Source organism: Dermacentor variabilis, chromosome 1, assembly GCF_050947875.1.
Source record: "Dermacentor variabilis isolate Ectoservices chromosome 1, ASM5094787v1, whole genome shotgun sequence".
In the NCBI taxonomy this organism is placed as follows: Eukaryota; Metazoa; Arthropoda; class Arachnida; order Ixodida; family Ixodidae; genus Dermacentor; species Dermacentor variabilis.
This window is the reverse complement of record NC_134568.1, coordinates 73176583-73320761: the sequence shown is the minus strand read 5'-3', so window position 1 is coordinate 73320761 and position 144179 is coordinate 73176583. Positions and strand designations below refer to the sequence as shown.

Here is a 144179-nt window from a genome sequence, read left to right as displayed (position 1 = left end):
TTGAGATATGATATCGTTTTAGTAAATCAGTGTTTGTTTTCCCTTTACACATTCCCACCACTGACTCGCCAACAGGCGAGATAAATTAAAGTGATAGCTAAAAAGAAAGACGTCCAAAGGGTGAGGGGGCAATTAAAACCTCAAAGACAGCATTTTAAACAGTTCATCATCGTCACCATCATCATCATCAATTGGCAACGTTTGTTGTTCAGCGAGAGAGAAAGCAACAAACGTTTTTGGCAGTGACCTAGCATCATTGTCTAATAAAAGAAAAAAAAGAAAAGGCACAAACACTTGCGAAATAGCTTCCGACTGCGCAGCACAAGGCGCGAGCCTTGCCAGCGCATAACTCCGCTGTTTAGTCACTCTCGCGTGATTGGCTGCAGCGCTCTGCGTTCTAATAATCTCGAAGTGAAACACGTCCGTGTGTTAAGTGTTGCGAGATTGGCTTCGTTTCGCAGAGAGCACGTGGTCCGCATAGACGGACAACTTTCCTTTAGCCGAACGCTTCGACAATGGCACATCTCAGCACTTCACTCGTGCATCGAGGAGAAGCTGAACGCCACCTACCGCGCTGCGAGCCCAGGTTACTCGGAATTGAGAGGAAACGCGCTCGTTGCTCCCCTTTTCCGGCGAGTGTATTCCATGCGCGGCTTAAGTGTTCAAATTGTAAGCGCAGAAGCTACAATGGCACCGTCGAGAAGCGCTGTATGAGTGTACATGAAGATGACCTTTTGCTCATGCGTGTCAAGCGTCCTGTAGCTAGCGCAAACAGTAGCTCCAGTAATCGAGCATAAGAGTTAGGTATTATTTGAGTAAGTTATCTAACGTGAAAAAAAAAATGTTTGTCACAACCACTCACTGGTATCAGCGTCTTATTGTGTGGAGTCATCTATACTTAACTAAGTATTGAGTCATGTTCCGTCATAATGTTGTTCCGTCATGTCATGTTCTGTCATCAAGTTGCTAAATTTTTCACGTATTGAAAGGCCCATAACACTCTCCAAATACTGTATTAAATTCAGAGGAATAAAGTTCCTGCAGAATTGCGGTGTGTTCAGGCCTTCAAAGTTCTAACTGATTAATGTTTCTTGCTGCTCATGATATATTCCTACCGGACAATATTATGTGCGTTATCATTTATACATCCCGATAAGGCGCTTAATTCGTTCAAAATTAAGTGCTGCTAGCTCTCCTTTCTTTTTTGAATTCGGGAGCCTAACATTAGCAAAAATTAGAGAATATGTTCACAAGGGCCATCAGCTTAACTACACGGATAAAATCGAGGAAATAATGGGTAAAACGAAGCCATAACATTCCTTCCTCAAGTCATCGCAGCGTCCGGTGGGCCTTACGGGGTATGTTGCGTCATAATTACTCGGTTGGTGGGCTGAGCACTTTTTCAAGCTTTCTTGATTTGGGCATCTCAGAAGAAGAGCCTGGTCTGTGGGAATATGCGTAATTCCTATCAATTGCGCAAATTCCTATCAGCGTGCAAAATCGATGCTGAGAGAGGGAGAGTCTTTATTGAACTGTGGAGATGTTTGCCTGGCTGCACAGTTAACCTGCTATGCTACTCCAGATGGGTATGATGAAAAATGAAATGACGTGTACAGTGCGCGTCACAGATGCACAACGTACGCAAAACACTCAACAAACGAAAGTATCCCAATGAGACCAGTCTCTCTGCGTAAGTTTAAGAGTGCCTTTGTTACGCGAGACGACTATGTTTACTATAGCTCTCTCTTTTCGGAACTTGCTCAGCTGATGGCATTTATGTCTCAGCATGACTTCTACTTATTAGGAGACATGGCATGGGAAGTCACTGAGAAAAATTGATATAAGTGTTTGTCAATGTATTTTCCTGATACTTGATAAAATTCTGCGAGGCGTGAACCGCCCAGTGGTCAGTGGTTTTGTAATATTTTAAGATCTCCCGTGACAGCACATTCCCTGATAGCACTACTAGCATTGAACGAAAGAAATAAAAGAATATCTGCCACAAATTTTTCATTAGAGGCATTCGATAGCAATGATTGTCGGTACAAGTTGATACTACAGAATAAGGAATCCAAGCATTTTCCCAACTGCCTTCATTCGGATATTTGACCTGTAGCGCTGAAACTCCCCTTTAACGAAAAAAATAATAAAAATTCAGCGTGGAATTAAGCTCAACCTCCTCATTTATGCCAGCGCCTCAACACAACAGATTCAGTGTCACAACACAGAAGAGCGTTCGTGCCGACATTAGTAACAGCTATGAGGCACCCTTAGTACACAAAGACCACAAGCACCGTCGGGCGTTTGTACTGCATTGGAGGACAAAATTACGATGCCCTGAATCACAGCCGGGACGGTCAATGAGTATGTTCCAGTGGTGTCTTCCCCTCACGACTAAGCGTCGTTTGGTGTCATTATCGCAGCAAATATAGCGTGGTGCTGGTCGTAATGGTTCAAGGAAAGAAACAGCCGTCCAGTATGGAGATTTATAGAAAACACTTAGGCACTCGCTCAATTACATATTTCTGCAGCTAAGCTTGAACGGATGCGTTCGAGCTTAGCTATAAAAACTGTGTGCGCATAGCTCATGAAAACTGCACCCCGCTGCGCGGGTTCGAGAGCCAAGCCGAACAAGCGTGCCCCTACCTTGGCGCCGGTCGTCGACTCGGGCTTCCGCAAATGCCAAGGCTGCGTCCGCTCAGCCTGCCAACGGACGGGACGCTCGCCGGGGGAGTCCGGAAAAGCCTTGAGAATGGACCTTCGGTGCAAGGCACGGCTGCTGCACACCCGGGCTACGCCTGCGACCAAACTGTTGAAGGCTCCCCTACCCGCGAGGTGCAAGTCAAATCAGGTGACCCACCCCTTCTCTCCATACCCCGCGTAAAGGGAGTGAAGGAGAGAGTAAAATCTTGCATAACACCAGCATGACAACGCACAGTGCATATACAGTGGGGCGAGAAGGGGTGGGGGGGGGGGGGAGTTCTTTGGTGACGTCGCCAATCTCGCTAGCTTTTCAAGTTAAGCGGCGACAAAACCCTCAGATACAGCCACACTTTCCTATCCGTTTCTCCTCCCTGCCCTCTTCCTCTTCCCACACCCATGTGCTAGTGACCGCCTGGCGGTAACTAGGGCAACACTGAACCGGAACATAAGACAGTTTTGAAAGGACTAAATTCCTTTTTTGTTATTTGCAGACAATAGGGGAGGGCCCAGTATGGGAGCTGAGAGGGCAGAGCGCTAAATTTCACTCGATTTCAGTAACGAGGTGTCACGCGCCTTTGCTTGTCGTGCCACAAGCGAAAGTGAAAGACCGCACCGTACGCGCATTATATATGCTCGGACAAGAGTCGCGAGAAGTTAATAAAATAAGCTATGAGTGGTTCTGACAACACTGTCCCTAATTCCGCTACTGCATGAAAATAGAAGAGGCAACAGAGATATCTGCAATCGAAGATTCAAGCTCTCCCCATTTTCTATTTTTTTTTCTACAGTATCGGAAGAATAAAGTGTGTAGTCACTCGGAACTGTCGTGCATGAAATTAAGTGAAGAAAGCAAATGATAGAAAGAAGGTCAAACAAGAAACCAGCGCGAATGCAACTGTCTCACTGTGGTAGGTGGAAGGATGGCGGTGGGCGAATAGATGAGCAACGACGGCTTCCGACTGGGACGCGCAAGAGCTCGGCCGCACGCGCGTGCACACCACGAATTCGTCAGGCGAAATGTGAGTATGCACACCGCGCCGCCAGCATCGGAAGCCCGTCGCAGCCTCGCGCGCTGAGAACGGCGAGAGCGAACGCGTGCTCGCGGGCGCCGGCGCGCGACCCGCTGCCCTACAAAGCGGCGCCGCTCGAGCTCGCGCCTGCCCCCGCGCACGGGCTCGCGGTCACCTCGCCCTCCGCGAGGTCCCCCCCTCCGCAACAACTACCACGTCCTCGCTCAGTGGTTTGCATTCTTCCATCCGATGCCGCCTGGACAAACTTTCTCCGCGCGTTCTCTCAGTTCGCCGCGCTTCTGCAGCCGCCGGCGCAGGAGCAAGCCGCGTTGAAGAGCACAGCAGCTGGTGCGCGCTCCTGAAAACTCCTCAAGAGTGATGAGCGCGCGGCATCATTACGAGCTGCGGTATTGAGTCGCGCTACACGCTGTGCTTGTTGCTGCATGCACGCCTATGCGTCTACTATATGGACTCGTACAGCGGGCGGCACTTAGTGAGAGGCGCTTGCGCCTCCGTTTGTTTGGGAGTCAGCGCAGGGACGCGTTGGCGTGCACTTCCGCTACCAGTGCTGTAACGCTAGGATAGCGCGCCTCCCATGCGTGCATGCCGCCCCGACGTCCCGCCGGCGAAGCACCGGAGGCATCCGCGCCTTCCTTTGCGGTTTGTGATGACAGCACGCTCTACTCTGCTTGGGTGGTGTGCGCCGTCGAGTGTCTCTCGGGAGAAACGAGGGGCGTTGTTCTTCTTCCATTTTTTTTCCGCACATAGCGCTAATGATCACGCGCCAGCAACCTGAAATTCCTCAGAGCTGGCTGGATGCAGTGACAACTGTCTTCGCGTAAGTTTACTATACTTCTGGCGTTTTTTTCTCTTTTTTTTTTGTGCCCGTGATCATTGTTCTCTTTCTTCGACTTCCGGGGTCTGACGTACGACTCATATGAGCGAAACGCAGAAAGTTTGACTCTCATTTTTATGCTCTTAGTCATCGACCCACGCGCTCCAACATAAATTTTAGCGACTCTTACTTTACCGCAGCCTTCTGCCGCACTGCCGCCATTTTAACGCGATAGCGTTAAGGAGTCCGTGTCGCAGAATATCGAGTGTCGACGTCGGTCGTCGTTTCGGCGAAACGATCTTCAGGACACCCCCACCCAGGCCCTCCATGTGACGCAAGGAATTTATTGAAATAATTGAATTTCTCAACCAAAGATACGTGTAAAAATCGTAAACTATGACTTACACAGAACCTATAGACATGATAGCCCTCGGATTGTGATTTGACTATATGAGAAAAGATAATTCTGTTACGCGAGAAGAAAAAAATAACATCTTCCAGCCTTCCATTCACAAACCAGCCGCCGCGCGGCGTCTGCCATTTGCGCTCCCAACTGGCGCTCGCCTCCGTCGCATCGCGGTCCACGCAGGAGGCTGCGTTTCTACCACAAAGCCCGCCTTCGTGCATAATGTTCCGGGCCAGCGTTTCCCGGTTAACATTACGGTTACATACGTTCCAGTTGCCGGGAAGCGTGAGAAGCAGTCAGGGATATTTGAACGGTATCGCGTTCCACTCTTCAAGCCGAAGCTTGAGCGTCTTCAAAATTTTTAAACACACCATATCACCCACCGCAATGGCTCAGTGGCCGTGTCGTTCTGCTGCCGAGTACGATGTCGCATGTTCGGCTACTGGCAGCATTTTTATGCGGTCGAACTGAGAATAATGCTCGTGTACTCGTGTACTTACATTTAGGTGCGCGCTAAGGAAACACCGGTGGTCAAAACTATTCCGCAACCCTCCACAACGGCATCTCTCATGGCCCCATTGTGACTCGGGACGTTAAACCCGGTGAAAAAGTCAATCGCACTCATGATATCGCTGAAAGGATGTAGTTGCTGTTTCTGATAGCAACACAACACAAAGAGATGAGTCTATGTGACTTTACCTTGGTGCATTCAAGCGCCGTAATGGCTACCGGCATCCCTTATAATATTTATTTATTTATTTTTATTTAATAATTTATTTATTGCGAGTTCTACGATTGGGGGACAGATGTGTGACATTCTCTCGGTGCAGTAAGCATATCAATTTCTTGTTTGTATGTTTTAGTTTGTGTTTTTTTTCACTGCAGCGTTTGCGAGATATATTTCTCGCCATCACCTAATTTCCCGATTTTAATTACAATCCTACATTATTAGCGTCGCCGCAGTGCATGCTCATTAAAGTACGAAAGTTTTCAGCTGAGCCAATTGCCTCATACTTTCTCGGAATTCAGCAGGCACTTACTTTGACAACTTGGAAAGAGGGAAGACGACACATTGCTGCACGTGTTGGTCCCTGCACGTGCCGTAATAACCGCAATATACGCCAAACTTTTGTTCAAAAAATCCCATCAAAAAGTCGACCCACGTCTTTTTTACCGGTAATTTTCTTACAGGCCTATGCCTGTTTTTCTTTTATTTTTCTGGAATCAAAGTTCGTGGGGTCAACTTGTACTCCGTTTTTTTTTTCGGTACATGGGAGCTCTCAACGTTGCGCCTCAATGGATTACGTAATATTTATAACACCGTCGACAGCCAGAAATTATCGCTGCAATACTACATACACCATTTGTTGTTTGCACAGTCAGGGTTAATAATGACGATTATGCTTACCACTCCGCAAAATGCTAAAATTATTTAGCCGGAATAGATTTTATTTATGTGTTTTTAGCAGCCATCAAACATTATTCGTGCTGCGCTAACTTTTAATGTTTTTTTTTTGTTTTTTTGTGTCCTTATGAATCATGTACTTCTGCTATAGATATGCAGATCAGGCTGTTGTATATATGGATAAATAAATTATCACCACCCAAAAAACGCAAACAACATTCGCGTTGGTCACGCCTGCAATGCCGATACGATAAACTCCACTTTGTTTTGCTGGAAATCTTTCAGCCCTCCCCGAGTGATTATCTGCTGTAGACAGACTTTGAAAGGGGTGTTATTGAAACAGTTTCCAAAAAGGAGTTTAACTTTTGGGAAGCCGATGCATGAACAATTAACTTGTTGATTCTTCTGAACACTCATGGACCAAACGACCAGGGCCATCTTTTTTTTTTTTTCTAATGCTGTAAGCGCAAACTGTGTCGATGGTGTTGTGCCTATTATTGCAAAAAGAAATCGAAATTTAGATGATCTTGGATATGTCGTTCCACACTGCAGCTGAGAAGAAAAACGAAATGATTAAAACAGAAAAAAAAAAAGGCTCGCTAAGGGATTGTAGCTCGCAACATGAACTTCGTCTATGGAAGTTGCGAACGATAAACAGCATTACTACGATGCGTCACTGCCAAACTTTATTTCATTTTCTCTAGAAAAACCTTGGGGATCCTATTTTATGCTTTGGTAATGCTGAACCGCTTATTCTGTCGTGAAATTTCATATTGTCTTCATTCTTTTCTTGTTTGCCAGATATGCTAAGAGTCTGCATTTGTTGTATGTATGTTCTACGCCAATCTTGTGTAAAGGTCTTGTATCTGTGACTCACTTCCATCCAACTAAAATCCCGGACGGGAATTGTAGTATTCATAAAGAAGTATATAATGTTGGTGGCGGAAAAATGGGCGTAGCAGTGAAAATTCCTAGAGGGATTTTTATTCGACATTAATTTGGAATACTACATGTGCATCCGTGCAAAAATCGTTTCTTACATGGTTTGAACTTTTTTTTAATAGAAAATTGGGTATGCTTTATAAGAATTCTTTCACGGGCTAGTTCACGTATACGTCGTTTGTGTTCTTAGATAGCCTGTCAATTCTCACTGCGCTTGCTCATTTTTCAAAAATGGATACTATACTTTCTTATGTTACGTCTACGTTGCGCCATTTTCAGTACAAATTTGTGTTGGCCATCAAGTATCGTGACTGCACTCAAGGGTAAATAAGTTTTTGCTTCTAGATTCGAAGCTTCCTGCAAGGTTAATGAAAACAGCGTGGCTTCGGAGTATTCTGATCCGCTGTTGTAAAAGCGCCTGTACAGGCGTATGCGTTTTGTCATTGCTCAATTCTAAGTATTCCTTCATTCTGTTGAGACGATATCAGCCCACAGCCTCCTACATCTACCCCCCACCGTCATCTCCCAGTAAGGTGTCAATAACAACGTGAAATGAAGCTGCGCTCTTACAGCACACGCCGCAGCTTGCTGTATAGTATTTATGAAAAGAAAACCTGGTCTTCGAACACTACGGGTTCATTCGCCCGCCTTTGTAATGACAGCATCGGCACCAGTCGAAAAGAACGGCGCTGCCCGCGAGTCCTATTTACGAGCGTTCCGGTGAAATAATTTTCGGCCTTGGCCCAAACGTGTGCAACACCCAGGCCGAGCGCAGCTACGCCGCGCCAGGTAGGACACGCAAACTGCCGGCTAAAGTGCGTGGATTGCGGCGCGTTCGCAATAACAGCAGACGTCAACAAAGGAGAAAAAGAAGAAGAAGGAAAAGAAGGAACAGCACCAAGGCTTGAACTGCGTCGTCGCAATCGGCGCCCGGCTGGCCGAGAGAGTCCGTCGACCCAGATGAAACCACCTTCTTCTCGTCTCTCGCGCCCGGCACTTTCGCTGCTCGGGCGGCAGTCAGGAAGGAAGGAAGGAAGCGTGGAAGTAAGCGGAGAGGAAGGCCTTGAACTGGCCATGTATCTGGGACGACGACCACGATACGGGCTGCGCCGCCGCCGCATTGTAGGGGCGGCGAGAGCGGTTCGACGCGTTCGCTCCCAGGTAGCGCCAAGTAGGGGAGGGAGGGAGAGCGGTCGGGCGGCTATCACAAGAGCAATGCGCCGGCGTAACCTTGCGTAAGACGTGCGTAGGTCGGTTTATGTGCCGGCGCCCGCTGGGCAGGGGCGCGCACGCGTCCGTGCATGCCGATCGGCCCGGTGAAAGAAATGAGCAATTGAAGAAAGAAGAAAAGAATCAAGTGGGTTGACGTCGCCGCCGCCGACGGCTGACCGACAGACCCGCGCGGCGGAGGCAGTGACCTACAGCGCGGGGTGCTCTCCGATGTGCTCATCGATGGCTGCGCGCAGTCACAGGAAGGGCATCGGCTCGGCGTCGAAAGCTACGCGAGGGAAATGAGCGCTCTGTGACCCTAACACCTGGGGAACCATCACGTCGGTCACCAACGGCTGCGGTACGCGTGTCACTGTCGGGCAGAAATGCCGCAAGAATGAGAGCCAGCTTCTCCATTTAAAACGAAGCTGCTGGCTCGAAAGCATATGGCTCCACGCAAATAAGCTGCTGCTTCCACCCCTGTGCTGTGGTGTCATCCCACTGCTGTTCGCTGCTATAATTGAAGCAATAGATCCGCGGCAACACGGGAAACGGACTGTGACCTTTTTTATTGTTGTTATTAGCAGTAGTAGGTTTGCATACACAAAACGATCACAGAGAGGAGAAAGCGAGCTAGCTGGCAACTGCCACCAGGAGAGGCGCAATGCCTGCTGGCTCAAAAAGAGAAAATGTGCATAGTGAACATTGAGTGAAGAACATTGCGTGTAGAGCAAGCGAGAGAGAAAGAGGGAAGGGAATTGTGAATGAAGAAAAATCAGAGAGAATAATTAAAAAAAATTCACAATCATTCCACTCTGTGAAGGTGGATGACCAGCGAAGCTGTATATATGGTGTTAATCATGTTGATAATAAATATGTTGATTGAAAATAAAAGACACATGCCACAATGAATTTTGTTTTTTCACGACCTTTTTGTTGTTTTATTAAATTGCATACTCAAGGCTTTTTCATTTTTAACACTTTTTTATTTATTATTTGGCCACCAAGATGACTAGCGCTATATGATCGCCATAATGCAGGGCCTGTGGCTCTGTGGCGACACTGGGAAGGTTCATGGCCAATATGGGGTCTATACACGACCAATGACGTGTCGTCGGCACACTGATGATTGTGTAACATTGAATGCCGAACCTTTCCAAGAGAAACGCCACGATCCACTTTCCGTCTGGCCGAGACACGTCTAAGTTGAAATCACCCACAATTACGATACGATTGGAGTCGCTAGGGCTGATCCAACGAAAGGTGCATACGCTTGGCGTCTGCGGCACGATCTTCGTCCGTATTACGTGCCGCGCGCCGTCGCCGCGCACATATTACCGCTTCTGTTCACGACGGTGTTCTTCGTAGGCACGCTGTTGTTCCGCAGTCCTCACCGAACGCGGCTTACCCATTGCACGGGTGGAAGGGAATTGAGATAAGGTTACGTGGTTTGACTACAGAGCCCGTGATACCAAACTGAAATCCGTACTAAAGAGCGTGTATTCCGGTTTTACTTTTTTTATTACGATTTTTTTATCTCTATACGTTGTGACACTTCAAGCGATTAAACGCAGCTGGGGCATACCCGGCGATGCGCTTTTCCGTTATGCTTTAGCTCTTTTAGCTCTGGGTTTGCCACCATATTTTTTGCCTACGCATACAAACCGCCAGAACCTAGCGTATAACAGCTCCGCTGTAAAAAATGGTTTCCAATCCACGGTGTGAAGGTGGTAGGACAGCGAAGCCGTAAACAACAACTAGAACAATTACCCACTTCGACGTATAGGTTGAAATTTCATACACACTTTAACTGGCTGCGGTGGCTTAGTGACTATGGTGTTGCGCTGTTAAGCACAAGGACGCGGGATGGAATCCCGGCCGCGGCGGCCGCATTTCGATGGGAGCGAAATGCAAAAACAGCCGTGTCGCGTGCACTGGGAGCACATTAAAGATCTGTTAGTTGTCAAAATTAATCCGGAGTCCCCCACTATACGGCGTGCCTCATAATGAAATCGTGGTTTTGGCACGTAAAATCCGAGAATTCAATTCAACATGCACTTTACGTAATGATTAGCTTAAGACGTTTTGGCGGCCTCCGACTTGGCTTGCGCCGCTACTTCGTGCACCTGCAAGAGGTGGACCAGAGAGAAGAGAAATTCGCCGCGGCTCGTATGCACGCTGCTCTGCAGGCGTCCTCACTCTACGTGGCCTTCCCATAGCACTGTCACAACACAAATCAGTTGCTAGGTGGTTTCTTCTTTTGCGTACGAAAGTGTAGTTACGTCCCTCCCTGATTAGTATGCGACAGTCAAGCTGCCGTCGCCGCGGCAGCTTGCGCAACAGATCTTTGCCGAGAAATATATGCAGGGAGCGCTACGTGCTTCGCAATGCATGTATGTGCAGGAGCGACTTATCAATTATGTGGTTCGGATGCTTCTTTTGAGCTTGTTCTTCATTGAAACTCATGCTGTTCTGTATGTTGTACGCGTGATTCCAAAAAAATGTATGCACTGTACGCCTCGCTTCGTTGAGTGCTTGTAGCCTCTACCTTACGGGGGTATGAACCATTGGATTGGGGGGTATTAGTCATAGATGATGATAGTTTTCTGTCGACGTTACGCCACGAAGAAATCCCGGGATCCTAGGCATAGACATCTTCGCTCTAAGAAAGGGTGAAAAACAACACAAGAATAAAACATGCATATGTGTCACACGCTCATCGAGCGGCACTTAGCGTCTCGCAAATGGTCCACGAATTAGCACAGAATTAGAGCAAAATGTCAGGCTATAATCGGTAGTGTAGATTTATCGCCTTCAGAAATGACAGAAGGGTTATGCGTTCTTGATCCCGTTTTGCGCACGAGCAACGGGAAATATAATGTTGTTCATTGTAGCCCATGGTGAGCCAAGTGAATGGTAGTCTCTGTAAAGCGCAGTCCGCTGCGTGCTGAAGGAGAGACAATCGAATATTAAATGATTAAGTGGTTCTGTTGCACCGCAGGAAGTACAGGATGCCCTTATCAGTGCAACCGTTCGGCCGCCATGACACACCCTACACGAAACTTCAGTAACACAGCTCAACGGCAGCGAGATAAACCACGCCCACGAACCCGGGGAGGAAATAATTTTGCAACTGAAACTTGCTTATCAGGGTGCCTTCTGAGGAGCTGGCGGCGCATCAGCAGACGAGCATCATCGAGTTTACAGGAAACTTCTGGACAAAGGTCGCAATCATTTTTCCAAGATGCCAGTCGGTCCGCCTCTTCATTGCTGGCAATGCCCGCGTGCGACTGTATTCACTGACAGATGAAGAATGCACTGCAGATGCAACTGCGCAAGCGGACTTGGTAATGCGACGCGCGGTCGGGCTCTCAGTGTCTGGTAGCTGCAGGCGACTCAGCGCTGCGCGCAAGTCGTTCACGAGAACAATCTTGCAAGCTGTGAATTCCTCCTTGTGTACCCGTATTTATCAACAGTTGTGAGCGAGGCTGAGCGTCGTATAAAGACGACAGGTCGTGCTTCTGTTTCATTTCATTTATTTACCATCAGGGCCGTACGGGAGTTACAGGGAGGAGTGCAAATAAAAGAAAATAAGTAATGCAGGGTAAAGACTTGGGCATGTTTAAAATAAGAACAGCGCGAGAGACAGGGACAAACGAAGAAAGACGCACAGAGTGCTGGCTTGCAGCAACTTTATTGACGAAGCGAAGACCATGTATATACGTGTGGAGGCATGCTCAGAAACAGGGGCAGCTATCAAAACCGTATCGATGACCAGGAAGAACAGATCACTTGCCATGTGTTGGTAATGCGCGTGGCACATGCACGCCGTTTAAAATTGATTGATATATGTAGTCTCTCCCTGGCTTAGCGAAATTGACGGGAAACGTGAACGCAAACTTTCAGGCTTCCTCATGTGATCCGCTTCAATAACTTCGTGTGTCAGCTGCGAGCCGTACTTTGTTGTCTCTGCCTCTCACGCTGTTATTATTTTAAAAATAACTTGTACGCGTCATGGTCAGTAACGCTGACAACGGAAGCAAGAATGTAATTCCAGTCCTGACATCTTTTAGGAATGAAGGTTTCCAAGTGCAGGGGTGCTATACCATAAAACTTTTCAAAATTTTTCTATTCCAATTCTGTAATCAACCCTCCACGATTGGTCAAAACTTTTTTTGGACCACCCCCACTTAACCTGTCTGTCACGCGCCGTCACGAAAACCGTGATAGCTCCCTATCTGATACAATGTGTACACAATTATTATGCATGATTTGGTCGAACAAAAGAAAAATACTTATTTCCGATTCAACCCCTTTTCGCCATTAGCCCTCAGCTATTGGCTAAAAGTTTTCAGGCTGCACCCATTTCACCTACCTGTCACGCGACGTCACAAAACCGCAAAAACTCGCGAGTCAAAGTGACGTTTACGCGATAAAGATGCATTAATATGCAGAACAAAACTGAATTTTCGTCTGAATAGCAGCAGACTGCCCCGTTTCGAAAGGAATAAAAGATGGCTGCCGCCGATCGCTCAGGCACTGGCGACTCGCACCTGCCGGAGAGCATGGGTTTATGTGCATACAATAAAACTTTTTGCGTGGCCCTGCAACATTTTCGAGCACTTTCGGCACCTTTACGACCTCGTTCTGCCAAATCTTCTTTGCAGAGGATCCGTTTCAGCGTCATTCTTAAGCTTCCGTTGCATGCCGCCGCGATTGTCGATGAGCCAACCGCAGACGCCGGCAACCATAAAGGTAATCACTATGCGATGTGTACTGGTGAATTTTACGAGACAACCCTATTGTTTTACATTTGTTAATGTTTAGTTTCATAAGCCACGTGCCGCACCAAGAGGAAATTACTTTGAGGTCAGATTGAAGGATAGTTATGTAAGACTCATTATCAATTTCCCGGTATAGAAGAGCTCTCAGCAAAGACCTTTATTTCAGAGGTAACCGAATCAGCCAGGCCATTAATACAAACTAAGAAAAGGAGGGGCCCTAGCACAGACCTCTGAGGAACACCTGATGTTGCACGACATGGCCTAAAGTCATGGTCACTCTTTGACACAGACTGAGTCTTATTGTGATTAATACATATATACTGACACATACACATACTGAGCCCACAATCAAGGTTAGGTGGACGAAGTTTAAATAAATGTAGCGGGTGTGAGACGGTGTCACATATCTTGGCGAAGTCAAGAAAAACGCAGTCAATTACTGAGGTTCTATTTAAAGCGGAGGACAAATCATTAGTGAATGTTAGTATAACTGAGTCTTGCAGTAATAATGTTCGCGAAAACCGTGCTGTTGAGACGCAGAGAAAAAAAGTATTATATTCTGAAAATCTAACAAGGTTGCAGTAGATTATATGCTCAAGTAACTTCCATGAAATAGAATTCAAGGATCTCAGCTGGCAGTTAAAATGGTTTCTGCACAGAAGAACGCAGCAAATATATTTTTGTCGTGGCCATAAATTGAGGCGTCAGTGTATACGTGTACGTGGCCAGAATATACTTCAGATAGATGGGAAAGGGTTAGCTGGTAAAGAGCCAGTACTGAAAATCACGAATTTTTATAAATACCAGGCTTTTTTAATTTGGCAGGACTTTGTATCATGGTTTCCGCGTGAGTTAGCGCAGGTTATTTCCCGTATGCAGAAAGCTTGCGCATGGCCAAATGTTTGATGATTTAGGCACTGTAAGGATTTAGGTACAAATGGTCTAACAGCATAACGCATTAAGCCAGCCTTGAGACTATCAGGTAGCTTGTCGCAGGCAAAGAGAACCTTGACGCATTTCGTCATTCCTATTCTCCGAACACTATTTTGCATGGAGGCAAATATACCATTATGCGCTTCAAGCGTTCCTCTTCAATCTCCAAATCGACATCAGATATATCCTGCTGTGACACGCACGCTTTGAGAAATATAGGCCTTTACAGGGATGGCAAAACTCTTAGGCAAAATCAGAAATGTTTGCGTTGTCTCTTCATCGGTCGGGCCGACAGCAGTAAAATTTTTCTATCTGTTCACACGTACCTCTTCAATCAGGACAAGGGCAGAGTTGAAGAAAATATGATTATGAACCTCTTTGGTGATTGTATCAGGTATACTTCTTTTTTCAGCAGTGGGCACAATAAAACGAGCGAATAAGTCAAATCCGACTGTTAAAACAGTAGCCAACACTGACAACATTATGAACCGAGCGTTGCTGCAAACACGTGACAATATAACATTTAATCTACATGTCGATCCCTCGTGTCTCTGCTGCGACTAGTGCAATATCCCTCCTTCCAAATATATATGTATACGTATTGTAAGTAAGAGAACATAAACAACACTCATTTACTGGTTCGCCTGTTCTATTCTGAACCTATCTTCGTCTTCCTCGCACTTCCAATGCCAGCGTCCGAGCTTCGTTGCCGTTCTTCATCATTACTCTCGGCCGCGTTGTGACTAGTGTACCCCTGAAAGATAAGCACATGGCGCCACTTTAGATTTGTCGGCGGACACAGTTCTTAATACGCGACACATGCACGACCAAGTTATTCCGCTATCTTTTGCCTGTGCGTGAGTGAGAAGCCGAAGACCGTACGCTCCAAGGGTTCTCGCCCAGGCGTTCGTTAATAATAAAGCGTCCCTCGTACTTTGCGCACAATTTTTCTGAAGAGGATGGTGTACTTCGTTGCACCCACACCTCGTCGCCGAAATTGTATTGCGGTGTCAGACGGCGTACCGTTTTTGCGCCTGTTGGGCATGTACAATCCTCTTGCACGCCTCTGTTCGGACGTTGCGGAGAAGTGTCCGTCGTGCAAAGGGGCGTCCAACTTTTACAGTGTTGTCCAAGCCGAATGTATGGCCTAGCTTTGGTAGTTGGCCGTACACAATCTCATATAGGGATGTTGCTGTAGAGCTCTGCAATTCCGTGTTAACTGCGTATGCAGCCGTTTCAAGATGCTCATCCCAATAGGCTTCACCTGGCTTGTTGTTTTTACAATACAGTGTGAGTCGAGCTCGCGTGGTCTGGTTTGATCTCTCCGTCAGACCGTTCGCTTGTGGATGGTAGGCTAACGCGAAGTGAGGCTCAACTCCCGCTAGTCTTAGATAAGTGTGGAGGTCGCGGCTCCGGTAAGTGGTCGGCCTGTCGGAGATGAGCTTCTCAGGGACGCCGTGTCTTCATTCGCAGGAGTCACGTAGGAATCTTATGACGAAGCTCGCGGCAAGTGAAGGCACGGCAGCGACCTCTATGAACTTGGAGAAGTAGTCCACAGCGACTAAAACATATCGGTTGCCGGATGCCGTTGTATAGGTAAAGTCTCGACCTGATCTATTCCCACAGTGTGGAAAATGGTCTCGGGATCCGCAATGGGTGTAAGTAACAGGCGATCGAAAAACTGCTTGAAATATGTCTGTTTAGCCTACAACGACGATTACAACTTTTTTCTTAAATACTGCTCTTTTGTAACAGCGCACTTTGAAAGAATTTCTTGCGCACTTTAGCAGTTAAAATAAAATTAAACACCACATTGGTTGCTGCGGCACACATTCCGCTCTAAATTTGCTCCATTGCAAGTAAAAATGAAACCCTACTAAAAAGACAGCGCGACGTTCACGAAAATTGACTTTCAAATTGTAGTGAAAATTGACTTTCAAAGTGCGAAAAAAAAGTGCTTTGACAGGCTGGCGTGTGCGTGCAGATGGAGCATTTATTGCCACCTTTTTTTTTTATTGAAGTGAATATTAGGAGAGGTTGGCGCCTTCATGGGGCCACCGGCTACTTACTTCATCTCACTTGGCAAAGGAAACAAATTTGCGTAAAAAGGGAGAATAGCGACACGAAATATGGCACTCAGTAGAACACGGGATGAATAAAAAATATACAGTCCAACAGAACATCAGTCACAAAGTTCTGTGCATTAGTTCAGTCCACGTACACATATATAAAGTCAGATATTTTGTACAGCCAAAACACGCAACACATGTAATGCACTGCAAGTACAGTACAGAATTATACATATTGCGTAAAAGTTGCGATCACCACATTCACCAATTATGAACCACGGACAACGCTTGTGTTACTCATTTAACGTATTCGGATCATCTGATACCTAATATTTTCCCAAAATGCTGGTGTCCTCTAAACACTTTTTCAGAGCAAGAAACGCTCTTTTTTGAAGGCCCGCAGTTGGCCATGGGCCAAGTATCTTTTTTAGAGTAAATAGTCTTCTGTCTAACATCAACAAATTTGCTTGCAGTACCCTTCTTTGTGGATCGTATTTCGTGCACTCGAGAAGAATATGATTCACATCTTCGTCTGGATGGCCACAAGAACACTGCGGACTAGAGGCACGTTTTATCCTGTACAAGAAGTGTTTTGTAAATGCAGTACCAAGACGCAGGCGGTGTACCAATGTTTCAAATTTCCTGTTGTCTCTTAGATTTTCCGGCATTGATAAGCTTATATATGGGTCTATAATGTATAACTCCGAGTTTTTAGTTTGATGATTAAACCAGGTAGTTTTGCTGAGGCGACAAGAAATCTGTCTCAGGAGCAGACGGACTTCACTACGAAATAGGGGAAGATTGGTTGTCTCCGCGTTATTGTGCGCTCGATTCGCAGCTGCGTCCGCTGCAGTATTACCAGGAATATTGCAGTGCCCAGGTATCCACTGGAAAAATTACGTGGTTCATTGCGCTTGCTTTTGTAAGTTCTTTGAGTGTCTCATTCAATAGCGAAGTGTTCAAAGAATTTTTTTTATTGCTCTGTAGTAATGTGAGAGCGGCTTGCGAATCGCTAAATATAACCCATTTTGCGAATGTTTTTCGGAAGTTATGAAACGCAAAGCACACAGGATGGCAAAAGTTCTGCCACGGTGGAAGATGTCTCTCGGGATAATTTAAGTGTGTGCTCTAGCGCTAAATGTGGAATGACGAATGCTGAAGTCGAGGAATTTTTATGACACGAACCATCTGTATAAACGTGGATGTACTGGGGATATAATGAGTAAATTTGGAAGAGTGCCAGTTGTTGTGCGGCTACTATGAACATGTCTCTCTTTGATATAATCCCGTCAACCGATAATACTATATTAGGGCATGTTAACGTCCAGGGAGGATAACTAACATCCACTTTGCATAATTCAAATCTTGGTAATAATGCTTTATGTTCTCGAACAACATCGTGAATTTTGCTTTTGTTTCTTTCGGTGAGCGCGAGGTTTAATGGATGCTTCTCGTGTTGGGTTAAGATGCGATAAATATGTCGGCATGTTTCAACCGTTCGTATGACTGGAAATGGGGGGTGACGAGCTTCAGCAATTACTAAAGAACTCGAGGTAGCCTGCGGAACCCCAAGACACGCTCCTAGCCCCCTTGCTAGTAAACGTTGAAGACGTTCCTCAGAAGTTTGCGATACACAATGGAGAATAGGTGCCGAGTAAGCAATTTTTTTGTTTTATGAGTGCGTTATGAACCTGTAATAGTGAAGAGACTGATCCCCTCCACCTTGTGCCAGTGAGTCGCCGAAGTACGTTTATTACTGCATTGGTCTGCTTTTCAATTGCGCGGATGTGTGAAGCCCATGTTAGCTGGCGGTCAAGAATAACTCCAAGAAATTTATGCTCTTTCACAAACATCAAAGTTTGCCCATTAAGCGTAAGTTGGAAATTATTCAGCTGTCGTCTAGTGAAAGGAAGTACGGCTGTCTTTGCGTATGAAAGACTCATGCCTCTTTCTTTTAAAAAGGCGTCGATACTATTAAGACCCTCTTGCAGCGTTGTTTGCATGTCTTATATATGAGATCTAGAGGCCCATATGCAGATGTCATCTGCGTACAGCGAATACTGTAGACAAGACGGGAGTTTTAGTGGCAAGGCTGCCATGACACAGTTGAATAAAAACGGACTGAGAACACTGCCCTGCGGAACACCCTGCGTGATGCTGTGATAATTACTCTCTCCTTCGATTGTTTCCATAAATATTTTTCTGTCTTTCAGGAAATTTGATACCCATCGCAGTGTTCGACCGTATAGGCCAAGCTCTAACATACCAGCAAGGATGTGTATGTGACTTACAATGTCGAATGCTCTTTGAATGTCTAAAAATACTGCTACTGTCACATTTCCGCAACTACGTTCATGTTCGATGCATGTGGCAATGTCTAATACTGAATCCGTTGTACACCGATTTTGTCGAAAACCGGTCATGTAATTGGAAAACACATTTGTGTGTTCACACCACCACTGCAGTCGACGGTCTATCATCTTCTCCATTAGTTTGGAAAAACAGCTTGTGAGACTGACGGGTCGGTAGGAGTCAAGACAAAGTGGGGTCTTTCCTGGTTTTAGCACTGGAATTACCCGGGCTAATTTCCATGAATCTGGAACAGTCTCTCTTATCCAGATATCATTAAATATCTCCAAAAGAGCCATTCTTCCTATTGGACCTAGGTTCTTTAACATCATATACGTGACACCATCTGGGCCTGCGGTTGTCTTTGTACGGCATGACGAAAGAGCACATTTCAATTCATTTAGACTAAGCTCTATTGCCACCTATTGATTCAAATGGCAAGACAGCGCCGCATAGTTAATAGAATCAGGTTTTGCCAACCGAGGAAACAAAATGGAAGAGCGGTTACGACGTCTGTGAACATTGATTGCTACTGCCCACTGCAGCACACCCGTGGCAGGGAGAGGCAAGGCCCGCGCGCTCTGTCCTCCAGTTGTCGGTGCTTCGTCATTGACGCTGAGCCGTGGTCCCGCAAGGGCTGTAGAAAACAGCGTCAACCTTTCTTTATCCCTTCAAGAACCACTCTCTCTCTATCGTCCGGTTAACCTCCCTGCCTTTCTCATCTCTTTTATCTCTCTCTCTCTCTCTTGAATCGCACTGTGCTTCGTCACGCAGCGTGCTGTGGTATGCCGCACTGGGTCGCTTTCCATTCTTTGGCATTTAATCAGCTTGAGCTCTTAGTTTTCGGCTCTCGTATCTAGACGCCATGCTAGCGGGCCAAGCCGCGCGGTTGCACGGTTTCTCATTCTATTGCGCCGTGCTTGCAGACCGAGCGCCTGCGAATGCGGAAGTCCTAAAGTTACGGACACAAAAGCGGTGCGAGAATTAAGCCGTGCTCAGAACGAGAGCGAGAGAAAACAAGCGCAACGTGCTGTCCTGCATAAACATGGCACGTACTGCGGAGAACAGAAAAGGCAGCGTACTTAGACAAGTCCTGTCGTCCAACTTGGTGATCGCGTCTGTCCTCCCTTTTCACAGCACATGCATGTGCAAGTTGACTTGCACAATTTCAATTGGCGCACTCTAAGCGAGTATCCAATGCGAACTGAGCAACCGTGCACAGTTCTCGTTAGATATGTGTGCATTGAGCTTTATTATTATCTTCGACGAACAGCCCTATTACCGGATCTTCAATTTTTCATACGTGACATTTCCTTGCTTTTTTTGTTTTTGTTTTTTGCTGGCGTAATAAATCTGGTGCATTGTACTGCAAATAAAGGCTGTTTTAGAGGCTTGAAACAAACATTTTAGAGCACATGATTAATTTTTCTGCGTACTTAGCTAAGGCCCTAAGCGCGCGTCGCCGCAAAAAGGGGGCCGGCGTTGGCTTCGGCTTCAAAGAGGTACGCCTCGGGTAAGTGCCCTCCGGACCGATGTCCAAGGGTGTAAAAACCTGCTGACGTGGCTTCGTTGATTCGTAGCAGCACAGGGAAGTTCGCTGTTCATTAATCACTCGACGATGAAGGCGATTGTTGCATGTTATAGTCCTAGCTGACTAGCCACATGGCGACGACGATAAGACTCGCCCGTTTCATACTGAGCCAAATAATTAGATAATTCACTTAATTCACTTTTGAACTAGCGAATGCAGTCGGGAGACCTCCACTGAGTGACTTCAATAATTATTCTGTTATTGCGTTTGTCTCACATGTGTAATACATTGCACTAAAAGCTACTGCACAATACAATTAATATAGATTTTTTTTCCTTAGGCACACAAAATATTTCCTCGTGAAAAGTGTAACTTTCACGCCTACCTGTCTTTTCATGCGTATCATATGTTCTTGAATCTGAGGCGTTCATACAGTCAAGCCATTTTAAAAGCATTCATGAGGCATCACTATTGCAGTGTACTTCTGCGAACGGCTGAGATATCAGTGCACTTCGACGCCGGGCGGGCTTGTCCCGGCAAATGTGGCATTAAGCAACCAAGATCGCGGCCACATAACTATAAACACCTTGTACCAACTAAAGTTCGTGGCGACGGTTTCATTTGCCATCCCGGCGTCTCTGATACTGGCCACACGTGATGCGAAGAGAATGCAAAGACATTCTGAACAATCAGTGAGGCACCTATATGTTTCATCGCTCGTGTGAGCGTTATGCACCGAGCCATGCCGAGCTCAAGATCGGTAATGTTCGTGCCTCTGATCACAATCGCAAACAAGCCTGGTCAAGTAGCACATCCGCATTTACGATATTTTCAGGTCCCTGGGGCGTTGCATGATGTTAGTCCTATTTTGCTTCCACTGTTCGCTATGCTCTGTATATACATGGCGCTGCTGCCACTTGGAAAGTGTCAGTAGTACAAGGTCGGTGTAAATTATATCAGCAAGTGATATAACACTGGCCCTTGCACCACAAAACACCACATATCATCAGCAGCAAGTGACATACAGGGCCGATTAGGGTATTTTGGTTAATTAGCCGGCAAGTGAGTGGGTGTATGTCTTCGTATGGTGGCCGCCACTTTGATGAGGGTGGTGTTAAAAGAACTGTTTCTATATTATTAAATGTAAGTGCACGTTCTCTGACGCCGCAGCTGAAACGCCTTGTGTTCGCCATTATCGCTTGAACTTCAACGGCCTCTGCGCGATCGCGAAATGCCTCTCAATAGCGCTGCTTACAAGGAGCTTCCACTTGTTTCCACCTGATTTTCCTAGTCCACCCCAAGGGTGCAACTTGTTTGGACGCTGCGTGAATAGTATGACATATCCCATGCGTGTGGCCACTAAATGAATAAAGTAGAGGCCGGTGTGGAAGCGTTCATTACGCGAATATGGCCAGAGTCGTCACTACACGGTCTTCCTTGTATTATGGTGCAACAGAGATATCAGCAGGCAACGCTTGTTTCTCAACACGCGCTTTCATTGTCTTACAGAGAGGCTGCCACCGCAGTCTCTGAGAGGGAGCGAGGAGGCGTGTATGAAAGGCACACTTCGGAACGATTGTCCTTGCAGACACTCGCCAGACAGTACCATCGCGGACACGTGACCACTTCTGCGTCGCTCGTACCCTGCCTCCCACCAAAACTGTAGGCGGCTCTGAGCAGGGGAAAAGCGAAGAAACAAACAGTATCAGGGAGGGGTATTGGAGACTCCGTACAGGGTACGATGCGTGTTTAAAGATGAAGTGAGCACCGGCGGTTTACATTAAGTTATGACCTTTCTTCCTTTCTTTCTTTCTTCCTTTGTTTGTTTGTTTGTTTACAGACGAACTTTTTTTTCTGCTCACGCATCCCAAGGAAAGCCTTGTTGTGGAACGTAGACTATTGGCAACGCAATGCTATCCGATGGATAGGCTAGTGAAGCCAAATGATTTGTTCGCTTGTCAGATGCAGAGTCCAGATGGAGAACATATTCTCAGGTCCTTTAAAAAAAAACGGACGGAGAATTTTGTGGCCTGTATTCACAAAAATGATCTTCCGCTTGAGCTACTCTAGACTATATTCAGAGACAAAGGTGCTTGGACCATGTCCTCGTGCGTCGTTGACTGAGAAAGCAACATGGGCACAGTTACTATCTCTGAAATCGATTGGCCTCAGTGACAGATTGCATAGGCAGGATGGGAAGCCCCACGATAGCGCACTGTTAGTCCCTCCCTCTCCTTTTTCCCCCTCATCCCGTTTCTTCACTGTAGGGTAGCAAACCAGACGTACCATCCGCTTGACCTCTCCAAATTTTCTTTTTTTTCCTATCCCCCTCCTCCTACGCTTGAACTATTCGTAGATGCATATGTGCCATACAATCGTGACATTGTCCGTATCATTAGTGAAGGCGGCCGGCCAATGGCAATAATTCTTATACGAATGAAAAACTGTGAATTCGGCCTCTTTTTTGTATCCCCTGCGAATTAGAGAAATATCTTTCTCGTTGTAGGGGCGCGGTAGGTTGTTAAAGGGCTGCCTTGCCTTTGTATTGCATACTCGTTCATGCCATTTGGTGCCTTCGACCAAGGCACTTTATGAACGGCGTCGCGCGTTAAAGGAGAGTTTATCAAGTAAAGTTACGTTTGAGCCACTTTCACTTTCGTTTATAGTTCGATCAATGTTGCAAAGTTTGTGGGCAGGAATAGAATGCTCAGAAAATGCAAGCCCAAGCTTTACCTCCTGAGTGTAAAGGAAAGTTGGAACTGGAACCTAGCATTTAATTGATGGGTTACGAATTCGGGCTTTACTACCAGACGGGAGTAAAAAAAATAATGGCTAGCAAATTAAAAAAATATACCAGAACACTTTTCACAGGGTACTGAGTGAAAGTATCATATGGCATAGGATATGCTGCAACGAACGCCAGACATGCTGGTCCCAAAAACTCCCAACGTCTGTGTAACAAACGCTGGAGAATGTGCAGACGAAATACGCTTGCTAATGCGTTTATACCAACGGACATTTTACCCTGGACTGATGGTAGGTCCAAGAGATCTTAATTTGCAGTGTAAACTATCTGCGGGAGGCTGATGATAATAAAGCATAAAGACTCTTATTTTCGACCATTCTTCGGAATCATCAAAACTATAATCAAAATCAATTATCTAGTGCGACGCACATTCTCGGAAATGTTGTGGTCATTTAATGCGCTGGAAATTGCGTCATATAATGAAATGATTGTGAATGGCAAACACTGTTCTGGTCTTAAGAAAGCACGCGAAGCGATAAGATATGCAGCCGAAATGAAACTCGTGGTACATAATGGAAGCCCACGAAGTCCGAGCCCAAACGTTAGCAAAATACGTGTGCTGTCCATGATTCCCATGGTGCTTGAGCGTGCAGCGCCAGGCCGGGGCTGTGCTTTTTGCTGATTCTATCCATTTTTTCGTTACTTTTGCTTTTCGTCATTTGATTGCGCTTGAAACCGCGCTCCTTCTTATACCTGAATCGGCAACTATGCGGCATACGGATGATAATTATGAATAAAACCTGTCGAGAAGAATCCTTCAAAAATACGATGCCAAATTTGCTTCTAACAATATTAATATGAAATTCTGTGGTGTAGGAAGGAAGGGGAGGGGTAAGGATGTTCGCGGGCACGATCGTCGAATTATTATTATTTGTTTTGAACACATATACACAATTAACAGGAAAGGGAAAGCGAGGAGCAGGCTGGCAACTGCCACCGGAAGGGGCACAACGCCTGCCTACTCTTCTGAAGGGAGGTGACAGCAACATAGAAATGGAAGATAGGAAAGAGGGCAGGAAAGGGGAAAGGAAGAGCAACAGGGCAAATCTAAATACTAAAGTAGAACACAGTACAGATCGCACACAGTAGGGCCGGTCACTGAAGGTCACGCTACTACAGAATGTTGAATAGAATAGATTCGCCGCTACAAACGGGAACCTAAGTTAGTTAACTCTAGAAAAGTGAGTAGGGCGCGATGAGCCTGATGACGTTTAGACGCACAACCACTGGGGAATAAACATTCGTCGAGTGTCGTGCACCGTAGGCCATGGAGATGATAGTCACTCACTAGCGACATGCGCTGCGCACTGAAAGCGGGACACTCAAATACAAGGTGCTGAAGTGTCTCGTAGCAGCCACAAGACGTACACAATGGACTTGCCACACGCCCTTGTCTGTATAAACGTTCTTGCACGTTCACGCAGCCAACCCTTAGCCTGAGTAGTAGTGCTTTGGCGCGACGAGGCAAGCCTCGACCGCGAACCCGGGGCGGGAGCCTTCCATTTGCGACGCGCTGGTCTAGATGCTGCTTGAGTAGGTGGCGAAGAATCAGCAGACGAGCGTCATCAAGCTTGCACAAAATTTCTGGGCAGTCACAGTTGTTATGAGCGCAAGTTGAAGCGAGCCGATCAGCCTCTTCATTTCCGGCGATTCCTACGTGTGAAGGTATCCATTGAGCAACGAGGGATACCCCAAGTGATGAAATTTTGCTCGCAGGGTCGGTAATGCAACGCACAAGCGGACAATCAATCTCACTGCGTTCTAACCTGCTAAGGGCAGCACGGGAGTCCGTAAAGATGGCAACGTTCGATGTAGTTAACTCCTCTTGCACGTATTATTAGCTGCAATCGCTTCTAGCTCCTCAGTTGTTGACGAAGTTGGATGAAGTATTTGAAAGATACGCCGTACTTGAGTTGAAGGGCAGAAAAAAGCTGCAGAGGCGCCTTGACCGTCGTTGTGTACAGATTCATCTGTGAATACTTGAAGATAATCTGGAAACTTTTCGAACATGTGAGACTGAGCCAATTGGAATATTGCCGAAACAGGCATATCAGACTTTTTGTGCATGTCAGGGCTTGTGAGGTAAATTGGGAATACGTGTTTCGTGATATCTTTTGGAGGCGGAGGTGTATCTGAAGCAGCATGTTCAGAAATGTTAGTGATGTTCATAAATAATGCCGCCAATTTTCCCATGCGAGATAACTGGCGCTGAATGAGACGATCAAGGAGCGATTGACCATTCGATGCGCGGTGCAGACGCTTAATATGTTATAGAGCTCTCATGTCTGCTTGCAGCCTCAGGGGTAACTGATGCGCCTCCGTGAGTAATGCAATAGATTGCACCTCACGAAGTAATCCAAGCATTAGTCGAAGGGCAACGCGATGATCTCGCTCCAGTTGGCCCATCAAACTAGGTGGTATGTTCAGGACTGGTAATGCGTACATCATGCCTGAGAGTATACATATGACTGGTACACCTGGAGAGCTGTTGTTTGGTCGTAGCCAGCACCTCTAGCAGTCAAGGCGGCCACATACTTAAGGAGGGAGTGCGATTTGTGTCGTACAGATCTAACGGCAGGACGCCAAGAGATGCGTTCATCCACAATTAACCCCCAATAACGGTGTTGTCGCACCCAGTTTATAGGCGTTTCGTCAAGATACAGTCGGCTCATTGTTCGACGAGCGCGTTGTTTAGGGTGATATGCTATTGCAGCCGACTTAGCAGGTGATATGAGCAGGCGAACTTCACCCAAATACTCCGAAGCAGCGTTAAGAGCTCTTTGCAAGCTTGCACGAAGCCGCGGAAAAGGTGCGAAGGGCCGCTTATCCACAGAGCAATGTCATCTGCGTAGACAGCTATGCTCGCAGGGAAGTCAGTGTCCCGAGGCAAACGACTTGGAAGCGCGGCGAGTACGGTGTGGAACAAAAGTGGCGATAATACACTGACCTGTGGGACACCGCACTTCACATTTCGGTATTCACTAGTTACTCCTCCGACACGCACTTTCATCCGCCGCTCCGATAGAAAATTATGCACAAAGTGGAACAGGCGACCCAAAATTCCCGCGGTTGCAAGAGCGAAAATAATTGCCTTATGCGGAATTGAATCGAAAGCTTGCTGTATGTCTATGAAGAGCATGTAGGCGGAATGCTTGTTTCCTTCAGCAAATTCGAGCGCTGAGACAAGGTCTGATATGCTGTCCAGAGGTGAACGGCGGCGACGAAAGCCACTGATGACATCAGGGAAAAAATTCCGCTGCTCTAGCCTGACATCTAAGCGAAACAAGACCATTCGCTCCATTAACTTGATGACATTTGAAGTTAGGGATATTGGCCGGTAGGACTTGAGGTGCCTTGCAGGACGTCCGGGCTTTAAAATTGGTATCACCACGGACGATTTCCATTCAGCAGGGATTAGACCGGTTCTCCATACTTCATTATACTCGTCCAATATACAGTCATGAAAACTCTTATCAACGTTCCGCAATGCTTGATACGTCACATCATCTTCGCCTGGAGCAGTGCGGTGATTGGAGAGGCTCGGTGCGAATCGCATACAGTGTACAGTGGCATACAGTCGCATTACAGTGTATGGCGCATACTGAGGGCTCTCGTCGAATCGCTTGCATCAAGCAATGACACATACCTCGCCTTCCTCCTCTCATCTCGAGCGCATTCAACATCGTGCGTCATTTTTTATGTTTTTTTTCTCTCATAACTTGGTCCAATTGGCAGCAAAGTTAGCGCTCGAACATGTACTTGCTGTCAACATGGAAAAAGGTTGGATTTGTTTATGAAGAAAATAGCGAACAGGAAGAAAGCTCGACCGACGCTTTCGTGCCGACCCTTACTAATATTCATTGGCGAGAATGCATATATAGCTGCTGCTGCTGCTGCACATCGTACAAAAAAAAATATGATGAACACTTATCCATGCAATGCTGTATTCACGAACATCAACTGTGAGCAAAGGCATAGGCGAAGAGATATGCAGACTCGGACCGTGGCTTCCCAGACCTTGCGGGTTCCATCCCCTGGTGGTGTTGTTGGTCAAGGTGTTGTTTTTATGCGCCATGTCGTGAGGATGAAGCTGAGGAGATAGCGTGACGGGGGCGTAACGGAAAAGAAGCACTCGCCGAGAGCAAATCTAATAGAGAGAGCAAATGATATCGCACCATCGGTTAAGCCCACTCTAACTATATACTCCACAACTTATGCAGGCCACATAGTTTTGCAGGCGCCGCTTTGAAGTCGCTGTCCCTTCTGTTGCGGCTGTGGAGGTTTTGAACGGGCCAAGTGAGTTCAGAGGCAGCAGCGCTGGGAAATACCATGGCTGCTCCGCTCATAATTTGTACGACAGAAGCGCAAGGGGGAGTAATTTGCTTTTCTGTTCTTACAGGCAATGTCTAGTGCTTGTATTTATCCAAGAATTCGCAAACAGTGTGGAGGACGGGTACTGACGCAACCGAGTTGGTTTGATTTTACCGAATTTCATGCAAGGAAGCACAAGCGTCAGTCACGAAGGAGGAGCCCAAAGAACTTCCACGGAAGACGACAACGCCGAGCGTGCATGCGACCTCACGTTGTCGGTTTCGGCTTGTTCGCAAGTTGACAGAATGCGTTGAAAACCAAGATGCTCATGCCGGAAATACATATTGTAGTTCTTTTTTTTGTCTATAGTTTGGCTATTTCTGCAGTGGCAGAGCGAATGTATTTTCTACCTTCGAATATGTGCGAAGGCAGCTTAATTTTACTGTACCATTCTACGTCATATAGGTGTTGGACCGCAAGCCGCGTGCGTAATAAGGTAAATTGAATTAGTAACTTTAAAGCAGTTATTTTGATCTACATGGGAGCGTTCAAATGCGGAAACACGGAAGTATAGTTTTAGATTAATTCCATTAAATTTTCTCATAGAAACATGGACCATAACGTTCGGAAAGAAATCCGAATTGATGGTATTAGTTTATTTTAAATGGACAGACAACCCCTCAGGTTACGAATCGAGGTAACCCAGCTAATGGAAAGGTTTTCTATTGTATTGGCTAAGACAAGCCCTGTTTTTCTCATTAAGCTAAAAGTCGTGAAAAATTACCTTTATCGCCCCATGTGGCAAAAACATGATGCATAAGTGACCTATCACGTGACCTTCTACTAGCGTGCACGGTTTCTGGTCTTTTTATTAGTATTGAAATGGAGTGCACTTTTTTCTATTGTAAGTTCGTTTTATAACTTACAATGGGCAGGTAATCCTTCGTTTGAAGCGAGTAGGAAAGTGGCGCTGCCTTCGCTTGACGTTTTGGATGAGTAAGTTTGGCCCGCCCATCGGCAGAATAACGACGCCGGGGGTCAGCCAGCCGTGACGTAGGCATGTACTTGGGGGGGAAAACGCGGCACAAACATAAAAAAGGTCTGTACAGCAACGGACGCTTATTGTAGCAGCTTTTTTTATTTGCAGAAGTGGCCGAAAATGTCAAAATATAGGTGCTCAAGCGCAATTGCACTCACGTCCGGGAAAGAAAAACGATGGGCGGCTTTGACAACTTGCGAGGCGCGGCATCGTTGTCACTTCTCAGCATTGTTGGAGGTCTTTCTTTTTTAGACGCTGCACATACTGAAATATTCTGCTCACAAAATATCGACGCGCTTGTGGAAGTAACCACTGCAAATCGTAACCCCTACCGAGGGTGAGCTTTTCGTTACGCCATAAAAAACTGGATGCTTAGAAATCGCTTGTCTCTCCCTTTAATATTTACATTGGTTATATTTGGAAACGATGTCCACGTGGGCAGGTAGTTTATCTGTAGTGACGTAATCAGTAAGTTTCGTAGGCTTTCTTTATTTTTTTAATAGGTATTTGGGCAAAAGAAACATTGCATATATGTACAAGAAAAGAAATAAAGGGGGTGGTTTGTTGAGCATATAGACTGGAGAAACCAAGGACCAGAAAGAGATAGTCCATTTCTGTGTTAAGAGCACATCGCGATAATTTGCTTTTGTGTATTTGTTTCAGATACAAGAAGAGAACTTCAAGCGCACGCAACACCCCGACCGGTTGGCTCCGCATCCGTGACCTCGACCCATGGACAGCGTGGCGTGGGCAGTGTCGCGTACCGCCTGTGCGACGGCAGCACTTGCCCTTCCGTATTTACGTTCAGGATGTTTACGTGCACGGATGCGTAGATCGCTGCCGCTCCTGAACATGGCAGCGGATGTTGAACTTCCGGCTAGACCATTGCAGTGACGAGCGGGAACGGCATGCTGGAAGCTACAGGGGCGAAAGATGTCGACTGCCGCCTTTTCCTGTGCCTAGACCAGCAGGTGCGATGAGCTCTATCAATAAAGGCCAGACGAACGGTTCGCGAATTAAGTGAAGGTCCTCCGTAGTCATTCCAACTAGCAAGAGCGCGGGGCGAACGGTGCGAGCCACCGCCTTGCGTACGGCCGATAACACCGCAAGTGGCATGCAGAAGTATTTTGTAAGTTGTCAGGCTGAGGATTGCGCGGGTTGCTGTTTGCATAGTTTTTATCCTATGTCGAAGGTGAGATAAAGAGAGAGAGAATAAAGAAAGAAAGAGTACGGATGTTGTCAGAAGAACATCCGGTTGGCTAGCCTACAATTGCGGATGATGAAACAAGAAATGTAGCAGTAGTAATAGTAGTAGTAGCAGTAGCAGTAGTAGGTTGTTTTTTTATTAGATGAAATGGAACGAAGACAACAGGAACTTCCTGTTTGCCGCACCCTTATGGCTGACACCTGAACGGCGGCTAGAGGAGGGAGGGTGGGGCTATGGGAGTAAAAGACAGGCACAAGAAATGGTAGAGAGGATAGTGAAGATGTGAATTAAAAACGGGTCTATTTACAACCATAACGGGTAATGGAGAGATGATAGAGAGCAACGAAGCGAAGGCTCAGTCAATACGTGTATGTGCGGGAGAAGCATCCGGCCCCAGTAAAAGGCGCTATCTCAATCCAGTCATCCTCTAAAAAATCACGGAAGCACCATTAAAGTGTTAGCCCACTGGCAGTTTCTTTCTGAGCGTTAATGGGGCCGGTATTTCATTCGTCCCAATTAGTTGCAGAAGGAGCGCCTCTGCAAACTGTGAAATTGGAGAATATAGACATGATGTACAGTCAATATTCTTTTCACAGCGCAAAACGTCGGATAAAACACAGTCAGCCATTGTAATAAGCAACAAATAGTTGTCATTCCTTTTTCTTTGTTTTTCAAGTAATTTATTTCTACATGACATAGTAACGTAATAAATAACAGGGGTTGAATTCATAAACTTGAGGACTATTTCGAGGACTTCTAAATATGAGCATAAACACCGCTGGACTCGTATTGGGAAACGATTTCAATGCGGTGAAGTAAAAACATAATACCATATAAAAATAAATATTAGACATTGCTAAAGCTGCGAGAGCGATAAAAGAAAGTAATAGCACAAAAAGGCAATTTCTGAGGAAATTTTTGATTTACACGAAGAGCGTGAAAATATGTTCAACAAGAAATCGTTCCAAGAGAGTCAAGCATACGTTCGGTTGGAGGTAAATTCTAGTCGTTGCTCATAACCCCAGTTGACGCAGAAAATCTGCCTCGTGCAGATAATTTTTACCAGTCGGACCACGGGATTTCAGCGCGAACTTCCATAAACCGTTTAGCTCATCAGTATAGTGGCAATGTCCGTGCGGTGCCGTGTAGCCAACTCTCAGAGCGGTCACGTAACAGTTGAGTGGTGCTATGTGGGAAAAGCAACCTGCGAGATCAAACAGACAAACGAACGTGAAGAAGCTTGTGATGTACGCAGTGGCGTAGTTAGGTCATCTGGCACCCGGGGCCCATAGGTCTTCTGTCACCCCCCTCCTCCCTGGGTGTAGCCGGCGGAAAGAGGGGTGTCTTCAGGCTTATATGACCCCCCCCCCCTCTCCCAACGTTGCTACGTCACTCGATGTACATGTTGTGCGCTTGCGCCTACTCTTGTTACATTGAAGAATTAAGGATCCTTAGAAGATGTAGCTTCATGCCAGGGCACTACGATGCACAGGGCTCTCCGAGACACGAAGTTTCAGACGCATGTCGGGGTGTGTGTTATTAAGGAAAGAGACTTTGTTTTGCCCTAGCTGTAAATTCAGAGCCATTTCATTGTTGCGTAGGCCAACGATAGAGTTCTTTTACGGTGTGCCTCACTTTTAGAGTGTAAACTACAAAAGTTACGCAGAATTTCTTTTTTTCATAGAACTCTACCGGAGGAGGAGGCGCGCTTTATTTAGCAGCATTTTATTTTCGAAACGCATTGAGTAACCACATTTTCATTGCCGTAAACATTTCCGCACGAGAAAATTTTGCATGTATCAGGTGCGCCCTCCTACTCTATTGTAGTAGTTGAGGCTTGCGTTTAATTCGCAAATATATATATATATATATATTCAACGGATTTCATCGGGTTTTTAATGGTCTAATATAATAACATTTGCAAAAAACAGACAAACAAACGAAGAAAAGCAACGGCAACGTTGGTAGGTACTCGCGCATAGAATCATTTCCAGCGTCATCTATCCTACGAAAGTATATAGCTGCATGTCTGAGCCGTCTTCTAGCCGTAGATAACCCGACACAATGGGCGCGGCCATGAGAGTCTTGTCATCATCACCATCAGCAGCAGCATTATTATTATCATCATTGTAGTCGTCTCATTGCGCTCATTACTGCGATGTGTGGAGTGCAATGAATTAGAGTAGCACAAGTTCCATAAGCTGCGGGGTCGCTGTGACGCTTGAGGACTAAGTCGTCTGAAAGTCGGCTCAGTTTTGGGGAAGAATTCGCTTCTAATCAACGTTTCTTAAATCATGTGAAAATTGATGAAATGGCATTTCACCCGTAAAAGCAGGACCTTCATTATTCACTTCAAGATCCAAAGAAAACCGTCGCTCTGCATCTTGGCTTACCAGCAGTGAATTCCTGGACCTTGTATTCCATCCCCGTTGTTGCTACAGGAGTGCAGTCTTGTTAGGCTAGCGAACTTCATATGAATATGTCAAGTTTGGTTGTTTACTATATAGAGATCTTTCACTGCATCAAAATATCCATAGAAAACCAACAAATTGCAGAGGTAGCAGGGCCTTTGTTCGTTGCAGGGCGACTTCCTGAATGTTTAAGAAAGTTCCAAGCAGTGGGAAAAGACGCAGACAAAAGGCAGAGAAGACAGACCGAATAAACGCTGCGCTATCAGCTGAAGTTTACTGAAACAACAAGTAATAAATATGTAAGAATGGGGGGAGGCATTCAAAGCACAGTGTGCACTGCGCCAACTCCGTGGAAAACTGAGAGGTTGAAAATTAAAGCCTCGTATGGCCATTTGTCGCCCCAATGGAAAAAAATATGGACGCTCCCCCATCTTCTCTGATACTGCCATTTTGTTTTATTATTTCAATAAAAAGACTATGGAAGCCATGGAAGCTTGTCATATTGCCACTCATGATGACATGTGTATCCGTCAAGCGTCGGTTATGCTGGGCGCAAAGAAATTAAGTTTATCATGCATGCTGGGTGGTATTTATGTCTAGTACCATGTTTTTTATTGCCGTGCTTACTTAATTATGAATATCCTAATTTTCCACGCAGTTTGCACAGTGCACACTATACTTTCAACCACTCTCTCATTTTCTTGTATATTTATTACGTGTTGCTTTAGTAACCTTCAATTGATACTGCACCACTTGACCGGTCTGTTGTTGTTTCGCGCTGCTTCAAACATTCTTAAAGATGAAAGCATACCAACTCACCCAGCTTTCGGTACTACCTGAACGTATTTCCCTAGGTAACCTTACACTGTCTACTGACAAAGGGTGCTGAGAATGAAAAAAAAATTGATATTTACAAAATACAATCTAATATGCATATGGGATGGTTAAAACGAGCGTGGCTCTCATAAGAACTACGAGAAAATTTTAGGCAATTTGTTTTCTGAAGCAAACCATGATGTCTGCAGAAGCTGAGAGGCTGGTAAGCGCTATACAGGAACAGTGAAAGTATAGTCACGAAAGGGCGTGCAAGCATCACGTGGTCCCCGATTGCCCCCGTCTGCGCAACAAGCGCACTTGCTCGCTTCGTAGGCTCTAGGTGACTGTCACCTGACGCTCTCTTTGGCGATGCAACCTAGCGTAGTGCGCTGAGCTCTTTGCCATCGATGGATAGTTTTCTGACAGCAAATCCAATGCCGGGTTCCTGTGAAACACCGCTAATTAAAGCTCAGCCAGGAAACTCTCACGTGCTTGGAGCATTCCTTGCAGTCTACGAAGCGTTTCCTCCAGATGGAGCCCATGCCTGTAAATCCCTTTCCACTGAGAGTTGGCAGAGGTTCATCAACGCATTACGCGTTTGGAGGCTTGTGAGCATCATTGTACTACGTATGTCCCAGTGGCTCGCCACCTAAATAACGTTCGTCTAGAGACAGTTAACTAGTATAAGTATCTGGGTGTCCACATAACTACAAATCGGTCAAGGTCAAGTCACACTGAGTACTTCATTAACAGCGCAGACCTTATGGTAGGCTGTCTGTGCCGTAACGTTTCTAGCACGCCATCTTATCTAAAATACCTATAGTATAAAACTTGAATATGGCCTAAACTAGAATGCACTACATCTGTGGGGTATCCCGGACAAGATAATCTAATTAATTCCTTAGAAATGATCCTAAATAACTCTGTTCGTTTTACTTTCTATAAGTATAGCAGAACTGTGAGCATTACATCAATGAAATCTCCTCTTGGTATTGCTTTGTTGTCTTTCCGCCCAAGATTGCACGGTTAGGACTTTTTCGTAGAGTTTATGATCATCCTGCATAAGGAGGAGGAGGAATAAACTTTAAAAAATAATTAAATTAAATTATGGGGTTTTACGTGCCAAAACTCCGATCTGATTATGAGGCACGCCGTATAGTGGGGTTCACCGAAATAATTTTGACCACCTGGGGTTCTTTATGGTGCACCTAAATCTAAGTACACGGGTGTTTTTGCACTTGCCCCCATCGAAATGCCGCCGCCGTGGCCGAGATTTGATACCGCGACTTTGTGCCTAGCAGCACAACACCAAAACCACGGCGGGTTATTCTACATTGCATGTGCAGTTCTTTACAAGACCAGAATGTGTATCCCATCGTGTTGATCACTTTCAGAGAGTTAGGACTGATATATAGTATATCACACAAGGCATTTACAACGCTCTCTTTTTTTCTTTTTTCTTTTCTTTTTTTTTTTGCCTCGCATGGGTATAGGCTGGAGCCACCTTGCCGCTGATATTGGAGATAAAATGCTGACGTTCTTATGCGCGAAATTTCAGCTAACAATGTATAACCAGGAAGTTCATGAAGTTTCCTATTTGTTTTGTATGACGCAACATCTAATATTGTATAGCAAGAAACATTCGTATGTTGCATTATTATTTTTTATCACTGGCTTTGTTGTTTGTTATGTGCCATATTTTGTACCACTTCCCTCTATAATGCCTCTGGCCTTGACGGCTTGACAAAGAAATAATGAGCGTATCAATCGTCTCAAGGAGAGAGCGCGTGCTGGTGCCTGTATAAACGCCCATTCAAGACACTGGCATGGCGCGCCACTTATGTGTTATCATTTATATAGCGACGGGTCTGCGTTGTTAGCACCTCGATATTGAAAACCATTCTGTGGAAGACGGTCGAAGTAACGCCCGAATATTGCTTCCGAGGTTAGGCGAAGAGAAGCGAAAGTCTGCAACGCCATCCACTGCCGACAAGGGGTAACAAACGGGGCAGAAATTTCAACGCGTTTTGCCCCAAGCGGTGAGGCTGCGCGCCAACATGCGCCCTAGGGCTATGACGATGCTTCTTGTTTCCTCACAATGCCGAAAGCCTGTGGGAGACCTAGCCGTAAACCGCAGCTTCTGCAGTAAAGGTTCTTAAAATTGACCAGTGGAATTCGCTGTTATAAAACACGCAACATCTCGCCACCAGTAATTTCTCCCCTTTGTGGGTGTCGCCGTACACTCTAAGAACAGTTGCACCCTTTGGGGTGTATATTTGCCACACAACGATAATCGTCATCCGTTTTTTCAGCATTTCCTTTCTTTACCACGGCGAGCCCGGTACTTTCCAGTCACGTACGGCATGCGCGTTATCAGCATGACAAAGCATTCCGGACAGGAAAGTAACGAGCGCAGCGTTTTCAAGAAAGGAAATGTGGGCAAGACAGATGACGATTGTCGTTGTGTCTAAAATATACACTCCAAAGGGTGTAGACTTTTGTTACACTCTTAAAACGGTTGCACCCTTCGGGGTGTATATTTGTCCCACAACGATAATCGTCATCTGCCTTGCTTGCGTTTCCCTTCTTGAAAACTCGGGGCTCACTACTTTCCTGTCGAGAATCCTGCGTCACACTGATAACGCGCATGCCGTACGTGACTGGAAAGTACCGGGCTCGCAGCGTTAAAGAAAGGAAACGCGGGCGAGGCAGATGACGGTTATCGTTCTGGGACAAGATAATCCCCAAACGGTGCAAATTTTTCTAAGAGTGTAGACTGTAGCACCGCTTAAATAATAAGAACGCACGATGCGCCCACTACCCCCGGTCGACGGCATAGTAGGCCCACGTACTATATGATACCGCTTTCGTGCCTATCCTCCACGGTCGACAAGCTCGATCATGTGACCGAGCCCACTCGACCCGAATGTCATTCACGCTGGCGTTTGCCGTTCTCAAGAAGGGGAAGACGAGAGAGAGAGCGGCAGCTGTTCCGGTTAACTAACCGCTTTCCCCGGCTGAGTGCGCCCCGAGCTGCGACTGCGGCGTCCTATTTGATTACGCCTCCCTCATTGAGCAACCCATTCCCGCAGACGCCGAGAGGATTGACTTGAGATGTGCTCGTTTTGCTGCCCCTCACCCCCTCCCCATTATTCCGTCTTCTATGCTTTTCTCTTCCACGCCTTTTTTCATTTTACGTACGTGTTGATTGCGCAGCCCGGCAGCGACGCGAATATATCGCCTAGCCTCGCACCGTATGGTCGCGATAGCGGGGACACGCAGCGCTCTCGCCTGATCGCGAGCCGGATAACGCGCGGCCCGAGATCGGGGTCTTCGTGATGCAGGAGGGCCGGCGTGCGTATTCGCGCTTGTGGTGTACGCACTGAGCGACGAGCGTACGCGTGCGCGTCGGTGCTTGGCTTACGTGTCGCGGGTTTCGAAAGTGCCGCTCGTCTTCGGTGCTGACGGCCGCCCCGACGCGCGGTGGAGGTCGCTGGCCTTCTTTCCGTGCGGCTTGCGGCTGTCGCTGACTAGCTACGTGACTAATGCTTGTTGATGGCGCTGTGTGGAATATGCGTTTCTCCCTGTTTTTAGTGATGATGACAGGGTTTGCTTAGCTTCAGAAAGATTCCAGAGCTGTGCGAGCTGGTACGTTTCCAGAACACAGCGCACAGGAGGCGAAAGACGGTGTTGCGTCTTCCACTTTTTTGGGCATTCCTATACTGGGTTTGCTCTTCTTGTTCACGGCGAAGGATGGACAGTGTTTGATTGTGAAATGATGCTTAGTGTGGAGTACATTGCGAGTGATTAGTCTTACAAAAACCCAGGAGGGAGTCAAGAAATTAGGTCTGCATTTTTTAAGCGGGAACCAAGCGGCATATCGAGTGACGGTTAACTGATACCATGTATTGTATACTCGAGGCTTGAATAATATCTCAACGCTGATATTTAATTAAGATAAACTGCGTGTTTTAACATGTCTAAACCGCACAGTGGCTTATGAGGCACGCCATATAATGAGCGGCTTTGGATTAGGCCGGTTAAGTTGCACCTAAAGTGGTACGCGAGCGTTTTTACATTTTGCTTCCAATCGGAACGCAGCCGCCGCAGCAGGGAAGCGTTGATTTATAGGAACATCTGGTATTCACTCTGGAATACCACATGTTGTTTTAGCCATGACGTGATGTATAAAGATGTGAAAAACTACCTATTGGTTGATGCAGCTTGCCGTCTCACAGCAACGCGTGGGCTTTCAGATACACCGTAGTAAAGGGTTCATTGACCGCATGGAGCTCATTAACCTGCACCTATGAAGCGCGTTGTGCCAATATTTTGCATTGTGCCTCCCTCACAATGGAGGCAGAACGCACTGTGGTGATGCGCTATGACGATGTGCTTTGGCGTTGCAGACTCTGAAACGCGCTAAAACGAACCGGTTAGCCAACTGATAAAGTTCAACGAATTTGGACCTCTTGGTCTCTTCGACTTTCGATTTTGTTTTACATAGAAATTAACAGAGGAGTCATTGCCGTTTGCTGGCCACGGCTACTGCTTTTCACTTTGTTAATAATATAGAATAAAAAATTATAGGATAAAGCCCCCGGCATAAGGCGATAACTAAATAAAACAGAAGAATGTGTAACACCACTAGGAGTAAAGGTCTCTTTTTAAACGTTATCGGTGTTAGAAAGTGCGTCAATGCCTGTGGTTCACAGGTTTCACATGCAAGGATACACACACCCGATGCAGCAGAGTCAATATTCTTCGCAAATCCCCGGGTCTTCAAAAAAGCGTTGATGTGATTTTATTTCTTTTCGATGCAGAACTTCTGATGACCATGGGCCTAACACCTTGGCAAATACAAAATGCCAATGTGTGTCAATTAAACGGAGATCCTATTCAAGGCGCTCTCTATGTGTAATGTGCTTTGTACCGTCAAGTATAGTATAGGTGGTGTACGCCCTCGTCGCCATGGTCGCATGAACATGTCGGAGAGGACCTTCGGTTAATTCGAAATAGGAAGCGCTTGGCGTAAGCAGTTCCGAGGCAGAGGCGATGTAAGAGGGCGTCGGTGCACCGTGAGCCATAGCTGAGGCTTTAACTGGTCCTCAAGATTTGGATAAACTGTATGTAAGATTAATTCCTTTGTGATCTCTGCAAACCAGTTTGACACGCACAGTTCTCTCTTGAGGCCTCATGCGGTTCTCCGTGTGATGGATTGGGACATGAGAATGAGGCGGGTTTCCGAATCGTCAACAGCCGCTTCTGCCAATTCAGCCACCATTCCGTTTCCTTCGCTCCCCTGATTCCGCAGTGACTTGGAACCCTCTGGAATACCACATGTTGTTTCAGCCCTGAAGCTTGGGTAGGTTTTTTTAGAAGAGCGTAGGTGTCCCTACTGCTGTCGTTGTTTGCAAACTGAACCCGCCCGTAGCACCGTCATACTCTCGGAACCGAAGCAACCGATTCAAACTAGCTGGTGGCATGCCTCCAAGCAAGTTCTGTCGTCAGTTGTTGGCATCACCTAACTATATCACCGAAAATTGGAATAACATCGCATTCAAGGGATGCTTGCGTGCATTGGTGTTACTGGCAACGAAAGCGCAGATGTTCAGGCCGAATGAAGTGCTTTGAAGACAGCCACTCGCGAAAGCTTCGGTGAATTCTACTACAAGAGACTGGATTGCTCGACTCGTGGTGTGGCAGGTGTTTTTGGCGCAAAAAAAGACGCTCAAGCGGCCAAGTCTGCCAGGCTAACCTCGCCTGTAGCAACACTGCCACAAGCACCGCCTCCACCAAATGTCGATGATAATCGCAAGAAAGTCAATAAAAGATGTGGGAAAGTGCTCTGCTTATATGTCACTGGCGCCCCGCGCACGGTCAATGGCCCAAACACGGAACACGATTTTTTTACACTTGAAAACGAAACATTTTAGACAGGTGGCGATAAAGTTAAAAAATAATGTGTACTAACACCTCCAGCGCCCATTGGCTAAGCGTCTGAATTAGGAGCTCTAACTACTGGGATATATTTGAGGAAACTGATGTTCTTGAAGGTAACTGCGAGCATACTGAGAAAATTGTAAGAGAAAATTGAGCGTGTTGCCGACAACACAAGCAACCTCGTAGCCAAAGGCCTGAGCTCAAAAATTATGCAAGCTCATAATTTTTTTTCTCATGAGTTAACATGAGTTACCCTTCTAAACTGGATCTTTCTCTCTCTCTCTCTCTCTCTCTCTGTCTTTATTGCTAAGCATTTATGTTGCCACCTCTGCGCAGCCATATAATAATACTTATAAACAGGTCGCCCAACGGACAAGTAGCATAAATGTTATGGGCTGTTACTCGATCCTGTGAAATAAAGCAGTTTGACCTCGTGTTGGCCTTTAGGTTTGAAGGTTCGAACACTGAAGGACGACTTCAGGAAAGCAAATCCAATGTTTGTTTCATTGACCTTGGTGATCCCTGAAACCTATTCCACTGTTTTGTGAGTTGGTTTCCGCTGAATTAGTGGCAATCATACAACGTTAGCGAGTGACATATTCCGATTTGTTTCCGCATTTTTCCACGTTGCAGCCGAAAATTATGCTTAATCTCTTTCCTCAACACAGAATGATGCATTGTTCACTTCTTTCTTTCTTTTTCTTTCTTTTCTTTCTTTCTTTCTTTCATTTTCTTTCGCATGCTGACATCCAAGGCACAGGCAGTGCTGTTCTTTTTTTTTTTCCTTAGGCGGCTGCATGTGCAACTTACGCACGTCACTGCAGCACTGCTCACAGTTTTACGGTCTGAGTACCTAGGTAGAGCCATTTGCCGTCCAATACTTTAAACCCATACATTGGCTGGCCTTCTTGTCAGCCCGTCGGCGCGGAAAGAAGCCAAGCCTCGCAAAGTCTTTGTCGAGATATAGTGTCGAGGGCAGGTTATCAGCTGCGCAAGCAGTCTCGGCGGCGTGTTTGCACCTCGGCCATTTGTCCTTGGTTTCAGTGTTTGCCAGCGTCGAGCCCCGGGTGTGCAGTCGTATTTCGTAATCGCCCAACAAGCGGCTTTTGAGAGGTGCTGCTTACGCACGTAAAGGTGCCGAGAGCGTTGCATAAGCACAGATCCGCCGATGCTGTACCTCCTGGGGCATAAATGCCATAACTTCGAAGCCATCAGCTTCAAAAAAAAAAAAAAAAAAAAAGACACCGTGATTGCGCAGTCATCAATGGCTTTGTGTATACTGTCACGAAACTGTTCGTGGGCATGTCGAATAGGAGCGTGACATAGTGCTTTTCAGAGTTTTTGTTAGATTTTTTTAGGCCCCGACGTATACGCTGCGAGCAAGGTTTGACTCATATAAAGGTTGTGGTGACCTGTCGTCAGAAAGATACCACGTGAAAGCGCGAAGTGTGCAGCCAAAGTGTAAAGCCAAGAGCCTGTGCAAGGGAAGGCGTAATGTCACCGGGCCTGGTTTGTCACGTTAACAAATTTATCAACTGAGGCAACGTATGTTTGCAACCGAAGTGTATCGAAGCCTCTTGGTGAATTCATACTCGCAATCCTATTGCCTGTGCAAGGCTGACGACACAGACGGCGAGAAAAGCAAATAGAACTGTGGAGGCGCCTGCCTCCGGTCGCATTATTATTTTTTTTTCTGTCTGTACGCACGTGTTCCAACATGCGCTGCCAATATGCACGCAAGCTAGCGCCACCAGCAAGGCCGCCGTTGCGCTTTAATGGATAAATTTAGACCTTGTGCAACTTCGCGTGCCAGCAGCGAGCGATTCGCAAGCGTGACAAAGGTGTACCTCTGTAGTAGGCGGCATAAAAGCGGCAGGAGGACTTGAGCTTTCCAATACGACCCTGGTGCAGATGAGGTGAGGTGGTATCCCGTGGTGGGAAACCGTGTCTCTTGATTGTTTTTCCCTTGATATGCTACCACGATGCAGTGCAAAAGCACTCAGCTGATGTATTTGGTCTGCGGCCAATATATTCTTTATGTAGCGTAAACGACGGGACATGACAGAAAACTACATAACGGCTCTGTATCGATTGCCCATTGAGTGGCGCGAAATATATAGGGTCAGAAAATACGAAAAATGAACTAGCCTACTGACAAGGACGAGATATGGACGAGATGAGTGAAAGGAAGTAGTATACGTCCGTCATTTAAGGAATATGCTGGCACAAAAATATTGCATCTCGTCTTTTCTCTTGTAATAAGTAGCCAAATGAACGAGTAAATAATCGCGGCACGGAACCTCGTTTCTTTCGGGTAATTATTTTGGACCATTGTTTATAGCGACCAGTCCAAGCTTCGATTTCTGAGAGCAGTGAGATGGGCGCTGCTTCATGATATGCCTCGTAAACACAGCCGTTTACGTGGATCGCACAAAACTGTGACGGGCTCGCGAGATGCCTGTTGCTATAGCAACAACGGCGACGACCGTCCATTGCGCGTCAAAATAACTATAGTTATTTTGACGCGCAATGGACGGTCGTCGCCGTTCTCGTCGTCATCTTCATTTCTTCGTCCAGCAACAGCAATTTTCTGCATACGAGAGTCGCTGGCGGTACAACATCACTTTCAGGCGTAGGCATCTGCAAACCAACCCTCTTTCCTACGTGGCAATACTGCCGGAGAGGATTATTTAATTTCCATAGCTGCCGACATGCGGCGACACATGCATGCGCTAGCATCGCGTTGACAGCATAACTTCACCATAGACGTTTGCAGTTCTGGAAACTCGAAACTCTGTATATTTTACGTCTGAGTAATGAACTCAAAATCGAAACTTCGCACTTCTGTGTTCTTAAAGATCAGGCTAGTTATTGCGCCAAGGTGATATTAAACCAACCGCGCCATAAAATGCGATCTGTCTGCAACATTTCAGTACGAACAGAGGGGAGGTAAGCGCAACATCATGTTTTCTCCGCTCTCAAGTGAAAAACGCACGAGCACGACACGGACGGCGTTCCTCCACGGGCGTCAACTGTGGAACACTGCAGCGTAGCCTGCGCAGCGGCACAGCGCCGGGAAAGAGCAATAGCGCAAGCAGCGCGGTCTCCTCGGCGCACGGTAGGCAAAAGATACAAGCAGTGCGTACCAACTATTTCTAGTGTCACGGGGTGCAAACCGCAGACGGTCTGACCTCTCTCTCTCTCTCTGATATATATGTATATATATATATATATATATATATATATATATATATATATATATATATATATATATATATATTACTATTACAATATTTGAAATAGCCTGGAATCGCGTCTGTGAGTTATATTTATGTTTACCAGACAGGGACCTATTTACTAGTCCCACATGGTGAACCATGGGGGCCAGAAAAATGGTCTGAATTTGCATTTAACTCTCGCAACTATATCAAATCTTAAGGTGATACAGGGACAAAAGGCAATGAGTGCCCCACAGCGGTCTTGCATCCCGCCCAGTAGCAACAGTACAGCGCACATAAAAAAATGCAGATTTGCTACAAAGAATTTCAATAATTCAACAAAACATTTGAGTAGTTCGACAAATAATTGGACTTGCTCTTAAGTCTACAGAATAAATGTATCGCTAGTTTAGGTAATAGTGTTGCCGTGGCTATACACAACGATGTAAAATCAACATAAGTTACTTGCAATATTCCCACAAAAAAACAAAAAAAAATTGAAGCGCTATCCCGGCCCTTTGACGGTGGATGTCCAGCGAATCTGTTGAGAGCCACCACTACAACTGCTGAGGGGGTGTGCAATGCGTTATTGCTTTATAATGCACCCCCCCCCCCCCCGTCCTAGCTCAATTTCCGCTAGATGTGATATGTGTTGAGCTTACAGTTCTTCCACGGCAATGGGATGAATTCTTTGTTCGCTAAACACATTAATAAAGCTCCGGATAGCTTACGAGCCTAATTTACTACAAATGCCCTAATTAGTCCTGCGTCTTTGAAGTTTACCTACACATTGCCCATAACGCGCCCCTCATTTTCGCCAAATATGAACAAACTGTCTTGTTTAGTTCACCAAGGACATCGCTGAAAATAGGACGGAACGTGTTATGATGCCTGAAGATAGGGAAAGAAAAACGACGGCTCATTAATTATTTGTAGTGCTTCGAACCGGACCAGGAACGTAACAATTTTGGCACACATTGCATTTACCATGTCCCCTTCCCTTTTCACAAAATATAAACCTGTTGTAAACTACAACTATCTCGAGACACTGCGAAGCCAAGCTGATAGCGGCCATATCACACGCTCTAACAGTTGAATAAGAATTTTTTTACAACGACTGTGTTTTATTCAACCGCATTTAACTTCGCATAGAGAGTTTCCACAGTCTGCCACCAATTTTCGCTAAATTTGGTCTTGGCCGCTTTCGGGATGAATTCTTCCCCGCTCGTTATAGACACGCTCAAAGTCTCTGCGGTGCTTGCATACGTAATTTGTTGCGAAAGCCCCAATTTCCCATCTATTTTGAACTTCACCTCCACATCACCCATTAACTTGTCCTTATAGTCACGAAACATAACAAAGCTCCCTCCTCTAGTTCAATCAGGACACCAGGCTGATCTAATATATCACGCATGAAAAAGTAAGAAGAAAAAAGATGAGGGTTCAATAATTATACGTAACGCTTCTAAATAAGCCAGAAAGTTTAAAATTACGTGACACATTGCAGTTACAATGCTGTCTACCCCATCAAAGTATAATATATCCGAAACGTGCAGAGTTCTCTTGGAACATCGCGATACTTCCGAAAACTTGCTTACAATTTTTTTAACGCTGTCTTTGATCAACACGTATTTACCATCGCACATAAACTTGGCGCATTCTTATCCTTATGTTCGCAAAATTTGGCCTCAGTTGTAATTATGCAAGCGCAGCCGTCTATGTCTTACACCGCTCATAAAACGGACTAATAACGCTATGGACCACTTGCATACATATTCTACTGGAAAACGCGCATTTAACCCACGCACTTGGAACATTGCCCACACCTTATCCTTGCCATGCCCCTAATTTTCCATAGATATCAACAAGATCTACTACGCATCTTGTATATCCTCTTCAGTCACGGCGTACACGTTTGTGAACGCGACTTATTTTTGCCATTACTGTGCAGTAGTTGCAACGAATAGACCATGAACATTAAGCTTTGAGTAAATTGGACATTCTGCTTCATTAAAGTACACCCATTTCACTTCTGAGTGAAATGTATCGCTTCACACGACCGCTTTCATGAAGGCATTACCGTCTTCGACGGAACGTTTGAAGTTAGGCGTTTCGGTAGTAGTCGCGAAAGATTATTTATTCCCTTGTTGTAATGCTTGTGCCCAATAATTCACCTGCGCATGTCATTCGAGCGGTCGATTCAATATATTTAATGAAGAAATGTGGCCTGACTTTCTGCACAATAAATTAACATTTAATTACTATATGTAATTATAAGCCGTCACTATAAAATGCACATACTCATTTTCCCACCTTGACTTGCTTTCTATATGGAGTCTCCGTCAGCTTGGGATAAAATTATGTAAATTTGACCCTGTTATCGACAGTCAATCATAATTCGTGACTGAAGGTATTTCACGAAAATACATGAAAGAACGAGGGTTTAGTAAATATCTGCAACACTTGCATTTAAAGCAGGAAAGTGAAAGTTTCGCAACGCATTGTGCTTAAAATTTTCCTATTTTCACGTAATTTCATGCCCGTATCTAGTGCGTTGTTTCAGGAGTCTAGGAAACATCTATATTAGATGTTTCCATCTATATCATCTATTAATACATCTATTAGATGTATTAGATTAGATCTATAGAGAGAGAGACCGAAGAAAAGGGAAAGGCAGGGAGGTTAACCAGATGGGAAGATCCGGTTTGCTACCCTACGCTGGGGAGAGAGGGGAGGAGGAAGTAAAGTGATGGCAAAGTAGAGATAAAGAAAGAAAGGAGCATACACATACAATTACAGTCGGTCACTGTCGCCGCATACCGCCACCGCACAGCACTGTAGCACTTGCGACACTATAAACATCTGTTCAGGCTACAGCCGCTTGTCCAATTCTGTTGCCCTTAAAAACTGCAACAGTGCACTCGTCGCCCTCCGCTGCGATGGCTTGTGATGTCGGCGTTCTAAAATAAGTTCCTCTGTTAGAGGTCTTTGGTCAAACCGCGCTATCGTGGTTGCGAGCGATCGTCTCTGTAAATTACTTTCAACAAAAGCTTTAATGAACGTACACAAAATAAACATATATCACTCGTTACTCGGAACATTCTTTCGCACGTCCAATAAATATAAACACCGTGCCCCGCATATCTTACCGCGGATACCGGAAGAAAACAACCAAATGCCGTGTATAATGCATAAAAATTGGGATAAAGCGACCAGTCAGTTACTGTTTTCCGAGCACATAAGCAACTTGCACAGTGCAAATGTTCAGTACACATCACCAAAAAGTGGCCCTCATTTTTTTTCAAAATACAAAATATGTGCCGTGTTTGCTCCTATCGGGAAACAATAGTGTAGCTCTTATTTAGAAACAGCCTGAAAATAAAATCGTCAGTCAGAAGTTACACATGTTTTTTTAGGAAACATTCAAGTCAGTGGTCTATTGGTATTGAATTCACTACGAGTTCGACCAAGGTCATTTTCACGAGAATATGTATGCGATAGGTCGTGATTACACGATGAAATTCTACAGTTATACATGTTAGAGATTTGATTCGATTTCTGATGGGGATAAGATACTGAGACTGCGACGCTGCGATGGACAGATATTAAATAGTTCCAGCATTTGATAATCCAACGATTTCAGGCTGTAAGGCACACCAGTCGTTGGGCGCGGCTGATTATAATACTTTATCCGGATCTCGCCCTCACCCGCAGGTTAAATGTAACAAGCTGATAGTGTTTTAGAATGCGGATATAGCGGTCCCAAAAAATGGGCATGATGCAAGTTGCGCAAGCTGACAGTTCTTTAGGGCGGGAACTGCCCAGCGCCAGGCATCCGCAACGCGAGCATGTATGCAAAGCTCACGCGTCGTCCGCTACAGGGTGTCCCGAGAAGGCACAAAAGGCAGTCGTCGTTCTCTAAGCAGGGAGATGCGTAGTAAAGAAAAGCATTACTTATGTGGTCACTCTACTACAAGAGTCTACTATAAGGTCACTCTACTATAAGTGCCAATACAATCTATGCTGCAACTGTACAGTGTTCTCTTTATGGCATTCCTGCTGTACAGCCTTGGTCTACCGCGGAGTGCGTCAACGACTGAAGTTATTGCAGTCGCACAAGAGTCCACTGTTAGAACGCACATTAGCATCGAAACAATGCGTAGGCACATCATACACTTAGCCCGGACGCCAGTCCGGGCTAAGTGAATGATGTGCCCACGCATTGTGCCCACGGATTGATGTGCCTACCACCTCGCAAGTCTCCCAATAGAAAGGCCCCGCAGGACATTCAGTGCGACTGTCTTCACGCACCGTGCATCTCTCAGGTAACGTTACGCACCTGCGGTAAGACCTTCCATACCTCCATGGTGTGTGCGCCGTACTCAAGTAAACCTTACAATCCCAGGACTTCACAAAAAGTATGACTTGCCGTCATCAGCACTCAAGCAACTAACTTTACTTCTCTTGTACGAGAAATACAGTGACTGCACACACGTCTATACTCATGGATCAACTATATCAACCAGTTCCGGTTGCGCTGTAGTTATACCAACAATGAGAATAACCGAGCGGTTCAACACTTCCCATGTCACTACGTCTACAGCTGCAGAGCTCGCGGCTCTCCGCGACGCGCTTCACGTGATAAATGCTGAAAGTCCTCGAAAATGGGCAGTCTTGTGCGATTCAAGGCTGGCCTTGCAATGTGTGTAGTCGTTTCTCCGACATGGAACTCACGATCAGCTCATGTGTGAAATCGTGGAACTTGTCCATAACTTAAGAGAAAAAGGCCATGATATCTCTTTTCAATGGATACAGGTCATTGCGGTATCACAGGAAATGATGACGCAGATAGGGTAGCTTGGACGTCAAACCAAGAATACCACTGCGTCCCTATTCCTTTCTAAAGGATCGACGCCGCAAGACAACTTGGCATTCTAGCACGCACGATCTCCTTAGCAGAGTGGAATAATGCACATACAAGGTGCACAGGACTGCGCAGACTAAACCCGTCACTGCAACTCAAACCTCCGGCCGGTCTGCACCGACGCGAAGCGTCTCTTCTGTGTCGGTTGTGACTTGGAGTTGCCTTCACGAATGCCTACTCAGTACTAATTGGAATGGCTGATAGTCTTGCATGTGATGTTTGCGGATGCGAGGAGAACATTGACCATTTATTGTGCCATTCTCCTCAATTTCAAGCACAAAAACAATCTTTGTCCAGCACATTGAGCAAATTAGATTATCGTCCTCTGAGTGAACAGACAGTACTAGAGCACCGTCCCCACCGATCATCGGCTCATAAGGCACTGAAGGCACTTTTGTGCTTTCTCAAAACGTCTGGTTTGCGCGAGCGGCTTTAACTCGAGTACTGTCCGTACTCGTATCTACGCCTTCTCTCTCCCTTCTCTCTCTTCCCCTTCTCCCTTCCCCCAGCGTAGGGTAGCCAACCAGACTCTTGACTGGTTAACATCCCTGCCTTCCTATATTCCTCTCTCTCTCTCTCTCTCTCTCTCGCTCTCTCTCGCTCTCTGTATCTCTATTATAAGAAAGAAATCCAGCTTCAGCTGTAGTTTTAATGGACTTTCCAGCGTGCAGCGCCGAAAGTGTCTGTGTCCGCGCTCAAAGGTGTTTGTGTGTGTCTGGGGGGGGGGGGGGGCAAATGACATACTTTGCCTCCCCCCTCTCAAAAGTGGAGGGGCAAGTGCCCCCCTTGCCCCCCGGTAGATACGTCTATGGATGCAAGAAAAACTCGTGACGTGACGTCGTTGTTTAGTCTCAAATGATTACAAGACGCACCACGCTCATGTCGACGACGCTGTCCGCACGTACATTAAAATTCAATTTAAACCTATATCAAGCTGGACATGCTATTCACAGTTTGTAAACGTTGTGTGCGCGCACACAAATTGATCTCACAAGTTCATTCGACTTCGAAATTTAGTGTGAGCGCTCCTTTGAGGTAACTTAAGGCCTTTTCCAATACTTAATTCAACTTTATTAAAAAAAAAAACATGTGTGGCGTGCATATTAAGTTGCACCACGCGGGATGCACAGAAAAACATGGAGGAAGGAAAATGTTTGGAGGGAGTATCGCACAACGCGATACTCGCACATCCAAGTGCGCGGTTGGTTGTAGTGTTCCCGCTCTGCAGGGAGACCAACGGCAGGGAAGCCGAACAAACGCGCACCGAATAAAAACTACTGGCATAGCCACTGGGAACCAAACGTCTCAACAAATCTCGGTTCTTGCTACGGGATTTCGACTCAAATGATCATGTCTTGCGCCACCACTACGCAAATGCACAGGCTTCACGAAGCGTTCGCTTGCCAAGGCTCGCTGCGTGACATAATGCTCTCTCCTAACTTGTTCCTTCCTCCATGCAGAAACAGGACGTATAAAAAAAGGCATTCAGTATTAATGACGGTCGTTAACTATGTGGTGTATCACGTTCCGCGCTTAATAAACAAACTTTTAATTTTGCGCAGCTAGCCATCTTCACGAGTGTGATACTCGCTCCCCAACCGTTCTTATTTTTTTCGTTCTTTGTTGGCTATACAGCAAAAATCGGCATCATTTAGGCACTTCTTTTTTTTTTGGGGGGGGGGGGGGAGGGGGGCGTTCCACTCAGATAAGAGTAATAAAGTTTTGAGATTTTGAACACATGTTTATGGTTTTTAAGTAAGAATCTTTACAATGTCGTAGCCGTATCATCATCATGGTACTTCTGGCCCTTGCACCGCTAAATATTACACATCATCATGATGATGGTGCTTAATGCTAAGAAACCTTGGCTTATAGCAGCACTCCTGGAAATAAGGACATTAAAGAGGTTAAGCCATGCGATACGGTTAAGCCATGTGTCGTTTCTTTTTCCCGTTCACCTGCCAGTGTGCCTAAATGGGGTTAAGCGGGAATCGAAAGGCTACTATTAAATTGCACGAGCGTTCGAGATTGACTTTGTGATTGATGAGCAAAATGCTTTTCTTCCCTGATACTCAAAAAGAGAGCGTAACCGTTGCGCAAACATGTGTATGAATAAGTGAATTTTATTAATCAACATTCACCATACACTCACAAGTATTAACAAACATAGACTGCATAGGTCATGCGTGACCAAAATAAAAATCATGCATACGAACATATTCGAGCCATAGGATTGAGGCGATGCTTACATATAGCTGTCAGTTGTGTAAGTTTTCAAGGCATTCACGTCGCTCTGAAGAAGACACGTTAAAATTTTTTCGTAGTATAGCTAAAGGTGGGGGGGTACAAGTTGCAGCTCTTCGCCCTTGCACAGGTGAAGTCCCGGGCAAGTTGTTAAACTTCAGTAACACTTCATTTGGGCCTAGTTAGTACATAATTCTGAACTTAACGTTACAGCACAAACACCTAAGACGAACCACAAAAAGAAAGACACGACACACACTGGCGCTGCTGTGTGTGTCGCGTCTTCTTTTTGTGGATCGTCTTAGGTGTTTGCGCTGTAACGTTAAGTTATTAAACATTCACCGAAGATAAGTAATAATGCCGCATGCAACAATGAATGTCTGCGATGACCATAACTTATACATTACACACACGCACAAACACAGACACTAAACATTGCACAACATAAAACATCACATGCCCTGCGGAGTCGCTCATATCAAGCTCGATCCTGCGTCGTCGACACTACAAGTGTCAGTAAATAATATTGCCCTAATATCACATTGTACAGCAACTATCTATAGAAGAAAAAAATGGTTTCAATAGTAGACGCCGAACGTGTGAAAAACAAAAATCCGCAAATATAACACTAGTAAAGATAATAGCTACTTTAAATGACAAGACCTGTGAGCGCGAAGACTAAAGCAGAGCTTCAGATGCAAAGCGAAGGCTTGCTAAGGTAGAATATTTCCAAGAAATAAACAAGTTGAAGGAATAAAATAATTAAAAAAGAGGTGTACGAGCTCCAGTTTAACGAAGCAGTAGTGTAGTAGAGGCTGGTGGCACTAGAAGCAGACAGCGGTTGGACGATCTAGCTAGCTGCTATAAAGCAACGGAAGTGACCAATCACTTGACGCAGATGCCTACTCGCATGGCCCTAACATAATCCCATCAAGGTAAACTTTGTGTAGCTGGTCACGTATACCATACACGTGCTCAAAGGATGATTTTTTTAGACAATTTGTTGGTTCAGCCTGTCTAGTTAAGGCGTCCTTATGAAGCTCTTCGTGCAACCACCTTGTTGTAGAGCCGTATATTCAGTGCGCATGCTTTTTAGGATACATCCTGCTCCATCTGATATCAGAGAGCCTTGGTATAAACCGCTACTTTTATGTCCGTCGTCGCTACGATATCCGCCACCAGCCACCTTTGCGCGTATTGTGCCAGGTCCAATTCAATGTAGCGTGGTACATTTTACCTTAGCAGACAAAGTTGCCTAATATATGCAAATGCTGCTGAGTTAATATGGACAATTAATCGATTAACGCAGCTTAGTTTTGCTGATCTTGCTCGTGAATTACCCGTTACTACCCGTTTCTCTCGTGGAGGTGTCAGGTGTTTGCCAAGAGTGGAAGCAGGTGAGGGTTGGTTGGGGGAGGGGGGAGATGACGTGAGTAAGGAGGGCCGTGGTAAAGCCGTTGAGATTACCAATGCAATGGGTGGCAAAATAAGGAAGTGTGAGGCGAAAATGCCGAATAAATGAGTGAGGACGCAGTATGCCCCCGAAGACATGCACTATTCAGGTATACGTAGTAATGCGCCGTCCCTGCTCCTAGCCTTTGCTAAATTCTCGCGGCTCAAGTAGATGCGAATGCCCTCAAGTAGTGCTGCTTCTTGTCACCGGTCCTCTCGATGCGTTTGTCAATCAAGTGCTTGGGCGTCGTCTTGAGGTCGTACGCTTGGCCGATCAGCGCCATCAGATCGATGAAGATAGTGGCAGGGTTCAGCAGTGGCCCGAACTCGCTGCTCTTGTAGTCCTGCGCCAAGAAAGCAAAATGTCATGAACGCGCTTCGTAACGTGTCTTCCCACTTGAATTTAACGCGCTCATCGCTTGTGGTACTAACCACGAAGTGAAAGAGACGTGCGTGACACTAGTCTGCTCTCTTTCCTTTCCTTTTTTTTTTAATTCTTTCTGTGAGTATCGCGGCTACGATTTTGAAGCAGTCCCAGCCTTTGAGTGGATAAAACTTCACTTCGTAAATAATAAAAAAACCACCTCGACAAACATAAATTTTGGTATGTTGCATCCCCACGAACCAATTGCAGAAATGAAATACTGCACATTCTCCTTGCGTGCCATTTAAACAAACATGCTCTCATTTAATAGCTTACGCTCTCTATCGTTTGTACAGCTTGCTCGTACATACTGCTGTACTACCTGCTGCAGACACCGCAATCCTTTTCCTGTAACGCGAAATTTACTCAGGAGGAAATGTAAAGGAACATTTACAAATATTAGATAATACATCCCACGTTTAGCTGGTAAGCGTTCTGTTTTCGTCTTTCTGCGCTTGTCGTGCTGAGTGCTCTTTAAATTGCGTTGATTCCTGCTAATGGAGGAAAAAGAAAGTCGAAAAACAAAGCCCGTATTCTGAAACGTTCGCCTTCCGCGCAACTATCGCCTTGGCCACGCCTTCGCCAACGGCGCCCACTGATTGGCGGTTTTAGCAAAACCGGAAAATAAATAGCGCCTACTAGTAGTTCCGGCCTACGTCATTTTAACGTCATGGTGTCGATGGGTGCTCTCGACATATATTGAATAAACGAACACGTGTTTTGGCGTTCGGTCGGTGGTAGAGTGCAGTAGAGATATGTGGTAGTTTATAGTCGACTTTTTGGTGGCGTCTTACACGCGGTGTTTTGCGGCGATATTTGTTGATTCATTTAGAATAAAATATTTCACACTTCCTTATTCAGTTTATTCTACCTAACGCGGCCGTAACCAACCGCAGTCAGTGTGCAGAACCCGTACTGCGGCCTCCGCATTCGAAAACAGCACACCCGAGCCGCTCTGCACTCGCACGGTGCGCTATCTCACGCGATGTGAAGCGTTCCACAGCGCGTGTTGGTAGTGCACGCTGACGCCACGGGTAAGCAGTCGCTTGATTTATTGAACGTGATTATCGCGGCGGCGAAGCTATCGCGGAAGGCGAACATTTCAGAATACGGCCATTGTCAAGAGGTAATGATTTGATAGCACACTAATATCATGACTTCCCTCAGTTTGATACGATATTGCAACTCTATTGCATGATTTAACCACCTCTTTAGGCTCATGCGTGACATTCGTCGCAACTGACAGCCAATACGATGTGTCTTTCGTCATGAGGCAAATTTCGGACAAGCCAAAGGCAATGAACGCGTTGGAGTCGAAGCTCGAGGTGGTGCGCGTGAAGAAGTACGTGGCGCCGCCTGGACATCAAGAGAGGAACGAATTTCGCGTGCATCGTCTCCTCTCTCCCTTTGCCCCAGTAACCTGGGCGGACGCCGGCTTTGGAAATCAAGTGTTCAGTTAAGCCACTGGGTACCAGGTACGTTTCACGAGTACGCCCTATAAAGCGCACAACTTAAGCAACGTTCCTGACAGCAGCACTGTTTATGGGGACGCATGTTTCCGGAAACGATGACGATGTACTGGTAAAATAATGTATAGGTTGGCGAGTTTTTTTCTTCTTCTACGTCTCATTAGCAAACGTGCGCACCTATGCTATATTATCTTAAGATTTAATTTTATTGTGAAGCGATTACTCGCTAAAACGATTCTGAGGCATCCTGGTTTTCGATAAATCTCCCGTAAGTAAACGCCATTCCTTGGGAACGCGAACAAAATACGTATTGTTGGAAGTTCCCAATGAATTTATTATTAAGTCTGTAATCTGCACTTTCAGTTGCGCATGGCTAGGAAGATTTAGGCATGCATTCTCTATAGCAAGAGCATCCTTCAACCCTGCTCCGGACATTTACTTCCATGTTTAGATACATTTGAAGGCCAGGAAAGCAGTCATTAGAGTATCGCTAAACCGACTTGAATGAAACTGGTTGCATTAAAAGGGGAACAGCAAATTATTGGTGATGATATGCAGTAAATTTTAATTCAGGACACCTCGTATTCTAGAACATCTTGCAAGACTCTAATGATTCTAAAGAAAAGATTAAAAAGGTTGATTGCAATTCTGACTTCATTCGCGATAAAAAAAAACAACATTTTTAAACACTTTGTGAATCTGTTGTTTCGGAGAAAACAGCGCCGCTATTTTATTTTCATTTCTCAAAATCAAAATGTTGCATTACATTTTGAAGCGCCAAGTGCAATGGGCTATCAGGAAGATATTTTGTGAGAGTGAACTGGACTCGGTATTTCGAGAAGTGCTTTCGCTGTTGAATGTACGAGGAATATTATTTATTTTTGCTTCCATTATCACCATCACCTTTCTTCTTTCTCTGTTTCTATTTTTTCTTTATTCTTACACGTTCCCTCCAGCTAACGCAGTGCACCTGGCAACAAATTGACCCTGCAGGCAGACTTGTCGGCGTCTTCTGCATAAATATAATCGTTACAAAAGCTCCCTTGTTTTTCTACGTGCGGATAACGAAGCGAATGCGCCCCTCAGGGTGATCGTAATTGGTCCCAAAACAACTTTGAGCCGTTGGTCTTCTAGTATACCGATGAAATAACCACATGTATGCGGTTAAACCGAGAGGACCAACCTGCGGAAAAGCATGGTGAAAGTTGTGGAAGCCCTCGCCAAACATTCCTACGGACATGGCCGGGTTCTCCGTGGGCGCGATGTTCTTGTCGTACGGCCGGTAGCCCCAGGTGTGCGCCGCGCTGTTCACCAGCCACGTCATGTGCAGGCTGACGGTGTAGCGCAGCAGGGCGTTCACGAGGTGCGCGTTCCAGAACGTCTCACCCACCAGCCACATGGGTACGAGCGTCGGCAGCACGAAGCAAAATAGCGTCACTAGAGGAACGTAGTACCTGCGGCGAAGTGGTTTAGAAAAACACGAATATTAAATTCTTGGTGTTGCTGAGAAAGGCAAAAACGGTCAACCACGCAACGATACCCCGAAGCAGTCAGCATTTCTTTTAAAAGCTGCAGAAGTCACACGCGTCGTTCACGCATTCTTGGTCACAAGCAGAGAGGACGTAGGGCGCGTAACTGGAGTCTATACTTCGTGCCGAATAAAGTCTCTTCAGTTGTACATAGTTGCGGTACTTATAGATGTCATGTGTTCACCCTCGCTATTCTGAACTTTCGAGCGATGAGAGCGCGTAAAACTCCGCCAAACAGCCGGCACACCCTCTCTGTAGTGTGGCCCGTATACCTTCGGTAGGGGGCGCAAATTATTTCGCGTGAAGCGGCGAATATATGTATTAAGACAAAGGGATGTGTCAGTCTAGTAATACAAAGCGAAAGCCGTAGCACCATTTGCACGTTTCCAAACTCGGAATATTAAGTCTAGACCATCGATTTCCAACGTTACAGCAGTTCGTTCAAATGAAATTCGTGGAGGGATGTGTTAGTCGCTAAAGTTGGGGAACGCAACATGCGAGGAACCGAACCTATATAATACATTTGTTGACATTCCATAGAGTTCAACTAACTGCAAATGCAATTAAAAGACAGGGTCTCGCCGACAGTCACTGACAAATAACGCCTACGAATACTGATTCGACAGTATAACGGTGTGCAACGACTCCTTGCATTGCTGTGCTGTTCTTTAGGTGTGTTCTATAAACGCAGCCGCGTAGTTTCAACTCGAGACTCACTTCCTCTGGAAGACAACGACGGGATCCTGCAGCACGTCGGAGCAGTCGACGGTGGCGCCCTTGCGGACCACCTCGGGATGTTTCTTGCACATGAGCCAACCCATGTGCGCGAAGAAGAAGCCACGGTTGATGTTGTGCGGGTCGGCATCTGTGTCCGAGAACTTGTGGTGTACCCGGTGGTCCCGCGTCCACTCATAAATGTCGTTCTGCAAAAACAGGTGGCAGAAGAATTACTTGCTGAGCATGCCATTCGCTGACTTTTGCAGAAGCACGTTGGTTGTTCAGCGACTGAGCCTTTGTTGTGCTTTTATACGTGGAGTAGGTTAAGAAGAAGAAGCTGATAATAATACTATAAGCTACAGACGACGTCTGCGAAGCTCGCGATTCACCCAAGACCCCTGCGCTTACTGGGCGGAAGAAGCGCGCATCGATTTGCGCTAGCGGTTGGAGGCTCATCGACAATGCGGATAGCAGTAATGTTTAGCGCCGTGTGAGCAGTACTGCGAGAACGCGCTTTTCGTGCTGGAAAAACGTGGTGGTGGTTGGGGCATATTGTTAACGGCTGAGAGTATAGCCATGAGAGTGAACACGCCAATGCGAGACAGAGGACTCCTCAGGCAAGTCTTTTGCGTAACGAAATAAAAAAAAGCAAAGGTGAAAAAAAAAAGGATGACGATATGCTTTATGGGAAAATAAAAGAAAATGAGAGATAAGGAAAGCGAGCTCGAAATGTTAGCTAAACGCCACATAGCCGAACACAGCACGGTGTCAAACAGGACGAAACAAAGAGCAATCGAAGGAAATGAGCAAGTCACAGGCACACAGCACTCGACCGAGCCACACGGATAGCGCCTTGCAGCTAGGATTTCCCGCTGAGGAACGTAAGGTGGATGGGCACGTGGGACACGAGGTCTCAATTCGAAGGACGGTGCGGGCTCGGAGTCACTACCCAAGCAATAAGACCCTCAGAAGCTTTGCGCATGCACTGTGATGTCCAGCTCATACCTAGCGCTGTACCGCAAGCACATCGAACACATTTCAATTCAGTACGCGTTTTGAATCGAATCACTGTGCTTATCACATAGATGAATCACTGATGATTGCGCTTATCAGAGATTTGAACAGCTTAGAGCGCTTATCACATATGAATATTATCCTAGGGATATTGACGGGCCAATTATTCACGGAGCCGAATCGACGCTGTTTGCAGCGGCCTGCTTCACAAGCGCTGTGCGCTTGACACTGGTTGAACAAAATTTTCAATTATTTATCGCTTCCGTGAGCTGTCTTTTCTGTCGTATTTTTGTGATTCCCGTTCAGAAACAAGTCCTATAGGCTCACAATATGGTTAGGAAAGAAACTGAGATATTATCAGTAGCATTGCACCCACGCTTCATTAAGATTTAGTGAAGCCGAATGGTTCCTATGGCAGAAAAGAGGGATATTCAAAAGAAATTTTGCCCATAATACATAAGTATTGTGTGTGTGTGTGTGTGTGCGTGTGTGTGTCTTAAACAATGCTTTGTTGTTATTCTTTCTAACTTCTACATTTTGTAAAAATGAAACCTACCTTGTAAAACTGTGCGTGTACAATTTAAGAATAGCGACTTAGGTGCACATCTAATTGAACAAGACTCTTGTTCACTAAGCATTTCGCAAATTGTATCACCTCGTAAGGAAATGTTTCAGCCAGTCGTGATAACAACCATACGGTTAGCTCGAGTGAATGGCCCATGACAGATAGCTCTTAGGAGCGAAAACGCTTGTGTGAATCAGGAACGTGGTTCTCGTTCCAGGTGCACAGAATTTCTCAAACTAGCTTTCTAAGCACGGCAAATGCGGGAACAGGTTATGGCTGTGCACTTGGGCTCTGCCCCGTGTGTCAACAATCCATCGCGGCACTCACCTGCAGCGCGAAGCAGTTGGCGATCATGAGCATTATCCTGAGTGGCAGCTTCGCCTTGAACGTGCGGTGGCACCAGAGTCGGTGGGCTGCCACTGAAGAGCCGACGCCGGAGATGCCAAGTCCAAGGAAGGCTGCGAGGAAGGAGGCAATGAGGTCGGTGGTGGTGGTGGTGAAAACTTTCTTTTCGTCTGGCACGTTAATAGTGCGCGCTTCACCCTGCCTAGGCGTTTGGCACGAACCCTTGGGTTCTGGCGGCGTCGTCGGCCCGCTGGACTGCCTTTAGTTGTGGGAAATATACAGGGTGTCTCGCATAACTTCTTGAGCCAAGGATTTAAAAATGAACGGCGTGTCGGAAGCGAATTGAATTGAACGCGAACTATTCGCAATAGCCTATAGCAACTCAGACTTCTTTTTGTTTTCCCCATAACTCGCCATTTCATTAAGTTTAATTACCCAACGTTTTAATTATTGACTGAGGACCACAAGTATGACACGCAGATTTGTAGAGCACGTTGACAAACTTCTCAATAAATTGTTTCCAGCACGATATATCTCACGTGGTCCTTTTTTTCACGTTCCAAAGAAAGCCCGCGAAATATGAAAAAAGCCACGTGACGGAGCGCTTGCGCAGTGGCATCGTGCTGCTCCCAAGCGTGCGTTCGGTGAACAAGGTCGGCTGCATCGTGACTGGCGACGAGGAAGCGGCAGGGCGTTCTTTATCACACCGGCAGCGCTGGGCAGGGAGCATGCATTTTTACCGTAATCTGACGGCAAAAACGCATGCGGAGGCGCTGCTTGAAAGTATTGCTGTAGCGTGCTGCGGAACGATTTCGAGATGTTTTAGAGCGTGCTTTGTGAAATCTACGCAATATCCGTTCATATGAAGTCGTCGGGGAAGCCTTTCGGTGCATCGGTAACAACAGCACGCGGAAATATCGCTTGGAGGCGCAAGCATGCCGCGCGCATTATCAGCCGCGGTGTGTATGTGCTGTGAACTATTTTGGGTATATCGGTTTTAATTCGACGAAGAGAACCGGTATCTCTCTACTACCAGCATGAAATGGTAAATATGCTAACTACCTGAGTGCTTGTCGTAAGGACGAAAACATAAACCATAAGAGCGCATGCTCGTGTACGGCCAACCCAAGACAACTACGAAACATCTAAGCGGCAGGTGCTATCAAATATTTGTGATACACCGGCATCTTTCTCACGGTTTTCAAGTCTATAGTCTTGAAATCACTATATGTCTACGCTAGCCTTCCTGCATGAGGCCGATGGCGCTGCTCAACACAGTGATCACTGAAGTTGGTGAACTAGCGTGATACATATATAAGCTATGTGCTTCGGCATTGCCTTTCCGCCCTGTAAAGCCATAACATATGAGAGGGATCGTATAAAGAGAATGCAATGGCTATTTTTTAGGGCAACATTTCCGTAACACGTGTGAGTGCGTCGTAGAGAACGGAGTGAACACAACGGAAAAAAATCTCTTATCAACCTCTTTCTCCAAAAAGAAAGAGAAAATGGGCTAACGCCACAACACGACCCCGCATCGCATAGTCACGCCGCACAACGTTTATAGATCCATAAACGTTGATCCAGTATGCTTGGACCATGCGCTATAGAGAACAAAGATGTCTGTAATCTAGCACCTATCACTGCTTAGAACGCTCGCGCAGTTCGTAAACGGTCGCTTAGCTGGACCATCTTAATTCACACTATAAGATATGCTGTTATTACTAACCAAAACTATTTTATTCATGGGTGGAACCCTCATCCACCGAACCAAGTAGTAACGCAATGCAATCTGCAGCTAGCAGTTTGAACGCTTGTCAAAGTATAACAGCACAGCTTCTATCGTATCAGAACGATACCCACACTGTTACGATCGTCGCGTATGTTTCATGGCTCCTAAACCGCAGCTTAGGACCAAAGAAGAATACTGCTCTAAGGCGACATTAGTGCATGGAACATTCAGAAACACACAATTGATTTCCGAGGCTGATTGTAGACACGAATATGCGCGCACACATCGCGCTGCGTGCTCCGTCCGCCTCAACGCCAGCAGAAAGTGCGGTCGCGCCGACTTAAACCACTTCAGTACGTTTCCCAGAACCGTTTTCCACGTAGAAGACACCTCGTCATACTAAATAGACCGCACGAACGCAAAAACACACGCCAGAAACTACCGCCTAGCGTATACCTGCCATGCAAGACGGAGCGCTCGCCCAAACCAGCATGTCGACTGCCCATAGATGGCACCACTGCACAGCAATATGGTGGCGCCCATGAAACAACGGTGTATAGGCTACCTTCAATGGTCAGGCGGCGCAGCGATCGGCTCAGCCGTCAGCGCCACCGTGTCAGTTCGGCGAAACACCGAGGCGGCCACTTCTACGGAGGCATGCGTTTGCGGCGCTCGTTTGAAGCGTGTCGGTCGTTATAAATTGTGGTTTTAATACCCCTGTCACGCGGAAAGATTTAATGTCATTCGAATCGAATGGCATTCGCATATAATCCCACTAATCGGGATTTACACGGGAAAATTTAATGTCATTCGAATGGAATGACATTTGCCATCGAATGAGTTAGAGAAACTCATTCGCATTCGATTTCGAATCGAATGTATACTCATGGCCCCACATAGACAACAGCGACACGCAATGCGAAAAAATAATGCGTGCATCAGCAAAGTCAGAAGATATTTCTTTAGGCTTATAAAAAGGAATAATTATTTTTGCCGCGTTCACCACGGGCTGTGCTCAAGCGCTATTACTCTTTGCGTCAGGAGTGTGTTGCGGCGGTCGGCCATATTGGATGTGTTGATCGAAGTGCTTTTAGTTGCGAATAATAGGCATCAAAATGTTTTCATCCGTTTTAAAGGTACTCGCAAAAGTTGTTAAACGCGTTTAATAGGCACAAAATTTCTTTGAGTTTCACAGATTTTGTTCCAGATCGTCATTGCTATCATTTGCGAATGCCATTATATTTTACTCTGTAGCACCGCAAGAGACCGACTGGCATTCGATGCATCGAATGCCATTCCATTCGAATAACATTACATCTTCCCGTGGGACAGGGGTTTAAGGCAGTCGAAGACATCAAGGCCCATTTTGGACCACTGGCTCTTCAGAAAGGACGTGAAATGCGCTATAACGTAAAACTATTCCAACCTTTTCTATTCCAATTCTGCAATCAGCCCACCGCGATTGGTCAAAAACTTTTTCGGACCACCCCCACTTCACCTGTCTGTCACGCGACGTCACGAAAACCGTGATAGCTCCCCATCTGATATGACGTGTACACACTGATTATGAACAATTTGACCGAACAAAACAAAAATAGTTATTTCTGATTCGACGCCTTTTTGCCATTAGCCCTCGGCTATTGATCAAAAGTTTTCGGGCTGCACCCATTTCACCTGCCTCTCATGCGACGTCACAAAACCGCAAGAACTTACCCCGTCAAAGTGACGTGAACGCGTTAAAAATGCATTAATATGCCGAACAAAACTGAATTTTCTTCTGAATAGCCGCAGACAGCCCCATTCCTAAAGGATAAAAGATGCCTGCCGCCGATCACTCCGGCACTGGGCCGGTATATTGTAGCGATGCCTTTTCCGAATCTATGCTTTTTCAGGCTTTTCGCGCTTGGCCAGTGGTCAGAGCGACGGTCTGCCCACATTATCAACGCGATCAGGCGGCCGTGTGTGGTGGATGATAAGAATAGCATAGAATAAGGCATAATGCATCGCTACAAAATAGCGGCCCTGGCTTCTCGCACCTACTGGAGGGCATGAGTTTATTTGCGTGTAATAAAGCTTTCTGCGTGGCCGTGTAACGTTTTAGAGAACTTTCGGTACGTTTACGACCTCGCTCTGCCAACTTTTCTTTGCAGAGGGTCCGTTTTAGCGTCATTCTTAAGCTTCCGTTGCATGCCGCCGCGATTGTCGACGGGCCACCGCAATCTAAGTAAGAGAAAGTGGACCAATTGTAGACGCCGGCACCGCCCCCTTCATCCGGTTATCGATATTCAGTGCAGCGGCTCGGCCCCATCGAATCCCTCTCCACTTGGTGGACATGCTCCTTGCTTCTTGTGAGCCGATTAGATAGGACAAGCCGCTCAGTGTAGGCAATGTTATTCGTTTTTCAAGCAAACAAAAGTGACCTCCTATGAACGAGAGGAGCATATGATTGGTTTGTTCAGACAACCCTGCGGGTGACCTCCCAATGCATGCGTCGGCGGCTACGCAAATTTGACGTCAGGAGATTGTAATAAAAACATATTGGAATAGTTTTACGTTATGCGGCCCCAAGTTTACGACTACAATTATGTATATTATGTCAAAGAAGTAAACAGCGCGGAAATCGCAATGAAATGCTTAAATTAAATTATTGGGTTTTCCGTGCCAGAACCACGATCTGATTATGAGGCACGCCGTAATGGCGGACTCCGGAATAATTTGGTCCACCTGGGGTTCTTAAACGTGCACCTAATTCTAAGTTCACGAGCGTTTTCGCATTTCGCCTTCCATCGAAATGCAGCCGCGGTGGCCAGGATTTTACCGCCCGACCTCGTGCTTAGCAGCCCAACACCATCGCCACTAAGCAACCACCGCAGGTCGCGAAGTGTTTGTCACAACAAAGCAAGCATGCTTTCGAAATCGAACTCAAACGAAGTTAGCAAATCATTATTTTGTGCCTCTTAAGTGAGCAAATACGGCCGTAGACGTTTTTCAACTTGTCATTTGTAGCTTCATTGCTTGGAGCGTGCCTTGCACCTCACAATTGTAGAGGTTTTGGCGAATTGGCACGTAAGTGCTTTTTCATTCGTTGACAAAGTGCCTCTAGTGTAGTCTCGTATTGTCGTTCGGGCTCGAATATGAGAGGTCATCACGGCTGAAACATAATGGAGAGCAAACAGCTGAGACCAAACAACGCGAATACTGAACAAATGTGCGCAAGCATGCGCCAGAGAAATGCGAATTTGCGAATATTCGACATGTGCTGCAGTGCACTCCAACATTAGTTCGGTTTTTCTAAGCGCAAGAAAATATCGGCATGATTCAGCCCGATTCCAGCAGTCACGTCTTGATCTTGGCGCAGAAAGAAGCTGCGCGTTTGATTATTAATGCGCAACAAAAAGCACAGTGCAATTAAGCTCCAATACGTAGCGCTTACGAAGGTCGAGTTGACACGTAACAACCACAGCTCGTTTGTTTTGGAGCGAGACGAGCCAAACAGCAATCTAAACCAATATACAACAGCGCTAATCAATTCGCGCGTTTTTGTGGAGGCTGCCTGCTGGTTCGTTCTTTCTTTCTTTCTTTCCATTTACGTCTTAGTTCGTTTAACAGAAATTCGCAAGAGTGACACGAACCGCGACGATCCACTTCAGCCGCCGGGTTGCTTCCCACGGTTTTGAAGGGGAGTGGTACAGTTTGATGCTGACATCCCCTTCACAGTTGTGACATTCCTTAATGCAGGAGGATCTGTGCTTGTTCTTTTTGTCCAGACTTCTTATGGAGGAGCTGCCGAGAGGCCAGGGTGAATCCATCGACAAATTGTAAAAGGGCGCTTTCAGGCGGGCCTGAGCGCAGTACGGTCAATGGTGAAATGGCGGTGACGGCCTACTTGCGGGGGCTCTCCGTCGCTGCAAGGTGGCCTGACATGTACAGACAAACTTCATTGCAGGGTGCCTCTGTATTCATACACGCGCCACGCGTGGACCTTGCGGCAGCGCCTTTATATGGCGCAGTTATATGGCGCAGAGAGGAGGCAGGCTGCAGTACACGCCTCATACATGACCCGTTTCGGTGGTGGCAGTTAATCGCATTAACGTCGGCAGTCATCCTGAGATGGTTTCCGTCGCAATTCTTTTTCTCGCCCTATGGTGAGCTGAAGCTGAGGATGGGAAGGTAGCCTGCAGACGACAGAATAACGTCGGTGACCAGAGCAGTCATCGTCAGCGTAAAGAAATAGAGGGACGGATGGACGGACATATGGACAAGGAAAATCCAGTGTCGAGCACTTAACTGCGATCGCAACAAAAAGTCTACACTTTTCTAGTTTGACTGATTGGCTGATGGTGTCTATACCTCCAAAGCTGCTCAGTACGCTGTGAGGGACTGGTAGTCAGCAATTGTTCATTTAGTGTGTCCTAGAGGCCCTCAATCTGTTAGTAAAAAAAGAATTGGTAAAAAAATTGCAGACTTAAGGAAGAATACTATGAAATGTACAGTCTACACGTGTGCAACCATGTCAGAAAACAGAACACAACTGTGTAAGTAGCCCTCATTTGATGGCCAAGGTTGAACTTCACCCATGCAACACTCTGGTCTATGAAATATACCATAGCGTAGGGCAATAGAATAATTTTTATCGATTAGAATTTTTTTCCTCACCTAAATATGTTCACAGGCGTATTAGCATACTGCCGTGATTTAAATTCGGCCTCCATGTCCGGGAAATGAAATTGCTATATCTCGCTGAGTGGCAGAACGCCCCCAGCACCAATCCACCGCGGCCGGTCTGACGAAAGGTCTTGCTGCACGGAGAGGTACCTGGGGTAGCTTTTAAAGCGAAGCTTGCTTCGCGAACCATCCCAGGCTTTCCTGACCGTAGCTGCCGCCTGATGCTGGTGCTGCTGCGCCTGCGTTATCGCCTAATAGCTTACACTCGGCTACGCGACGGCGGCGCTTTCTAGTAGCGAAGGCGCACACTACTTCGCTCGCAGCAGTAGAAGGTACAGGGAAACCGGCCTCCCCATGCGGGTCATTGGCCGCTGGTGGAGAAGGTGAAGGGGCCGCTAGGCGAAGATCTGCGATGAGACGGGAGAGATGGCACCGAAGGAGATGGCGTCACATTGCGCATGAGTTGCGCCCCCTGGCAACCACGTGGACCGTTGACTCTGCGCCTCCAATGGGAGGTAGTGTACCACAAACAAGTGGTACAGAAGGCCGGCTTGCCTCTTTCCATCCCTATAACGCTGGTTGCGTTCATAGGTGCATTGCACTGCAGAGCGCCTAGTTCGGGGCATCCTTGACCAACATGAGAAGGTGCGCGTGAACGCTGCCTGGTAAGCTTCGCTGTATATATAGATTCCAACAAGGCAGGTTGGATCTGCTGTAAGGTTTCGTTTTTTTTTAATGAGAGAACTAACAAATTGAAAACAGTGGTGAGAGTGCAAGACGTTCCCTGAAGTCCACACGCCCGGCGCTCTTGAGTGAGCACGCAGTACCTTCCTCTGTGGCGAAGTCGCGTGAAGAGGGCGAACTGACGGCGACTCAGGTGAGGAGAGGGGAATGAGAGTGGTCGCCCCTACCTATTTCTGGCCAGACAGCGACGTGTCATCCCCCCCTCCCCCAACTCTCCCTTCGACCACATGTTAGCAGTGTACATCGGTTGCTCTGTCCCTTGTCTTCGCGCTGACCCGTCGCGGTAGCTTAGCGGCTATGGTGTTGCGCTGTTAAGCACGAGGTCACGGGATCAAATCCCGCCTCGGTGGCCGCATTTCTCTGGGGGCGAAATACAGAAACGCCCGTGTCCTGTGCATTGGGGGCACGTTAAAGAACCCCTGGGGGTCAAAATTAATCCGGAGTCCCCCACTATGGCGTGCCTCATAATCAAGTCGTGGTTTTTACACGTCAAACCCCAGAATTCATTAATTCTTCGTGCTGCTTCGGCATCGCACTTGTGTACTTTGCGTGTTTTCATGTTTTAAAAGAACTCCTTCACGCGCAACATACGAATATTACGTGATTGTCGTCACAAGCTATTTGTATAATGAGCTGGTGATTCAGGTTTAGGTTGTAGCGCAAGCTCCTGCAAATTGTCGCAGACATGCAGTCATGGAACGTCTGCGCCCGTCGGACATTCAAGAAGCTTGTGCCGCTCGCCAGTGTGTACCCCTGCCGATACTGTCACGCGTCCATTGCCCTGCATTTTGACAGTGAACGTTTTCCTCCGAATGATCACTATTAGCCTATAAATTTATCGCTTGGCACAGGACGCTCATAGTGTATTCCAAATTTCTGGAATGTTGTCGCCGATTCTATACCGAAAGGTTCTTGTCTAATGAGATTATGCCCGTGATGCGGATAGTTTTGCAGATTCTCGAATGTACGTGAGGGACCAGCGACTGATCGGTAATGTACGGTGATACACGCACAATTAGCAGAGATGTTTGACTTGCAAGTTCATATTCGACGACCTACAACCGTACTCGCCGCAGTGATGTGATTTGAGTTTTGTTTGCACTTCTGGGCACAAGTTCGCCCAATAAAGAGATATATTATTCAAGCATAGTTCTGGAACTGCCTGGTTCTTCATCGTCACTGGAACGTGACAATGCGCTTCTTTTGTCTGAAAGTGACTCGAGTTGTCGAGTCCAACCACGTGTCTCTTCCAAGCGCGTGTTTAGCCGAGATTTAGCAGAGCGGGGTGAAGGAGTGAGCCATGCGCCTGTGTCCTCACCCAAAAGGCTTGTCTGCCACTTGGCCGTGAATATGACACAGTAGATGCCACACGCGGCCCCAATGTGTAGCCCAATGAAGAGGAACACGTTGCGCCAGACGATTTCCATCTTGAAAGGCTCCTTGGACACCACCTCACTCTCGGTGTCGCTGCTGTTCTCCGGCAGCTGCTGGTCATCCTGATGATCATTGTTCTCGAGGTGCTTTTTCCTCTCTGTCACCGAGGTGGTCGTTACGGAGCTCTGCAAGGTAGACGAGGGAGCGCGCTTGTTAGAATACTCGTGCACGCGAACAGTTGTTAAACGGTTTCGCCAAGGTGACTAAATTGCAGGAGCCATTTACAAAGCACACTCAGCCCAACTGCCTGCGTACAGCCTGAGCTGTTTATGAGCTCCGAGTGAGAAGAAGCGTTATGTGTGATAGAGATGGATCTGAGCAAAAATACACTCACAAAAAAGGAAACGAACTAAAGAGGATGCAAAACGTATTCGTGCGCAAGCTCAGCCCGTAATTACGCTAATAGCCCGGAATAAAGAAGCAAACAAACAACGCTTGCTCCTACAAAGCTGCCGCCGCTGGGTCCGCAATGTGCCTTCGAAATTGGAGACAACCGAGTGGCGTAGTTGAACAACGAAGGGGGCACGTGGCCGCGAGGCCAGGAAGTGGGAGGATCTGTTTCCCCAGCAGTAACGTACACGGCTGAAGGCGAACGAAGAACTGAACGGCGTTGTTGGCGGGAGGTAAAGCGATTTAATAAAAGGATGTAGACACTGTTCTATATATCTTGCACAGCGCTGAGCCGTTACTATCCTTTTTGCTATTGAGACTATTTTTATTTGGTGTGAACGGTTGTAATGCCGGAGTGCCGGGCACTTTCGTGAGAGCTACTTCGGCTGGTGCCCTTACGCGATGAGCATTTGTTCGGCCTTCAATTCTATACTTGCATGCCCTTTACCTGTACTTCGTGGTCATCCGGATGTTGGAGATTGCTTTTGGAAGGAATAATGGTAATACTGATAATAGCTGCCGTTTTGTTGACACCAAATGCTGTACGCGTGATTTCGTTTCTTCGTTCTTCTTTACGGCTTGTAACGAAGAGAGAGGAAGGGAAACTGAGGGGGCTTTCATTCAAGTAGAATAAAATACATGTTTCGACGCGTCCTGCAGTGTGCACAATTTAATTGACAAAAGATGTTTTCTCAAAGTGGTACGTTTGAACGACATTGCACCCATTTAGCTTCATCTTATAATTCTGAAGCCTAAAATTTTTACTGAAGATCTCTCCTGTTACCTTAGTTTACAGAGCTACTTTCCTAATCTGAATATGATTTCGCCTCTTCTTAGTGCAGATGTTTAAGCAAGCTCAGCATTTCTCCTTCCTCGACATAGGATTGCGCGTTCGCTACATGTTGTCTATAAACGCTTCTTTCAAAATATGGTCAACGTCAGAAAGATTTCCTAAAGAATGTGTTTATGCCGTTGCTAGAAGCAAAAAAAAAATGGCAGTTTTGCCCAAAGTGCGACGCATTGGCAGCGCCAGTGAGGTTTATCGTTGCGCTCGACCTACTTGGACGATGCTATAACGATAGGCGGGTGCAATATACCTTGGCGCGATGCTGCACGTAAGGCAGCTGCTGCTAGGCGTAAGGAAAAGCGCCCTGGCAGCTACCAGACGCTTCACGTCGCTGGCGTCATAAGGAGCGTCGCATCTCCGCGGTGCACGATGTGAGGCCGACGGGAAACCGTTGGCACCCAGGGAAATATTAGATGACGCCAGCTTGGCGTTTACGGCCCGTTCCGCTCAGACCAGTGCTGCGCAGAGCAGCTCAGCAGGAACACTTATGCCAGCAGCGGAAGGTAAAACGCTGCCCTGGCTCCACCACCGAGCCCATTGAGCGGGGGGCTTTGACTGTGCGTCCAATTCGCTTCGTCGTTTTACAAGCCAATATCACTCCGCGTCTCTGGGGCTCTCTAACTCTCTGCGCGCAAGCAGCGCATGCGCCGTCGATAGCGGGACAGCACGAAGACGGCGGCGGTAGCGCCTCCGATGACATCATTCAGACCCGAGCGTCCGTTTAATTGTGATTGCGATAAAAAAAAAGGGAACGATACACAAGCCATTAATCATGTGAAAGTCATTTATCGTCAAAGATGATTGGTCTTGTTTTTTTTTTTCCTGTACGGTTCATTGTTCCTGTTTTGTCGATAGAACGGGAAACGCACAGAACGTTCTTGGCCATAACTGTCATAGATGCCAGGACCCTTAAACTCGGGAGCCCCGTATTAAGTTTGGCAGCAGTGCCTATCCGATTAGATATATACTTCATTTTCTTCTTCGCTTTGTTTCATTATCTCCTGTGCGGTGTAGTTAACCAAAATATTTGTAGTTAACCTTTCTTGCTTTTATATATGCACCATTTATTCCTCACTATAGCTTGCATGCTTAGTGCATTTTTCAAGAGAATGTGTAGGGCGCCTTTGCTTCCTCTGGATAAATCACTCACACGGTTCGCATAGCAGATGCGCCGAAGCCTCGAGACAGCTACCAAAGAGAACTACCAAATTTGCGTTCACCACATCATAGCATTTCAACATCTATTTCAGACGTCAGGGCTGAAACCGTACTTCCCAAATTATGTTTGCTCGAAAATAATTCGGTGTTCTCTTTCATATTCCTCGCGGGTGTAATACCGAAGCATTTGATCATCACAATATCACTCAGAGAAGCACCGTTAAGCTGTGGACCCGCTGGCTATATTGTGGTCGTTGTGACGACAACGGCATTGCTGACGGCATTTAGAGTGAAATCTAAGACTCTCCGTGGTGGCGTAATGGCTTTGGTGTGCGCTGCGAAGCCCGAGAACGCGCGATCGAATACCGGCCGCGGCGGCTACATTTCGGTGGGGTCGGTATGCAAAAACGCCCGCGGACCGTGCAATTGGTGCGCGTTAAAGAAGCCCAGGTGGTTAGAATTAATCCGTGGTCCCCTCCTACGGGTGTGTCTCATAATGATATCCTGGATTTCGCATGTAAAACCCCACACATCTTTTTCATATAGACAAGACTTAAAATAAACAGCAGTCTCGTATGTTCGTCGCGAACGTAAGCATTACGAAATAGACTTATGCGAGTGTATATAAACGTAAGCCTTTCTTTCAATTTATACCTGATCGTGATAGTGGCGATGTTTGTCTTTAGGGTCAGAAAGGAGAAAATCGTAAAGCGAAACTATGTGCAATTGCAATTTGACCTTCCTCCCATGGGCTGTGTGTCGACATAACTCCGCTTCAACGAACTTATTTCAGTGCAAAAACATGTTTATTGGCGCCTATATCTCATGCCTACTCATGCCCTACTGCGTCTCCGGTTGATCGAAAAAAGTCGGCATACGTATCTCCAGTACTTGCCTTGACTAGCACTACATATAGCGGGCGTAGATGTGAACTGTTGTCATTTTCATAGCACAGAAGACATTTTGTGCAATGGTGTCTGCCCTTTACAACGAACATTTAAACAACGTTTCAAGACAACCGCCTTGCAGGAGAGAGAGAGAGATCGGAGGAAAATATATTAAGGGGCAATTTAATTTTCTCTCGTGACCCTCAAATACATGTTGTCTTAGATAATGTAGCCATTTATTTATTAAACAAACATCATACCAGCCTTTTGTCTCGGTATGCACAGTATATAATGTGAAACACATCGAGAGAGATGGTAATAAGACGGCTCAGTGATTAGTTACCTGAAATTTGTTAATTGCCATGTTATTTTTCTTAGAAGCTGTAATTATAGTAGGCTGATTCACTTTGCATAAGGTCTAGGAAATCTGTCGATTAGCGCTTGAATAACCTCGATTATTTTTTTCTGTCCCGATTAGTCGGCTGGGCTCACACGATCAAAATCAGGCAAGCGTCGGCATCGACGTCTCCACTTGACTTGTTCCGCAGCGACATATGGAAAGACCGACTGAGCGACAATTGTTCCGGCTATGACTGTGCCTGCGTTTCTCTAAGGATGAAAGCCACCCACGCGCGCTGCGCATCGGACTAGCGGAGGAGAGAGGCAGCAAGGACAGGAAAGGCAGAGAGGTCAACCAGACGAGCGCCCGGTTTGCTACCCTACACTGGGGGTGGAGAAAAGGAGAATACGGAGAGGTCTCTGCTGCAGGATGTGCTAGTACGCTGCAACTATTTTGTCTTTCAGCGGCTTGTACGAGGTTTCTGAACAAATACCCGGTAACATGCCAAGAAGGCTCGCACGGATCGTAATGAGACTGCCAAAGAATGTTAAGCAACCTATTTGCATCCGCGGCCGGACTTATGATTGCGTCTGAGTAGTTTAATATGATTTACGTGTCCACCAACTGAAAGTTTCGCAGACGTGATACGAAGAGCGCGATTTGTAGCCCACTTTCTTTGCATGCTTTCTTTTCCTTTTGAAGTTTATGTATGTAGGGTGCTTCATTTAACTTGAGCCAAACTTTAAAAATATGCACATGCGACGTAGCTGGACAGAACCAAGATAATGTTGTTTGCCGTCGTTTGGTCATGCTCAGATAATTTTTTTTGCATTCCTGCTAATGATTCTTAATTAATGAGTCTTAATTATTCTTAAGAGTCTTTATTAATGAACTTCTTAAATATTATAGTTAGATTAAATGTGTCAATGGTATAATTGTAGAGCAACATGAAAAACTCGCGAATTAGCTTTCTGTTGCTCAATACGTGCTACACAAAAGTGTTCTTGCGAGCGTGAAAGAAGCCCGCGTATAACGCAAAGTGCCTCGAGCGACCAGTCACGTAGCACTTTTGCCTGTATTCCCGGGCTTCTTTCACTCTCGCAAAGAACAAAGTTACGTAGTACCTACTGAGCAACAGAAAGCTAATTCGCGAGTTTTTCATGTTGCTCTACAATTCTACCATTGACACTTTTAATCTAACTATAATATTTGAGAAGTTGATTAATTAAGACCAATTATATCATTAGCAGGAATGCAAAAAAATTATCTCAGCATCACCAAACGACGGCAAACAACATGATCTTGGTTCTGTCCATCTACGAGGCATTTGCATTTTTTTAATATTGAAATTAAAATTAATTAGATTATGTGATTGTACGTGCCAAAACAACGGTCTGCTGTTGAGGCACGCCGCCGAGATCTGTACCACCTGGAGTTCTTTAACATGCACGTAAATCAAAGTACACGGGTGCTTTCCCATTTCGCCCCTATAGAAATGTGGCCACCGTGGCCGGGATTCGATCCCATGACCTCGTGGTTACCACCCCAACACCATAGCTGCTAAATTTTTTTTTAAATCTTGGTGCATAATATTGGGGACGCCCTATATGAACGACTAGATTATTTTAACCACCTATAGTTACGTAAATCTGCAAGAGTGATTAATTAAGTAGAAGGTTCCTATTATATTGGGTACATCTTTTTTTATCGATGCCCAGCCCTTATTTGCACATTTCTCCCGGGTATACTGTGATCACACCTCACAACTTTCTTTCTTTCTTTCATTATTCGTTTATTTATGACAATCTACAACTTGCCTCAGGAGAGATGGCTAAAGACCTAAGAGTGCTTGGTGAAGCCATGCCACCCTACAAAGGCACTGCACCAATACAAAATGTTGGTGAAATACAATAAAGTTGCACAAACACACAAATTTACATATTTATTAGAAGAGAAACTTGGGCGAGTTGGTGATGATGCATGTCTCGGAAATTAACAGCGCAAGACAGACGAGAACTAAGGGAAAGAAGAACACGACACTGGCGCATATTTGCAGTGCGTAGGGTAGCAGGCCGGATCTTCTCCTCTGGTTAACCTCCCTGCCTTTCCCCTTTCCTCTGTCTCTCTCTCATACACTCGACAGTCATTAGCAGCATTTGGAATGTTGAATTTCAGAAAACACACGCTAATACAGAACAATTATGAGACGCAGCAATATCATAGAAAAGACAAAGCGCATCCTAATGCACAAACCACTTAAAGCGCTAGGAGCATGTAGAATCGATACACAAACACGCATTGATGTGTGAATATTTTACTTTAACCAGTTGTTCCAAACATTAGCAGCAACTTACGAGCGGGATCTTATGAGGAGTTGCAACCCGGCGGACTGCTTTTTCAACACCAGTGTCTAGCTTACTGACCTGTTTTTCTCTTCATCACAACTTAGTGACTGCTCATAGCAGACTGCCGATTACCGAACAAAAAAAAAAACTGCTAATGAGAGCGTGTGGAGGTTCTCTTGTTCGCAATTCTGGGTTCTCGACTCCTGCAGGCCTCCCTGGTTCGAGTTCCAGATTGCATTTTTCGATGGCAAGGCCACAGCTGCTGCGGCTGTTAGATTTTTAGGACGTTTTGAAAAGCAATAGCGCCGTTATAGTGCGCGTTCTTTCGCGTGGCAGTAAAGCTTTTCTCTGGCACTCTTCAGTGATACTGCTACACGGTGTGAGCTTCCAGCAACCGCCTTCAAGCGTATACCGTGCGTCCTTATAGCAAGTACTATTAACTTTGAAAAAAAAAAAGCACCGATACAAAGAATTTTTGCAGGAAGCTTTAATTTGTTTACTAAAGGAACTCACGGTCTCCTGACTGATCTTTCATGTGACTTGCAAACAGACTGTTTAATACTTTGGCAACGCATTCATAGGCAGCACATCCTCTTGTTGTAGGTGTACCTCTTGAGAAAGGCTCAAAAGCTCTTTGTTTGCACAAGTGCCTGACTCCGACTAGTCTGGTGTAGTAAGCCGCATAAATATTCCCTTCCTTTGGCCTATTGTATCGAATTTCACTTCTCTTTTACGAGGTTAACTGTATTCTTCATGGTCACTTTGTATGTCGCTGCCAACGCATAATACCGCAAAGCTGTGCTCTGCGTGACGTACATATGTAATTACCGCAAACCTTGGACGGTGTTAATCACGCATGCACGTGGTACGTGCATGTACTTGCTTTTCCAGAAGTAAAAAAGTAGTCGCCTTGCCTTTATTATGACGCAAAGTGCGAAAAAAAAAGAATATTGTGCGTGTTGCACGGGCACTGCATGGTCGCTAGCCTTGCGGCATTGTTATGTCGTCACTTAGTAGGGCAGCAAGGCACGTCCATATTCACTTACTCTAAACACGCGTTTTTCTTGTGTGTGCGTGTGTCTTTTCGTTCACGGAAAACGCAGTAAAGGTTTATTCCACTCTTCGGAATCGTAACAAAAAACGTGCGGCAACTTTATTACGTCCACCATTTTAAGTGAATTTGTTCCTATACTATGCACCAGCAACTTATGCTTAAAATTAAAATTTAAAAAGAAATACGATGGATCTCGGTGAGTGGTCAAACGATATTTTTAATCTTGATACAGACAACTAAGTTATACTGCCTTACTATGACTTGTTCAAGCCAGCGCAGAATGTCAGAACATGGCTACCGAGATAGCGACTCGATTGCTTTGGCGTAATCACAAAAGCACAAGTGGCTTCTAGCACTTCAGCCAAGCTGTCGTATATATTGTAGCAATTCTGGCCGAGCCCATTCATAGTATCGCAAGCCCGGTTCGTCACCGGCCACTTTGCTACAAAGTGAAGCGTAGAAAAGTATGCCTATTGTAGCGAAGCAGGAAGTGCCTATTGCAGTGAAACGTGTTGCAGCAAGACCCTTGAATCAAATATTCCGTACTGGATGCATAGCCATATGCTCTACCGATTCGTCCGTGCACGAGCCGATCAGCACCATTGTCAGCTTAGAAAAAGTACTGCGCCTGGAAAAGCCAGCGGTGCAAGTCGGAGGGTGATTAAGCCTTAGATTCAGCAGTGGTAGCGAGACAGAAAATCATAAAGCGGTAATGATTATGAGCGGTGGGGAAGAAATAAAGCGTCCCACTTGTAAGGTAATCTTGTGCGCATGCGCATTGCCGTAGAGGACAATTATGATATCGACAGCTACACCTTCGGCTGAGTGGATGCAGCGAAAGCGGCCGCAAAGCGCGCAAATGAGACATCGCCCGTCTCCCTCAATGTTCTAGGCCTGTTCCGACTTAGTCCAGTGACCGGTCTGGAGTCTGAGAAGCAAACAGGAGAAATTCCGGCAGAGCGTATTTAACAATGACTGTCGGCATTCAAGCAATGTACCGTCACAACGCGTATTGCTGAAGGCACCTTCATTTACTATCTGTAGTGATCACTCTGAGATTTCTATTGCTTAGGTTTTCTTTACAAGCTGCATATATGAGCGGTCCGTTCTCCTACCTGGGAACATTCGTACGCCGGAAAGAAAGCTTCACTAAACGGGACCTCCAAATCGCAGCTAGATTTGTCTCATTGGCCACCACAGACTGCAGCGCCTACACCTTCGGAGGCCACAAAGAAAGCCTGACTAAACGCGGCGTCCCAATTGCTGCAAGCTTTAAGCCGACAGCCTTAAGCGGCTCATATCCCCGATGGTCTGCAAGACGCAGCGTGCGGTACAACAAGCCATGTGAGCTCGCCTTGCGCAAACACGCGCTCGCGCGTTCGTTGTCTTCTTCCACAGCTGGCTCCGATGGCGCTCATCGCGCCAAAGTAACTCAAAGTTAATTAAGATAGAGGTGATTCAGGCACTCAAACCCACGACCTTCGGTGGGAGTCGAACGCTCGAGCCTAAGTGGAAGTCGAACCCACAACGTCTGGTGCTAAGGAGAAGTTAATTAAGGCCCTGGTAATTAATATAGAGTTAATTAAGGCACTCGGATCCACGACCTTTGGTGAGAAAAAGCTAGTAATAAGAAGTAACAACGCATTGCAATGAGAATGTCAAGTAATTTAATAAATGTCTCGTGAGCGCGCAGGATTTTGCCTTCACCGTCTTTGGCGTATTCTAAGGTGACTCAATTTTTTGTCCCTGTGGCCCTGTAGAATTTGGGTTCAGCATATCTGACTTCAAACGAACTACTGCACAATTGCATCATCTTTTGCAGACGTAAAACTTCTATTTTCATTGTAATCTACTGTTTTATTGGCATTGTCATCAGCACGTGTCCTGACTTTTATGAGTCAACTGTTACGACGCGACCCACGTGCCAAGTGTCTCAAAGCACTGGCTTGCGTGATTGAAGCTGGTAAGGGTTGTTAAATAGGATTTCAAGGCATGCGTACATATTCTAATACGGGGGTCTCGAAAAGTTTTGACCAGCGGGCTGGCTTGGCGACCAGTAGTTGCCTCGAGGGCCGGACAATATAGAATCATGTATATATTTATGAAAGACACACGCCGTGGTTGCTTAGTGGTTGTGGTGTTGGGCTGCTGAGCAAGAGGTCGCAGGATCGAATACCGGCCACGGCGGGCGCATTTTGATGGGGGCGAAATGCGATAACATCCGTGTACTCAGATTTAGGTGTATATTAAGTAACCGAAGGTTATCCAGATTCCCCCTCTTCGGCGTGCCTCATAATCAAATCGTGGTTCTGGCTCGCAAAACCCTATAATTTTTAATGTGTGAAAGTAAATTTGTAAGAATGAGTAACGGTATATTAGGTGTTGCCTGAAATCCTTATTCCAGCTACTCACAAAATAATTTCCTATTTTAAATAGTTGTGTTAACCTCCGGGGCATGACGTCCTGTAAAGTAACGAATGAATTATTTTAGAAGTAGTTTCCCTATAACCGTCAACTCTCGGTGGGTATATTGATATGAAATATATTTTCATGTTGGCTAACAAGCTTGTTCCCATTTATAGGCAGCACGCCAGTTTTCTTCCTCGTTCACAGTCATTTTATCTCCACCAAGATATCAACAGGACCTTGAGACAGTCTGGGAAACGTCGCCATTCTTTACAGAGGGCCCTTTGTTTTTCTCGATTTTCGTTACCGAAAATCGGGCATTTCAACGATTTGAAGCTCACTTTTGTGCAATGTGTTTACGTTTCAGTAGCGTAGAAGCGTAGGCCATTTGGTGCAGCATTGTCAAGAATAATATTGTGCAATATACACGACATAGAGGGATCGTGTTTCTTTTTCATCTTGCTCTCTTCCTTCCCTGTTGCGCTCTTTTATCCTTAACAATGTTTGCATTTTAGGAGTTGCCAGAAAAGACGACTCGTGTAAGTTGGAGTATTAGCCTATATAATTAAACTGAGACTTAGAAATGTTACGCGACTGCGCGTTTGAAAACCAGCCCGTTTTATTTTGTACTTTTTGTTTTCTGTGACCGCAGCCATGCAGCCTGAATTGCTATACTTTATGAAATAGGATTTATTAACAATGTAGTAGTAGTAATAAAGTTTATCTAGTGAGAAAAGAATTGCGCGATGAACTCCCTCACTCCAGGAGCCCGCTGGTCGCCTGCACCAATGCAAAGTCGACGTAGGCAGCCAGGGTCGCTTGGTCGTCGTGTGTTGGCTGCTGTCAGCCACTCGTCTGTAGGGGGTAGGGTGAGGAAGAAGCCGTGGGGAAGCGCTGGGAACGACTGGAGGCCCGCAGTGCCATAGTATGTGCGGAGTGTTTGAGTAACCGTCACAGATGGTGCAATGTGGCAGAGGTTCTGTTACTTGTCCCCATATAAGGTATTGTCTAGATGGCGTATGCAGGGTGTTAGTGCTTGGCGAATTAATGTGCCCTGTCTGGGGAGGTGCGGGCAGAGAGTTGAAAATTGCCTTCTTTCTTCTCTGCACGGTGCTAGTGTGGGCATTGCGGCAGCCTTGTGAGAAAATCGACCTGTGCAGGGGAGGGAGGGAGCCCGGCGCAGGATTTCTCGGGTGAGCAGGTTAGCCCGTCCATTGCCCTCCATTCCCGCGTGTCCCGGTATCCAGATCACATCAGTGGGCCGGTGCAGGTGTTTGTGGATTGCCTAACACTAATCTTTGGGAAGTTGTCCGCTCTGAAGTATCCGCCAAGCGTTGGTCGAATCTGTAAGTATGATTTATTTCTTCGCGGTGACTAGGGTGAGTTCAATTGCCCTGATGATTGCAGCAAGCTTAGCTCACTGCGGTTCCCTGTTTTTTATGGTTTGCGTGTGAGTGATCGTAGGGTCGCGATCGGTAACGGCTATGGCTGCTGCGTTGTTGTGGTGTACAGGAAGGCGTGGATGTTGGCTTGTTGAAAGTACTCGTTGTAGTACGTGATGCGGTGTGCGCTGTGTTCTTTGCTTTATTGGGGGTCCATGTGCCTTGGTATGGGGGCTATTGTGAGCTGTGCTCGGGCATTTTTGCCGAGCGTGCTTGTAGCAGGCGGTGGGGTGTCGTTGGGTTTGAAACCCAGCGTTTGCAGGATTCTCCTTCTGCCTGATGTGGTACACCTGTTCAATCTGATACTCTGCCCACGTTTGTGTATGCTTATAAACTCTTCTATAAGGTGTTATGGTTACCTGCCTTGTCTACGAGCTCCGTGCTTGTGCTGGTCGGCACTCCTATTGCAAGTTTGGTGGCTTTGCTTACGAGGGTGCCGAGCTTGTTGTACTGTGCCTTTGTGAGTCTAATGTGTGGTGCGTGATAGCGGAGGCGAGACAGGAGTAAGGCGTCACGCAGCCGCAGCATGTCTGTCTCATGAAGCCCACGCTGGCGATTGCAAAATGCGCCGCGTCATGTTCAAGACCTTTTCACTCTGTTTTAGCAAGTGCTGAACAGTCGCGCAATGCCCTCGTGTATGCCTATTACTTTCATATATGTCTTTGGGGAAGGTATTTTCCTTTGTTGGGTATGGTGATGGAGGGTGAAGGGGGGTCTCCAGCGCGTGGTGTTGCCCAAGAAGCAGCTGCGACATTTCCGGGCAACATTCCAAGCCAATGCTCGCAGCTGCCGCTTGGGCTACATCTAGTGCGCGTTGCAAGGTGTCCTTAATTTTCCCCCGAGAGCCTTTGTTGATCCATATGGTTAAGTCATCGGTGCACAGTGTGTAACGCATGTCTGGTATAGGGAGTAAAGCTCTGTGTATGCGACACAGTGCTAAGTTCAACAGTGTTGGTGAGAGCACTGCTCCTTGCGGGATGCCCCTTTGCGGGAGTGTGTAGGTGTCAGATGTCATATCGCCAATGTTGAGGGTGTTTATGAACAATGATCACTGCGTACTAGATACCTTACTCTTCACGAACACGAGCTACTTCAAGAGCTATCTTTAGGTGAGCACAAACACTTCTAGATGGCACGCTAAGCTTGCAGGGTTGAGCAGGATAACCTGGTTTAAAAAAGGTAACCGCGACTTAGCCACTAATGAATTATTCGACAGTTCATCGAGACAAACGAAAGCCCTAAAAAGTAGGCCTTTCATCGCAGATTCTTAGACAGGGTTAAAAACAATCTGTAGTAAGTGGTTGTTTATGTGGGAGATCCTTTGACGACGATTGATTAACAAGACATCGGGTGAAGATTCAACGAGCCAGGCGCCTTACAGGTACGACATTTCTTTTTTGAAGACCTGACTATTACCCTGCCGCTACGGTGGTCGGAAGCCGAGAACGTCGTCACGAGCCTTATGCTCGTCCAAACGTAACAAGCCATATGAATGACGCTACGGGCCGTAATGAAAAGCCTGGAGCCTTGCAAGCGTCACAGAGCTTCATAAAGCCGGCACGTTTGGTTCTCCCCAACTCAGAATTAACTTCAGCGAATTCAGGAATGATGGCTGATGGTGAGGCCGAGACCAAGAAACCTCGCCTAGAAGACAGCAAGTACGATGATAGAACATCGACTTATGAGCTAAGTGATGAAGAAGAGATGGGTGAAGATGCACCATTTACTGTGGTCACGTATAAGAAAAAGCGAGCCGAAGGCATTCCGGTTGTCTTTCGCCCAACAAGTGAAGGTGCTACTTTTTGGCAAGTAAATCCAAACCGAGTGTCTGCCGAAATAGTTTCTGCTGCCAAAGAAAAAGTACAGTCTTTCAGGACGACCAGAGATGGAAGTTTCAGTGTCAGCGTTGCTTCCTTAGCATCGGCGAAACGCCTTTTGATGCTCTCAAGTGTAGGCGGCCTGGAAGTCAAGCCATTCATCCCACAGTCGTACACGCGAAACGTTGGGAAAGTGAAACATGTGCCTCTGCAGTACACAGACGATCAACTCCTAGACTTCTTGAAAGACGCAGGAGTTATATCAGCACGCAGACAGATAAGGTATTCCCGCCAAGAAGATGGAGCAGTGAAGTCATATCCACTTCACACGGTAATCCTGACTTTCAGAGACGACCGCCCTATTCCTGGAAGAATTTACTTGGGTTTCACCAGTCACCCTGTCGAGGAATACCTAGGACCCGCACTTCGCTGCTATAATTGCCAGAGATTTGGGCACATGGCGAAAACCTGCCGTAGCACACGTCGATGCAAAATCTGCTCAGAAGACCATGACCACAAGGAGTGCAAGTCACTTCTTCAACCTAAATGTGCAAACTGTGCGGGGAACCATGCCGCCTCCTTCTCAGGCTGCCCACAGAAAAAAGCAGCGGCAAAAATGCGTCGACATGAACTAATTCATGGAAGACAACCGCGACGCAATGAACCCGCACCAAACCTCGAGATTGTGCATCCAGTGCCAGATCACCCACCTCAGCGGGCACAGGAACCACCACAGCCAAGAGCACCAACAAGATATCCCTCCTCTAGAGAACAACCAACAGTGCAATCAAGAGACCAATCAAGAGGATCAGAGTCAAGCGCCCAGTCTTATGCATCAGTGCTACGGAAAACCACAGGACAACAGGCAGAAAGTAATGCACAAGAAAGCTCCTGTTCTCGCACACATTTCTCTCAGCGACCTTACGCATCTACTGCAGAAGTAACACCAGCTAATAGCGAACATACCACAGCATCGGTGACACAACTGATTTTGCCGATGCTTTTCGCAGCTCTTAAGGCAATCCTATCTGCTTTGCCGGAAGCAAACAACCTACCAGAAGTAAAAGCCTTGTTGCCTCTAGAAGCACTGTTGTGTCAACAATCCGGGCCGAAACTGCGGCAGGCACTACATGAATAACCGCTACAAAAATGTCTCCATATTTCAGTGGAATGCCAACAGTCTTCGAAGAAAGTGCGCTGACTTTCGTAAACTGCTTGTACAATACAACTTCCCAATACTTTGCATTCAAGAGGCGGGAATCACTGACGACTTTCGCCTCTCGAATTATGTGATATATAAGACTTCTCGTCAAGGTAATGTTAGCAGAGTGCTCCTGTGCGTCAGAAAGGACCTACCATCTTATCAAATTCAGTCCAGTGATTCAGACTTCCCGGAATTCATCGCATGTAAAGTATCCTTTGGCAAGCTCTGTATAACAGTGATTAATCTATATCTACAACCTTCAAACCGGGTTTCAGTAGAAGCGTTAGTGGATATCTTCAATATAGCTCATTCTAATGTATTTATATGTGGCGACTTCAACGCACACAACATCATCTGGGGCAGTGATCATTGTGATGCACGGGGTAATGTTATTGAGTGCGCCATAGATAAATGCAACTTGAATGTTTTAAATGATGGGTCGCCAACATTCCTTCGTGGATATAATTACTCAAGCTGCATAGATGTTACCCTGTGTTCACATGATCTAGTGAATGGTGTGGGATGGACAACACATATGGAAACGCGCGGAAGTGATCATTTTCCCATCCTTGTTAACCACCCTAGCATGCACTATGATATCAGGCGTTACAGCAGACTAACCAACTGGCAAGCTTTTCGGTACCGCCTAACGGATCAAGTTAACCAACATGCAACAGTGGAAAAATTTACAGAATTTTTGCAGGATAATATGAACATATGCACAAAGAAGGTCCCAATACCAAAAGATTATGCTGCAGTTGACGGAGAATATGAACACCTAAGAGCCATCCGACGCCGATCCGAAAGAGCTTACCGACGGAGCGGAAGTTTGGAAGCATACAGAAACGCTCAGAAAATACACAATGTAATGCGCAGACGAATGGAAAGCTTAGGCAAACGGCGCTGGCGCGATTTCTGCGGCACGCTGTCTCCTCACACGTCTGTCCCACGAATTTTTCTTGTAATTCGTTCTTTAAGCGGACCTGTAACACAAAGCTTCCCATTTCGTGCTCTCGCTGTAGCCCGGGACACGTGTGAAATAATAGTTGCAGATGAATTTTGTGAGCTTATTTCGAGATCTGCTTTTTCATCCCAATGTGCAGAATTTGATATTTCAGTAGAGTTGGCTAAGCGAAAAATTACTGCTTGCTACTGGGCCCAACATCCTCAATTAGATCACACTTTCACATTAAGCGAGCTCCAATGTGCAATTGCATCATGTCGCCAAAAGTCCGCTGCTGGGCCGGACGGCATTACGTACAATATGCTAAGAAACCTCGGACCGACAGGTACAAATGCGCTCTTAGACATCTATAATAACTTATGGATAGAGGAAACTGCACCTGACTCTTGGAAAGTCGCTCGGATCATACCAATTTTAAAACCTGGTAAGACGCCCTTGTGCCTTGAATCCTTCCGCGCCATTAGTTTGACAAGTTGTTTATGCAAAGTAATGGAGAAAATGATTGACGCGCGACTTCAATGGTGGTGTAATGAAACGAATGTGTTGTCCAACTACTTAGTAGGTTTTAGAAAACATAGATGCACAATGGATGCAATATTAGATATAGTAACCTGTGTGGAGCACGAGCGTGCATGTGGAAACATGACTATAGCAGTATTCCTAGACATCAAGAGGGCATTTGACACTGTTAGTCACGTTCATGTTTTGCTAAGCATGTTGGAACTTGGTCTGTCTGGCAGGTCCTTGCGATGGATTTCTGAATTTCTATCAGGTCGCAAAATATTTGTTAAGACGGGTGAAGGAAAGAGTGCTGAACATCTCGTCAAACAGGGAGTACCACAGGGAAGCGTACTCAGCCCCTTCCTTTTTAACTGCGTCATGGCTGATTTAACACGAAGACTGCCATCACAGTTAAAGTTTTCTCTGTATGCAGATGATGTGTGTATTTGGACATCTGGATCTAATGCTCAACTACTCCAGATAACATTGCAAGACGGCATAAATATCATCAACCAATTTTTGAGAGAAAGAGGAATGGTACTATCACACGCAAAGACTGCTGTATTGCCCTTCACTCGGAGGCAGTTAAAAAATTTCACTCTTAATCTGGAAGGACACCCTCTAATGATTGTCACACAGCATCGATTTCTTGGCGTAATACTTGATAGGCAGCTATCCTGGACACCCCACTTAAAAAAACTCGAAAACGAGGTCAATGCCACAGTGACTGTACTTCGCAGACTTGCAGGCACATCATGGGGCGGATCAGTATCGTCCATGCTGACTGTTTACAATGCATTAATACGACAAAAAATTGCATATTCCGCGCCCATCTTACACGGACTTTCCCACACGTCAGAAGAGAGACTTCAAAGACTTTTAGCTAGAGGACTACGCCTATGTCTAGGAGTTCCACGAGCGACTTCGAGTTCTCTTGTAATAGCTGAGGCTCGCCAATCACCATTTCCAGTTATGCGAACTACAGAAACATGCCGGCATTATTTCCGTCTTCAAACCCAGCATAAAAACCACCCATTGGCTCTAGACATAATGAAACGAGATAGAAGTTATGTTCACATAGAAATTCAAAAAAATCTTCACATATTGCCAGGAAATGAATTTTGGAACTCAGACATCGAATATCCTCCATGGCTGCTTACAGTTCCAAAAATCGAATTGTCAGTAGAAGGAATATTCAGCAAAAGAGACATGTTCATTCAAGCTGCTCAACAACTCGCACTATACCAGATATATATGCGGTATTCAGGATACACACACGTCTATACAGACGGCTCCAGTACAGCAACCTCTTCAACTTCATCATTCATTATACCGCACCTCAACAAACAAGAATCATTTAAGTTATCTCGTGCGACTTCGTCCACAACGGCTGAACTGTTCGCAATCCTATGTGCGGTAAAATTTATATTGTCAGTAACAGAAGCGCAAAAATGGGTATTTTTCAGCGATTCACAGGCGGCTCTAACATCACTCTGCAGCACAAAGGGGAAAGCATTCAGCGACAGTATAATTTATGAAACACTTAAAAACCTCACAAAGGCAAGCGAAGCGAAACATGCAATAGCACTCCAGTGGATACCAGGGCATTGCAACATTCCTGGCAACACAGCAGCCGATGAAGCAGCACGACAAGCGCACCTGAAAGATGATACGGCTCCGCTCCCAATATCAAAAAATGAATTACGCTGCATTATAAGGACAACGTCTGTCAACATGTCTAGAAACACTTGGTTTGACCAGACTTCTAAGAGCTCTGACTTATATCATATTGATCCATTTATTGAATTCAAATTTTCATTGTCATTAGATAGAACTATGGAAACGCTTATTCATCGATTACGGCTAGGCACTGCCTACACAAAGCATTTCTTACACAGAATTGGCCGAGCGGAAACCCCCGAATGTGATTGTGGATTTGTAGATGAAGATATATATCACCTCCTTCTAGATTGCCCACATCACGACACACCAAGATGCCGACTTAAATCAGCGCTAAGTAAATTAGACCGCAGACCTTTCAGTTTAAGGAAACTTTTGGGCCCTTGGCCAACACCGGCCTTGCAGAAGAGCGCTTTAAAAGCACTAAAGACTTTTTTTAAAGACAGTGACATCGTTGGACGTTATTAGTGCTTTCATTGTTCTGTTCATTTGAATGTCACTCTATATATCCATCTGTTTGGGAATTATGTTATGTTGACTGCTTTGTTGTGACTGTATGTGCTAATATTTTAACACGCTGTATATACCACCCGCTCACTAGACAACGTGTTATTAGGCGACAGTATCGATTGTACTTTTGAGACTTTCGACTACATAAGTGTGAAGACATTTGCCATGTATATTGTATGTACCCGCTGACCCGCTGACTAGAAAATGTGCTATTAGGCGACAGTATCGTTTGTACTATTGAGACTTTCGACTACATAGGTGTGGAGACATAGAGTGCTAAGTGTTATTAGGCGACAATGTTATTAGGCGACAGTATCGTTTGTACTTTTGAGACTTTCGACTACGTAGGTGTGGAGCCATAGGTGTGCTTGTGTGAAAAGACTATTTGATATGTAACCGTTCACCCTGAATGATGTATGACGGAACCACCCAAGAGATAAGGAGTAGCCGGCGCCTTAAATTGCGCGCCAACATCTCCTTATATCATATGAATAAAAAAAAAACACATGGAGCATAAATGCCTTCTATAGTGCGTAGAAATCTCACAATATTTACAGAGAAGAGGTGATGAGAGAGAGAGAACAGGAAAGGCACGGAGGTCAACTAGACGAGCACCCGCTTTGCTACCCTACACTTGGGGTGGGGAAAGGGGAATAGAAAGAGTAAAAAAGGGAGAGAGAGAAAGCACTGAGTGCGTGTGGGAGGATGCACAGGGACACTAAAGAGGAGGTGAAATGTGCGGCTATGACAACGTGCTACAACACGGGAACGAGGCACGAGGAGCATAAAACTCTGGCTCATTTTTTGGATGTCGACAGAGCAGCGTGAGAAAACGCGGATAAGGACTGCGCCCGTCCTGCTCACGAGTGCCTCCTTCGTCCGTGTTTTTTTCGCTCTGCGCTATCTGTACACGGAACACAATATGCATGAGGTTGGAAAGAAGTTTGACATAGTTACGAAGCCTTTAAATGTTCGACTAAAAGCTGTTGTGGCCTCTGAATACAACGTAAAATATATGGTACTGTACTATTAGAATGGCACCCGTCGCCACGGATACAAATTTGAGCATATTTGGCACAAGATGCCGATTGAGAAAATAGGAACTGTCAGAATGACGCCAATAAATAAATGGGTGATGTGGTCCCCCAAAAAATTCAGGAGGAAAGAAAATATTCCCATTTTTACATTGTTCGTTTACGTATTTGCAATATTGCCATATGTACAAATGGTGAAAGATGTGTCGACAGAAAAATTCCGCACAGGGCACTAAGCAGATTGTACTCTACGTGAATGCATGAAAATTGCGTCCCGTTGTCAAGACGTAGCACGGGGCAAAATGTGAGTGTTGGACCTTGTACTTCCGACTTTATGATTTCAGTGAGATGTGGTGGCACGTTTAATGAGTCAATAATAGGCAATGAACTCAGGTCCTTGTGTGACGAATTAGCCATGTATCTTAACTTCCGTTTTTCATTCGGGAGAAGGTTTGATTGCAAATTAGGCAGTATTAAAAACTGACATTTACCTGCGGGCAAATTGCTTTAAGTTTCAGAACTGCTCGGAACTTAGTAACTTCTAGAAACTGTTTAGACATTCTTCCTTGTACTTGTCCTTCAATATGTCGTTTGACTGCAGTTTATTTGCTTCTAACTGAAAAAAGAAATCTGGAAGGGAATGGACATCACCGCTAAATAGATTTAGGAAAATCTCTAGTTCTTCTTTCTTGGCATCAAGGCCACAGAATCCTTGACAAAATTGTGTGCGTAGATCAACTAGGATTCTTGTCATAAATAGGGATAGGAAATGTATCAGTCTCCGCCCTAATTGATGAGCAGCAGCGGGAGTGCTTCCGCTTTCAATTTTTCAAAGTTTGGGACCGGGCAAGGTGGTAATCCCTGAGGAGAGGGGAAGCGCGAAATGGACTCAGGGATCAATGTCTGGTTCCCTGTATTCTGTGTCAATTTCGTGCTTCAACTAATACTCTTCGATTTTTATATCTGCTTCTGAAAAAAGCTGCAGTTTTGAGATGAAGCCGTTTACAACCATGCACAGGTCCTGAATAAGGCTGCCTCTCCTTGGAGCTTTAGATTAAGCTTTTTTTGCAGGTTGGTAAGTCCACGCAAAAGGCCAGTGTCCACAGCAACTCGTTACTGGACGGCAGTGGCTCGGGCTGGTTTTTCTGTTCAAGGCATTCGTTCTTTCCTAAGGTTAAAGGGACGAGACAACACTTTTCCGCTGCTCAGCCACCGAACTGCCGTGTAAGACATCAGGCCCTCAACTCAGATTCCGCCTGCTTCAGCAATTCACCGAACTGCGCGTGATTGTGCCCGTGTGGCCTGATAACATTACCAGCTGAAAAAACAGGTTTAAGAACAAAGCCCCTGTCCACGTGCTTCCTACAGAGGCTATGCTGGTGAATCATGCAGTGAAAAACATTGGCTTTGATAATCCACCAACTTGAGCAGCTTTGTTATTTGAACTACGAAACATTGAACGTGAGAATATCACCTTTAAAGAGTTACATGCCCACTTCAGTATGTCCTGGGCTATATATATGGTGTCCCAGCTAACGTTAGTCAAGCTGTGGGAACGAAAAAAAAAAGAACACTATGCAAGATATGATTTGAAGACCTCCGACCCGTGTTCGGTCGTCAGACACCGTAGGTCTTATAAATGTATCTTGCATAGTGTTTTTTTTTTCATTGAACAGCGTGGCTAAAGTTAGCTGCAACACACGGTATGTTCTTTCATGTTCTTACTGTATGTTCTTACTTCATTCCGAGTTCTGCCACTTCTTTGTATGTTGAGATGGTACCGATGCGTATATGTCTTGCTCAGAAAAACGTACCATATTTATATAAAGCATATTTAGTAGCTTCAATCATTTGTGCGTATTTTGTACTCGTATATCTCGGTGTTTGGAGCTGCCAATTCGGGACCATTGCTGTGGACACGACTGCTTTCTATGCCGGGCTCCAGAATCATGTACCTTCTACAGTGATGCGAATAAGCATTATTATTATTATTATTATTATTATTATTATTATTATTATTATTATTATTATTATTATTATTATTATTATTATTATTATTATTATTATTATTCGCAGCATATCAAGTTTACATCAGTAGAACGGCATGGCAAATGTAGTCTATATCTTACGTCCCAAAGCTCTCGTACACATTGGCTATGAGAAACACCGTTAGTTTTTATGACACCGCACTTCCTTTTCCTTTAAGGTGCACCGACATCGCAGCAAGCGCCTACCTTCAACAGACTGCAGCCGTGGAAGGTAGGGGGTCAGGGCCCCCCCCCCCCTGGCGATGCTATAGCTGACCTCCCCGCCCTCCCCCCAAGCACACACCTAAAGTGTCTTTACCAGAGTTTTGTGACCCGCATCATGTGATGTATCTTTTGACTTGCCTCCACCTTTTCACCTAAAATTGTATTGTGGCTAATAGCTTACTGCATCACTGTTGGTGCGGACGTGCATGACTTTTAATTAATTCATATATATATATATATATATGAATATATATATATATATATATATATATATATATATATATATATAGTTTCGCTTTATTTTTGCAAATGCTGACAATAGGCGGACAAGCGCATTAGAAGCACCAGCGGCGGCTGCGTCATCCGTATTTCCTCGCTTCAACATTTTTTTTAAATTTCCCCTGTAAACAGAGTGTACATAGGCAATATATTTAAATATATAGACAGGACAAATTTTATTATATTTCTAAAATAAGAGGGGGTAGTCAATTAACAAATATTTCTAAAGGTATGGATAGCCTATTACTAGAGAAGGAATATGTTGCTGTATATTCACCTCACTCCAAATTGCTTTGCGTGTTTTTTTTTTACCCTGAAAAAACCCTGTCGACTTCAGTGACCCCTTCGGCAGTCTTTTGTCAATGGCGTGTAAAATGCACGTGAATAGTATGTGTCTCAGTATGGCTTCTCCTCCCAATGAGCAATGCTAACGACCCATGGAAAATAAAGCATTTCTAGTAATTTGCAACATTTATTAAGGAGGGAAACATTGTCAGTTGTATGCAGAGGTTATAAATATATACAGGGTGTCCCAATGAACTATCATGCACCACGATTTAAAAAAAGAAAGAGGAATGCGTTACTAGAAGAAAACCCTTTGCATATTGTTTCCAGTACAGCGGAGTAGCCGCCAGTAACTTTTTGCTACTGATATTTAATTAGGTAACTGTAATTATTTATCTAACTTGAGACTTACTATTATACTTATCGAATTGTCAATGAGGCATTTGTAGGCACAGCCAAGGGACATCTAAATGTGGTATTTTAAGCGATGTACGAATTGCATAGGAATCTTTTTCCGACTGATAAGTTAACCCCGCGAAATGTGGAGAGTAATGTCTGACTTGTGCCTCGCGCCCTTTAGCTGTCGATTTCTTGCGCCCGTTCTCCTCTCGTTATCAGACGACAAATATCGGCCTCTCTATAGGAAAAGCTGCAAACTTGATAGCACGGCCTCGCATAAACTAAGCTTCTCATTCTTTCACGATCTGCGAGGCGCGAGAGACACCGTTCTCTAGACATGCCAGAGACAAAAGTAGTCGAGCCGAGAGTCACCATTTCCAATTTGGCTGGCGTCCCAAGGTTTTGAACAATATAACTCCGTCCAGGCGGACAACAGGGTGTCTGGTCTGCGTCTTCTACTTGTGAAAGTAACATTATTTCAACCCAGAGACGGTCATTGTTTCCCACAGTGAAAGCTGTCCGCGTTGCCGCTGCTTGCGCAATGGCAAGGGAGGCATTATAAGTGAATTAAAGCGGCGCGGCCATGAGTCGTTGCCGACAGTTATTGCTAGCGTGCCGTTACCTTTCGTCTAGCTGGTACCGTTTTCCTTTGTCCGTGCCTTTTATCCGTGATGACGAGATTAGCGGCCTCAAGAAGGCTAACGGTATGTCCCTGCTGTATTCGACCCTTCTCGGAAGGAAAGAAAATGTGACTTTGTCGAGTCCATTTGAAATGTTCAGATTTATTTCGAGTAATTCGTGAGTCTCTTAACGTTCTTACAACTTTGAGAACAGCTTGCCGAAGAAATTCCTGCACGCACAACGCTTTGTTGAAGGCCTCCGTATAATAACTCCCAGAACGAATTATACTGCCGTTTTCCATCGCACGCTTGGAAAACAGGGGCAGCGATGAATGAACCTGCGCATCTGATGGCGGAACGTTTAAACGTTGTGCCAGGTGCTTCGAAAGCAACATTTTAGAAGAGCCCCGCCTGCAATGTGAAGCAGAATGCAACAGCACGACTTGGGACGGTACAAAAACCGAAGAGCAGACACAGTCAAGTACTGACACGTAGAGTTGAAAGTCAGCGCTTGCTTTTGTCTGTTCTCTAGCCTTCCGTTTTAGTCGTTTTCCCAAGTCATTATATTACATCCTGTTACATTATAGAGCATGGAGAACCAACAAACTCTATATTTGAAGCTACTTAGTTGAGCATATTCATTGTTCACAACAATATCGGCCGACGTCATCTTTAGATAGTGCATGATCGCTCGTCCGTAACATGACGTCTTGAGCATTACCTAAGCGGCCCATATAAACGTTTTTTTTTCTTCTTCGAGTGTTGACTTCGGAGATCAAGTACACGGAACGCTGTTTCGTATGTTTCGTTTATTTTTTACGTTTATTATATTTTTAAGGCAAGGGATAGCCTTAGTTTCGGCGGTGTTTAGAAACAACAAAACAAGTATTCCACCGACTCTACTTATTACAACATTATCCTCTCAATCTCACCACTACTATACACTGAGATCCTATAGGCGAGACCTACTATATCGTGCTCACAAAAAGGGTTCCCAACAAACTTCCGATTAAAGCCTCTCGAACAACAGAACTTACAACGGCCTGTAAATATATAGAACTCTCCCGCTGGCACGAGTTTTGCTGTAGAGTTAGAATGTTCAAAAGTTAATTTTACTGCCAAGTATAGGGCACGTTCCTTATATCTAAACACATCAGCTGCCACAGCGCGGACAAAAAAGTCAAAAAAGGACAAAAAATCGTGACGTCACATTGACGTACCGGCGCTAAGTTTATGGTCCGCAACGAGAAATCGAACTTTAACCTTCATTTTCTGTTCTACTAACCAAATTAAGGTATTGTCGCGAAATCATCGAAAATAGAGTTTTGAAAGAATGCTTCGTCACTCTGAACTGATTTAGCGTTTCTCTTTAGTGTCCGTTTAAGGCACACAGACACACTTTTTGAATATAGTAAGAAAAGTTTTTTCACCGCATTGCTGCCGTGAAAATGCGAGCAAAATGTTATGGCGAAAGTCCTAAGTGGCTCGTTGCAACGACTCATACCTAAAAAAAAGCGCGGCGTCTAGTCGAGTGGGACAAAAAATATAACCATCAGCAATGGCTCATACCTCCGTAGTCAAGTAAAAATGATATGGCCCCTACCCCTTAAGCAAGCAAAACAATGCAATGGCTCATATACACCCTTAAGACAGAGGCTACAAGCGTTCAGCAAAGTGAAGCGAACAATTCATTCATTGAAATCACCCATGCAGCACACTGAACAGCATACGTATCAATAAACAGCAAGCTCAAAACAAGTATCCGAACGATCGATAAAGCATTGCATGCCCCACTCGGAAGTACGCTACGGCCGAGGATGCTCGCCAAGCGGGAAACGAGGTACGACGTGTGAAGGGACGCGAGCAAGGCGTTCGACCGCGGGTGCTGCTTTCCCGTGGATGCAGCGTCAACTCGAAGAGAAACGTCGTTGGCGCGAGCCGCAGCTAAGCGTTCAAAACGTGCCCAAGAAACCGAACAGCGAAAGCAGCAACGCGGCGATGCGAGATGGCAAAAAGAAAAAAAATTATGCGGTGTTACGCGCCAAAACCACGATCTGATTGTAACGCACGCCGTAGTGGGGGACTCCGGAATAATTTGGACCACCTGAGGTTCTTTAAGGTGCACTGAAGTCTAAGTGCACGGGAGTTTTCGCATTTCGCCCCCATCGAAATGCGGCCGCCGGGGCTGGGATTCGATCCCGCCACCTCGTGCTTAGCAGCTCAACACCATAGCCACTAAGCATCCACGGTGGGTAAAAAGACGGCAACGTACAGAGGACAACGGACAACGCAGACAACGGCTTGCTACACGCTTGCTTCGCACTGCGGCTCGTTATGTCTTGCAAGAAGTATGACCCCTCCGATCGTATAACCTACTGCCGTACCAAGTGTGCAGCAGACTCTCGTCTTCATGTGTTACAGGAATGTAGCATGCTACTGAACTTTATTATAAAAAGAAAAAAAACGAAAGAAGGTAGAGTGATCAGCGGGAAAAATAAAAGAATGGAATTTCCTAGTCAGAGTCGCATTTTAAGAAAATTTGTGTAGCTCACTGGATGACTGCAGGCATTTGTAGCGCACAGGAAACCCACAGTCAAACTAATGAGTACGATCAGCCTGTCATCGCTCCTCCGAGCGCGTGACCAGAAGACTTAGGTAGGGGGGGGGGGGGGGGTAAGTCTCATGCAGACAACAAAGCGCCAATGCACACGCAGCGCGTGTTGCTTGATACTTCTATTTCGATGACTTAGCAAATAAACAACCGTAGAACGATTTCGGTCTGCATTATAACCGTTCATAGCTTATCTTCTGCCTCAATCTGCAGTTACTGCATTGCCCATTTTCCTCTGGAGTATAGGTTTAGGGTTTACATTGTTGTCAGTTGGCTATAAGGAGCATATAGGCATCATCCTGCATGCTCTCAGTGTTTATAGATACTCCCATGGAAGCTAAAAGACAAGTGTTGTTCATAATTGTGCCTGTGAAGCCCATTAAGCATTTCAAACTAAATAGCTGTTGACACTTCTGAATAATGGGAAAGCACTTGTATCATATTCATGACGCCAAACGAGTGCAACGCTTTCTTATTTTGCGTTACTACCAAGCTCAATATAGAAGCCATGGCCATTCGCCTGCTCTATTGCAGCTTCAACTTTCCATGGGCTAACAGGTGTCAGCTCATGAGAAGCTGATGAGAAGCCTCAAAGTTCTTTTTCTTTAATTGAGCATAAATTCTGAACGGGAACGACCAGTGTTTCTAGCGACAGCGAATTGGACAGAGCCACTGAAAACATCTTTTTTTTTTTTTTCTTGAGAACGTCCAATCACTTATATTACAGACCGGTATGTTTTCAAGAAAGGGTACTCTGCAAGCGTCACAAAAGCTGTTACGCTGTCTTTTGCGGTTGACTATTTTTTTTTAATTTTTCCTGTCCTCTTCCCTTTTTTTGCCAGATGCATTCGAAGAATGCATTATGGGCGGTCGACGGAGATCGCCATATTCTCTGTAAGAAAGCACAATCTTCGAAGGAAGTAGTGTACGAATCGGAATGTATGTGCCCGTGCATAGTTTGTGTACTTAGCCTTCACTTTTCGCACCCTCCAAAGTATACAGAATTTTTTCTGCAGTCACACTACTACGCTTCGGAAAGAAGTATAGTCAAGACACTCGGCGTTATTGTAGATCTGAACCTGTCAGCGCCAGAAAACGTCTGCCTACGCCGTTCGTGGAGTGCCTTTGCATTCCGGATAATTGTTTCGGGGTCATCCACTCGCTGATTCTATTCCAGCATTTATAAACTATTTTCATGCATCTTCGACTAAACTCACCGATGAGTCGGAAGCGAGTGATCTACATCACTGCTTCTGTCAAACCAGGATTTTCAAAATTGGGAGTCTTAGCACTAGTGAATATCACAGTGTGCCGCTACTGGAGGAGTGCCGAAACAGCGCTAAATTCAAAGAATTTCATTGTCATCATACTCATAAATTTTGGACACTATCCACTACCTGTTGAACTTCACGGCAATACACTAGCGTAACTTAATCAGCAGCATTATTAAACGTGATAACTAAAAAATAATACTTTTGAAGGCCACCCGAATTTCAACAACGTTAAGTTAGCAACGTCGAGAGCATACACCATTTATTAACATGTGCATTTACGGCGCTCAGTCGTAACGTCTTCTCTGCGTTATAGCATTGTTTTGGTCAGTATTAAAACGCTGCTATAAAGCAATAAGAAAGTTGCGAAGAATTTCCTTAAACACACAAGTTATTAGAAGAACGTACCCTCTAGAAGTTGCTAATTGAAAGTTGTTGGAAATCCGGGTGGCATTCTAAAACGGTATTTTTTTTGGAAATGCTGCGCATTTGAGTTACGTTCGTGCATAATGGTAAAGTTCAATATATAACCAAATGGCTAATGTCTAAAATTCCTGGACATTACTCATTTACAGGTACGCGAAGCACGCATATGTTTTGGGTAGCTGTCTTTCGACAGTTGTCGATCGCTTTCGGGAGAGGAGTTACGGTGCTTTTGCTAAATGAGCTGGAATCGATGTGTCTTGTGGGCTGCACGTGAAACTACGGGTACTCGGGCTGTTGTTTCAATAACCATTTCGTAGACTCGGGTAAACCACCCTGTTCAAACTACTCTGCCCATCTAAAGCAGCGCTTATCCAAAGTAGCGGAAGTTCTTCGCTGTCATCTAGTGTCAGAACAGTGCCCACATCCCCACACCAAGCAATTTTCTACAATGAAAAAAAAAAGACAGAAAAGAAGAAAGAAAGACTTGCTCAAGATTTGACATTCAAAGCTTCCCACCGAGACATTGAATTTTCTTCCTTTCTTGACGACCGTCGAATTTCGCACGCCGTTTCGTAAGTACTGGGACACACGACAGATCTTACCGTTGTCATGGTGAAAAGGCGACGTCGGGTGTAAAACTCCTGACACAGAGTGGTGGCCTGCAGTGCTGCGCGTGCGAACTCCGTTCGTGGCTCCGTGCGCGACGGTCACGAAGTGTGGCTACCGGAGGTGCGAGCACGATACGTTATAACGTTTCTCTCGTTAGTCACCTCTCTCGCCCTTTCCGCCACTTTTCGACCCGCTCCGCCGTTCCTGGGGCGGCGGTACACTCTTCATTGTCTTAGCATGCCGTGACGTAGGCGGGTGAAATCAACCATTGTTTTACAGTGGCATACATCGCAGGCTAGTGCCACAGCACTCGGCTTCGTTGCTTTCTTTCGCATTTATTTCTCTCCTCATCTTTTTTTTTTTGCCATTCGTTTTGATTGAAGGTACCAAATGTGGTCTATGGTCAGAGTTATTCCCTCCTTTTCCTCAATGTTCGCTTGTTGTTCTTTTCTGGAAAACTGCTTACAAACGCCGAAATGCGAAAAGTTTAAAAAGAATGAACAATGAAATCGGTGTCATTTGCCTGCTTTGGTTACGTGCTTGTTGTCACTAGGTTTTTCCGCGTTGAAAGCTGCGCGCGAACACACGCGTTTCGTGTGTATGCATGCATCCATCAGCCTAGCTCGAAGCTCGCCGCTCAGTGTGCGTGCGTGCGTGTGTCAAAGTGAGGGCGGCGCTCTTTTCTCTATCTGGCTGCCTTACTATGCCACCCTAGAAAGGGCGCAATAATGCGCTTTAATAAGCACTTTAAAGAAGTCAGCACCTTCAGCGGGGCGCATCATCGCACAAACATGGCCTCCTTTTCAATGGAAGAAAATGCTGCACTTTACCGCAGAAACCCAGCCGCTAGAGAATGCTGGAGACCTCATAAGTGGCACTTGCGGGTCACGGTGACTCTGTACATCAGAGTGCGAATGAACACGGCAAGTTGAGGAAGATAGAGAACAAACACAAAGAGTAAAGTTTTGCTTTCCTCATAAATATGCGTTGCACGTTGAGCAATATGTCCGTCTTTCGAGCTGCTTATCGCTAGCTTCGCTGACAACATAGTCCTTTTCGCTCTCCAAACCCCGCGGCGTGGTCTTCGGTCATTATACGCAACGCACTCTGTCATCAACGTCTCCTGGAACAGCGCCATTTTCCTTGAAAGTGTAGAACAACATTACTAGAGGTGTGGATAGAAAATTGAGAGCGAATGCCATTGTTTCCCCATGCCATGGGAGTGACTTGCGTGTTCCTTCAAATTCTTGCCCGAGTTCATAACGCACGCCTACGCGTGCACGCCTTGCGTTCACAGCATGCGGTGTTCACTATGTGGAATCCCTTTCAGTTATTCGTTCCATGAGGTTCTCTGCACCTATTTAAAAAGAGTTCCGAATGTTTCAATGTCTTTGGCTTATATACTGTATTTCTGTAGCAATCGCGATATGTTTGTGAGTACACAAATAAATTCACACACCATTACATTTCAACTGCCTGCAGTAGACAGCTGATATCTAAGAGCAACTAATACCAGTGACGAACGCTTACATTTGCGGCACTAAAAAAGCATAGCCGGCATGCCTGCCTTTCTAGCCAGTTTCAAATGTCCGGCCAAACCCCCTTGATAAGTTCGCTCACTAACGTGCTGTCGGCATGAGCTGAATTTAGCTCGCGGACAGACATGATATGCTTTCTATACACACCGTCTACAGCGAATCATCATTCGTGGTGTTGGACAGATGTCAAGCGTTGGAGCAGTTAGTTTCGTTCGTACGACTTTCCAACACCGAACAAGCAAACTCGCGTTGGCTGATTCCATTCCAGAGTTGAAGTGACCGAACGTTTCTACAAATGCTGCGACATCAGCAGGTTGGTAGTATGTCTTTAGTTTTCTTACCACGCTGATTTGGAACGACGAGACATTGAACTGGATACAAGCAGGAACACGAATCAACACTTGCTTTATTTCAAACATGTTAGCGTTGCATTAGTATGCATAGGTAGATAAAAGAATAACCCTCACCCCCAGACATCATGCATTCCCGTCGCCTTCTCTTTTTACGACGAAGTTGTGTATCGCTAGTCAACTCGTCAGTCCGTCCGTCCGTCCGTCCGTCCGTCTGTCGTCTGCACGCCAAAAACTCCTCGGGCGCAACTCCGTGCGTATGCGCGAAAAAAAAAAAAAAGACACAGAGCCACATGACTGGCTGCGCCAGTAGTGACTTCGTTGCTCTACGTCGCAGCCGAGTGCGCGCGCAGCAGTTTCTCTCCGGCTCCGAAATGGGTAGACCACGCGTCATACGTACTCCTGAGAAGCAGGCAGCATTCGATCAGCAGCACCACGAGCAGAACGTGAAACGGGCTCGTCTACGCCGTGCCGGTGCTGCAGTCCGGACGCATTTTTACAATTTATTTATTTATTTATTTAAAATACCTTACAGGCCCTATGGGGGATTATGCCTGCCACGCCTACCGCCGTGGCAGGCGTAGATGCGCTGCGGAGCGCAGCAAAACCACGCGATATTGTGCGTGATCTTTAGCACACAGAAATCCCACGGTATGTCTGTTCTCCCTGGACAACAGTGAACTCTGGGCACAGCACTGATCCTTCGAAGAAAATAGAAAATAATATCTCACCGAAGAAGCAGCGGCCGCTCGGAGGGACTTCTTCTTCTTACCATTTACCATTTACGGAATACCATTTGCCATTTACCATTACCATATACGGAATACCGGACAGGTAGGCATGCGAAGCAGCGCTGGAAGCGTCTTCTCCTGACGTTGAGATATTAATGCAGAAGTTGCTGACTATTTGGAACTCAAGTGCTCGTGGGAAGGCTGCATAAATGGCATAATCATGAATGTATAATTATTGACTTGTTTTGCTTTTTCCTCCGACGAGACTAGCATTAATTTTTTTTCTTGTGCTTTGGGGTTGCACAAAGCGCCACATGATATTGCCACCAGCGCCGTCCCTGCCTCCCCGTCTCCAGTGCCCCGGTATATCGTAAACTATACAATGCCTATACGAACAAGTTAAACTCTCTCTGACCCAAGCGACATCACATCCGGGGAAGAGAAGGGCATTCGCATGAGCGTTCCGGTGGTTCTTTCGTTGGGTGCTTCCGCTCCGGGCTTGGGTCATAGGAACGTTTGTCTGGCCATATTGGACTTCTTGAGTTAGACAAGAATTCCGCATTTATTTTCTCTTTTTCTCAATCCCTATATTTTTTCTTTTTTTTTGTAAATAGCACTTACTCCTTTTACTACTATTCTATGCATATCGTTATTGGATAGTTACTAATATCCAAGTTCAATGTTTTAGATTTTGAGTCATCTTGTTGAGAAATTCTTGCAACCAGAAACAACGAGAAGGGTGTCTACAAAACGAAACAATCAGTTGCAGCTTCTCCGTAACGGCGAATCAGTGACAACGACAGCTAGCGCGGTAAGATACACGCCGTAAGACTCGCAGCAACCATTTTATTTTTCATCATACCCGTCTGGAGTAGCATGCTAGGCGAGCCGCCAGGCAAACTTCACCAGCTTGCGATATTCAGTGCAGTTTCAGAAGACGCTCGCAGCGAGGCGTGATTGGATTGGATTGGAGAAACTTTATTTATGCCTGCAGTTGGGCGCTCGCGCGCCCCGACGAGGGCCTACGTCATCCTCGAAGGTGCCGTTACTCGGCGCGGGTCTCCGCTCGCCGTTGCCGGCTCGCTGGGTCCGTGCCTTTCGAGCGCCTCGAGGACCTGCTGGACGGCCCAGAGCTGATCGTCTCGGTCGTAGCTCTTCGCGGCTGCCTCGAGCCGCGGTGGGAGTGTTCTTGAGTTAGCGTCTTCTGGATATTTAATGCAGTCCCACAAGATGTGCGTGTAGTCTGCGGTCTCCCTCCGGCAGACTCTGCACATATCTGTCGGATATGTCTCGGAGTACATGCGATTCAACAGTTTCGGGCTCGGTAGCGATCCGGTCTGGAGCTGTCTCAGTACTACCGCCTCCGCTCGACTCAGTCTCGGGTGCGGGGGTGGAAGAGTCCTGCGAGCCAAGCGGTACAGTCCTGCGAGCCAAGCGGTTGCGAGGCGTGAACAATCTGTTCAAGAATAATCACAGACCTGCCTGCTCCTTCCTATTGCCTGGCTTTTGTCTTTGTTACCTCAGGACGGAGGAAGACGAAGTGCTTCTCTTGCGAAACACATCTCGCCCGTCTCTGTGCTTTTCTGAACTTCTCACTGCACCTGTGGGGTCTACCGCCCCGCCCCCTCCATCGCAGTGATGGATGTACAACATACCGAGGACCCTCCCGGTTCCCGTTCACCCATGGATATCGGTTCGAGGAAGCGAGGAAAAACGTCGAGAGATAGCGAGGACACAGTTGTACTCCGCATCAGGTGACGAGTCCTTAGAAGACAGCTTTCGACTTGTCCAGTACCGCAAGGCCCAAACGAAGAATTCTCAACTCATCTTCGGTGTCCAGCTCGAACACCGTGAAAACAGCGCCTCAACCATGGCTTCACTCCATCTTGTTTGTGCCACAGAACGCTACTGACAACCTGCGCGCGCTCAACAGGCAAGCACTCTCCGTGTATCTAGATAACACCGTGCCGAACGAGGTCAAGGATGTCAGGAGAAACGCTAGGCGAAACATCGTGGCAATCGATGTGATAAGTACGAGCGCGCTGAACATACTACAACACGTAACGCAGCTGGGAAACATCAAGGTCCGCTCCATCGTGCCATCGAATGGTGCCACAATAACAGGAGTCATCTATGACATTGACAATGAAATACCTAATGCAGACCTCCCAGTTCTCATAAAACCAGCAAGTGAACACAACGTCAGTGTGCATGTTGGTCGCCCCGGCAACACATGTGTGAGGATAACATTCAAAGGCGACTGCCTTCCATCCTACGTGAAGGTCGGCCACTTTCGCCACCAGGTTCGACCATTTATTCTAAGACCAATGCAATGCTTCAATTGTCAGAAGATTGGTCATGTGAAGGGTGTTTGCAGAAATTCGGCCGTGTGCCCTCGATGTGCCGAACCCCACTCAGAAGACAACTGCAGCGCAACCACCTTGAAGTGTCCTAACTGTCAGGGTAATCACTGCGCCTCTTCCGAAGACTGTCCCAAGATCAAGAAAGAGATCACCATTCTTAAACAAATGGTGCGAGACAACTCTACCTACAAAGAGGCCGCTGTGAAAGTGCGGCGAAGAAGACGTCATCGTCGAAGGTCTTCACGACGGAAAGCATCAACTTTTCAGGAAAAGTCAACTCGTCAAGCAGCACCATCAGCGGAGGAGGAGGAGGAAAAACTTTATTTGCTCTAATTGGTTAGAAATTAGCGGTGGCAGATGTGGTCGGCCGTCTTCACGGTCTCTTCCCCATCTGCGCAGGGTCGACGCCCCTATTCCAGGGCACCACTGAGGGTGGCTACTCGGTGAGCGTGCCTTACTAGTCCATGCTGGACTTTCGGGTCGCTGCTGGAGAGCACCCTCTCCCACTGCTCCGCACTCGGGTCTTTTATTTGAAGGAATTGTTGATTCTGAACGCATTCCCATGTAATGTGATATAAGGTGGGCTTGGCGCCGCACCAGGCACCATCAGCGGAAGTTTCCAGCACTCCAAACACCGATGTTGGAAGGGAGAAAACTGCCAGATCTCTCTCCACAAAGGAATGGCCGCCACTTCCGCGTACACGACCGCCAGAAGAGCCGCAGAAGAAGCCGCCCCCAGTACAGCAAGGTGCTGTATCTGAGGAGTCGTGGAAAACAGATGAGCAAGTGATAGCTGTTATTAGACCTTTAATGAATGCCATTGGCGTGTTGCTAAGCGACATGCACACACCGTCTGCCAGAAGTGCGCTTCAAGTACTGGACGCTCTGAGTCCGGTGCTGGCAACACTTGTGTAGATCATGGCTCCACAGCCACTGTCTTTTAGGGGTGAGGTACGACAAGCAGCTATTTTTCAGTGGAATGCCCTCGGAGTCAGAGCGCGCCTTTCGGATTTCCGTCACTTCGTGTATGCCAATATGTTTCCCATTATCGTCATTTACGAGCCGAACTTATCAAACACGATCAGGCTTTCTGGATATGAATCGTTTATGTCGTCAACTGTTGATCAAAACAGTAAGGTTTTGGTGTTTATTCGCCGTGACCTCACCTACATTCATCAGCCTGCACCACCTAATGACGATAATCAATATATATGCCTAACCGTAAGGAAAAGAATTTGGCCGATTACTTTTGTGGGCGCCTACCTATCCGTCAAATCGATTTGATCACAAAAGACTACGAGACATCTTTTCCTCAACTCCCAATCCCTGGGTCATTATTGGAGATTTCAACGCCCATCATATACTCTGGGGAAGTCCGAAGATCAACGCAGGAGGCAGAACTCTGGTATCTTTCGCCTCCAGTAATGAACTTTGGCTGTTGAATGATGTGAGTCCTACGTTCTTACGTGGCTCCACGTACAGGAGCAGCTGTCTTGACTTGGCTTCCGTCTCACGAAGCCTTGTCAGACGTGCAGGGTGACTTGCGGGCATAGAGACGCACGGAAGCGACCATATCCCCACGTACGTCAAGATCAGAGGATTTTCCCCTTCCAAAATACGGGATACGATCCAAAGATTGGACTGGTCTAAATTTCAGTCTGTTATGTAGGAACACTGAGACGCCAATCCATCTTTCGACTTGGAGAGGCAATTAAGAACGCGGTGCAAGACACCATGCGTACTCACACATGTTCTTCGAAACTGACAGAAATTGATGTGGAACTAGAACTATTTCGAGCAATCCGACGACGTGCTGAACGAAGATACCGACTTACAAAGACAATGGACGAGTTACGGACCGCCAGACGCATGCAAAAGAAGAACCAGAGACGGTTTGAAAAGCTCGAATCGCAACGTTGGACTGCCTTCTGTGAGTCGCTAGATACACGCAATCCATTATCGCAACTATGGAGAATGGTGCCCGGTCTGCGAACGCTCCCCGTACAGCGATTCCCATTCAAGGCTCATGCCCTCTCTCAAAAGAGATCGGAGATTGACGTGGCGGAGGATTTCTGCGCCAGATTATCCGGCCAACTCACAGTTACCAACATTCCATCGCCTTCGAGTAGTTGTCCGCCACCACGTAATCACCGCATGGATCTACCATTCTCAGTCCACGAACTTAAGGCAGCATTAGCTTAGTGTAGCCGCACATCAGCGCCAGGACCAGACGGAATTTCCTACCGAGCTCTCTGTCACCTGGGGGAGCGAGCGAGATGTGTTCTCCTTGAGTTGTACAATGAATCTTGGAGAGATGGCACGCTACCAACAACCTGGAAGACAAGTCGCCTTGTTCCACGCCACCACTGCTTCACTTGGCAGTGGTGGCGACAACAGAGCATCATCTAAGCGCCTGCTGCTTTTTTTTTTCTGCAGATCACCGATCAGCGCAGCTGCATCCGACGCCCTTTACCGGTACGGCTCCCACGCGCCGTATCCGAGCACTGTCATCACCAAGAGGCGTCACCACCAGGAGACGTATCTGTGCAAGGATCTGTGGTATCTCGACAAGCAGCTGACTATATGTAAAAGAAGACATCGTTTCACTGGCCGGCTCACTTGGCAGTGGTGGCGACAACAGAGCATCATCTAAGAGCCTGCTGTCCCCCCCCCTTTTTTTTTTTGCTGCAGGTTAGTACCGTACACACGTAACTTTTTTTTTCTCTGTGTCAGTCGCCGCTACTGCTAAGTTGTCAACTTGTCGTGCTTACTTTGTTGGTTGTCTCGGGAAGCATGTCGAAAGATGTGGCTAAAATGAAAGACGATTTTGCTAGGCTAAAGGAAGAGCTCGAATAAGAACTAAGGACATTCAAGGAATTGATGGAAAGAGAACTTCGGAATGAAATCAGGGACTTACGCCTTGAACAACGTAATCTTACTCAGAGTCTTGAGTACGCTCATGCTGAAATGCGTGATATTAAGAAAGAACTGCAGGACCGAAAATCAGAAAGCACAGAACAAGCAAGTGATAATGATGTGCTTAAAGCTAAATGCTCTTCTCTTGAAATGGCTGCTTCAGACCTAGAAAAACGAATTGTTCATTCAGAGCAATACTCACGGTAAGCAAATCTTGAGATTTTTGGGGTCGTCGAGAAGGAGAGCGAGAACGTTGTGGCCATTTTGTCCGAGATTGGAAACGCCATCACAGAACCTATCGCTGAATCTGACATCGAAACATGTCATCGTGTTCCCACCCGGAAGCCTGCCATAACAAACGTAGTGGTTCAATTTAAGTCAAGAACAAAGCGTGATGCTGCTCTCAGGAAAACAAAGAAGACATGGCTCCCTAACAAAGACATAAGACTAGAGGATGAAACACCGGTATATTTGAACGAACACCTTTGTCCGGCACAAAAAAAAAAGCTGCTAGGAATGGCAGTGAAAAGGAAGCATAACTCTAAATGGAAGTCAGTTCGGACAAGCAATGGTAAGATCTTTGCAGAGCGGGCTTATGACTCTGAAATTACATATATATCTTGTGAATGGGACCTTGCAAAGATACGCCCGGTCCCTGAACCTGCAGGTGCTCCTTTATCTGGTGAAGGAAGCCGACTCGGTCAAGGCGGGCCCTGAACCAAATTCCGCTATTTGATACGTCTTCATAAACGGTCAAAATGAAATATTACGATTTCATTTTACCCTCTCGCGTTCAGCTTCCACACCAGCCTCTTAGTTCAATTTTACACATCAATGCTCGCTCCGCCACAATAAAGAAGACCAGATAACAGAACTGCTGAGCGAATTCAGTTTTCATTTTAGAATTAATATGCTAACCGAAACATGCTTCAATAGTGATAGCAGCGCACTACGCCTAAATGGATACAGCAATTACTTCATTAACCGGCCGAACAGGCGCGGTGGCGGTGTTGCCGCATACATTGAAACACAGCGCCATTGCGTTCCTCTTCCGGAGTTCTGCATTTCAACGAGTGATTATGAGATGTTAACCTTGAAATGCAACTTGGAAATAATAACGGTAGTATACCGGCCTCCGAATGGCATTATTTCAAGTTTCATAGACTTCTTTGAAACATTTTTAGACTATGTTAGCGCAAATAATTTTCGCCTCATCTGCGGAGGAGATTTCAATGTAGATGTCACAGGGGATAGCACCTTAACACAACGTTTTCTTATTACCGTTCAGTCGACTGGTTTCATGAATTTAATCACCACACCTACACGTGTTACACAGACTACTTTATCCTGTATTGATCTCCTCATTACCAATATTGAAACTCTCTTCAACCAAGCTGGTACCATTACCTCAGATATTAGCGATCACTGTCCTGTGTTTATGTTCTATTACACAGATCCGAAAAATTGCAGGCGTCCCGAAACGCCAATTTTTGCTCATTATATATCAAATAGCGCTCTGGAAACATTCAAGTGCAACATTAGTATTCACGATTGGTCCCACTTATACAGGATAAAAGACGCAGCTGTTGCGCACACAAAGTTCGTTTCCTAATTCATAACAATATACTCTTCACATTTTCCTTTCAAAGAAATTAAACACTCAAAAAGAATCAGAACACCGTGGGTCACACCCGCACATATTAAAATGATAAAGAACAAGAATAAGCTTTACCACGCTTTTCTACGTACTCGGTCGCCAGAAATTTTGATTAGATTCAAAAGCGCACGAAACAAACTAAATGCTGAGCTTAGACACGCCAAGCGAACATATTATCAGCAAATATTTTCTGAACTTACAAAGAAACAGCCCAATATAGTTTGGAAATTGAAAAGTAGGAAGAATAAACCATAAAGGAAGTGAGCTGTCGGGGGAAGCACTTGCTGACCATTTCAATAGTCATTTCATGAACATTGGAGTACCAGTAAATCAGATACCGAGTTCAGAAACGCCAATGAACACATGCGCCGACAGTGTTTTCCTTGAGCCTACCGACGAATTAGAGGTTTACAGGACATTCATGAACTTAACCAATAGCAAGGCCTTAGACATAGATAACCTTCAAATAAAACCAGTTAAGTATGTCATAGAATTCATAGCTCCTGTGATTGCTCATATTTTAAACCTGATTCTAGAAACTGGCGTCTATCCTGTTGAAATGAAGAAAAGTAGGGTGAGCGTCTTATCAAGGGCGGTGACAGAAACGACACAAGCAATTATAGGCCAGTCTCTGTCATCCCTATCTTTTCTAAAGGATTAGAAAAGGTGATATTCACTCGTTTGTCTAAATTTTTCCATTGTAAGAATATTATATGTGACGCCCAATTAGGTTTCCGGAAAGGGTGATCAACCGAAACCGCCCTGCTAATCATTAAAGAAATCATTGTGCAAAATATTCAAGACAACCTTTTCACTCTCGGTCTGTTTATCGATTTTAGCGAGGCGTTTGACTGTCTCAACCGTAATATTTTAATTTACAAGTTTTCACTTAGTGCAATCCGCGGAACACCTCTAGCTCTAATAAAGTCTTACTTAGAAAACAGGAAGCAGGCAGTATGTATAGATAATCAACAATCCTTTTTTTTTTACCAGTGCAGAACGGTGTACCACAAGGCAGTGTGTTGGGGCTTTTGCTTTTTAATATATATATTAATGATATCGTGAGCATTGATTCAACCGTACAATTTATCACACATGCAGACGACAGCAGCATATTAATTTTGGGTCCTAATGCAGACGATCTAATTATCAAATCTAATCAAATACTTGACAAATTACACCTCCGGTCCAATTTGAATTGCATTAGAAAAAATCTAAAGAAGACTAAAGTAGTAATATTTAGAGCTAAAAATAAGATAGTCAAAACATGCCATGCTGTCAGATATTTCAAGTAGTGAATGAGCACAAAATTCTAGGGGTTACGTTTTCTTCAAACTTAAGTTGGGATAAACTCACAGAAGATGTTTGCAGAAAACTAGGCGCAGTGACGGGAATCTTATCTCGTTGCCGACATCTTCTTCCAACACAGGCCAAAATCCAAATTTATCATGCACTGTTTGCTTCACATATTAACTACTGTGGTCTAGTATGGGCTACAACGACAAAAAGAAACGTTGCAAAGATAGGTGTACTTCAAAAGAGGATCATGCGACATATTGCAAACCTTGATTACCAGTCTCCCACGTGAAGTGCTTTTATAAGCCACAATATAATTTGTGCGGAATATATGTATCCGTATCGCCTGCTCCGCTCTTTTTACTTTTCCACTGTAGCTTTCCGAGATTTTTTAATGAATCTAGCATCTCTAAGAAAAAGACATGTTACACTATCCACACGTAACAATGATGTTTGGCTTCCGAAATTTCGAAATAATTATAAAGTTCAGTCATTACAGCTTAATCTGCCATTTATTGTAAATGAGCATAAATGTGTGAGCAGTTACGGCGTAAAAGAACTGAGAATGTATTTTCTATTCAAAGACTGAATGGCTATGTATGTTTGCCTTTTGTTTTGCAAATACTGTTTCACATGAACATGTACGTATTCTATTTTTCTTTATATTCTGGTGTCTTAACTTCTTTTGTTTGTATTGTCATGTGTTCACAACTATAGATAAAGTTATTACACACATTTTGAAATCATATGCTGTAGATTTATTAATTAATTGCCCTTATGCAACTGTATAATTCATTGTTCTTCGCGTTTCTTGATGCCATGGGCATTACCTGTTGCTGTACACCAATACTGCCTTGTAGACGGGGTCATGGGCCTAGTCAAGCTGTCGAGACAGCTTTTAGCTCTTGACCCTTTCCAGGACCCATTATTTCCGGAAAAATAAAAATTGAATTGAATTGGATTGAAGCCTGGCAAGTCGCCGTTGGAACTCTCATCATATCGCCCGATCGCTTTGGCGAGCTGTGTGGGCAAAGTAATGGAGAGGATGGTCCTAGGACGCTTGGAGTGGTACTTAGAGTACCACAACACCTACCCGGATGCGATGGCGGGCTTTCGACGTGGTCGATCATCGATGGATAACGTCTTCCACCTGGTCACCTACAGTCAGCATGAGAAATGCCGTAAGCGTCTCTGCGCTTTATTCCTCGACGTTAAACGGGCGTATGACAACGTTACGCATGAAGCCATCCTCTCTGCTCTCGCAGAGGTAGGAGTGGGTGGTCGGATGTTTCAATGAGTACGGAGCTATCTCTCCATGCGATCCTTTCTGTAAGCACCGAGGAAGGTCATACTTGTCTACATTATAGCTACCGCGGCGTCCCCCAGGCCTGTGTTATTTAATCTAACACTAATTGCTCTCCTTGAGCAAGTGCCAACCACAGTCAGGCTATCAATGTACGCGGATGATATCTGCATATGGACGTCTATGGTAACACGCCTACGGTTGCGAGCGAGAATTCAGAGAGCCGCTACCCAAACTGCTATCTACGTCCGTAATCGAGGCCTGGAAATTTCCTGCGAGGAATGAGCTCTAGTGCCATTTACGCGCAAACCCATGGCAAACTATAGCGTAATGATAAATGGCCAAATAATACGAAGGGTTCGATCGTACAAGTTTCTAGGTGTCACAATCGACAAGGACTTTTGTCATGGAGCCCTCACGTATCATACGTGAAACAACGGTTGACAGGCATCTGCCACCTGTTCAAGTTTTTCGCTGGCAAGACAGGGGGAATGTGGACAAGTGCCATGTTACAACTGTACAGGGTGCTTTTTCTAGGATTTCTGCGATACAGCTTGCCAGCAATAACCAACACAGGTAAAACGAATCTACGCACAATACAAAGTCTTCAAACTCAAGTGCTCCGGATCTGTATAGGCCTGCTTCAGAGGGCTTCAACAATGGCTACGATAGCAATCGCTAAAGACCACCTTGTCAATACGCACATTGAAATTGAAGTGCTCAGGGCCCATATAAGGCATCTAGCTAGGACTCCTCGTCACCACTTAGCCTCTCTACCAGCGGACAGACCACACACATCTTTCAGCCAAACGACAACCGCATATGATGAATCATTACCAGCTTGTTTCACTCTGGCTGCGAGACCTTCGATTCCACCATGGTGCCTCGCTCAGCCAAAAAATCAACCTCACAATACCTGCCATCTCGAAAAAAGCTGATCTATCATCACCAGCCCTTAAACCGGTCACGCTACTATATTTGTACGACAACTACCGTGACTCTAGGCATATTTACACTGATGGATCTGTCCTTTGAAGTAGCTCCGCGGCGGCAATCGTCATACCAGCGAAAACTACAACAATCAAATTTAAGAAGACCCACGCGACAACATCGACGGCAGCAGAGCTCGCAGCGCTCTTTACTGCCCTTCATCACATTGGTGATGAACGGCCACACAAGTGGACGGTATTCTGCGATTCGAAGGCGGCCCTGCAGTCTCTACTGTCACCTTTACGACTCGGACCGCACGAATAACTAATATTTCATATTACAGAGATGTCACACCATATAAGTGATGCAGGCCATGAAATAACCTTCCAGTGGCTTCCAAGTCACTGCGGGATTATCGGCAATGAACGGGCCGATCAAGCTGCCCGCTCAAGCCATACTGAGAAGCACCACGTCCAAATTCCACTTTCTAGAACTGACGCAGCACGGAAGCTTCGCCTACTTACTCGGCGGTGCACCGCGTCGCAATGGAATGAGCCACATTTAAGAAATACGCGACTGTACTCACTTGATCCCACATTAAGTCTTCGAGTGCCATCACAGCTTCGCCGTAGAAACGCCACGTTTTTATATCGACTGTGCTTGGGCGTTGCCTTCACCAAAGCCTATGCATTCCGCATAGGGATGACCGACGCCGCAACCTGTGACCACTGCGGCCACGAAGAATCAATTGACCATATTTTGTGCGCCTGCCCGCAGTACTGTCCACAGCGGGAATGCCTTCGCCACGAACTTGACCAGCTGGACGACCAACCGCTACCGGAAAAAAGAATTCTACACCACCGAAGGGACCTAACGTCACTGAAAAAGGCCGTGCAAACACTATTGCGCTTTTCGCGATCTACATTCCTTTGTGAACGTCTTTAAATGGAACGCCTTTTGTGCGTGTGTGCCTCCGTGTGTACGTGTTTTTTTTTTAACGTATTCCTCTCTGTCCTCTTTCTAACCCCAATCTCCCATCCCCAGTGTAGGGTAGCAAACCGGAGACTGATATCTGGTTAACCTCCCTGCCTTTCCTCTATATATATATATATATATACATATATATATATATATATATATATATATATATATATATATATATATATATATATATATATATATATATATATATATATATATATATATATATATATATATATATATATCTATATCGTTACCTCAGACTTCGTTCAACATGCTTGATCTCGGTACTGGTTTCTGTCTAGCGCACCCTGTAGCACGCACGGCATCCGCTGCCTTGTGAGTCATTTAGTTGGTTTTTTGTTGTTTCCTTACAACGGTTAATCACGTGAGCGTAACACTGTCCTTGCCGGAGCAACCACTTAATAAAGTCATAGCTGAAGCACTTACCTTAGCTTTTAGTGTGGCGAGATCTCATTGTCATTTATTACGATTCTTTAACATAAATATTTTATCATTCCCAGCAAAAAAAATTGTACCACTAAAATCGAGCGATTCATTTGTTTTTGATCTTGCTTACTACGATAGAAGCAGCCTCTCAAAGCGGACGCTGTCGTCTTCTCGGAAACAATTTCTTCGCAATGCACTCAACGCCCGCGCTGCAACGTCATCGGCAGTGGCCCCCAAGTGCCTGCGCAGACACCACCATCTCGGAGTCTGCGTGAAGTGTGTCAAACCCCGCAGAAATGACCGCGCACCAAGGCTGCGCCACAGCGCAGCGTTCAGTGCGTCCAGCTCCAAGTACGCCCTGCCACAGTGGCATTAGTTCGATTCCGAAGTGACGTTTAGCGGCCGCAACGCTTTTTGTTCGCTATATGAAGAATATGAAGCACATGGGGTATGTTATATTAAATTCTATGGTTTTAGGGGCCAAAACCTCGATATGATAATCAGGCACGCCGTGATGGGGTACTTCGGATTAATTTTGACGACCTGGAGTTTTTTAACGCACACCCAAATTCTTTAAAGTGAAGCTTTCTTAGTGAACCTGCCTGCACCTCTCTTGCCGACGGTGGCTGCTGCCTGCTGCTGCTGCTGCTTGTGAGTTCTCGCTGAATGGCTCATACTCGTCTGTGGGACGGCACATCAATGTGGACAGTCACATCTGGCGTTCTTGCATATCGCCCGCATCAAAATGCGGCAACCGCGGCCAGGTTTAGATCCCGTTCCCTTGAGGCTTAGCAGCGCCTAGCCAAAGCCATTAGGGCACCACGGCGGCTAGGAAGTATGTTGGTGACTACGATGGTGTAATGGAGGAGACAGACGGAAATACAAAACCAAGTTCATAGCTCTTAACTATTGTCGTAGTGAAAGTGGTGGCCCGGTCGGCTGAAACATACGTTTTCAGAAAGAACCTTTGCAGTGGCACAGCTAGCGCAGGCATTTAGCATATTTTATTTCATGGTCGTCATGACGCCGTCATGGTGGGAAGCGACCGAATGAGTACTGCGACCTACGACATAACTATGAGTGCAATCTGTATAATAGCGTTGGGTATAAAAACAAAGGGGGCAAGAACAACACCATGACGCACGTTCATGCTTCCACGAAGACATGCTGCGGGGACTAACAGCGAGGTGGAGCACTGCTTCATAGAAGACACAAGTCCTGGAAGTACGCCACTGTTACGTCATACTAGTTAACCGCTTTTTTTTTCACTGCAAGGAACGCAGCGACAAGAACATTAATGCGCCACAGAGGCCTTGTCAGAATCGCGTTTTGTATGCGCTGTCGGCCCATCGTGACGTGATATTTATTTGGTTCCAGATCCGAGGTTCGGGGCGCTGGCGTAAGCTTAAGTGTCCGAGGGAGGGCGGAATAGTGAGAAGCCTTAAATTTCTCTTAACGACAGTTATTAAGCATTTAATGCGCCTTTTTGAGAAGCGTTCCTCACTTGATAACAGCGAGCATTTCGAATAAACGATGTTCGTCAGCCGTTCAAGTTGTAGCGAAGGCTGGTTTTGATACCGAAAGACATTGATGTCAAAATATAATAAACAATCGGTTCATTGCGTATACGTTCAGTAACCCACGCGCGGCACCGTTTGAAGGCCCTGTGCTGGTAAACGCGCGAGCACCTGGCGTCCACAGCATTTCCGTGAGGAACTCGACGCAAGATTGCCTCTGTCGCTTTCGGTCGTGCTTTCCGGACAAATTTCCCTGAAGTGTTGGCGCAGTTCGCTACCGGGTAGGGGGAATCAAGTTGCATCAAGAAAGGCCCTCTCGAGCAATCATCCCATTGTACTCGCGTCGCCCTTGAATTTCGAGCATGGGGTGAATTTAGCCGTTCGCTATATACACTTCTCACGGGCAACGTTAGTCATTCCGCTGGATTAACAATATGCGAGGGGAAACAAAACGAAGTAAAAAAGAAGAAAAGCAACGCGTACACGCGAAATTAAATGTGCATACTCGCCTAGACACTCGTAGAAATTGCCCTCCTCCGGTTGCACGTGGTTTCATTGTTTATGCGTTTTCAGAACGGCCGTGAGAATCAGTGCAACGAGAGAGAGGCTCGCACGCGCGTTTCGCCCTGCTAGCCTGGGTGTCCAGCACGTGCAGAGGCCACGACGCCGCTCATATCCCCTCCGCCATCTTTTTATTCATGCAAGCGCGTCAGGGCAGAAAAACACGTGATAGGCAAATGACGCTCGTCTCGTGGAGACTCGTTTGTATAACGAACGCCATTTCACTGCGAGCAGGCCGAAAATGAAAGCTGAATGAAAGAAATTCGGTTACGCCTACGTGCCGCTGAAATTTCTCCGCCATCCATGCAAGGCCGGCCCGCTTTGAACGGCAAGAGAAAGTTTCAAGCTAAACAGTGTCTCGCGAACCTAATATTCTTCCGTCGCACTAATAACGGCGTGCGGACTCTCGTCGACTGCGCCGTCAGTAATGTCGCCAAATTGAATACAACGCTTCACGTACGGCATGGTCGAGCAGAAAACATTCGCAAAAGAGGCGGCATCGCTGCGTTCATTAGCAAGACCAAATTTGAAGAAAACAGTGTTCCCCATTTAAAGCTTAATTCTTCCATACAGAACGATGGTGATGATGATGATGATGAATGTACATTGTACAACAGGAGGAGATCTCATGGTCAGTCAACCGTACTACTCGCGTAAACGACTGCTATTGCAAAAAACTAGCATTAAATGACAGTTGCATCAAGGCGACTTTTCAACGATTCCAAAGTTACGTTGTCAGCAAGACGTTTATAGTATATGCAACGATGCGGGCGAAGTAACGAAGTAACGAAATAACTGTAGCCCTATGTTAAAGGGCCTGTATTTTGGTTTTACAAGTTGCCGTAAGATTGTTCTTTTCGTCTTGTTTTTTTTTTCTTTTTTACCGATCCAATCAGTGCCCATACATAGGTCAGGCTGCAGTTATGTATATCAGAGAAACTGGCGACCAAGTGTTATGCGTCCTTCGGAAAGACCTAAATAAAGGACACGAGAGGATACGAAGAAGCCACCCTGTTTTCTCTTGTAATGCCCGCGGTGGAGCGCAAAGTACATAGTGCCGAATTACGAACTGTTAATAGCAAGAGCACAGAATTCAGTTGTATGTTTTATTATTTCATACTTAATTTTTTTTTAAAAAGCCACCTGTGGCAGATAGCATAATTTAAGTAATCAAGCCGGATAGCCTAAAGAGGCGGACCTTACGTGCACGAGAAATTGAAATTTATAATCAGCTAATTAACGAGAATTCACTAATTATCTTTTAAATATTTACTTTAAGGCAGACATACCAATTTACAAATTGTAGCCGGTGAGTTCCCGCGGCGTATCCACTTGGAACGAATTTCCAGAATGACACCGAGTAAGAGTCTATCACCGAGTGAAATGGCCAGCATCCTGGACACCAGTGAAGATGGTAGTGCTGTCCTGCATGCGAGCTATTGGGCGAGACAGCAGCAGCACCCAGCAGGCACAGTCAGGAAAGTCCAGAAGGGTTGGTAACGAAAGCTTTGCTTTAGAAGTGCGTAAGCAGCAGCGTGGTAGGCGATACTGTGCGCAATTATATAGCGTGGTCACAGCGTTTCTTGCTGCTTTCGAAGGCTCTCCGCCTGATGCTTTCTCTGGCGGTGTAATCCAGCTCCGTCCGTTGAACCCTATGCCGATGATGCAGTGCTTTTTGAAGACGAATCCATGGTGTGTTCTTGGGAAATACCGCGAAACTCTCTCTGGCTCCTAAATCAGAAATCAGAACTAAAACAGCCAGGATTATTCAGCTCCCACGAAATCAGGGCCGTTCGTCAATGGCGCGCGTTAGTAGTCGAGAAAGATGCATGAAAGCGTTGTATTCACGCCTTTGTGAACGCGAGTGTGCGTCGAGTTCGTCTGGAGACGCAAGCTTGCGCGAGCGAACGCAAGCCGAGAATAGGCAGTTGGGCATCCGCAACCACCCACGTGCGCAGCGCGCGAGGTTGTGCGTGCGTAGCGAAGCGCGCGCGCACGATACGGCAATAGTTGGCCGGACGGAAAAGTGGAGAAGGGGATTGCTGACTTCCACGCGCAGGAGCCCGTAGTGTGCAACTCAGCGCCGCCATACGCCAGCTTCTGAAACTGCGTAGCCAATATCAGTCGCCTCGAAGTCAAACCACAAGCCGGAGTCATATCTTCCGCAAGAGCCATATCGAAAAATGCGCTCTCGTGGACACGCGAGAACACGCGAGAACGTACCGCAAAGCCCGCTGAGCCCGCAGCTTTTGAAAAGCTCCGGGCGCACGCAAGATAGCGTGCGTGCTCCTACGTACTGCGCATGCGCACTGATGCCTCCGCGGCTTTGCTGCGTACGCAGAGCTGCTGCGGACGCCCAATTAAACTGCCTAATATTAGAATTGTTTATGCGTTGCAAGTCTGCCTCTTTAAGTGTTTTGCAATAGGGCTGGGGCTTCGGCTAGTTGGCACATATGCTACCTGTAGCCACATCCAATCCATTAACATGGCGAGACGACTTTTTGGCACACGGTAACCTAGGCCTCCATGCCTCGATATTCATCATCATCATTATCATCATCATCACCATCATCAGCCTGGCTACGCCCACTGCAGGGCAAAGGCCTCTCCCATAATTCTCCAACTACCCCGGCCATGCGCTAATTGTGGCCATGTTGTCACTGGAACCTTCTTAATCTCATCCGTCCACCTAACTTTCTGCCGCCCCCTGCTACGCTTCCCTTCTCTTCGAATCCAATCCGTAACCCTTAATGACCATCGATTATCTTCCCTCCTCATTACATGCCCTGCCCATGCCCGTTTCTTTTTCTTGGTTTCAACTAAGATGTCATTAACTCGCGTTTGTTTCACCCAATCTGATCTCTTCTTATCCCTTAACGTTACACCCACCATTCTTCTTTCCATAGCTAGTTGCGTAGTCCTCAATTTAAGTAGAACCCTTTTCGTAAGCCTACAGGTTTCTGCCCCGTACGTGAGTACTGGTAAGACACAGCTGTTATGCACTTTTCTCTTGAGGGATAATGGCAACCTGCTGTTCATGATCTGAGAATGCCTGCCAAACGCACCCCAGCCCATTCTGATTCTTCTGATTATTTCAGTCTCATGATCCGGATCCGTGGTCACTACCTGCCCTAAGTAGATGTATTCCCTTACCACTTCCAGTGCTTCGATATTAAATTGAATTAGACCCCGGAGCTTTACGTGACAACACCACGATATGATTCTGAAACACGCCGTAATGGGGGATTTCGGATTAGTTTTGGCCATCTGGGCTTCTTTAACGTGCACACAATGCATGGTACACGGGCGTTTTTACATTTCGCCCTCGTCGAAATACAGCCGTTGCGGCCGGGATTTGATTCCGCGCCCTCAGGCTTAGTAGCCCAATGCCAAATCATACCCCGATATGAAGAACCAATTTCATGAAGACTGCCACGATAACGCCCAAACTTTGCTACAGAGGTGAGATAACGCGTATAGAAAGTCTACACCACCATCCACTTGACGTGATGGGCCAAATAGGTCAGGAATGGCTCCTAGTTAAGCCTGAAGTGGGTAGGCTTGGTGCCGCCATGTCGAGCAATGACGTAGTTATCGTGGAACGAAAGTCTGCAGCAGATTTACCCAAAAACCACTGCGTTAGAACCGGTTTAAGCATATGTTTTACTCTGGCGCAAAACTTCTTTCTTCGCACTCAGGTAGCAGAGCTCGTGCTCTCACTTTTGCAAGTAAACTATTGCTATAAGGCGCGGCTCCCGCGCTGTGAGTCAAACCGCCAGCTTGCACGAGGGAAGCTGGTAAGTGTGTTATTGTGTTTCTCTTTGTGTGCGTCTCTGGCACATTGGGTGGAGCATCAGGCTGCTACGTGACCCCGATCCCCATCGGTCTCGTAATTTTTTTTATTTAATTGATAACGTTTACTCAGTGGCACAGACTACGACGACAACTCGCCGAGCTGCAGGGAGGTATGAAAAAAAAAAAAGCTTCGCTCTTAAAAAAACACACACACAAGAAAAGACATATAAATGCTGTATAATTGCTGGCCTTGCCGCAATTACTAGCCGCGACAAGGTCAGAACATCGTGCAAACTGCAGCTGATGCCGCGTAACACCATTGTTTGAGAGCAAGCGTCTCCAATGAAAATACATGTTGTATGCTACGCTAATTTGTAGATTGTAACCGTTATGCATTAAAAAAACCGGACAGTCTGCGTCAACATCCCTCAAGGATTTATTTTTAAGACGAAGCCTTTCTTAGTCAGTTACCACCAATTTTCCGTATTGGGTATGTTTCTAGCCTCTTTCTTGGGCCCATACTCGGCTTGTTCCCCTGGGACCAGTGGTCGCCATGATCTTCCGGATATATATATATATATATATATATATATATATATATATATATATATATATATATATATACTTGGATCATAGTTTTAGCATGCAAAACCCCTAAAATTGTTTGAAATATTAACTGACAAATGATCATACATCAAAATGTGGGCCGACCCCGTAGATGATGCAGTAAAATAATGTAAGTCCTACGCTCCTCCTAGTCCCCCCGCGCGGGGAGTGACGCAATAAAGTGCAATGTGCAGTGGCTCCGCCCCTATCTCACCCCCAACTCGCTCTGGAAGACTTTGTCTTTCATAGACTCTAACTGGAAGTTGTATCGCCTTCCAACTTTTTCTGTGGGCTTAACTCACCGCCCATGCGTGGTTAGTCGATCGTGTATATTCTTTAGTTATGACTACCCTCGCATAGTCGAGAGGTGGGTCACACCAAGTATTTTTTTTTCTTCTTTAAGATGAGTTTCGCAACCATTTATGTGCGGCTGCAGCGTGTGCTAACACGTAGTATGTTCAGTAACAAATCTCAGCATGTGAGTAGGGAGCCGGGCATACGCGCGACTAGACCGCTCGAGCGCGTGTCAGTATGAAGACTCCCGGAGACCTGCGTGGGAGATAACGCGCTGCCTAATGCCGGCGCCGGTGATGAGCCGTCGCTGTATGAACAGGCACCAACGCAGCCCTGCCACGCCGCTGGAGCGCGCAGCCGTTTGCTGGCGTCGTTATAGAGAGCCGGCACAGCATACAGAAACATGCGTTGGATATAATTGACGTGCACGCGACGGTATTACACAGTATAAAGTGACGCATTCCCAAAATCATGGATGGGTTTCGGGCAGTGGCAAACGAGAGCTGAAAGATCTCCGAAGTGTTTGAGAACTCCCTTGAACAACTTCGCTGCAAATGCCCGCAAACGCCCGCAAGCGCCCGCAAGCGCCCGCAAGCGCCCGCAAACGCCCGCACAATAGCCGCCCAACTGGTCGCTCGAATTTGCGTACCATTCGCGAGCTTCTTTCATGCTCGAAAAAATATCTTTATTCAGCACATATTGAGCAGCAGAAAGCTGTATCGGGAGTTTTTCATCTCGCTCTACTATTCTCTCATTGACACTTTTCATCTAGTTATAATATTTGAGAAGTTCATTAATTAATTAAGGCTAATTTTCTAGTTAGGTGGAACGAAAAAAATAATTTCAGTATCTCCAAGCGACGGCAAACAATATTACCTTGGTTCTGTCCAGCTACATCGCATTCAGATATTTTTAAACTCTAGCTAAAATTAGCTTGGGCACCCTGTATACGTTTCTCAATGATCGCCGCATCATAGTTCGTGATCCATAGATCGTGAGTTCCATATCGGAGAAACGACTGTACACATTGTAAGGCCGGCTTTGAATCGCACAAGACGGCCATTTTCGAGGACTTTCAGTGTTTATCACATGAAGCGCACCGCGGAGAACGGCGAGCTCTCCAGCTGTAGACGTGGTGATATGGAAATTCTTGAACCGCTGGATTAATCCCATAGCCCAGGGAGCAGTAAATGTCATTCAGGGCCACGTGACAACGTTTGGCTTATCACTATCAACAGAGAAATCATCATTCATACTATTTCCTGGAATTAAAAAAAATCAACACGCTCGAAGCTGAATTTGAACGGGTAGAAGATTCGACAAGTCACCAACGTCCGATTTCTTGGCATTACCTTGGACCACAATGTATTATCGCTCCGCCCTGTTGACCACGTTGTGATGTCATCTTCATAGAGGCTTTATGTGCTCAGGCGAGTCGCTGGCATACGCTGGGGCAACCACCCGACGTCGATGCGGCTACATGCATAGCGTTGGTTACAAGTCGGATCCTATACCAGCTACCTCTGATGTCACCCTCAGATAACCAGTATGATCGCTTAGAAATCATACACAGAAAAGGTCTTGGGCTGTGCTTAGGAGTCCCTCAGCCGGCATCGAACAAAACAATGCTGTACGAATGTGAGTCACGACCTCTGCGACTTCAGGCTTCCCAGACTCTCATGACCCAACTACTACGTTTGAGTGAGTCCTCGCCCGACAAAGCCCTCCGAAGACGTGTAGATAACAGGCCACGCTCACATTTTTATGCAGCACTGAACACGCTTGGAGTCATAGGATTACGCTGGTCGAGACAGAAGGAAGACGTACATCCACCCTGGACATTCGGCGACGTAATATGCAACTTAAGTATACCACGGTTGCACTCAAAGAGCTGCGTACCAGCTGGAGAAGCCAAGTCACTAGTTCTCGAACATTTGAACACGGCTTACCCAAATCAGCTCAAAGTATACACAGATGGCTCTGTCAAGGTATAGACGAAGATCGCTGCGCAGCTGCATTCTATATTCTCTCTCAAAGATATGCGGGGTCTGGACGTCTGGACCGTATAGCTTCGTCGACAGTGGTGGAAGGCGTGGCAATAGCCGCTGTTCTGCTCAAACTAAAGACACTACCTTCACAGAATGTGGTCCTCCTTACGGACTCAAAGGCCGCGTTGCAACAACTCTACCGTGGCCTACCGTCCATCAAGTTTCCACGCAAATCACTAGCCCTCATGAAAGAACGCGGCAACACAGGCTTCACAGTGAAGTTTCAGTGGATTCCCTCCCACATTGGCGTTGCTGGCAACGAGAAAGCTGATGCTCTTGCATACGCAGCGCTCTATCATCCTCCCAAATTCAAGAATTCAAAGACTAATCAAGTTAAGAAATCGGACATTGGAAATCACTTTGGGTCACTTTGGTTTCTACCACATATGCCATGCGCAATCAAGAGATTTCGTAGAGAGGAAGCCTCACTTCTATAACGAATAAGGACAAGATCTGCTAGTACACCAGCATGGTTATTTAGGACGGGGAGCATCGATTCTCCGTACTGTACCCCATGCGACGAGACAGGAGACGCTGAACACTTTCTTTGGTTGTGCCTCAAAATTCCAAGATGAAAGGGACACTCTCCTGAAAAATCTGCAACAAAAGCACCTCCCGCATACGTGCCTGCAACAACTTGTGTTCCCCGAAGGAACATGTAGAGCTCGCAAAGAAACTTTACGTCTCCTTACCACATCGTTAAGAAAATCAGATCAAGTGACTTAAAGCAGCACGGTTCCCTGACTCGTTGGTGACATCAATCAGCGAAACCCTTCTACGGAAGGTTGAAGGTTCCAGCGCCACAAGGGAGGATGAAAGTGCCAGAACCGTCAGACTTGCAGTGGTTCCTTATGTTCATAAGGTATCCTATAACCTCAAGAAGGTGGCAGGCCGGTATGGCGTACCCATTGCCTTTTCTGCCCCCGTCAAACTGGTTCTACTCTGTTCGAGAACCACTCGCGAAGGAACCGCTTCGCAAGGCTGTGGCAAGAAACATAGCGCGTCCTACGGGAAATGCGCCACGGGGGCGGTGTGCGAAATTCACCTTGAGTGCGGCAAGGACAGACTGGACGCTGCATATATGAACGAGCCAGGGGACACGAACTAAATGTAAGGAAAGATGGCGTGGCACATTTGCCAGCGCACTGCGAGGCCTGCATGTGCGAACCACGTTTTTCTGAGATTAAGGTTCTTGGCAGAAGCAGAAATCAAACAGCACGTGAGCTAATGGAAGCTTATTACATAAAAAAGAAAGGTTCAAGTTGCATTAGCGATGCATCTATTTCGCTCTACAAATCGGATACGAGATTGTTTGACCGCTGGATAACGTAGGTTTGTGAACAGCCTGCGCATGCGTGTATGTGTATATATATTCATGGGCACCGCCCAAACTAAATCAGTTGGAAGTGCCGCCCGTGTTGTCTTCTATGTGTCTTCCTTTTGTGTGTGTTTTAACTTGCCGCAAAAAACATGTCGTTTAGCGAGCACCAACTAGGCCAACAAGCGGTTCAGTTGCAACATATTGTTAAGAGAAACTGGTCTGACGGACAGTGTGGTGAAACACCACAATGATATTATAAGAGACGCTCGGGCGGTGCAGTTGCCGGCCTTAGCCACCATGCTAAACTCGGCTGTTGCTACAACTGACCCTCACCACCACCACATGTGTCGTATGCATCTGTGTTCATGCACCTGCCATTGCAATTCGTCTTTCGACAAGCATCATATATTGTCTTCGCCCTCGTGCCATCGCTACGTAGACGTCTCACACTGCGCATCCGCCTGATTTTATGTTTTCGTTTCGGCATACACGCTGTGTGCGGCGTAGTGCATAAGAATAAATATTACACAAGACTAAATTCGCGACATTTGTGGTGGACAAACATAAACGTTGCATGCGATTACACGTTGTATGTAGGACTAAAGTAAACACAATTGTACGAATCGCCGCTAGCTGCGTGAATTTAATGCGCAACGTTTGACTAAAGCTTCGCGTCATGGAGATTGCAACATGCGCGTTGGATCAGCATATTTTTTTTTTTCTTCGAGCAAATCTGTTTGCGTCGCGCGTTCGTCCTCTCCACCTCGTACTTTTTTTTTACTTACTCATATGCGATGGTAATATGCCGCTTAAGTTAGCGACCACCCGCTCTAAGATGACGCCTTATGTGTAAAGTAGTGCCCACGGAACAATGGCTCCCTGCGTGAGCCATATTGAGGGTCACTGGCATGAAGCTTGCTGCAATGTATACGTTCACTGCGCTATGAGCTGGCCGCATATCACAACTTCGTGCTCAAATCGTCGTGCTGTGAGTACCGTCAGACCATGCAGATGTAAGATTTACACTCTGAACAAAATGCGTCACCCAAAGAGCTTAAGCGTTTATACCGGCGCAGTTATCCTCACGCGATAAGACTAGCTCGCTGTTGTAACTGCCAACGCGCGAAAGACGTCATCTTTCTTGTTTCTTGTTTTTCAGGGCAGGAACTAAGTAATAACAGCTTGTAACGAGTGACGAGCGGAGAGGAAAAGTGCGCTGTGCGAGAAGAGGGATTGTCTGAGCCGCGCGGTATACATGTATGCGATGGCGCCTCGCGATGGGCACACATCGAGGAATGAGTCAAAAACAATGAGAAAGTAATTGTAGAGCCCTGTATACAGCCGGAACCGACGTGTCGCATTATGCCTCTGAGATGACAGCCTACTGGACTCTAAGCATAGGTTGGAAGCGTAGATGCATTAAATGTCTCGCCGCGCGTAGTGGGAACACACCATTGTCAAAAGGGGCCTCGGAAATGCGTGGAGAGCCAGTTGCACAATCTTTCGTTTCATTTGAACACGCGGAAAGGAAAGCGTGAAAGCACAGAGGCTCTTCATCAGTTGCATGACGTGCAAGGGCTTCATGGCTGTTTCGGGCACGCACAGAGATATTCTTCTCGGGGACGGCACTCGAGATATATGTTGGGAAACGACGCTTCATTTACTTTCTGCATGAAAATTTGCGTGCCACGAACGATAATTTTGGTGAACGAGGTTGAATAACTCGAGCGTCACTATACATGCCGCTGCCACCCAGTCCCAACAATTAACGGATTAACGGTGGCAGCCAAGGTGACTATAGAATCGACACTCAGCCGATCTACTGGCGATTTATCCGCGCCTAATTTGCTAAATGCATGCATCTCGGATTTATAGCGTGTTCATATTTTTTTTCTGAAAGCTTCTGTTAGAAGAAGCTTAAAAACGCGGCTTCTTGAACGTTTCTGTTAGGGCAGCCGCTCCTTTTCATTGCCTGTACATGGAGAATTGTGCTCCTTGGTGGATTTTCTGTTCTTTTCTTTCTTTTGCAGATATTCCAAGCCTGGAATAATAGGTTACCTAAGAAATACTGCGTCACCACGATAAGTAAGAAGTCTACAACACGAAGGAAAGAAAATTGAGAAAAAGTGGAAGAAGTAAACACGAGAGGCATTGACATTATGGTATAAATATTGGTATGATAAGCGCTTCAGTATATAGTCGATATTCTCGGTCTTCCTTCATTATTTTTCTCTTTACTGACTTTATGTGGCGCCCTCGTCGTATAAATTAAGAATAAATTAAATACGAGTAGAATTTCACGAAAGGCAAGTGAAGGGATGGCTAGTCTATATGTTAAATATCCCCGTAGCATAAACAGCGTGAAGTTCAAGAGACGCGCAAGCCGCACACAAGTGCTCCACTGTAAAAAGAAAGAGAGATAGAGAGAGAGGGGTCAAGAAGAAAGTGTTGTGAATTCAGCAAGAGCGTTTGAGTATCTAAACCAAAAGTTTACAAAAGCTAAAAAAGAACGCCATCGAGAATCCAAAGGAAAGTCAAGAAAACGCAATCCGAGTTTTGCTTTAACAGCCTGGCGAAGCAAAGTAATACTCTACACTACCGCAGCACAGCAGAAGGAACCCGGCACAATCCGCCTATAAGTGTAACCCAGAGCCGCACGCTCTAACTGTTGAGCTTCTGTGGAAACTGCGCGCTTGACACTTAGTGCGGATTGTGAAGAGTACACGATGCATATATTTTGGAGGGTAGGAGGTGAACTAATTTCATTCATACGCGGACAGGTGACGCTCTCGGAAGAGCACATTGTTAAATCGCAATGGCCCTATTCGAGATTACTATCGATGAAAGTAAGAAATTATGACCACGTTTAGAAAGAAAACGACAACAGCGATATTTAATTTATTCGCGGTCCAATAGCTTTCAGCATCAAAGAAGTCGAAGCTACGGAGACCACTGCAACTTAGTCAGGCGGCACCAAAGTCCTTGTCACGGCTTGTCAGCCGTTCGCCGTCGGCGCGAAGTCGTCGAAGCCGGTTGGTCGTTCCGTACGCAAGCGAACACAGCGAAGGAGTCGGGAGAAAGAGAGAAAAAAAAATATTTATCGACTGGCAACGATACACAAAGCAGAAGAAACAGAAAAACACTAACACACATGCACCTAATATTGATGAATGACAACGACAAAAGAAATACTACAAGCAATTAACAGTGGATATAAAAACTAACGTTACACAAGAATACACTTAACGGTGGTCCATTAAACAGAGTCAAAAGAAAACAAATAACAAATTATGGCATGCGCATGGCCGGGCAGCAGCAGCAAGTCCATAAAGGGTGGAGTACGTGGACGGCAGAGCTTTCTCGAAGAACGCTGGCGAGCCGATCTGCCGATCTCGTTGCGGTGGATGCAATTGCTTGGCAGGGTTTCCCGGGAGTCTAGGTCATACGTCTTCCCTCGAGCAGGTTGAGCTAACTTGAGGGGAAACACTGTGAGCTTCGTTGCAGACGTTGGTTTGTCGTCTCTCAAGTCAACTATAGTAACTCGCAGTTCAGACGTGGCTAGGCGGCCCAGGCGATACTGGACGGCACTAGCTCCTTGACGCTTTTCAGCAGATTGTAGGCTCAGCTTCCAGACGGCCTAGCTCGATCTAATACCTACGTTTAAATTTCTCCATTCCCTAGTTCCCTGTGTGGGGGAACGGCAGATATTGGTGACGATCCAATCAAGTTCACACATACGCTGTCAGCAATTCGTGGACACGGAATTGCACAGAGACACCACATATTTCGGGGTATTCGCACCCCTGCCGTTTTAGCAAGCTTCTCAGTGCACGCGCGGGGCAGGGAATACACAGGGGTTCCTACATAAAGCCGTCGGCGCGTCACGGTCGCGCCAACAACAACAACAACAAATCTCTAATCCTGCCTTCGACTACTTCGGCCGCTTGCCCGAGTGGCCGGCAATAATTCGTCTTGCTCGCCGGTCCCTTTTCCCACGACCGTTTTGGCGCCTGTTGATCGGTGCTTCGCCGACTCGATTAATGCCGCACCGTGACAGTCCTGCATCCCTGCAACGTCAGTAGAGGCGATGTCCTGTGATAATGTGTTGTCATTCATTTGGCCACCCTAACCTTCGCGCACACTGGGCAATGCACTGACCAGCTCTGCATGACAACAGCCCTTCCTTGAGCTTTCTTTCTCATCCCTCCCTGCCTATTTTTCGAGCTTGTTACGCTTGGCATATACCAGAAATGATATTGTTCTTCGTTGCCGTGCTTTTTAGTTTTGGCCAACCTCCTTAATTTCCCTTACTCAAATCGCTATAATTTTTTTATGTATTCAGTAGATTCCTATTTCATATGCAACTGAAAGAAACTGCATATTTTTATGAGGATTTCTATTTCTTCTCTCACTGCTAGGGCGTTTGCCTGTAGAAAGCGAACACTGCGAAGCCCAGGGTGCGAGAAGCAGCAAGCTGCATTCAGCCTCAAGAGGAAGAACGGCGAATGGACAGCAAGTCATAAGCGAACATCACGTGCTTCTCGCCGCGTTGAACGCTGTGCTCAGGGCACACCGAGTTGCTCGATTGCTTAAGCTTACATAGAAGGCTGGCTTCCCGGGGCACATTGAGGCGTATCCGGTACAGCACGCTCGATCGCGCTTGCCGAGGACACGCGCCAGGTGAATGTCACCTGTGCGGTCCTTCCCCAAGTCGCGTCGTGTCGGAGCGTGTAGGCAATGCTAGAATTTCGCTGCAACAGAGACCACAAAGTCTTGCATAGCAGGTTGGTGTAAGTGAGAACAAAATGTTCTATAGGTCAGTATTCCCAAAGGAAGTGCGCGCAGCAAAATATCTGCGTTGCTGAAGTTCCTGAGGTCCACAGACCTACATAACAGACTTTAATAACGCTGCCCACAACCGCTGCTATACCGAATGATTGCACATCCGGTTTATTTCATTTTTACTAATCACTCTTTCTAAGCGCTTCTCCCTTCCCCCCGTGCCGGGTAGCCACCCAGAGCTACCTCCTGTTAACCTCCCTGCTTTTCTATGCATCCTTTCTCTCTCGCTCTCTTTTACCATCTCAGACTTGCCACACTGAGACCGCAGCTGAAAGAAGTGATTCGCAAAGTGTAAACATGGCCGAGTATGCGTTCCAGACAGCTAATGGAAGCGGGTGCGGGAGAAGGCGAAGCAGCATCACAGCATTTGTGCTTCAAAGTGCGGATTCACGGACGGAACACTACAGTTTTTCTGCATATAATCATTGAGAGCCGTCTCCCCTCACACAATATCATCGGTGACGGTGCTGCAGTAAGCAAGCAACCACTGTATACTGACATGGCTGCCTTTTTATTTGGCGCAATAGTGAAAGCTGCAGAAAAAATATTGCCCATCATTCCGCAGTTCTGAAGACGCTGCAGGGATGGTTTTGAATCTCTGTGTGTCCCCGAAATTTTTCAATGGTATTTTTGAAGCTAATAGCTTTGTTCGGCTCTTTCGCCCGTTTTCTGGACCGGACTACTTTCTCTGCTGCGGGATCGCGAAACCGAGTTGCGCAGCGCGTTCGTCACAGACGGCCGACACGGCTGTTTGAGACGCACGCGTGCTGTCGCGCACGAGCGCTTTGTGGCGCTTCTGAAAATTTAGGTGGTGTTGTCACTGGTGGCACTGTGTCGCGTTTCTCCGCCACCTGAGCTGACAGTTGGGAAGGGCATTTGTTGCCGAAGTCAGCGGCGCGTCTCTTGTCAAAATGCACCGTTTCGCCTTGCCACCTCACCACAGCTTCGCTGCTCCCAAAGTGCTTTGGACCAGCATGATTTTAAAGCGATATAGCTTACTTGGAGTACGAGCGGAGCAGAAAGTGCAGGCGGGCAGCCGTTGTCATATCATCGTCTTTACGCTGTCGCGATTTTGGTGTCATCAAGCCGTTTTGCTCACGCTGCCGTCGTCGTTGCACAGTCATAATACCCATTGTGCATGAAAAAAGTTATAGCGATTTGATTAAGGGAAATGAAGGAGGTTGGCCAAAACTAAAGGAAACAGTACCAGTGGCACCCACGACGATAATGGAAGAAATAGTCTAGATGAATTTGAAAACCCACAAATAAGTAAAGAAAGAAGTAAAGAAAGCCTTGAGAGCTATGCAAAGGGAGAAGGCAGCTGTGGAGGATCAGGCAACAGCAGATTTGTTAAAGGATGATGGGCAGATTGTTCTAAAAAAACTGTCCACCTTGTATACGCAATGCCTCATGACATCGAGCGTACCGGAATCTTGGAAGAACGCTAATATAATCCTAATCCATAAGAAAGGGGACGCCAAAGATTTGAAAAATTATATTGCGGAAGCGCAACGGACCGCCCAGCTGGAGCGGCTCTCTATGACCGAAGCCGGCAGGCGCATACTTCAATACTTGGGCTTCACGCCCGGAGCGAAAGCGGCGAGTAGCGACGTTTCTGTCCCGGACGCAACCCGGCGCCGGATTCGGGTGGTCCTCATCCCGAGAAACATGAACCCGGAGTACAACAAGGAGAGAAGAGCGGTGAGGACCAAGTTCCCCAATGAGGCTTCGACAAGTACAACGATTCCTCCGCGACTCGCGGCTGCGGCGGAATGCTACGACCACGAAAGCCAAACCTGGGCCGTCCAGCAGGTCTCGGCGGCTCTTGAAAGACAAAGGCCGAGCGAAACCGACGGAACGTTGCCCCACAGGGCGACCATCCGCGGGAGTAACACGCGCTGGAGTTGAGTAGAGACCACCCGCTGAGAAGACGTCAGGGCCCGCGTCACGGCGCCATTTAGTCATGGTGTCGTTCTGCAGGCGACTACATGAAGTTGTCTCTCTCTCTCTCTATACCGATCAGCTTACTGTCCGTTGCCTGCAAAGTACTTACTAAGGTAATCGCAAATAGAATGAGGAACACCTTAGACTTCTGTCAACCAAAGCACCAGGCAGGATTCCGTAAAGGCTACTCAACAATAGACCATATTCACACTATCAATCAGGTGATAGAGAAATGTGCGGAATATAACCAACCCTTATATATAGCTTTCATTGATTACGAAAAAGCGTTTGATTCAGTCGAAACCTCAGCAGTCATGGAAGCATTACGGAATCAGGGTGCAGATGAGCCGTATCTAAAAATACTGAAAGATATCTATAGCGGCTCCACAGCCACCGTAGTCCTCCATAAAGAAAGCAACAAAATCGCCATTAAGAAAGGCGTCAGGCAGGGAGATACGGTCTCTCCAATGCTATTCACAGCGTATTTACAGGAGCTATTCAGAGACTTGGATTGGGAAGAATTGGGGATAAGAGTTAATGGAGAATAGCTTAGTAACTTGCGATTCGCTGATGATATTGCTTTGCTTAGTAACTCAGGGGACCAATTGCAATGCATGCTCACTGACTTGGAGAGGCAAAGCAGAAGGGTGGGTCTAAAAATTAATCTGCAGGAAACCAAAGTAATGTTTAACAGTCTCGGGAAAAGAACAGCATTTTACGATAGGTAGCGAGGCACTGGAAGTGGTAAGGGAATACAACTACTTAGGGCAGGTAGTGACGGCGGATCCGGATCATGAGACTGAAATAATCAGAAGAATAAGAATGGGCTGGGGTGCGTTTTGCCGGCATTCTCAGATCATGAACAGCAGGTTACCATTATCCCTCAAGATAAAAGTGTATAACAGCTGTGTCTTACCAGTACTCACGTACGGGGCAGAAACCTGGAGGCTTACGAAAAGGGTTCTACTTAAATGGAGGACGACGCAACGAGCTATGGAAAGAAGAATGTTGGGTGTAACGTTAAGGGATAAGAAAAGAGCAGACTGGGTGAGGGAACAAATGCGAGTTAATGGCATCTTAGTTGAAATCAAAAAAAAGAAATGGGGGGGGGGGGGCATGGGCAGGACATGTAATGAGGAGGGAAGATAACCGATGGTCTTTAAGGGTAACGGACTGGATTCCAAGGGAAGGGAAGCGTAGCAGGGGGCGGCAGAAAGTTAGGTGGGAGGATGAGATTAAGAAGTTTGCAGGGACAACATGGCCACAATTAGTACACGAGCGGGGTAGTTGGAGAAGTATGGGAGAGGCCTTTGCCCTGCAGTGGGCGTAACCAGGCTGATGATGATGATGATGACGATGAATACCCATTGCTGTCATTCCATCGTCGTCACCCCTTCGTCATCGTCGTCACGCTTTCATGCTGTGTACCAAAACATGTCGATGATATAAGTGGTGTCTCCATCATCATATCGACGTCAGCAGTATACTTCGGAATTCGGAGGTGTTGCTAATGTGTCCACTTGATTTCTGTGGTTCGCGTAAGGTTATTCGCTCACGTTGACAATCATCTTCGATGGCTTCGATTCTGCAGCAGTTATTTTCTCCATTGCTTTTCAATTAAGCAGTTTACCGATACCGTTTATCGTGTATCTGTAAAATTTGTAAGTGTCGTTATAGTAGTGTGAAAACTTAGTGATCAGGATGTAACTGCTCTTGCTGGAGCTACCACTGAGCCGACGAATCAAATGGTTGGATGAAGTCATTGACTGATAAGTGCGTAGGGTTGCCGTAGTCTTCATACAAGAACAAAACTAAGCAGTGCCCCCTCAGCACAGAATGCATGAGTGAAAGTGTACTAGAATTCTTGAAATTGGGAATAATACTTGAAACCAACGAACAGACACAGCGGGCAGACACTTGCCGTAGGCACAATGACCTACGTAATACGCACTTTATACCCGTATATGTATGTGAAATGATCACAATAAATCTCGAGCATTTATTACTCTACGTGCATGAGAGACTTGTGGAGTAGTGGGAAGAAACCCTGGCATGACGTCTGACATGGCGCCTGATATTTTGTGGTTGAAGAATGGCATAAATTCAACTTCCAATTGCATAAATGTAAATCTGGCTCATCAGGCAGCGGGAGCAACTGCGTATAACAACTCAGAAAAGTAATGGCTATATCTTCAGTGTACTCAGAGTGTGAAAACATTGAGTTATGCAACCAAATTGTACGCAAGGGATGAGTGAACAGACGGAGGAACTAAATATTGCATAAATCAAGTACAAGATAACACTGTCACACAGCTTTAAGACATTTCTTTGAAATGTTTCTTATTGTTCATTAATATAACAGGAGCAATTGCTATTCTAATGACAATAAGCACAGCTTGGTGTATATATATATATATATATATATATATATATATATATATATATATATATATATATATATATATATATATATATATGCTTGTACTCATGTCACTTTCTGGGACATTGCGGAGCTTTTCGTGAGCATAAAAAACGCCCAAAGGTTTACCTTGAAGATGCACCTAGCAGGTTTTTCTGAACAGGTTCAACAACGTTTACAAATGAAACATATACCCGAAAATAAACTTGAAGCTCATTGCAAAAATATTTTAGATCGCTCAAAACAACTTCGAACAGCAGGCTATTGCTTTCATTCTGTCTACGAACTGCCTCGTTTCTTTAAAGTTATATTCACGTTATATGTAACATATTCTATACCATCAAGACCGACACGCTGTAGTCTTTAGTGAAATAATCAACATTAAAACTAGTATGATTGACCCTGATAACAATGTTAGTTTAATGTTACCATAGCGAAGAACGTGGTCTATAGTATCGAGTCCCTTAATTGGTTAGTTTGCTGGATAGGTCAATCAATATTTGTGGATATTGGTAGGACGTTCTGAAATTATGAGCGGTTGTGTACCAATGACATTCAACGGCAAAACATGTCAGCAACTTATAGTGGCAGTAAATGACTCCGAAACTTGAAAGGAAGCTAAAGATAAGCGCGAATCGACATGAAAAGTTCCAGGCGCACCGTTAGAAAATATAAAGAAATCAGTGTGGATCACCGATTGAAGAAGCGTAAATGATATCCTCGATGATCAATGACCCTAGTTGCACAACTCATCAAACACATAGAGCTGTGGTCCGCTGCAGCAGCAGAATGTATTCCAAGGGAAAGACAACGTCATCAAGAGTAAACAAGTATTAGAACTAGGGAATAGTTTAGGCAATTTATAAGCATAGCATTAGTTCCGTTGACACCGCGTTGACGCAAGAGCAGGATGACTGATGTGCATCCGGGAGGAGTCTTTGTCTTGCGATGAACGCAAAGTAGGCTGACGATGATAAGGAACAATAACAACCTGGTTGCGCGTTATTTCCGTCATTTTAGATGCGCAGCAAGAGATGCACAGCAAATGCGGGAGAAATTCTGTTTATTGCCTTTCCGCTTCTTTCTCCAACGTAATGAATGAACTCGAAAAAAATACACAGTGCAAAGTATACGTCGTAACTGTCATGACGACTTTCCTCCCCGTGGCGTTGGCTTGGCTTCCTGCTGTGTGACGATGCGAGAACATGTTTTCTTGTCAACATAAGTTTAGAATTTGATCTGTGTTCATTTTGGTACTCTTCCTCCTGCCCTCTCATAATTCTTGCGGTTAGCATTGTTTCAAAAATCCGGACCCGTTAGAGCCCTCATTTTTCCGCCCTTCTCGTTATCAGCGTCCTCGTGGTCCTGTAGCCTCCAGCATGCGTCATCTCGTGCAGTGGTGGTTATTGTGGAAAACTTCCGCTCCTTCCGCCTTCAAACGGCTCGGCCGACTATCCCCAGGCGTCCTCGCATGTTGCCATGATGTCATGCCGAACGTCATCCGCGAGACCCACAGCTGGAGGAAAACAAGACGAACGCTCCCCTCACGCCCTTGAGAAATGCGCCTGAATTCGGACGGCGCGTGGGACTGTGCTGCTGTCGCGTTGAGGTACGCCTTCGAGTGGCGTAGCACAGGCAAGGGAGGGTATAGGCTGGCTACGATGAAGCTATGTTTCATGCCCCCCAGCTGTCCGCAATGTTGAGGTCGATGTTGTATAAGAATACTCCCAGTTTTTCCGGAGTGTCACGTTGTCACTGTGGTCAAATCACTATCGTCTCAACAGAACATATGAAAGCAGTAGGTAGGAGGAAGGAAGCAGGAATAGACAGAAAAGCTTTACATACTCGCATTCATGTCGTGCCAGTGGGACATCGCAAAAAAAAAACGCACTGAGGCAAGCATGAATGCGGTAAATATAGAACTGTATTTTCAAACAAATTTTTTTCCCTGCCTCCCTGTTAAAAGCGCGTTTGACATGTATATGATACCAATTGCCGCTCGGCACGTATTTTAAGGGAAAGTGCCCCTCAGAGATCCACTTTCTCTCATTATAAAGCTAACGGAATGAAATTTATGCATGGTATTGAGTTTAATCTCCTGTTTTTGTACAGCTTGTTAGCTTTTCATTATGTTGTCAGGTTATTTTTCTTTTACCCATTAAAGCGGCAAAAGTATGGTCTCTGGTGCTCGATTTGGGCTTCATACCAGGCATTGGAGAGAGTTGTCAAATAGGATAAATTGCTCATTATGGACAACAATTTGCAACTAAGTTCAAGTTAATTTTTTATGCAATTGCCATTCTTTGGAGAAGTTTCGTGTCTGTCGTGTGTCTGACTGTCTGTAACCTATTTCACGTCAATTTGGGTGACAGGGTAGGCCATGGTCTAATCGCTAGACATCGGGCTGCTATGCTGAGGGAACCGGGTCCGAAACCAGTCGTGGGGCCAACTTGGGTATACTGGGCATGTGACAGTGGGTACGTGCCGTACTTCAAGGCACCTTTTTCACGCCAGCTTGGGTCGATGAGTTAGTATGTACCGCTCGGTATGTACCGCTCTTCAATTGATCTTTCTGACTCCAATTTGGGTCACTGGGTAAGTGCCGCTGATACAGATTGAGACAATCTTGTCCGGATGTGTATTGACACACGTGCCACGCGCGGATATTGCGGTGGCGTTGCCAGATGGCGCTGCGTACCCAGCGGAATGCGCAGGAGAGGAGCCCGGCTGCATACACGCCTCATACAGGACGCATGCATACACGCCGTATACATGACGCGTAGATATGGCGGTTGCGATACGGTGCGTCGCTACATTGCTTCAATGCGAATCACATTAACGTCAACAGTCAGCCTAAGATGGTTTCTGTCGGAATTATTTAGCTCTAATATTCACGTGAAGAAGTTTTAATGCTGACTATAATTATTAGGAACATCGAGTGTAGGTTTCCGAAAAACAAAATCAGCAGAACTCTCGAAAATTACCGTAGGACCCAGATAATTGGTCTCAACACATTCTTGTACATGTGCATGCAAAATTTGGCTGAAATTAAGTCACAATAACTGCAAGCATTTTGATTATGTAACAATTTTGGTATACAGTGCTCCTGCATATGTTCATGCTCGTCGCATGAGAGTGGCGTCCTGGTGCTCCCGCGGCGCTGGAGCTTCTAATCTCCAAGAGCTGTCGCGTGGCTCAATATGGCACCAAACGTCAAACCGCATTGCGGAGAAGCCTGCCCGCTGCTGATAAGCAGCGTGTGTGAGTGTTTCATTCGCAAAGATACGGTAGTGACAAAGTTCCTGTGCCTCGCGCAGCCTTGTCTCGTGCAGTGGAGCCTTCAAATATCTTTCATATATTACGCACTAGTGTAACTTCGGTCCAAACATTATGGGGAGTCATGCAAGCACGCACCCGAGCAGAAAAGCCAACGCATGAATCACGTTTACAAGGGCTCTGCCGATGGCTGTTAGCATTCCCGTGTGGCAACATGATATTTATCTCGCTATCTTTACAATACAGTTTACTGAGCGATGCTCAGCTGAGCCACGTGGCAGGTAATGGTGCCTTAAAGAGCGGATTCGTAGGGTGCCGCATATTCCTGGTGTTGGTTTTCCTACTTCTTAATAATACGACCATTCTATGCTTTCAGGCTACCGCCAGAAGGCACCAGGTGCATAGCATAGCATCATTGAAACATTTCTAACAATCTACACGGTGCACGAGAAGGTTCAAGCTGTTTCGTGCACGGACGCAATTTAAGAGCCATTCGCACTCACATCTATCCGCTTACACATCAGCAAATGTGTCACGCGTATGGTCGACTACGACTATAGCACCAAGAATGAAAATAAAGCTACCTCTACGCTGCTAATGCAAAGAGCGCGCCTCCTATGCGCCGGAGGATTGGCTTTACAGTATAACTTTAGAACACGACATTGAAGGACATTCGTGCAACGCGGCTTCCCTGCGATGATCATCTGTAGGGACATTGCTTCGCGCTAGAATCACTCTTCGCACTGGCTGTTAACGCCACTTAACTACCGTGAGGGCATAGTGGCTTTGGCGTTGTGTTGCATAGCCCGAGAGCGCGGGTCCAAATCCCGGCGGCTGCTGCCGCCGTTCGGCCGGTACGCAATGCAAAAACGTCCGTGTACCGTCCATTGGGTGCCCGTTAAACAACCCCAGGTGGTCAAAATCAACCCGGAGTCCCCCACTATGGCACGCCTCATTCATATCTTGGTTTTGGTACGTAAAACCCCATAATTAAATTTAAAGCCACAAATCGAGACACATTACAGATGGCGTTCCAAGAAGAGACAGCGTATTCAGGAAAGGTACCCGAACACACTTAGGTGCGTGCTATGTGTGCGTGTATGATTATAGGCCTGTATGATTATACACGTGTGCGCCTAGATAACGTAAATATTCCATTCCAATCACTATCCTTTTCTCGCCGGTGGCTTGAGCAGCGCTCCGCCCACGTCATCCTCAGGATCGGCCGGTTGTGTGCGGTGGATGGTGAGGAATAGAATCGAGCTGAAACACGTACGCACACTTGTCTGTCTGTAGGCACACATGTGCTTGTTACTCATTGCTTCTGAGGACGTGCGTCTTCATGCGAAATAACGGCTACTTCATGGGTATTTTCTGGTCAATCACACTCCCGTAGTGGCCGCAGCGTTTGACACCGGAATAGGAGGGGGGGGGGGGGGGGTTCTTTTTTTCTTTTTTGTAGGCTTGCGTTCGTTAAACGAAACCCTTTCTACCACGTTACAGTGTTTGTCACATGAAGTTTACAGCGACGTAGCACGAACGTAAAGATTGTTTGTAATCGATTCCACTTTGAATGGCGACAAACAGCCATCTAGCCTGTGGGAGCTACTTGCGCCTTACCATAGTGTAATCTAGAACTCTATCTCTGCTTTATTTCTTTCAAGCTTTCTCTTTCTGGAGCACTGTCGACCACATCTATTCCCCACAAGTTTTTTTTCGACACTACACTAAAAAGGTTTTCGTTCTTGGTTATCGCGACAATTATCCAGTTAACGATCCTATCAGCATTTAACCAGATTGCTTCTTAAGATGGACATTCCCTATAGTTATGGCTGCGTGAATACCTTGGCAGGTCATTACAATGCGATAAGTTCTCTCCAGTGCATTCTTAACCTATTTACCCCACTTTTCGGTTTCTACCGTGTTTCTAGCCTCTTTACTCAGGCGGTCTTTCGTATCCAAAGAAAGAATGGAAAGAAAACTTCGGTGATGGTCGGTATCGAAACAGCGTCCCCGAGCAGAGCAACTTGATGCTGTGTCCACTCAGCGCCGATCACAGGCTAGGCAACGAATGATGTATTCTCAGCGTTTGCATGCACCGACGTACCACCGCTGTAATCTCGGAGGCCACAGAAGAAGAGGAGGACTTCGCGCACGCGCCGCTAGATGGCACAACGTGTCCACCTCGATGTATCTGGAGCAGCTAGAGGTTATCCTTAGATGGAACAAATAAAGAGAAAAGAGGGGCGAGTGGGCTCGCGCGAGATGACATGAAATGCACAAGTGAATGCTGGGTTCATAACATCCGAAAAGAGGCACACCAAAAAGATTCTGGAACCATGTAAAAGCACTCGGACATCCAACTACAGGAAAGAAAAAAGTGGAGAAGTAAAGGCAGGGAGGTTAACCAGTTTAGCTTAACCGGTTTGCTACCCTACACATGGGAGTGGGATGGGGAGATGAAAGATGGGGAAAGGAGAGAGAGAGAGCACATAGCATAGCACATACATCGTCCGTTAGAGTCCATCACTCTTGCGTGGCACGTGATGTCACTGTCACAGCCGCTTGTCCAATCCCGTCTCTTTCAAAAACCGAAGTAGTCCCTTCGTCGCCTTCAGCTGCGATGTCTTCTGTCGGCGGCATGTGGAAATTGTTTCGAGGGACAATGGTCTAGTGTCAAGGTGCGCTAGAACGGATGCCAGGGACTGTCGCTGAACGTTATATTCAGGACAGTCGCACAGGATGTGTTCCAGCGTCTCCTCGCAAAGGCAGGCATTGCAGAGAGCGTTTTCGGCTATTCCAATGCAAAATGAGTAAGATTTCGTGAAAGCCACCCGTAGCCATAGGCGATAAAGCAGAGTCGCCTATCTTCGGCGGAGTCCAGTTGGCATACACAGATGCATCAAAGAGGGCAGGTGGTATTGACCGTTGCTCCGGTCCGTCTGGCTGTTTGGTGTGCACCATAGAGGGAGCGTGATCTCCTGTACAAGTATTCGAAGTCGGCTAGCTGCGTCGGACCGTGAAAGTGGTATGGCCTTTTCATGTGCGCCTTCAAGAGCTGCCCGAGCGGCATTATCGGCGTCTTCGTTTGCTATGACGCCGCAGTGGCTTGGCAGCCACTGAAACGTCACGAGTTGTCCTTTCCCCTGTGATGTGTGGAGTAGTCATCTAATCTCGAATACAAGCTGTTCAAATGGCCCGCGACGCAGAGCTGATGGCACAGATTGTAGGGCTGCCTTTGAGTCACTGAAGATTGACCATTGTCGAAGTGGCTCCCGATTGACGAAACAAAGTGCAGCGCGAAGAGCAACTAGTTCCGCAGATCTCTATGTTGTTGGGTGGTCAGTTCTAAAGCTGATGGTAATAGCTCTTGCGGGACAACCACAGCACCGGACGAACACTGGATGTTTGTGGAACCATCAGTATAAATGTGTTCACTGTCCGCGTACTTCTCGTGCCGAAGAAGCAGAGACAGTTATTTCAGCACAGGCTACGACAGTTGAGACATTTTCCCGATTCCTGGTACACTGAGATGGACTCCGGGGCTGATAAGACACCAAGGGGGTATCGATGGTGTAGATGCAGCAATGAAGCCCAAGGAAAATTTGTCGTTGTACTTGACGATAGTTTTCGAGAATGATGCTTGGTGCCTGTCTGAAGGTAGTGTTGCAAGGTGGTGAGAGGGGGCACGTGCAATATGTCTGATATGCGCTCTCAGGGCTTCCACCGTAATGTGAGTTCGCATTGGATGGTCCCGAGCAATCGCAATAGTTGCCTCTGTTGACGTGCATCTGGGCAAACCAAGGCAAACTCTGAGTGCTTGAGCTTGTGCTGCCTGCGGAACACGAATATTTGTCTTGCAGGTGTTGTTCAGTACAGGTAGGCTATACCTTGAAACACCGAGAAAGAGAGCTCTGTACACTTTCAGCATTGCGTCTACTGACATCCCCCACGTCTTTCCTGTCAAGTATTTAAACAACTGGGAAGTTGCTGTCAGGCGCCGTTTCATGTAGGCCACGTGCGGGCTCCAGCGGAGGTCTCGGTCAATAATTACGCCAAGAAATCTGTGGGTTCTGACATAGGAAATGGTCCGCCCATTAATTGAGATGACATAAGGCGTCATCGGTTTGCGAGCAAATGCCACTAGTTCGCATTTTTCTGGTGATACGCTGAGACCTTGTTTACACTAGTAGTTCGCTGTCAAAGTTGCCACTCTTTGAAGCCGCGCACGTATCTGAGGACGTGTGACTGCCGAAGTCCAGACACAGATGTCGTCAGCGTATATTGAAATTTTGATGATAGTTGGCAAGTATTCAGCAAGTCCAACAAGAGCGAGGTTGAATAGCGTCGGCCTGAGAGCACCGCCTTGAGGAACGCCCCTGCTGGTATAGCGCCGCGCAGTTGGGCCATCGTCAGTTAACACATAGAATGATTTTGCAGATAGGTAACTTGCAATCCACAAGATGACTCGACCACATAGGCCAACTGTCGCAAGAGCGTCGAGAATGACCTCATGTAATACGTTATCGTATGCCCCTTTCACATCTAAGAATAAAGCTGTAGATAAACGCTTACGGGACCTTTCGTGCTGGACATATGAAACGAGATCAACTACATTGTCAATGGTAGAGCGGTCACGTCGGAAACCAGCCATGGAATTCGAATAAATCTTGTAGTGTTCAAGGTACCATTCCAAGCGGCCAAGGATCATCCGTTCCATTATCTTTCCTAAACAGCTGGCCAGCGCTATTGGGCGGTAAGAGGTGAGCTCTAGTGGGGATTTGCCCTGCTTTAAGAGTGGCACCAGGCGGCTTACTTTCCATTCGTCAGGAACATTTCCCTCCTGCCATGACGAGTTGTAAAGACTCAACAATTCTCTCCGTGCGGATTCTCCGAGATAGCACAAGGCTCGGTATGATATACCATCTGGGCCCGGAGATGATGAGCGCCTGCAGAGAGCAAGTGCTGCTTCGAAGTCCTCCATTGTAAAAGGAAGGTCCATGCGGCAATCACGGGAATGGGGGATGTGAGCTCGGGCTCGAGGATCTGGACGAGTCGCTTGGTCTGCGATCCGTGCACACAAGACTTCTGCGACATCGATGTCTTGCCGCCCTTGGAAAAGCGCTAGTGCCTTGAATGGATAACGCCGTTCCGGAAGGCAACGCAGACCTTCCACCGTTTTCCAAATGTGAGACAGTGGCTTGCGGGGTCGAGTGTCTGGCAAAACGTTGCCGAAAGTTCCGACGCTAATCCATTCATACGACGCTGAATCTTCTTTTGCATCCTCCTGGCTGTCCTAAGGTCATGGATTGATTTTGTACGCCGATATCGACGTTCCACCCGGCGACGAAGGGCTCGAAGTCGCTCTAATTCTATGTCGAAGTCATTTCGCGTGGAGGAGATTGTCATCATGCGAGTGGCGTTTTGCATCGTATTTTAAATTGTCTGCTCTAAGCCAGAGGGTAGGCCCTCACGGCAGGCATCTTCCATCTCAGGTTTGAAGTTGGCCTATTGGACCGTCCGAATGGTATTCCGTGGGCCTGATCTAGACGACAAGCCTTTGATGTTCAGATAGGTGGGAATGTGATCACGCCCATGTGTCTCAATGTCTGGAAACCACACATCTGGCGAGAGAGTTGAAGATGAAAGCAAGGTCGAGGCAGCTGCCGCATGTCACGCCTAGAAGAAAGGTGGCGCTACCATCGTTCAGGAGAGTAAGGCCATAGTTGTAGGCGATGCTTGCTAATCTTCGTCCTCTTGCATTTGTCCTTGTACTTCCCCATGCTGGATGGTGTGTATTGCAATCTCCTATGATGACCCATGGAGCGGGACAAACACTCAAGATATCTGCTAATCTTTTAGTATCGAAATTGCTGGAAGGCGATATATACATGCCTATGACAGTAAACAAGAGTTTGTTCGTTTTAACTGTGATGCATCTATATTGATTTTCGTCGTGGGGCGCAATTGGTTGCAAAACATAGGTGAGTTCACGACGAACAAAAACGATGATTTTGCTGCATGCACCATTTGTTGATAACATGATAAATTCGTGCCCTGACAGTCTTATTGGTTTCGACAAGTTGGGCTCACAAATGACGATGAGTGGAAACACATTGGTGTACACAAACTGACGAAAATCTGAAATTCGTGATTTTAGCCCTCTGGGGTTCCACTGGATGACGGACGCTGCCTTGACTTCTTTTCGGAAGGATGGGCTATGGGTAGCCATGTTTCTAGTTGAGGGATTCAAGCACTGGGCTTAAGGCGTCCAGCACTTTAAGTGCACTTCGAGCAGACGGGGTCCCCATGTCCACTAAAATCGCTCGGATGGCCTCCATGAGGGAACGTAGCACCGAGATGACTTGACGGTCTGTTTTAGGTGAATCACCCATGGCCGGAGAAGGCTTCGGTGGGGCCCCGACCTTCTTAGGTTCTTTAGCAAGGTAGCGGCTCGGTAGCGTAGGCCATTCCTCTAAAGAAAGAGTCTTATGTGCTTCTTTCGTGGAAGTGGTGGGCCTTATCGCGGCGCGACTAACTATACCGGAGTGGAGTGGGTACTGTCACTTCGCGCATGCGCCTTCTTCGAAGACGTACGATGGTGCCGACGTCGACGCCGACGCCGGACTACTTCGGCTGCCTCCCTCTAGGCCGAATTGTCTCTGGCCATTTGCTTGAGAACCACGCACTCCCTCTTGATGCGGGGACAGTCTTTCGACGAGGCCGCGCGAGGGCCACTACAGTTGGCGCACTTCAGAACCGTGGCACCGCAGGTCTGTTCTGCATGAGGTTCAGCGCAACGGGGAGACAGTAGCGAATTGGGACACACGCCCTTGACGTGTCCTAGCCTGAAACACTGATGGCATTGAAGCGGCTTCTAGATTAATGTCGAACCGGATGTCGGAAATGTCTGACTTTAACGTGGGATGGTATACAATCCCCCTTGAAAATTACTTTTACGCAGCGCGTATTCCCAAGACGGCGCACTTGCGTAATGATCGTGCCCTCGTTTGCCGGCTTGATGAGGCTAGGTAAGTCATCATTGGGAATGGCAATGTCAATGTCGTAAATTACACCGGCTATGGATGTGTCGTCAATCGGGATAAAGCGGCGCATTTTGATTCCGCCTAGCTCCATGATTTCTTGAAGTTCTTCAAGCGCACTCGCGTTGTACACGTCTATGGCGAGTATATTCTTGCGTGGATTTATTCTTATGTCTTTAATTTCATCCGGCACCGCACATTCCAGAAGAATGGATAGTGCTTGCCTGTTCAGCAACAGTAGGTTGCTTGACGCTTCTTCCGGTATAAAGATGATAACGTGTGGCCAGCGCGCAGGCCTTGACTTCGTAGTCGTTGTGCTCGCAGGAGTTGATGGCACTCTGGTGACGATTTTTCTCTTCGCCCTTTTAATCCGGACGGGTATGAAGGCGTCGTCGGATCAGTCGTCTTCCGACACAGAGTACAGCTCGGTGTCTTCGGTCTCACTGGGGAAGCCAACTCGCTTCCTTGCGGTTGACGGCCGTGATGACTTCTGGCCAGGCGGGCCTCTGGCATGCTCCGCGTCCATGGCCGCAAGACGGGGAGGCGAGGCACCTCGAAAGGCGAAGATTTCACCGAAAATTCACAGAGCACAGAAACAAGTGTTCTGCCAAGAAGACACTTCGTCGTCTTTTGACATCCTGCTAAAAATTCGCAGACAACTATAAGGGATGAAGAAGGCAACATCTTCGAAGGAGACGATGTGCTGTGGTACACGAGAGACGTTATTATAGGTAAATTCGGCATGAAAGAGTGCCTAGTTGAGACTCAAACATATCCAGCAACAACAGCGAAGCCGGAGAGATCAAAATTTAGCATAGAAACCTTATACACGAGAAAATCGGAAGAAAATGCACCTAATAACGCGGCCGCTGGACCCGAGGAAATCACAATGCAGGTAATCAAGAACGTGCGTCCAAAGAACGAGGCACTGCTGACTAATGCCACAGAGCACGTGATTTAAACGAACAAAATTCCGGTTCGATGGCGTGAAAGCAAGATGAACCTCATCTACAATGGCGAAAATGATAAGCATATATGGCGAGTTTTGTTCGTGCTTGTCTCTCTTTCTCTTTATCTCCACCTTCCACTCTCTTTCTTTGTTTATCTCCCTGAACCCTTCCCCCCGTACAGGGTAGCCAACCGGAACTACCTCTGGTTAACCTCCCTGCCTTTCTCTGCATTCTCTCTCTCTCTCTCTCTCTCTTGTACAGGCCCGTTACAGTAACGTCGGTGATACATAGAATGACAATGAAAGCCATAAAATAAGAACTGTCGAAGTGGATGCAATAAATATGAGGTGGCGCGTGTAATCTGGAAAGGAGTAATTGGGCTAGCGTGAGCGTTCGCAATTGCCGTTCTGTGCTTGAAATCGGATATCTTCTCGGGGTTAGAAGTTAACCAAAGGTCGGTAGGCCGGTTGGCTTTAGGAGCCCACGATAAAGGCACAAATGAGGCAGTGCAGGGTGACACGTGTTGGGCCTCTGTTGAACTCAGAGAAGTGCCAGAGCAAACTCAGTTCTGAATAAGAGACTCAGGAACATGAATGAAAAGAAATGGTCGGCTAAAATGCACAAGTATCTGTACCGGAAAAGTATCTGTAACGGAAAAGATGGCAACCAAGTACAGGGTAATAGAATATGTAAATAGACAAACAGGAGTCATAAAAAACAAAGTGAGAGAAGCTTAAACAGCGAATTGGATGCAAATGATGGAAACAGAAAAGACCATGGAGATTTACTAGAATGAGAAGAAAAAAATTTGAAGGGAAAATCTGCAAGTTAACACAAAGGCCAGTGCCGTGCTATTTGAGTATCGAGCTAGTTGCCTAAGGACAAAAACATACCGGAGCAAATATTCGCAACAAGATGAGGTGTGTGTCTGCGTCAGCAAAAATCCGGAGACCACTCAGCACATCCTAATGGAATGCGAAGGGATTCCTCCAGTGAGACCCGTAGGTAACGTGCAGCTTCCAGAAGCACTTCGATTTAAAGTGGACAGCAGCATCAACCGGTCACCAGTCGAGACAAGCAAGAGATGTTGAGAGTATTGGTGGGAAAAAACTCACCGACAATTACGTTACTCCCTAATGCGAAATTTGAGCGCAGCTCGATGCGTGTTTTCATTTCGCAATATATTTGCTGGCACGGACAATCTTTCTCGTGTGGCACGTTCCAAATGGAGCGAAGTGTGGAACGACTGCCTCGCTAATCGGCAGGTCGCGAGAGGCAGTGCGTGGATGACGCCTGGGCGCGATTCAGAGCAGCAGTCGCAGACAGACCTCCGCTCAAGCAGCGCTTTAGTGAGCAGACGACGCAGGCTACCCTCGCGCCATCTCGTAGCCATCATCACCACAGAGTCCGTCTTGTGCGGCACTACACTTTTCTTCTCACGCTTTCACCATACCCTCCTCCTCCGCTTTCCTCCCCGCGCTCTCTTCGTTATCGCCGTTTTTCATCTCCCGCTGCGCTCCGCGTTCGCTCTCATCCTTCGCTGTGCTTGTTCTCTCGGTTACGAAGTACGACGCCGACGTTTGCCGCAGGAACGGGCGCATAAGAGCTGCGCTCTAAAAAAGCAGGAAAGAGACTGATACGACCGGATCCGTTACAGGCGTAGGTAGCGGCACAAGAGAGAGAGAGAGAGAAAGGCAAAGGAAAGACAGGGAGGTTAACCAGAGATTATCTCCGGTTGGCTACCATGTACTTGGGGAGGGGCAAGGGGATGCGATAGGTGAGAGAGAGAAGGATTAAAAAGAAAGAAATAACTACACACACACGCACGTACACACAAACTGTTTCTGTGGGCACTGTCACGGAGCCCGCAAAGGCGTTCCTAGTGTTATGCAGTGTTACCGTACAATCCTGCGTCACACAGTGAAGTCACAATCTGTCAGAAAGTCCAGTATCTTTTAAATACCGCAGCAGCGCCTTCATAGCCGATCGCGCTGATGTTCGCGTAGGCCAGTTTCCAAGGATCTTGTTTTCTGTCATTGGGCGCTTGTCCAGTTTGTCTAAGGTGCCTGAGAGGACTGATCTTTGCTGGTTGAAACGAGAGCACTGACACAAGCTAGATAGAGAAGTTATCAGGAAGAGAAAAAAGATTAAGGAGATTAACACAAAAATATTAGAATGAAAATCATGTATAGCATACCTGAATTATTCAAACAGGCTAGGTGACTGTCACCGACGTTTCAAAGGGGATGCCAATAAATCATCATCATCATCAACGAGGGCTGGATTAGCTGTCGCGGGCGGAGCCGGATGTCTGATGAAAAAAACAAACGGAAGTTATATGTGCAACAGGATGAACTATACATATGTCTGATGCAACAGAAGCCCGCAAACGACTCAGCATATTGTAAATGAATGCCAAGATATTGTCGCAGCAAGACCCAGAGCAAACACGCACTCTGTAGAAGAGCTGGGTTTCAAAGCGGGTGGAAGCTGTCGGTGATAAGCAAGAATTTTTTAGAGTACTGTTGGAATAAAAGCAGGGAAGTGATTGATAGAACCAGGATCGTTACAATTCTAGATTTCGTTTTAATGAAAGAAAAGATCGAGGAGAGATCAAGGAGCAACTCGTATTTCGCCACCGGGCGCAAGGGGAACTGACGATCGCGGCTCAATCTCGAGGGCGAAAGGGAGGGCAGTGGAGAGGCAGTGCGGGAGGAATCGGGGGCGGTGTCTACTCCGCCAGCAACTGCGTACTTAGCCTGCCGGCGCGCGTTCGCGCGCGCCGTATATTGAAAGCGATCTGTAGATGGTTCATACCTTTGTGCGTGCTGTGTCCACGCCGCTGTTTGCGTTGGAGCGATAGAGTGCACGATGGTCACTTTGCTGGCGGTTGCTGCCGCACTTGCTCACGCCAGCGACAGCGAGTGTCCGCAGTCATCGAATACGATGTGTTCAAGTTTGCCTGTGCGCGATGACACCTTGCCTGTTAATTCGGTTAGTAAGCAAATGTTTCCAAATTTATACGGACGATGAAACTTTTTTTTTATTGAAGTGAATCTTAGGAGAGGTTGGCGCCTTTATGGTGGCAAGGGCTACTCCTTGTCACTTGGCAAACGAAACAAATTTGCGTAAAAAGGAAGAATAGCCACACAAAATATAACACTCAGTAGAACACCGGATCAACAAAGATATACAGTCCAACAGTACATGAGTCACAAAGTTCTGTGCATTAGTTCAGTCCACGTACGCATATATAAAGTCAGATATTTTGAACAGCCAAAACACACAACACATGTAATACACTGCAAGTTCAGAACAGAATTATACATATTGCGTAAAAGTTGCGATCACCACATAAACCAATTATGAACCACGAACAACATTTATGCAACTCATTTAGCGTATTCGAATCATCGGATACCTAATATTTTCCCAAAATGTTGGTGTCCTCTAAAAACTTTTTCAGAGCAAGAAGTGCTCTTTTTTGAAGGCCCGCAGTTGGCCATGGACCAAGTATCTCTTTAAGAGTGAATAGTCTTAGGTCTAATATGAACAAATTAGCTTGCAGTACCGTTCTTTGTGTGTCGTATTTCGTGCATTCGAGAAGAAGATGATGCACATCTTCGTCTGGATGGCCACGAGAACACTGCGGACTAGAGACACGTTTTATCCTGTACAAGAAGTGTTTCGTAAATGCAGTACCAAGACGCAGGCGGTGTACCAATGTTTCAAATTTTCTGTTGCCTCTTAGAGTTTCCGGCATTGATAAGTTTATACATGGGTTTATAGAGTATAACTCCGAGTTTTTAGTTTGCTGGTCAAACCAGGTAGTTTTGCTGAGGCGACAAGAAATCTGTCTCAGGAGCAGACGGACTTCACTACGCAATAGAGGAAAATTGGTTGTCTCCGCGTTATTGTGCGCTCGATTCGCAGCTGCGTCCGCTGCAGTATTACCAGGAATATTGCAGTGCCCAGGTATCCACTGGAATGCAATTACGTGGTTCATTGCGCTTGCTTTTGTAAGTTCTTTGAGTGCCTCATACAATAGCAAAGTGTTCAAAGAATTTTTCTTATTGCTCTGTAGTAATGCGAGAGCGGCTTGCGAATCGCTAAAGATAACCCATTTTTCCGAATGTTTTTCTGATGTTATGAAACGCAAAGCACACAGGATTGCAAATAGTTCTGCCATGGTGGAAGATATCTCCCGGAATAATTTAAAAGTTTGCTCTAGCGCTAAATGTGGAATGACGAATGCTGAAGTCGAGGAATTTTTATGACAAGAACCATCTGTATAAATGTGGATGTACTGGGGATATAATGAGTAAATTTGGAAGAGTGCCAGTTGTTGTGCGGCTACTATGAACATGTCTCTCTTTGATATAATCCCGTCAACCGATAATACTATATTAGGGCATGTTAACGTCCAGGGAGGATAACTAACATCCACTTTGCATAATTCAAATCTTGGTAATAATGCTTTATGTTCTCGAACAACATCGTGAACTTTGCTTTTGTTTCTTTCGGTGAGCGCGAGGTTTAATGGATGCTTCTCGTGTTGGGTTAAGATGCGATAAATATGTCGGCATGTTTCAACCGTTCGTATGACTGGAAATGGGGGGTGACGAGCTTCAGCAATTACTAAAGAACTCGAGGTAGCCTGCGGAACCCCAAGACACGCTCCTAGCCCCCTTGCTAGTAAACGTTGAAGACGTTCCTCAGAAGTTTGCGATAAACCATGGAGAATAGAGGCCGAGTAAACAATTTTTTGTTTTATGAGTGCGTTATGAACTTGTAGTAGCGAAGAGACTGATCCCCCCCGCGTTGTGCCGGCGAGTCACCGAAGTACGTTTATTACTGCATTGGTCTGCTTTTCAATTGCGTGCATGTGTGATGCCCATGTTAGCTGGCGGTCAAGAATAACTCCAAGAAATTTATGATCTCTCACAGACATCAAACTTCGCCCATTAAGCGTAAGTTGGAAATTATTCAGCTGTCGTCTAGTGAAAGGAAGTACGGCTGTCTTTGCGTACGAAAGACTCATGCCTCTTTCATTTAAAAAGGTGTCGATACTATCAAGACCCTCTTGCAGCGGTGTTTGAATGTCTTGTATATGAGATCCATAGGCCCATATGCACATGTCATCTGCCTACAGCCAATACTGTAGACAAGACGGGAGCTTTAGTGGCAAGGCTGCCAAGACACAGTTGAATAAAAACGGACTGAGAACACTGCCCTGACGAACGCCCTTCGTGATGCTGTGATAATTACTTTCTCCTTCAATTGTTTCCATAAATATTTTTCTGTCTTTCAAGAAATTTGATACCCAGTGCAGCGTGCGACCGTGTAGGCCAAGCTCTAACATAGCAGAAAGGACGTGCATATGACTTACAGTGTCGAATGCTCTTTGAATGTCTAAGAATACTGCCACTGTCACATTTCCGCAAATTCGTTCATGTTCGACACATGTGGAAATCTCTAATACTGCATCCATTGTACCCCGATTTTGTCGAAATGCGGTCATGTGGTCGGAAAACACATTTGCGTGTTCACACCACCATTGCAGTTGACTGTCTATCATCTTCTCCATTAGTTTGGAAAAGCAGCTTGTGAGACTGACGCGTCGGTAGGAGTCAAGACAAAGTGGGGTCTTCCCTGGTTTTAGCACTGGGATTACCCGAGCTAATTTCCATGAATCCGGAAGGGTCTCTCTTATCCAGATATCATTAGATATCTCCAATATAGTCATTCCTCCTACTGGACCTAGGTTCTTTAACACCATATACGTGACACCATCTGGGCCTGCGGTTGTCTTTGTACGGCATGACGAAACAGCACATTTCAATTCATTTAAACTAAATTCACAGTCAAGTTGAGGATGTTGTGACATAAAGCACGCACGAAATTTCTGTTCTGCTAGTGTTGTCGAACTTGTAAATGGTAGGCAAGTAAACGGAATTCCTGGTCTGGATATAAGTTGACAGAATTCGTCCGCAACGGATGTTTCCGGAGTGCTTCGAGCTACGGCAAGGGCTCGGAAGGGATGACTCTGGGTAACTGGACCACTAAAAGATCGGACAACTGACCATATTCTGGGAACTCGAGTAAACGGAGACAACGACGCGCAGTATTCTCGCCACCTTCTCGTACCTAATTTTTTTGTAAGCGTCTGCGCGAAGTTGACTGAACTTTCTGTTCCATCTTGTAGTCATACAGCTTTCCACTGCGGCGGTAAGCCCCGTTCTGCGCGTCTTCTAATTGCTCTTAGACATTCACATTCCCCGTCGACTGCAGCGTATTCATTTGGAATAATGACTTGCTTTGTGCAGATCTCGTAAGACTCACACAATATATTTGCAAAACTATGAAAGCTCGGATTTTCGCCCAATGAGTTACTTAAATGGTGACGAAAACTTTGCCAATTAGTACATTTTGAGTAGCGCCGGGTCCCCTCACTCCGTATGAGGCGATGTTTTACCAGGATCGGAAAATGATCACTACCGTGCGCTTCTATGTCTGTTGACCATTCAACGCC

The 144179-nt window shown here is 46.2% G+C and overlaps 1 protein-coding gene across 1 annotated transcript; it reads right to left on the bottom strand.

The window, feature by feature from the left end:
- Window positions 1–48952: 48952 nt before the first annotated feature.
- LOC142579340 (acyl-CoA Delta-9 desaturase-like) lies at window positions 48953–92647 on the bottom strand. Its single transcript, XM_075689424.1, has 6 exons — window positions 92510–92647; window positions 65070–65310; window positions 56593–56723; window positions 54687–54892; window positions 53624–53894; window positions 48953–50891 (listed from the first exon to the last, which is right to left on the bottom strand). The coding sequence occupies exons 1-6, from the start codon at window positions 92516–92518 to the stop codon at window positions 50712–50714; spliced, it is 1038 nt and encodes a 345-aa protein (XP_075545539.1). The 5' UTR covers window positions 92519–92647; the 3' UTR covers window positions 48953–50711.
- Window positions 92648–144179: the final 51532 nt, after the last annotated feature.

Excerpts from the sequence above, each read along its gene's own strand:
- LOC142579340 (XM_075689424.1), bottom strand. Across the intron at positions 56,724-65,069 it reads GTGGCAGACAAGCCTTTTGG|CCTTCCTTGGACTTGGCATC; the intron begins GTGAGGACACAG and ends CCTTCCTCGCAG. Across the intron at positions 53,895-54,686 it reads GTCGTTGTCTTCCAGAGGAA|GTACTACGTTCCTCTAGTGA; the intron begins GTGAGTCTCGAG and ends ACTTCGCCGCAG.